Raw genomic sequence first — 144,179 nt, 5'->3', positions numbered from 1 at the left:
TCACACACATTTATAGGCATTCATGTATTTGAATGCTTTGAAAAAGAAGGAACTAAATGTATTCAGTTATCTTAAAAAAATGGTGGTTTTTTGTTGTTGTTGTTGTTAGTAGTTTTTCCTTCTTTTTTCTTTCTTTTCTGGGGGAGGAATGAGGGTTTTGGGGGGGTGAAGAGGCCTGCTTTCAAGTGGTGTTTTTAAGTACTGTATTTAAGTCTCAAGTTTCCATTCCAAATATATATTTGTTGAGATTTGGTCATACTGTTTGCTTTTTGTTGGGTAAGGTGAAGCAAAAAAAGGAAAAGGTTTTTTTGTTTTCCCCTCACCCTTGAAGTGTTCTACTATAAAAAATTCCATCAGTGAGGACCACAGTGCACAGTGGTTGGTATTGGTGATAAAGATTACATCTTTAAAAACCAGAAGATAGCAGATACATCATTAATGCAGGAACTTTAAAAGCAAGGAAGCAGAAATGAGCTTTCAGAATAGAAGGGCACTTTTTTTTATTATTATTCCCGGTGAACAGTAATTGTGCATTTCCCTTTTCTTCCTCTCTATTTCGCTTTTTAATACTGTTTTATAGACAGGACTCGAGAAAGTTTTCTCAACTTATGATTACTTTAGTCCAAAGTGCTGCTGACTGGCATCTCAGGCATTTCTGCAGCACTGAAGTGCTTTCAAAATTCCATCCACACACATCCTCACAACAACAAAATGGAAACTCTATAAAAGTATGAAGAAAGGGACAAAACTAAACCCTTAGCTTCACATGAGGTATTATTTTTAGTTGTTTTTGCAGCAGAGCTGTAATTGGCCTAGTGAGATCTGATAAATGTCTTATTATAAACTTGAACATCAACTGATGGTGAAAAAAATATGATGAAACTTGTGACTGAGAGAAAAGTAAAAGGGTATCAATGACTGGCAGTTCCCATTTCTTTACAAGTGTTACATTTCAGTCCCCTGCCACTACCACATGTTTCCTGTTCACAGATAATTTGTACAACATATTTTATCATTCAGTTTTAGACACAGTTGAAAGGCTTTTGCCTAAGGCTTGGAACACTTTGAAAATTGTATACCATTTGCAAGGCTTTCTTCTGCTTCACTGTGCAATTAGGTGACTGCCTTTCTGCAGACACTGGATTTATCATATGTGGAATTGGTTTTTTCACCAAGGTGAACTGGGAACAAAAATGCAAGTAGTTTTTCAGCAACCCACAGACAAGGGATTAGTGTATGGGCACAAAGCTTGTAGGCTGCCTGTCAGTCCCAAACTAGATGCCGTTCCTTCACAGAAGGAGTATTGTGAGCCACGATTTCAAACAAAAATGCTCTCCCTCTCCCCACGCTTGTATACCCTGTATATACATGATTCAAACTTCTACGGTGCAAGAAAGGCACCAGATCAGAATACACCTTTTTCTTTTTTTTTTTTTTTCCTTCCTAATTTGCTAACACGGCTCTTTATAACACTGTTAGTTCTTTCCTCCCTTCCTTTGCCCCCTCCCCACGCCACCCCCTGCTCCGTCTTGACTAAACTTTGCTCTCTCCCGAAGAAGTGTGAAGACACTGATGTGCTAAGAGCTTCCCCTGCTGGAAGTTCTTAGCAAAAGGTGCTGTAGCCAAGTAGGGATGGATCTGGGACTAGCTCCCACTTCAGCTAATTTATGTGCTCAGTTCCTGTCGAAAAGAGAGTACATAATGTGACTGGAGATGCTGATTAAATTTCATGTGTATTCCTATGTTCTAAATAAACCAAATTTTAAAGTCAGATTTGAGAGATGGTAGTTTATAAACCTCATTACTGCAGTTTGTATTTTTCCACTGAATTATATGAGGGAAAGGGAGACATTCAGCCCTTTTGTATAATGTAATTATGTACTTTTACAAGGTCATCTTCCTTTCCAGTAAAGAATTCAGAGTATTTCTTGAAAGTTAAATTTTATATGTAAGAAATGTATCATTCTTAATGAAAATGGAATTGTGAGTTCATTATTTGCTTTTGCAGGCATCCTGCTTGGTGAAACAACATGTGTAAATGCATAAGTCGGATGCTAGGAACTCTGGCACTTTATGGCATAGTCTCATCTGAATAAAAGCGTGTTTTCTCAGACTATAAGCAATACTTGCCAAATTATGCCAATTCTCTCTTCCAAGAACTTCAGAAAAGCTGAACTTCTGAAGTCCAAACAAATAGAATGTTATTCCATTTTTCCAGCTATCCTTATCAGAAATATCCAGCAGGAAATTCCTCAGCTCTTGAAGGTTATATTTTAAGATAATCGTATCATTTTAGATAATGTAAGCTTAAAAATGTAATTCTAGTAGAAGTGGGAAACATGACCAAGATCTCCTTGCATAGTATGACCTGATGTTCAGGATTGTCTTGGCCATGGTGCCCGTTTTCTGCCTCATAGACCAGCCATTGGAGTCTATGTCATTGGAGCAAATAGCTTCAGTGGTCAGCCCATTTCTGTTGATTTTATTGACTGTAAGGCTTTTTAGCCATGGACTGGCAATCTAGTGTATGAATACCCCAGAGCTCTGAAGTAGGGGGTACTAGTTAGGAGGCTGAGTTAGTATGGCTGGGTTAGTAGCCCCTGGACGGGTTTTCCTTGACCAGTAAAGGTTTACAGTACAGTTGTGGCAATTTAAGAGGCTACTTGGAAGTCTCCCCTCTGCCAAAGTGTCTCATTCCCAACCAGAGTCACTGGACTGGATTTAGGGACTTGTTTTTCATCCTACTGAATTTTAGTCATTTTGGACAGTATAAAAGAAATGTTAACCTCTCAACCTGCATCCCAAGGAAGGCCAAGTCATAGCAAATCTGGCTTTCTGTGGGTGCATGAGTCAGCAAATATTTAAAGAGCTCCAGATCTCCCATCATCTGAACAGAGGATCTCCTTCAAATCCTCTACCTGGTTTAAAGTAATGTGTTGCTTGGTAGAAGACCAAAGGAAGCCGGGGAGTGGTGGGGAGGAAAGAAAAAAGAAAAAAATTGAAACATAAAGATAAATTCAGACTCCCAGACTGACTCTCTCCCTTCTTTCTATGGTATGCATTGTGTTTTGTCCCAAATGGGAAATATGGTTTGCCAGTGCAGAAGCAGCATACACTGTAAACAATGACAAGAAAAAAGCTAAATATTATGCATATTCATTGCATGCAATCCTAAACACAAATGTCCCTGCTGAGTAAAACAGAAAAGCTTTTCAGTCTTTTTAACCTGTTTTTTTTTTTTTCCTCAGTTGTGCAATTTGCAATAACATACAGCAGTATTTTTCTTTGTATGTTATGTGCAAGCAGTCTTTAGATTGAGTCTTCTCCTTCTCAGTGGTACAACTTAGCTGCATGATAATTTCTATTTTTTGTGTACTGTTTTCTCAGCACCGGTCATCAGTAATGACTCAATTTTTCAGGAGCAGTAGAGTAGCTCTGTATGTATACTTCAGCATTTCCTTTTTTAACTTCCCTTATCAGCTCACCCAATATATGATTAATTTCCTCTTATTGATGTGGATAGGGCAAGTATAGACTCATGCTCTCCTTAACAGTGGTGACAATTGTGCTTCATGCATAGACTGGACCTTGCACACTGTAGCAGCACTGCCTACACATGACACCTCTAATTTCACCCAAATTCTTAATGGCGTAACATTGGAAATATTTCCAAATCATGATGATCTCACTTACAGGTTTATTTATCAAGCTTAAAATAATTATTTTCTCATAAAAACTGAGTCTCATTCCTGAAGAGTAAACCAAGGAAGTCTATCGATAATCTCACCAAATAGGACTAATTTCTAGGACTATAGAACCCTAATCATATCCCTATGGAAAACAGCTCAACCCAACTCATGAATTTCTTAAAGCAGTTCGTCCTAAGTCGTAAAGTACCAAAGTAAGCCAAGATGCTTCATTCCACAGACAAAAAATACCCAAATAAAGCTGCATATTGTTGAAGGAATTAACTTGCCTGTGACTTTAAGATGAAGTGAACTTGGAGCTGAATAAGATGGTAGTAAAAAATAATTGTTTGGTGGCTAAATTTCTTTATGCCTCATTTTTCCCTTATTTAAAAAGCAGAATGAAATATAATAATTTTCATTTTTTATAGTAAGTATTGTTCTTGATCATTATCTTGGTTTGAAGTAAATAAACTTTGTGAAATACAGCACCAGCATTCAGCAGCTGGCATTTGTTTTTCCTGGTTTTGATTTTTGTTGTTGTTTTCCAGCTAACCAGCATACAGTATATGAAAAAAAATACTCAGCAGTTCATTTGTTAGAAGGAGTGGGCACACTTATTCAGAATTCTGGTTATTTAAAATATTAAGACTGAAAAAAAAAAAAAAATTATATCTAAATTCTCCATCCTCCCACAGAGAACAAATGTTTTGCTATTGTATTACTGCACAATTATTTGCATTTGCTTGAAAAATTCCTTTATTAATCGCATTATTATTGTTGTTGTTGTTGTTGTTGTTGTTGTTGTTGTTGTTATTAATGTTAGCCATTAAGAGTACACTATCAAAAAGATACTCTTTGGTCACAGTCAGTGTGGGAACTTAGACAACAACAAGATGTAGAATGAGCAAGAAGAGTAGAACCAGGGGAAAAATATATTAAAGAATAGTTCATTTATAGCTGGAATATAAATACAACAGACATTTCTTAATATGTGCATGGGTGATCTTTTAAGTCTGGGGCCTGACTGCAAGTTGATGAGTAGGGTGGAACATGAAATAATAAATGAAGGCTAAAACTTTAATTATTTAACTAAATCTTTAGACTAAAAACTTTAATTATTTAAATACATGCTGTAACAGGAAAACAGAAAAAAATACTACTTGAGCATATGTATTATCTGATCACAAACAGTGGCAGCAAGCAGCACTGGATAAGAAGTGAATATTCCAGGCATGACTCAGAGCTCTGAGCTTACACAAAGTAGGTTTACTGCAACTCTAGAAAGCAAGCTCTGAGTTTGTATTTTACAGAAGTATAATGACAAAATATGCAAAGCCAACAAAATGTAACCTGCTCAAAAGTTGAGAAGTTTGCTTTTGTATATCTATGCTATCATTGCTAGTTTGACCTTAGCTTATACTGGTCACACTAAAAGGGATTTACACTTTAATAAAGTTTACTTTTTATTTGCATAAACAGAGATGGTGTGGGAATGAGCCCATGGTTGGTTCTATCCCCCGAAGCAGAAGTCTCTGAATGAGCCCTGTGGTTAAAAAGAGAACTGCAGAAAGGAATCTTCTTTACTGCTCCTCTGTAATATGCCCAGCTCAGAGCTGTAGCTGCACTTCTCTGGTTTGTCAAGGTTGACTGTCTTAGTGTCACTGTATTACAAAGTCATGCAAATATTCAGGCTTCAAGTTTTTCATTAGACAGTATTGTAGCTTTCTAGCCAGCCCAACTTGAGCATGCTGAAATACTTATGCGTGGGCTGAAATTTTCCATCACTGAGGTAAAAGTCTTCACAGTTCAAATGAGCTGCATTTCATTCACAATAATGCAGAATAATAAGATAATTAATCTTGAAGAAAGAAAATTTATTCTAGTTTAAAGGTGTTACAACCAGTGCCTACACTGCCTCCCACTGCCATGGGCAAACGTGTGGGAGGTGAGAAATGCAGGACTAACAGAACTGAGAACATTTGGAATAATCTACACCATTCAGAAAAGGAGAACAACCTCCTTTTTTGCACATTTGACTGAATCAGGTATGCACAGTTTGGTATTTTAAACATCTTTCCATCATATGTGTTTTGTGCCATCTTTGAACATGAGGAAAAAAGGTTTTCTCCTGTATAAGTCACTTTTTTGGTCTTCAGAATAAATGCTTAAATGCTTCAGATCAGACATGGAAATTTGGCATGAAAATAGCTTATTTTGAGAAGCAGGACATAACCTTATTCTGGATAAATTGATTTTACATGAGCAAGCTGGAGACTGAGAACATGAAGAAGATTATTTTTTTTTCCCACTAAGTTCGTGCATACAGTGGTGAAATGATGTGCAGGCATACAGCTGATTTAAATAAAGTGAAGAAGATTCTAAATGTTGCATCTTATAGGTGTAACGTGTGCTCTTTTGCAGGTGCCAAAAGTAGTCTACAAAAATCATCACTATCCAAACCGAACGGTGATTTCCAATTAGACTGTACTCTCTTCTGTGGCTTAAATACAACCTCTAAGTATAAAAATGATCTTTATAATTGTTTACAGGACTTTTCAGCATAGCTGGATACAGTGTGCCAATTGTTTGTGCTGGAGATATATCTAGCAAGTGTGCACAACTTAACAGTTCTTCAGAGCTGGCAAGAAGAAAGCTACGTGTTTTCTAAGAAATTATCAAAATACACATTTCAGGATGTAGCCACTTAGGCCACTGCATCAAGATCATGAAATTCAGTAATGTGCCATAACTGGATGAGTCCAACATAGCCCAGCTGTCCCCTTCCAGGCACTTCTGTAGCTTAGACCAGATGCTGCCTAAGAGCAGACAAACTAATGAAATGAGTTTTCCTACAGACTCTGTCTTTTGGCTCCTCCTGAAATAACCCAGTTTTCCCTCACAGTCTCTACAACACCATCCCAGACAAGGCACAGCAAAGCTGCTAGACAGAATTTCACTGCTGATCAGCTTCAAGCTGCTGCCAAATGGGATACATGAATTGAACTCTACCTGCTTTTCTCTTAGAAAGGGTGCTCTTTTACTCAGCTGCCAATATTTGTAAAAATATTAAGTACTTCACTTACTTTGAGGAGACATCTTTTGATTTTGCTTCATTCAAACACCTGGCTGAACTCAACAAGTTCAAAAATCATTAGCAGGGGAGTGGGTGGTAGGCAGATAAAAGAGGCAGTACAGATGCAAAAAAAAGTATATTGGAAAAAGTGGGAAACAGCATATTACTTTACGGAAGTACATTCACAAAATATCAACAGCCAGAAATGTGCTGGCCAGTTAACACCTCAATCTGGCTGCATTCTGGCTCCTGAATAAAGTCTGAGATCTTTTTAACCTCTGCAGTTGTTTTGGAACCCAGGTAAGGGAGAGGCCTCCTGTTTTCTTCTATATTTTATATTGCATCAAGTGCTGCTGAATAGGTCTAATAAGGAGAAAAGTAGAATTCCCTTTAATTCTAATTCCCTTGATTCTAAATGGTTCTTACTTGATGAAGGTCAACGTGTGGGACAAAAGCTGTCTATTTTCAAATGCTGAGGATTATGGATTAGATTGCATACCATCATGATTTCTTGCCTTCACTTGCTGTCATAATCTTAGTTTTCTCTTCTGAGCCATGGAAATGTCCCACATGTATAAAGATGGACTTTGTAATATAGCTTTGTATCAGCTACCTGCAAGCTGGCCATCACTCTGCGTGGCTTACAATGGTTGCCTGTCTCCTAGAGAGTTAATCACTGTTTGGGACCAGACTTATGATTATCCACTATGCTTAATTGCAGGTATGCTTTGGCACATTTTGGACCAGCTAGCAGTCTCCCAGTCAGCAGAAAGGAATTTAGCCAAGTAGATATGAGTGTGCCACCCACTCAGTGTTAGAGCAGCCCTGGTCATCCTATCCACTGCAGTGTAGACTATTAGATAAAGCCACACAGGGTAATGTCTCAGGTACTAAAAGTACATTAACCATGTGATCATGCTCCTTATACTTAGCCAAACTGACTGAATTTTCAGAAAAGCTCAAAGCTAAGGGGCAATACTACCTAGAAAATTATAAATAAGCAAATAAATAAATAAATGCAGTTCTTATTTCATACCATAATTAAAACCAGTATTAAGGCATGACAAAACAATGGAAAGTTGTTCCCGTTCAGCCAGTTATGTATACCTCCTTCTCAGAACATAGCCATCTTCAATTTGGTTGAGCCACCCAATTCCATAGCTAAAGCAGAGCCCCAGTGCTGTCCATTTCCATGCTATCAACAAGAAGGGAAAGCAGGATAAATGCAGCTGTGAACAGTGACTCTGTCTCCCTCAAGGCAAAAAAAATGTTCATCTGTCCAGATCTACCACAGTTATTGCTTCTTTGTTCCAGCAAATGGGTACAAAGGCCAAAGAGTACATCTGAATTTAAAGTCCCTCTTGTTAGACAAATGCATAAGAGAATTCAATTAATAATGAATATGCAGACGTGGCTCTAGCATTCAGCTGATTCATAATTTTTAACTATAAAGATTACCCTTTATGATAAGTGGATATCTAAGTAATACTATGTCCCTCTCTATATTTGTATTTCTACTCTTGGGCTGCTAAACTTTTTTTTTCACTGAAAGATATTTTTAACAATAAATGTACTTCCTACCTAGGGTGCTGATTACTGAAAAGATAAAAGAAAAACTGAGAATTAATTTGGCTTAAAAACAGTGCTTAGATTTCCTTCACTCTTTTGTTTGGTGTGTTTTGTTTTGCTTTTAGGAGAAGAGGCATTCAACCCATCCCTTCTTTTATTCTAGTCAATGTCATTGACACATATGGCTTTGCATTTTTTTTTTATTCAAGAAAAATGAAAAAGCATGGGGAAAATCAGAGGGGGAGGGGAAGAAGAAACAATTAAATTTTGGTATTCCCCATGAAAACAAAATTACCTCTCTAGCCAGCTGAAACAGGCACCTAAGAACATGCTGATGCTTTTTAAATTGTAGTAGATAGATGTACTTAATCACCACTTTAAGTAGAAAATGGGCACCAAGGGAATTTTTCATAGGGTGATTTAGCTATACGCAAATCTGTTGTGCGCTGTTGTACCGATGCACCCAGGAGCTGAGCATTGTGTACAGTTTATCAAAGGATTAGGTAACACTGAAAATTTAAGAGACAGGACAAGGCTAGGTGTAGGTGGGGGATAATATCCGCTGGTGTAGACGGATAGATAAATATGTAGATAAAACTTGCCACGGCAGTGTTCAAGCAAAGCGCACCACAGGCAAGGAATTGAAGAGAAACTCCCACAAGACACTGACAGCTTCCCACCCCACGCACACTTTTTTTTTCTCTCTTTACTGAATATTTATTGTGTTAGAAGTGTCTCTGCAAAGCCTGAGGACAGAGACCACTGCAAGCCCAGACCTTTAGGGGATGTAATCTGTAATGTTTCACATCTCTAACATGAACCCCACTGAGCTTTTCATCGCGTGCTAGTTAGTAGATAATTTATATGTGTGGACTAAAAGTGATACTGCTGTAAAAGTATGTCAGCATAAGGAAATTTTATAAACAAACCAAAGTTTTAAATAAATATTAGCGTCTTATATTCTTAGAGAATGCAGTATGAACCATGAAAAAGCCTACATTAAGATACAGTCTTTCATTCTCCAGGTACAGGCATCAATTTCTATCATGCTCTTAATGGCTTAGTTACTACCAGTGAGGTATCTACAGTAAGACTATGCTAAGTCAAGCTTCCAGGATGTGATGAAATGAATACTCACATTGTTAAACTCCTTTGTTTGGGGACAGGTGTCTGTTGGTACAGGAAGGTTCCCACATACCACCTTAGACAGATGAGAAGTTGGTATGGTGATAGGGAATCTGGTCCAACAAAACAGAACAGAAGTGCATTACAGAAACATGATGCAGCAGCCATTCCACTTGGAGTGATGAAAACTTTGAGTACAATTCAGATGAAGCAAGGTATCAAATATTTGGACCAAGATTTACCTAAGGTCTGAGATTGTGCCCTGGTTGGTCTCTCCATAGTCCCTCAGCATCTAAACATAGCGGAGACCTACTCTAGAGGTGACTGAAAGGGACTCACTGCAAAGAACTGCTAAGATCAGTCAGCTGGTGTGTGCTGTAGACATATAAAATTCATCATTAAGCTGGGAGAAACTATTCCAGAAAGTGAGTCATCTTACATGGGGTGAACTGATCCCCAGAGGTATGTATCCCTGTACATCAATTGTAGTGAAGTGTCATATAAATGCTGATCTGGAAGTGCATGTGGCAGCAAATTAAACCAATGATTCTTGTTAGGTTTTGCACCAAATGTTGATCTTTATGTATATCACTGGGTGTGGAAGCTGGCTTCCAAAACCAACAGCTCAAAACTCAAGTGTTTTAATCATACTGTTAATATATATTCCATCTCTTATCTCTCTGAGGGAAAATGCAAGAAAGTCTCTTTCTCAGTTCCTCAATTTGTCATCTTAAAATCAGAGTGCAATATATTTTCTCTTCCCCCCACTGTCCTTTGTCCTTCATGTGTGTCCTTTGTGGTTTGTAAGTCTCTGGGACTGTCTTTACTATCTTGCAAAGGAGATCCTAATTAGGTGTCTGTGTAATACATGGGAATAATGACAATTAATATAGTTCATTAGATTTACTGAGTTCTGTCCTGCTAGCTGATATGAGTTTCTTTAAAAATGCATTAAAGTTATTTTTGTCTGTACTTTTTGATATTTAATTTGGTAATTTCTGCAATCTGTGAAAAGACTTCCATCTGACTGGCTTGTGCTCTGAGCCAAAAGTCTAGACTCAAGCCCAATACAGTAAGTCCTACTGAGAATTTGGATATCCTGATATAGGCACAGTGTAGCATTTTTATGACCACATGATATGAGGATTGATTTTGCACAGAATAACAAACCAAGTTGTATGCTCAAGAAAGGATACATCCCTGAGCAGTGTGACACAGTGATACTTCTCAGTTGAGAGCTTTTCATAGGCATTATCCTGTAGGGATTCACTTCAAGGTATAGAATTTTTATTGAAAACCACATAATTTTCAGTGTCTGTTGGCAGAGGTGGACAAAGTGGAGGAACACAGGAAAATTACATAGCGCAGGTCCAAATACTGTATCATTTGCATATACTCATATAATATAATTTTTATTTTCTGCTCATACAGAATGGCAATGAAACTACATATATATATATATATAATACAGTGTGTTGCTAGTGACAAACCATTAATAGTAGTATAAAAGAGTATGGAATTTTACACTATATCTGTTCTCATCTTCTGGTTGAAATAAATAGCAAGTGTGTGACACAATATTGTAATACTGAATATACTGAGCTTTAATATATCAAGATGTATGCATTTATTGTAATAAAAAGCAGGAGAACAAACAAAAAAAACAAAAGATTCCAAGACTTTTGGGAAGGGATGTAAATTCATATGCCTCGGGGCATAGAACAGTCTATGGATTAGAAGGAAATTTTCTCTGTGGGCAAGTTGTCTCAGTCACAGCCTAATGCAGAGTTTCTGGCATGCCCATCTGAAGCTACCCAATTTTATAAACAGTTTACTGAGGGAGGTGGACTGCTTGTCTGATCAAGTATGTCCTCTGCGTATCTACATGAAAAATGAGAGGTCTTATATATTATTCCTGCTATGAGCAGTTTTGTCTTGCTGTAACTCTGCCCTCGATACTTTCTGAAATGCAAATTACACCAAACAGTGGCTAATATTTCCCTTTCTATATTCATTCCCTTTTTTCTATTTCTCTCCCTTTTGCAGAGGGCTGTAATACACCACCTCCTTACACTGCAGGCAGATACCGTACTAGGGTATAACCCCTACAGCACAGCAGAGTGCCTTCATAACCTGCTGACAGCACTATAGAAACAGAAACATAGATAGGCTGCAAATCTCTGCTAGCTCCCTTCTTAGCACTGGTTGTGACAGCTGAGGGTCTTCTTCACCTGCCCACTTAGATTGCAGAGATTTTCCATGAAAGGGGGGTGTAGGTAATTAAAGCTCACTACCTGAGCTCCATCACAGTGGATTTGAGCCACTGCCTCAGTGCAAGCTGCATTTTTTCCAACTTTCTTTGCATGGGCATTTTAAGCAAGGGAGCTGTATGCATTGCTACCATGCATGCACATCCTCCACTGAGGCCTAGTCATACACACCTCACGCTTCCTCTTCCCTAGGAGGACTTGATCCCAAGCAGGGAACCCAGAGGAGAGGCATCCCCCAGCCCTACTGGGAGAGTGGATGTTACAAAACATGAGAATCAGCCTTCCCCCAGAGGGGTCTCTGCTTTGACAGGGGTGCTGCTCCATTAGATGGATGGGGGAGTGGAGGAGCTGGGGAATCAGTGCTGCTGATGGACATTTGGTGCTATATTTACTGCTTTGGTTTCAGGCCTCTCAGTGTGAAGTCAGTGAAAGCTGCAGGAACACAGTATGTTGGAAAATCAGACCCAGCTTGTCTAAAATTGACTATCCAGAGCAAAAAGTCTCTCTGGGAAAAAAAAAACAAAAAAACAAAAAAAAAAACAAACACTATTTCTGTATATACAGGTGTGGAGTTTTTTTGGTTGTGTTCTTTTTTTAAAAGGTATAGCAGCACTTTCCTGTCTCAATCTTTTTGTTACATCTATTTTCTTCCATAAATATAAAATACTATTTTTTGTGTGGCTTGTTTGGTGCATTCCAAATTTCTGTATTTCAGACTTTTCTGGGTTTACCTGCATGGAGGTTGTGCAAAACACCCTTTCTTGGATTTTCCTACCTTGCTCCACACCACATCATCTCCTAATGGTTAAGCTGTGGTGAGGGTGAGACATGTCAGCAAGGGTTAGTGTACAGCCTGCCCTAAGTTCCTGGGTCCTTAAACCACAGGATTTGAGTTGGTTATGGGCCATCCTTGGGGTCTTCACTAATCTATAGATTGTCTCTTTCCACAGAACCCAGCCAGCAAGAAGTACAGGATAACTGACACAGTTTAGCAAGCTGTGGCCAGAAGATTATATATATATATAATCTTGTATTATTATATATATATATATAAAATGGAAGGAAAAGAGAAAGCAAAATAAAAGCATATGAGCCTGTGCTAAAATTGTCCTCTGACTTGGGGCATTTCAATTTTAAGTTGGAGTGAATATTGTGGGAACTCAGAATTTTTACAGAGCAAACCCCAGTGCTTCAAATTGACCACCCAAAGTCAGAAGCTGCGTCTGACCTTTTTTGTTCTTATTTTTTGTATGAATTATTAAGCTGCCATGAATTACCCATTCATCTTCAGGCTTCTAAACTGAATCTGAAAGATTGTACATTCTGTATGATACAGAAAATTGAGATTATGCAGATGGAAAATGCTTCCCTGCTGCAGTTTTCTCATAAGATGTCTTGCAAATGCTAAGGATCCAGCCCCTATGTGGAATGCAGCTGGGTGTTATTCAAGCACTTCTTGAGGGATGGTACAGGGACACGTTATATGCATGGAAATAGAGAATATGAGGTTTCCATCGAGAAGCAATAAATCCAGGAAGCACTGCTCACAGGAAGGTGTGGTGCTCCTTTCAGCAGTAATATTAATGCTAGCCAATTTGTTTGAATGACAGAGCCTAAGCATTTCATGATTGCTCCCCCCTCACATCCCCAAGAGCTTCTACGGAGACTGACTAATGCTTCTGTTAGGATTAATAATATGCAGTTTAACAGCCCAACACTAAAATCTTCAGGGGCCTTCCTCCAAAATTCTTGCAGCCATTTTGCTGATGACCGAAGCAAGCTGAATCTGTCATTAAGTAATATCCATTAATTCAATAATCCATCAGAAATCAGGACTCTAAGCATCTTTCTACATTAGCTCTTACAGATTTCTCTGAAACTTTACCACATGGCAGCTTTCAATCTCAGCAAGCTGCTCCGGGTCAGCAAGTAAAAGGCAGTAACAAAGCAGAGCAAAACATGTAACAAATTCAATGAGCATCTATTATCAGCCTGATTACACACTGCACCATACAGAGTCCTAATGATTTCACTGAGGCTCTATGCAGCATAAGGAGTCTCCCATGCAGATTAGTTTACAAGATCAGGGTCTCCATATGGAACACCTCCTCCCACCGCCCCTTCCCATTCTGTAGAGAATGGTGTAAAACAAAGGCCTGCCTTCTTGCTTATTTGTAAGGTTTTAGAGTTTTGTAGTCACATGTGATAATTTAAATAGTAATAACTAAACAAAAATATCTCAGTGTTACTTAAAATCTGTTGTTTTTTTCTAAGCTGGGTCACTCACTGTAGCCTCTTCTGCCCAGTCATTTTGATGCACTCTGCCACAGTGCTCTGTATAGATGCTTAAACTCATATTGCTCCGTTCCCAGGAATAGCTTCACGGAGTGAAAGCTCTGAGTGTGTAACACTGCGTAAAGAAAAAATCAAATGTCAGAAACTTCATACTGATACTTTGATCAGAAGCAACATGAGTCTGAAAGTTTTTGAACAACAAACCATTTGAGAGTGTGTAACATGCTTGTGAAAATATTCATAGCATAATTAGATAAATAACAGATCCAGTGTCTATTTTTACTTTCCCTTGATGAGAAGCTTTGCAGGAGAGACTGCTGGTAGTTAATTCTCCCTAACAACAATCTGTGTAATCACAAACCCCAATTAGCTGTGCCTGTTCTATGCTATACAAACTATTTCCTTAGCGCTTCACATCACTACTTTGTAATTAGCTTTCATCTACACGAGCTTTGACTAAAAAAATATAAAAGAGTGTAAGTGATTGTACTGCCACTCAGTATTCTGCAAAATAATCGCTAGCGATTTCAATCAGATTAATTTTATCACCCGTATTAAGGAAAATTACCTCCCTCTTCACTCTCTACAGCTGAGGGCTATTTCATTTCCTGAGATGTTCATAAAAGCATAATATAAAGCAATCTGTAATTGTAAATATCCTTCCCTAATAACTTTGAGATATTTCCTTAATACATCTTTACATTTGGAGTTTCCGTTCCATAAAATACAGTAACAAGTGCTCTATTATGTTTTAAGTGTGTGCTGTTAAGCTGGACAACTTAGCGCTGTCCTTCCTGTTTTTACATAGGGTTATATTTAACTTGCAGATAATGGGAACAAGGTTTAAAAGTGATGGAGCGGAATAATGGCGTTACAGCAATAATATATCTTGCCTTTGTGAGGAATAGAACTTTACGGCCTATTTCAGGTCAGCCAACACCAATTCCATTTTTCACAGCCTGACAACTTTCACCTTCACCCACACTCCAGGTGGGTATTAAAACCTGCTTTCCAAACAAGGCTGAGGTTTGGCTGAGTCAATGCTCTGATACTGGGAAAAACCCTTCTAACACTTAAATCTGAGTAAGATAAGGTAAAAATAATAATAATAAAAGTAGGCAACCCGTAACATCTTCATTCCACTGGCTTGAGTGAAGAGCTTCTCAGGTACTTGTAGAGCAAAGCAAGGTGCTCAGCGGGTCATTTAAGGGAAGTCTCTTCAGCAGTGTTTAATTTCTGCAGGGAGGATGGCGCATTAGAAGAGATTTAGCACCCATACAAAATACAAGGAAATATGAGGTGTTTGCTATGACAAAAGCAGCAGTTTATCAGCAACAAGGTTCATACAGGTGCTCAGGCCAGCAGCACTTTTTGTTCTGAATGTGCCTGTGTATTGCAAATAAACAAATAAATAAAATCAAACAAAAATAAATAAGAATTTTAAATCCCAGAAGCCTCAGTAATGGTGCATTCTCAGCTATCCATGTATGTGTTTGCATTTCAGGGCTTTCCACTAGCACCCTCAGCTTCACAACAGCCAGACAGGGTGAGAGATACAGAACACATGCTGCTCACAGTGGGACCAACAGTGCCCAAGGCTGTTTGAAGCTGACCCTACTCTTCTCATAGCAGTCTTAAGCCTTCGAAGGGAAAGGTATCTCGTTGCCCAAGCAGCCTCATTTATATGTGCTCTGCATTTTGCTCTAGCTGGCTTATCCCTTGGCCTGTCACACTCTCCCCTTCTTTCTGCAGCTTGAGAGCTGTTTGTACACAGGAAGTCCACCTGTCATGCTGCAGAGTTGACTAAAACGTGACAAAGATTGACGTGGGAGGGGGAGCATTCTTATTGGAGAGGGAAAACCACTGCCTGCTGCAGAGATGGAATTGCTCACTAAAAGCAAAGCCCCAGGGGGAAAATGAGGTGCAGAGACCCCACGCAGCAAATCACAAGGGTTTCTCTAGCACATTACAACACTGTGCATCCCTCAGCATTTTGAGGCTCTGTGCTATGCATGAGATGAAGAATAACACATCTTGAAATGTATCATGAAATCTTGTGAATGGGGAGAGGGTCGTTAGAGAGGTGATATGGTTTTTCAGTGTCATAGTGTCAGGATATGGAGGATATTACAGATAAGCTCACTGGAATTAAATGTATTGTACTCAGCCTTCTTTCTACAGGAGCAAGATAAACTTTCCAACCTTTTGAGCAGGCAGAGGAAGAAGTTCATTCTCATCTAGAACAACATCCAGACCATTTGCAAACAGAACCCTTTGCGGATATGGATGTGACACACCAGATAGGCTGCCATGGGTTCATTTCCTTTGCTATTCACTTAAGATGAAGGACAGATATGTAACTTCCACTCTTTCCCACTGTACATGTTTCCATAATGGGTGAAATCACTGATGACCATATTTCACACTGCACTTGAGCATGACAGAGCCCTAACAACATATCATCAGACTGTGATTTTCAATTGCCTGAGGAATCCCTGTGCCTGAACCCTTCCCAAGGGCAGTGCCAAGGAAACAGCCTGGAGCTGGTTCATCCCCACAGAGCACAGGTATTCCCAAAAGAGTTTGTCTCCACTTCCTTTCTGTTCAAGGAGCACCCATGGAAAGGGTAAACAAGGCAGAAACACTGAATTCCCTGGGTAAAATGAGACAGAATCACTGTAAGACAAAAGGCAGTAATTTCATATGTCTCCAGAGAAACTCAAACACATGCAGAATTTTCAGTTTCTCACACTGTGAGTTTACCACTTCTGACAAAGCCGGATAACAAACAAAGTCACCTATTACAGTTATACAGATGTTACATCCTTGTTGTTTCATAGCGTAAGGAAATAAAGTGAAACCAGTTGAAGTTCAGAATCCCCAGCAAATATCTGAAATTCTTTTTATGTGGAACGAGGATGCAGCTAGGGCTGAAAGAACATGTGTTTTCAGTCCCAGTGAAAATTTCAGTGTCTTCATATTTGCTTTTATCCCAATTTGGAACAGAAAGTCAAACATCAACTACTGAAACTTCTGAAAATCACAAAGTTCAGAAATGTCAAAACATGCCACTTCTCTATTTCTGATCTAAAGGAAATGCTGTATATTACAAAACTGCAACACCGAATAACAGCTTTTGAATGAAACCAAAGCATTTTATTTTAGCTCAGTTCAATATCAGTGTAAGTCTCACTGAAATGATCCTGGTATCTCACAAGGGCTGACATTTAAATGTCTTAAATTTTTCACTATAGACAGTTTTTGTGAGTGTGCCACAAGGTACATTACCACATGAACCCCAGGTTCATCCTATATAGGACATCCAGCTGCATCCTTTGAAATATAACCCAGCTAAGATGTTCATGTACACATCTTGGCCACCAGGGTGTTAGGTATCATGACACTACAGGGCAACATAGACAACTGCCGAACAGATCTGAAACATGTTGTTTTAGTTTAGCAAGCCAGAGGGGGTTGAGTTGTGTTGATCCAGTCCTAAGCAAGATGATCTTTTCCACACTGCTAAGAGCTGGCAGTGTAATTGTTACACATGTCATGTTCATTCACAGTGGTCATTCTTAAAGATATTCTGGATTTAATTGGGGTAAAATACCATTCATTACTGAGTAGCTATACTATGGATCTCTGCTATGTTATCATCATAAATTAGAATACTTGAAGTAACTTTGCTGAGATAAAGTTAGTTAAGATAATGACAAGCTTTCTGACCACTATAAATACATAATGCTGTCACGTTTAAACTACTAGTAATTAATGCAGAGCCAGCTGCTACTAATATATGGCGCTAAGACTTGTTAATAGAAGGCTCTAATAAAGCTGTTAATACTGATAATACCATACAGCATTTAAAACTGTTGCAAAATTTTCCTGAGGATTGTCTCCTTGCTATGGAGGGCTTTGTTGCACTTTGGGTTTCTTTTTATAATTAACCTCTAACAGCATACATCATGTTATCCGTCACAAATAAAGTCAGACCTTGCCTCAAGGTTCCTGCAGTCTAAAAGGCAAGAACTAGTCAAGATGTGTTAGGGATGTAAACCAAGCAGGATTCATTATTTGTCTTCTAATAGGAGCCAGAGACCCAGTCAAGCACAGGAATTCACTGTTGCATGCACACTACAAACAAAGAAAAGACAGTCTTTGTCCAGAAGAGCTTTGTTTAGAATAATATAACTTAAGCATATTTTAATGAAATTGTTTTTTTCTTCTTTTTTTTCTTGTTGTTTATGCAAACCCAAGAAAACTTGCAGTGAGTATGGCCATTTAAAGACCTAGTCAACACCTCTTGAAATCAGTGGAAGTTTTCAAGTGTTCTCATAGAAACTGAAATCCAGTTACACAGTTGCCTGAGGAATATCCTCCTGTAAATGAAAGGAAGGCATTCTTTATTAATTCAGATCATCTAACAATAAAGCTAACTGAAAATGAGAATAGTTCTGATCAGCAGAGTCAAAAATTGGTATTCCAACAGTTTCAGAACAGAAATTGGTTTGCCTCCATTTTACTAAATTATACTGTTCAGTAGTTAGAAACTCATTTTATAAGCAAATACATACTTACCTATTTTTTAAGGCTCTGACCCGCTGCTCATCTTAATGGCTTATAACTAAGAGTGTTCCAACTGGTTGATACCATCTGTCTGAATCTGCTAGACAAAAGGGTAGCAGACTAGAAATGTGGCTCTAGCTCATTTAGTTCATATTCAAGAAACTGTAACGTTAGTCTTCAGTATGGAACGCTGTTGAAATATTATGAAATCCAAATGATTGTTTTTTCCGTAACAGGGAAAACCAAAACAATACAAAACACACCAACAACTAACTAAACACAAAGAATGGCATGGCAGCTTTGGATTGTGTTATTCTCTACTCCCTCCCTATGGATAGGCATTGAAATAGCCTGTCTTCTAGGAACTGAAAAAGGGATACAGAAGGGGAGAAGTAGATTTCTGAGTGCCCAAGGTTAAAGCCATCTCACTAAAGTAAAGACAAGCAGAAAGGCGAGTGAGTAGCTGGTTCCACTGCATTGTGTCTGCAGACCAGGTTTGCAAGGCCTGTGTGTTTTAGCTGTGTATAGCCCTACAGTTAGCTCCGTTGTGAGTTCAAGAATACAATCATCCCCAGTAAGCAGAAAAAGCTGTCAGTGATAGACAGAAAAATTCTATCTGCCTCAGGAAGTGTCAGAGGACCATTCAGTGCACGGATGCTAACTGCCTTCAGGCATAAGCAAAAGGCAAGTTGTGTCGGTGACCAACATAGTTCCTGACATGACACTGAGTATCAAGGATAAGAAAGATCAAGGAAGGCCTCATTTTATAGAACTCAAGGTTAATATTCTAGAAGCCTGTCTAGAGAATGGTTTTCACCCAAAGAGTTAACTTTGACTAAAACCTTTTTTAACATAAAAGGTCCAATTTACTAATGATTAGTGTCCCCGAACAAATCAACTTAATAGCTTAATAGCACAATTTCTCAAAATATTACAAGCATTGAGATAAGTTCAACATTCATCAAAGAAGTTTAAAATCTTTTTTTTTTTTTTTTTTTTTTTTTTTTTAACAATTAAAAAGATGTAGCAGTTTAAGGGGAGACAAGGGATATTTTCACACAATTATTTGAAATAATTAAAAATTCCCTCTGCTTTTTCTAAAATGTACATTGTGGTGCCAGTAGGGCAACTCTGACAGGACTGCAGACAATGTTTTTTTTTTCTCTCTCTTTATTTGTTTGGGGTTTTTTGTTTTTTGTTTGTTTTTGGTTTTTTTGTGAGATAGTTTGGAGTTAATTTATGGACCTACTCTGGCCATTTGGATCCACAGTTTTCTTGTTCCCTTATGAAACATGTATTATTAATACTAACTGGAAGGATAAGACAATTATTTGTCTCAAGACACCGTTAAGTATACTTACACGCCAAACTCTTACCAACAAGTTGTCTTTAAAAATATGGTGTTAGTGAGATTTTTTTTCTCCCCAGCAGGAGGGATGATCACAAAGATTAGCTCAAGGTGAAGACTAACAAATACTTCTTTATTTTCCCACAAGTTAATTTAAATGCACTCTTAGCTGCTACATAACACAGTTTGTCTAGGTTTTGCAGTGCTTATCCCTCAACAGCGCTTGTCCCTGTGGCAGTTCTGAGCACCTTTGCTAAAAGAAAGCAATATAATATTATTTTCCCCCAAATCTCACATGTCCTGATTCAGGAAACACAGTTAAACACACAAAGAACAAAGTTGCTATAAATCCTCTGTGATTCAACCCCTCAACAGCCATCAAAATTAAAATTTCTTCTCAATCCAATCTGGTTAAAATTAATTAAAGGCACTTGATTTGAACCAGCTCACTATACTGTCAACCTAATCAATTTGTCTTATTCTAGATAAAACTATTCCTGCTTGCTAAAGGTATGCACGTTCTGACTTCTTCGCTTGCCTCTGAATATTAATACACTACCCAGAAGTCAGATGAGAACACTTTTCTTAGGCAATACTTCAGCTTTCCATGAAAATATCCAAGTCTCTTCTTGCTCTTTTTCCATCATTTCCCCACTAATGCCCATGCTTTCAGAATTTAGAATGGTAGCTGAAAGAACTGGTCTCACCATGACATAAAACTGAAACAGTCTTTCCAGGAACTCCTTCAACATCTTGGGAAATACATGATCTGTGCGATATAAGAAAGTGAATCTTCAGGAAAAGCAATGGGGAAAATGAGGACTGAAAGAAAGAACATGCACTGGAAATGTTTAGCGTGCACAGATGAACAACAAACATCTAATGACATCATAAATCATCAGAGAAAACTTTTGTCTTCTTCCACTGCATGGATTGCCAGATAATATTACAGGCCAGAGATTATACATAATACATGTCTGTCCATTGAATGAAATGAGTAGATTAAAAACAATAATCTGAGAAATATTTCTAATGTACTCAAAAATGCAAGGAAATTTCCTTCTCCCCCTGTGCTTCCAGCCCTTTATTTGCTTGCCCATATTCTCCTTTTATTTGACAAAGAGAGTTTAACAGGTGAGATATATACAGATACACATGTGCACAAACATACAAACACGAATGAACACACACACAAACACACACACACACATATCTGAACTGAACATTCATTTTAAAGGATACACCTGGCCCAGCCAGATAGAAAAGATATAACATGTGTAAATCAAGAAAATTAGGTTCTCATCAGATTATGCCTTTTCCTGTGTTTTCTTTTCTTTTTTTTTTTTTTTTTAATATGAATTCCTTCATTAAGGATTAATCACTTTGAACATCTCATGACCAGTGTTCAGTAAGTCGAATCAGTTTGCTAGTGCTCTCCATTTCTACTGTAACTTTCATCAAAACATCTCAAAGGATGTTACCACAGTATAGGGCTCCTTCAGTGCCAGCCTAAGTACTAGCAGCTCCTTTCTTATGAGTAAAATCACAACTGTTTTTCATCAAGGACAGTAAAAGCAACACATTTGCTTTCCCCCTCTAACTTTCCATGTCATACATGTTTGTTCCCAGCTCTATAGCTTGCTCTAGTCAGAGTAATAAGTATGCTGAAAAGTTATCTCTGCTTTGGGGTCAGAGGAGAAAACAGTACAGCCAAGTCAGTCTCCAGCTGTGATCTGCCAAATAAGAACATAAGGGAACACCAGGGCTGCTGAAGCTATCACTGCCATTAAATATCTACTTGTCACTTTAAAAAAAAACCCAATCTATGACCCAGACTCTTCTAGGGTTAGGATCAAAAATAAAATCTTTATTCACCTGCTCAAGGTCACAGGGATAGTGAGCAGAGAGAGAGGTTGCAGTCCCAGGAATCTGCTTGCTGGGTCTGCATTTTTTCAATAGATACACCCTGTTTCAAAAAGCCCTTAAAAACTTTCCTCTGGCTTGCTTCTCAGGATATATAATTGCACATTTCTTATGGCATTTTAATCACTTCTGAAAGTATTGTCTGGAATTGTAAAGTTATTTGAAGACAAAGCAATCTCCAGCATTTATAGTCTAAACCAGGATGAACATGGAAGTCTGCATTGTTCACAGGCACATTAACTAGGGCCCTTCCCTCCTTCTCCCTTAAACTGGATGCCAAAAGATGTATGATCCACTTTCTGAACCAGGTCACCTTTAAGAGCACAGTGACATGCCATAGAATTACTCGCCAGTCCTCACCAGAGATGTCTGCAAGTGCAAAGCCTGTGACAAAGGACTGAAATGACAGCACTTTGACTCACTTCTACATTGTGTTTGTTTAGGAAGGTCCTAGAAATTGTATTTCACCAACCACATTCGCTATCAACACACAATTATCTGGCTTAATCATGTGGAACAGTGGCAAATTCACCTGGGGCTTAAGAACTAATGACATTCTCGTCTGAGCTGCTTTAGTGAAATGGCCTAGCACCTGAAGCAGGAACAGCAAGATTGCTCAAGAAAATTTGGTTTTCTTTTTTCATTTCACAGCATAGGGGCTCTGCTCAAATCAACAAACGCTCCTGATTAAATAGCTGTGGTAGTTGACTTATTTGCACTTGTGTGTATGGCTCTGAATGTACATTGAGAATCCCTAACCTTTACAGGAAAAGAATTGTCTGTGACTTGTTTTTAATACACTGTCCTTTTGACACAGAAAATGGTCAAATAATTTGGTATTTGATAAGTTTGCTATGATAAGATCTGTAAGTGTGGGTAACCCCAAATACAGCCCAAACTAGCACAGGGGCAACAGGGAAAAAAAAGGGGGGAGGGGAGGTACGGGGAGGGGGAAGAGAGGAAAAGAAAAGGTACAAAAAAATCCACACCTTTCCTCACACTGAATATATTTGTATCTATTTTTGTCTGCTGCCTGGGCAGGGCCATTTAAATTCTGCTTGCTCAACAGAAATTCAGACCCTCATGTTGGCCTTCCCCCCCCCTTTAATATACAGGAGATGAGTTGTGTTGCTGCTGACTGTGCCACTCTATCTCAAAAGTTTACAGGCTTGTAAGACAAGAAATTGAGTGTTCAGGCTCCTGAATGCTTCAGAAAAGGAGTAAGAAGGGTTGTGGAATGACCCATTCCTTTTATTTTGACTGTGGGAGAGAAAAAATCCACAACCCGCAATATGAATAAAGACTAAAAAAAAACAAAAAACCAACATATAGAAAGATATAGCAGGTGAGATTTTCCCACTCACCTTTCATAGTCATCTTTAGCATTTCATGCCAAGGACTTTCTGTCCTTGAGCAAAATACCCATAGACTTGCATGGACAGCTACAAAACAAGGCAGCTCCAAAAAATCAGCTTGTTGTGACTACTTTGCTTCCTATGAAAAATAATTCGCATTAACTACAATACAATCATCGGCTGAGATTGATATAGAGCCAAAATTTAGTTCGTATGGATAAGCTGCACAGCCACCTACTCAAAGTTAATTCTGCATTCCACTACTAATAATATTTTATCCTACTAATGCAGCGTCTGCACCAAGCTACATTTATTTATAGGAGAAGCCCCACACACAGTCTCAATATCCTGATTACTCATGTAAGACTATGAGAAGCACTTGAGTGAAGCTGTCCACAAAGCCGTTCTTTCTAGGTCAACCTATGTATCCCAAATTTTGGAAGCTCAGGGCCATATTTATTGTCTGTCCCACTGTAAAAAGATTTGACCACAAAAATCTTTAGTAATTACTGAAGGAATTGTTGATTCAGGATTGCAGATAGGCAGATCATGTGTAAGTATGTTTTTCCCCTTGGCTTAGTGCATGGGCTGGCCAATCTGGCCATGAGAGTCTTGTTGAAAGGTACAAAGGACATGATGCAGTTTTGGAACTATAGAGCAAGAAAACAGCAACAGTTTAAAAAGCTCACAAAGAAGTTACTCAAATATGGCAACGGATTATGTGAGTTTGGTTTGAGGCTAGTCTGCAGAAGACCCAGATGCTGACTTGTTATGCCATTTAAGAGTAAAGAGCTGGAACTCTGCAGCAAATAAGTTGAGTCTGGAAAGAGCAGAGAAGCAGTGTTATTCAAGCTAGCTTTAATGTAATATTCAAACATGTCAAGAAGAAGCTACAGCTATTTCATTTACTGTGGTGCTCTAATTGCTATCCCAAAATAAAACAAGGCAAAAAAGGAATTTTGGAGGCTAATGAAGGAATTCGGTTTTTTTGTAGCTAATAATTTGTGCTGCAGAATGCTGAAGTTTACCTGGAGAAGCCTATTTGGGACAGTCATCAGAATAAGCATCTGGACAGTAAGTCCAACTTCCTGACATGAAGCATGTGCTTTTTGAATGTTTTCGGTGCTTCTATAAGACTCCGCTGTGCCATGCCTTACGATCAGAGTATCTGACATCTCGGGGAAAAGAGGATAGTCACCAGAGTAATTGTGTTTTGGTGCCAGATAATAGGATAACTGTAGTTAACAAGGGTTTGTATGGCTTCTGTAACATCAGCACATCAAGGGCAGAGAACCTGACAATATGAGGACACAGTGAAGTCATTTTGTGCCAGCGACAGGGTATCAGTGTGATACAAGGAAGAAGTGACTTCCAAGCAGTCACTGTGGTCATGAGGGCGTTTTGCTGTTGAGGCTGTAGAACTGGTTAAATGTAAGAAGCAGAAAATGTAAGATTGCATGCATTAATGTAGGTATTTATATGAATCCTATCATTACAGTGTTTCATGCCAGTCCCTACACAGAAGTTACTATATGTACCGTCACTTATCACTAATGCTGGGCTTCATCAGGCATGTCTGAATCAGGAAATAATATGGTAATTTCCACAATCACCAAGTGGAAAATATTTATGGTGCAGCAGTTTAATATATCTGTATTTTATATTTCTAAGATTGTACCTGATGACATAATAAGAATTTGAGTCTAAATAACAGCTGAATGAGTTCAGGAAGAAAAAATAAATAAAAATCTACACTGGTAGAAAGCTTACTCCTTTATAACAAATATTTTCCACGTTCATCAGGATTGCCAGCCTGGGGCAAGCTTAATTAAAGTCAATGGAGAAAAAAATTGAATACTTAAAAGTGCTATTTGGGGCTCACAGAGCTTGAATGACTCAAAATATGAAATATTCAATTACTAATAATTGTGAGGTTTTGTTTGGTGAGCATTTTGTCACTCACTCCACACTTCAGCTCCTTCTCCTTTCTTTCTCTGCTACACAGAGGGGTTAAAAGAGAAGACAATTAGCAGCTCAGCTCCAGGGTGAAGAAGCACCCAGGTTTCCCCAATCCTTTGCTCTTTGTCTTCCTGATCTCTCCTACTGAAGCACTGCTATCTTATGCTTGCTGCTTGCATGCTTCCTCCTTCCCTCTCCTACAAACACATACTATCATCTCCTCTGGGTTTTGCTTTTGGCTTGTTCAGAGTGTGATCATGATTCACAAGGCAATGATCTGGCTTTGAACGTGACCTTACATTTAGCAGCTCTGTTAGCTTAGGTATCTAAGAGAGTTTAAATTTCTTACTGGCTTGGGCACGCTATTTAACAAACCCAAATGCTTTGAATGGTGATTCGGAGGAAATGATGCCAGGACTTGCTTTTCAACACAAGCTCAACAGGCCTTGTAAACAGAAAATTTGCTGGGTGAGGACAATGAAACTTGAAAGAGTTTTATTTGCTGAAATGATTTTATTTACTGGATTGCAGAACTAGAGGACATGAGATCAAATTTAAATACATGCCTTGCCCAAAAGTTCATCTAATTCCAAATACTGAGTGTAATAGCAAGGGAAGAACAGCTCATTGGAACTGAACCTTCAGAAAAAGAAAAATAGTGCTCTGTGAGAGGTCAAGCAATATCCTCAACTTCAGAACTGAAAACATATCAAACCAGTGGTTGGATCAATGAGTTAAAATAGGATGCAAAAAAGCAGAAGTCAACCTGCTAGAACAATGTTAAATGTGTCCTACTTTATTCCAAATATACTCTAAATACTACAAACAAAGAATGGATGGGGATCAGTTTGGGGCAATTCAAATATTCCAGAATTACTGGAAGAAACAGGGTGAACTTCATTAAGTGACTGATGAGGACAGGCTTTTTGACATAATTGTGTATATTTTAGCATATTTTCCTTTCTTATTGTGAAATAGAGATCCTAACTTGGAGAAACAGCAAATTAATTAAAATATTCTCTGGAACTTAATGACACCTCAGTGGAAGGCAACTCTTAAAATGCGAAACCCTTGACTGTGCCAGTAGAGAAAAATAAAGTACATGTCTCTCAGTGGGTACCAGGGACCTGTATTATGTCCTACTGTTGGTTACAGAATTTTCAATATTTTCTTATCCTTTTTCACTCATATGAACTGCAGCTTATAGCAATGGTAATCATTTCCTGTGTTTGAAAAAGAGATGAAAGCATTCATGGATGAAAGCAAGTTGGATTTAATCTCCTTCTCTCTCATCCAGTGCACTGTACTGATCATTTTCCAAAAAAACAAGACTTAAGCTCATTTTTGTCATGACAAAACTAGTTTCATAATAATCAGATGGCAATTCCTAGTGTACACAATTCTAATATAATTACCAGGAGGAAATGTAGAGGGAGTTGCAGGTTTGAGATAAAGAAAAGCCTGTGAATTTTGTATTAATGTCTCAGACTCTCTTATTTGTGCAAGTAATCAATCTTTCGGGGAGTAGAATAGTAATTCTTTGTGAAAAAATGACAAGAGTCTGAGGAAGAAAGAAGATAATCTGAGTTTCATTCTGTACACAGCAGGTCAGCTGTGATTGACAAAGCTCATCACAAAACTATAGCTCCCGGAATAATCCCAATAGCAGAGTTTCATTTGCAGCCGAAGCAGTGTTAATGACATGTTTAACAGCTGCTTGTTGAAGTTTGGAATCTGCATTAACCTGCAGAGCAGTGAACAGAGAAATGAGGGGAAGTATTGAAATCAAGCCTTCATTATGCTGACAGCCCAGGGTAAGGGGTAGAGAGAGGCTTGTGGAGCAGGAGGGGTGGAGAGGCCCAGGTTTGGAAGGTTCAATTGCAGATAAGGATAGTCAAGGAGATGACAGAGTTTGATCAATAGGCACAAAAGGCTTTAAAAGGGACAGACGTGCTTGACTCAAGACACTGAGGAAGGAAAGAATTAGATAGCTGGAATGAACCAGAAGGGAGAGGTGGAAAATGAAGGAATGGCAGCATGAGTTGTGAAGAGGTGAACCAACAGCACTGTGCCTTGTAGGCCATCACACACTTCAGCCAGCTCATTGTCCACTCTGTGTTTGTCCTCTTTTAACCAAGGACTTTTGCCTGTCCTAAAAAAAGTAAGAATTTCACAGCATTCAGTCTCCTGCTGATATTTGTTTCAAAATAAGAGGCTATTCCCTAATGAAGAAACAAAGACAGGATGCTGTGCTGCCATTCCAAGCCACACTGGTATCCAGCAACTAGAAATTCTGAAATCCTGGTCTGATTCCAGTCTTGCCTTGAACCAGAGAGTGTTCTTGAGTTACGTGAATTGCCCATCTTCTGTACTGTTCCACACGACCTCCTTTTTTTTTTTTTTTTTTTTTTTGAGGCAATTGGTATTAACATTATTGACACACAAACAAAAGGCAAAGACCTAGAAATCTGATCTCTGTCTGTGTGTTTTAAAACAGCAGTGCCAGCAGATCTATCTCAATGGAAATGGAAGTTAAGAGAGACCTGTGAGACATATATATACTGTATCTTCGCAAATTGGACAAAGTGCTTCATTCTGTGCTTTGAGTTCTGGGATCAGCTATGGCTTCCATTAAATGTCACTGGAAGGCTATTCCTCGCCTTAATTATGTTGACCTTTCTTGCTTGAGGGGCAGCTCAGCTGACATTTTCCATTGGTTTTGGTTGTTCTTTGTTGCCTCCTCGTGTAAAATAAGACACATTCAAACCTGCAGGAGACTATATAATTTAGGCCTTAAACTGTACATGGATAGCACTTAGCTTTCAGCTCAGGCTACATTGTCTTCTTGACATTGCTTAAGTTTCCAGGTAAGTAAATCCAAGCATATTTCAACTTGACTAAAGAGCTCCCTAAGTGCCTGATATCTTTCCAAAGGTAGTCACTTCAAAAAATAAGCATATTCATATTAAAGGTAGGTCTAGCTAGCCTAGATTCTGATCTACTGCTATACAGTCAGCCCAAGTAACCATTCCTGGGAAACCAGTGTGGACTTGTGTCTCACAAGAATATTCAGTATTAAGAGTCCAGAATTCCTAAGGTAAGCACAGGCCATGAAAAGCTAACACAAGTTTGGAGGTGTGCAATTCTTATCCAAGTATTAAGGTCACACTAATGATAAGATGTACCATGTAAACTGCCTATGAATTTCCTCATGTGCCCACAGTTCCAGTGTTTTGTTTGTTACCTCTTTTTTTTTCTCTTTTTTTTCCCCCTATTGTTTTTAGTTTATATTTCTTTGTCTCTAGTGAGGGTCAAAATATCTGCTCTGGAACAACTTTGTCTGGGAACCAAGTCAAAATGCAGCTGATGCTTTCTGAAAACAAAGAGAAAGCAAAGCAACATTGAGTTGGCATGGTTCAGGGGCTAGACAAGTCAGAGACCTGCATGATGTAAATGCTTTCAGGGTGACTTACTGTAGGTTTTAGCCCACAGAAGAGTAAAAATTAGGCTAAGTAATGAGTGTTCCTATGGTCATTTTCTCTCTCTTGCCAGGTTGTGTGTGAATACATCTGAAAATATTTTGATAGGAAGCATTCTTTGCAACTTTCTGACATCTTAAAGCCCATCGTAACCCACTGGTTGTAAAACTCGGCACAAGGGTAAAACTGAGATAGATACCTATAAGTAATGCACATCTTCTGTTTCTAGAAGAATCTTCTGACTCCACCAAAAATACATGCATTTTGGCATTTAAACCTTGTGACCTGAAAATCTTCTTGTCTGCTGAAAAAATGTCATTTACTCTCTGAACTGTCCTATGGACTTTAGTATTTAAAATAATCCAGACTTTGGGATCATTTCCGTAAGTTTGAACAGCCATTTACTGCCACTGAATAATATCAGACGCTGTTTTTAGTCTTCTTTATGCATACCTGCTAGCCATTACATTATCAAAAGACTTAGATAGTATTGTTAATTTGTCCCCTAAAACATAAGCAGTGGATTTACACAGATCCTGGTGTTTTAGACAGTAAAATCTACTCCTGGGACAGTGTTCTTAATCCGTTTTCCTAAACAAACCTGAGGGCAAAGACTGACTGATAGCAAGCTATTGAATGTGAAAATAAATAACAAACAAAAGGAAATAAGATAAATCTATGGAACGATTTAGCAGCACATTTAAATGCCTTTGTTTTGATTTTCACAGCTACTTTTTAAAATAAAATAGCTAGGTTAGACAGAATTTTCTCAGTGAGGGTTTAGGAAGCCATATTATTTTCGGCTCAGCCTTTAATTTTTAACGGTCAGGGAGTTTATTATAGAGAGTACAAAGTCAGAAGCAAGGTTAGTCCTTAGATCTAAATACACAGAAATAGTCACTAGAACTAACAGTTGCTACTCCAAGCTGCTTCAAAGCATCATATTAAATCTGCTATCAATTTTTAGTACAATTTATGATTCTCTGATTTTATCAAGTGCTCTATCTTCTCCTAATTGGCTTCTCTACAATACAGTTAGTAGCTAAAACATGATACTATTACACTCGTAACTGTAAAATCTCAGTTTAACTTGGCTGTGCAGAAGTTGGAAGAATGTGTTTAGAAACTACAGTCAATGGGATCTTGCCTGGAGATAAATATTTCATGATGTATGTATTTCATGTAGCAGCATGTAAATCAAAACGGTAGCCAGTACAACTTTGTCTGAAAATATACTTTGGGAAACAATAGTACTGTAGTAAAATGTGCTGTTGACATCTGACCTGGTCTGCTTAATGCCCTTCCTTAAATTATGAAGCTTTGCAAGGCCTCTAGAGAGGCAGACAGTATCACAAGAAGAGCTGAACCACAAGGAGGTGTAGCTACATACCAGAGACACCTCATCAGACAAGACACATGCTTCTTCCTTTCATTTCAGCCACACAGCTTCCATATGGACTACACTCGGTTAACTGGCTGTTGAACTAGCATGGTGTTCAAGCTTGTCCAAGTAAAATATCAGCAGCATTTTAGTAAACAGGAATAAATATGCATAGAAATTATGATGAAGCTACTGAAATGTACTCAAATCTGATAGGAGTTAGATAGTTGTTTCATGGAGATTCTCAGTGCTATGGCTTGTAAAGTGGTCTTCATGTCAGCAAGAAAGAAAGGAAGACAGTGAGATAAAGCTTCCTAGAGTATACCCTCAACTCGTAGGAGAAAGGAAGACAATCATTAACATAAAAATGAGTCTGAGAATACTTTCAATCTGTTTTGGTGCAAAATATTGAAATTCTTGTGTGACTTTTTCACATTTATTTCATTTCAGATGAAGGGAGACTCAGCTTTTTACCAAACACATATTCATAACATACACATGCTACAGCCTACTTTGGTAGGAAATAAAGACACCGTGACATCTTGTAGTGGGAGCATATGTTATTGTAACCTTTTCATGGACATGGCCTTTTTCATAGACAGATGAAAATGAGGTGACAGTAGCACAAGTGAAAACCAACTCCATACCTGTCTGAACAAATTTCTTACACTAATAGGCTGAATTACAGGGAAAGATCTTGTTGCCAAACGTGCATTTTGTTCCTCTTAACCATATGGTTTTATTGCTAATCAAAGTATTTCAAGATTTCTATTTTTTTCATCCTCAAGCTGGGACAAATGTCAGCAGTTTGAAATTTTTCCCATATTGAAAATAAGGAGAAAAATGTCTCAAAGCAGTTAAAATATTTTCTTTACATCTCAAACTTTTACAAAAGTTTATAGTATTATTAGTCTAGATTACAAAAGCATCAGTTATTTTGGGCTGGAAAAGGGGATTTTTATCCAGAGAAGGTCAGAACAGAATGTGTCAAAATAATTTGTAAGTATTTTGAAAAGTCTGAATTTGAGTGAGTCAGCATATTTAACAAATAGTACTTAAGTTGAGCTTTTTTCCAGACAACTACAAATAAACGTAACGAACACTTGGTGATTTGAAGGAAAGCCAATAATCTTTGGTTAAGTACACTAATTCTCCTATGCGTACTGCTTTATACATACAGCCTTTCCAAATGCATAATTTCTAAGAGAATTCAGTGAGAATATTGAAAAGAAGGAAGTGAGTTAGGGAAATGTGAATGTGTGAGAGAGAAAACAGACAGAACTAGGTTTGTAAAGGGTCCACACGTTAGTTTTCTAACCATGCATGGAATTGGACACTGAAAAATGTTAAAGAAAAAAAAAAAAAAAAAAGCAAATGGGGAGGGGGGAGAGGGCAAAGCAAAAAATAAGGATTAAGAAATTGGCAGAACTTGATAAGGACTCTGGTATCAATTCTGAAAAAGAGAAGAAAAATGAAGTCCTCATTTGTCACTGACGTGGTTATAATGTAAGCAAGTAACTGTCCCTATTCTGAACTCGCGTCAAGAATTACTGCTGAAAAGAGTCAAAAGACAATGTCAGAATGGTTCCTTCCTCCTTTTCAGTTTGTGGAGGTGAAGATGTGGAAGCTTGAAATTTCCTCATGAATGCTGTGGAAATGTGTGTAATTGGCAGTGTAGAAATTGCAGCTGAATATGCCATATGAGACACATGCTAATGACATCACATGTACAGAGTGAGCACAAAGTCATTAAAGAAACTGTTTTAGACAAAAACAGAAGCCCAGAGGCACTGTGAAAACCTAGATTGATTATATTAGTGTGCAAGACTAGTAAGAGTAATAGTGTCAGCTCACAATACTATTTTAAGGGCAAATCAGTAATAGTCGACAACCGACAACAGTCATCACAGCTGAGGTAAGCACAAATCCTCAGGAAATCTGAACGAAAATCTCTGTGGTCTGTCCATAGGAGTGGGTAAAACAGATCTGTAATTCAAAACATGTGGTGCAAAATACTGACACTGATAGTACTCACAGGACAGAGGGCTTACTTCAGGCTGGTTCCTGTCTGAGCCTGTATTTCCAGCACCTCTTAGGACACATGGCACAACACATGCATTCCTGTAGCATATCTCCTCACTTAGTTTCAGCCAAAAGAATCAGTTTACACACTCTGACCTACCCCATGGTGTGAACCAAGCTGGTGAGAAAAGTCAAGAAGTAGATTTTCTTCAAAAGCATTTTCCTGAGTTGAGAGAAAACCACAGAGTTTCTCTCCTCCGTGACATGACTTAGGTGTTTTTTGTTCATTCCTTTGTTTTGATCCTTTTCCAGTTGCTTGCAGGCAGTTTACTCCTGAACTGAACTTGCAATACCCTAATAACTTAGCAGGTTCAAAACCAAGCAAAAGTTTTGCCATGACTTACACTCTCAGAACAGAAGAAAATGTGTATGATTTTTACCCTTAAAGAAGTACACCTCTACTGCTGTTGTTAAAGCTAAATTGTAGCCATTTTCTCCATGTAGCTACCATCACAATAAGCCAGGAATCATTTTGTCAGTAGTTCTCTTGGAAGAGAAATGATGGCTGAATCTTTCAGTGGTAAATTGGATTTGACACCTTTATTATTATTATTATTATTATTGTTGTTGTTGTTGTTGTTGTTGTTGTTGTTGTTGTTGTTGTTGTTGTTGTTATTATTATTATTATTATTATTATCATTTTCCCCAGCATGGTAGGAAATATGCTTATGAAGAACCTGTTAAAAGGTCTTTGTGCTCCAAAAAACACCCATGACACAAACGTACGAATTTAAGGGAGAAATTTAAAGACACTTTCCAGGAGGTAGGTGCTTGTGCTGTTTAGCCATTCCTAACTCTGATGCATTTTCACAGCATCTCTAGTGATGCTTTCATGCTGGAGTCATTTGCCATCAATAGTGGTGGCATTCACTAAATGTACATCAGGTCTCCTACCAGTTATTTATCTCATGTTGGCAATCAGCACCTTGGAGATCTTACACCATTATTCATTAAAGCCACAGGATCCTGCAGTGCACCATCTCAGCTCCACGAGAGGTATGAAGAAAGTGGAGTGGAAAGAAAGGGGATTCGCCAAGAGATGGTTAGAAGAATTCCCTTGTGGATATGGGAGTTTACACTGCACTACTGCTCTGTCCAATTTACAGTAACTAGACAAATAGCCCTTTATTAGGCTTTTTTTGTTTTGTTATGTTTTCATTTTTTGTTTTTTGTGGGGTTTTTTGGTAGACGTATATATTTTCCTGGGTGGAAAAGAGAGCCATTTTCCATCATTGCCTGGGATGAAGTATTATTGAATGGCGATGATCCAAATGTCAATTTGTTTAAGTCATACTTGTAGCATGTATTAAAGAATGCTGGAGTGTATGTATGTACCAGCATGTTCTCCTTGAAATTAGAAATGTGACTTTACGTATGGTTCTGTATAAAGATAGTGACTTATTACTATTAGGTAGAAGGTTAGGAACCACCTGCCTTCTTTGATTGTAATATGTACAGATTTTGTTCTTTAAGAGTAAAATAATGAGTCATTAAAACCCACATGGATAGGGGCCTGGAGTGAGTGATAAATCTATTCCAGAAATGTATCCTCCTTTTTGACAATTTTACCCATTATTAAAATCTCTTTTAAGGTCTATGAATTGACTTGAAGCACAGCTCTGCAATTATCTGATTTCTGATACTCTCTCTCCAGGGGAATGCAACATGTTCTGAAAAGAACTTAATGCTCCTTTCCATATTGTCCAGGGAAACTGCTGTCCTAGAGAGATGCAAACTAGTTCTTAGTAAGAAAAAAAGTCGCAAGCTACTTTTTTTGTTGTTCCAGATTGTGCTCTTTAGATCCTTTTCACTCCTTTTTTTGGTAGGGCTGGGTTGTGCTTCTAGCCAAATTTTGCAGGCAAATTTGAAATCCAATATTTTACTTTCTGGATTTGTGTTTGCGTATTTCAAATTCACTTTCCATTAGATTTATACATGCAGTATCAGACAAGAAAATTTCTTGGCATGTCATTATGCTGGAAGTGTTTTTTGGCAAACCTGCATTTGCATTTTCTCAATCTTATATTTTGGGTCCGTATCCTACCAGTAGCAATAAATAACCACAAGTTGTTTTTCTGATTCTGCAATACCATGACATAAGTAGCAGTCCTCTATTTGCTCAGGTGGCCAATGTGCTTCACAAAAGCTAAAATCTTACTTGAGGTTTGGTTATCAGAAAGAAGAAAACTTTGATTCCCTAAGTCAAGAGTAGATGAGTGCATATCATAGCAGCGTTATGACCATTTAATCATTTTTTCCATAAGAAAAGATTAAAATGCTTTAGTTATGCTAGATTAAATGCTCATTCGATAATTGCAATGGACAGTATGCTTTCAGAGTAAGAGAATTAAATTAAAAGAAAGACAACTACAGAAAATGTACTAGTGGTAGAATTAGACAATGTTTCATCAGTCCTCGATGTCTCTACAGTAATGAACCTGTCAAAAGATAATAATACTTTAGTGAAAGGTGTGATTGGATAAGTCACGTTATTTATTAACTGTTACCCTAAAATATCACTTTTGTCTTATTATTAAAGAATGGTTAGAGGGCAGCAGGGATGCCTGACATAAAGCATTAAAATATGGATTATGGCTATAACACGCTGTGGAGTGTATATGTTTTACTGTAAACTCTGTAGCATAACTTGCTAATATCCAGTGACTAGGAGCATTCAAAAAACCATAAACCAGCACGGACTTTATTCAAGTTTGCAGAACTGATATAGTAATTTAGGAGTGTATTTAGATAGCTCCCTGGGGCTGTGTTGGTTGAAAAAGCTAAATCATTGTGTCTACATCCTCAGCATCCCAACTAATTTTCAAAGCACTGCTTTCAGATACTTTCTTTTTTTTATGATGGTCATAATGGTAGTAGGAAGGGATGTGATTTGGAAAGGGGATCTGCTTAGCAGAAAACACCAATAAAACATTGGTCAAAGATCACAGCAAGCTTTCTGGTATTCCCGCAGCACATGCTTTCTATTGTGAGACTCAACTGGGTCAGTTGGTAAGGAAGAGATCTCACTGGATGAGATAATGAAAAGGGAGGAAATAAGTAGTGGCACTATGGATGAGAGCAAAGAAGCTATTATACGGGAAGGATGTGGCTACTATAATGAGGAGACCATACTAAAACCACAGATAATATGTACATAGATTGGGTCACTCACATTGCTTCCTTTGTTTTCGAAAAGGCAGCAAAAAAGAAGAATCAGGAGGCCAAACTTCTCAAGCACTGTCTGACATAAAACAAATAAAACAAACAAAATAAATGAAAGCAGATAAAAATACGATCATTTTCTTTCTTTTTTTCTTTTTTATTTTCCCTGTATCTTTATTTCTTCAACTAAGGATTGAGCATTTGAAGTAGGGTTCTGCCAAATCACTCTGCCCTGTAGCAATCACTGATTACTCAGGATATTCTGTCTTTCCTGTAGCTGTTAGATCACAGCACACTGATAAAATGCAATATATGGAACTATAAAGCAGAAGCTTTTAAACAACAGACTGTATCACCTTTGACTAATCACATGAGATTGCCTAAAACTGTTTCTCAACTTAATTCTCAAACAAAATGTAGGCTGCATTTCCATAAACTGTTTTGATTAAGAGATGAGAAGAAAAGTTAACAGTTAGTTATCCCCCCAAAAATACCAACTTTGTTGAAGGAGCAACTATTTAAAGTGAACCTATTTGTTGATAAAAAAGCAATTACTTCTGTTAGAGGCTACTTGATCTGAAGTGCTAAACATGTTGATTTAATCCCTTTTTCCAGTTTCTTGAAATACAAAACCTTTATTAAGTCAGGGGCAACAGTATGCAGCTCAGTTTTTCCAACATTTCCAGAAAAACTCTTAAATGAAGTACTTCAGGGAATGTCAGTGGATGGCACTGAACTAGTGGAGTCCCACAGACAACCTATACTTTCAAGCCTTGTATGAAAGGCTGCTCATAGACAAACCAAGGTATTTATAGTTGGAACCCCTGCACATAGCAGGGAGGTTGAAACTAGATGATCATTATGGTCCTTTACAACCCAGGCCAATCTATGATTCTATGATTCTATGATAGAAAAAGAGTGCACAACGCAGTGACAGAAATGCCAGGACTGTGCATACCATCTCAGCTTTATCAGTAACATTGCATCCCTAGACCCATGTTCTTACTAGTCTTCAGACTGGGCATTCATAGTACACATGCACATGTGTAGATCTCATGCTTTACTCTTCATAAATTCCATGCATGTTATTCCATTTACTTATTTTTAATTAATTACAGTTTTCAAAACCACAGCAGATGCTACAAAACTGAGGAAGCCCAAGCTCTAGAACTGAGGCTACACTCCTGTTCGGATAAGTACACGGATCTTGCTTCATTTCCCTTTCCATGAAAAGAAAACCAACCCATGAAATCCCCAAAGACTTATCTCAGATTCAGACAATTATGGAGATATTTTTCACAGCAAACCAAGGCACATCACCCGTAAAGAAAGGCTGTCAAATATTTTTTACTGTTAGATTAATTTAAGGATGATTAGTGCCAATTTAATATGTGAGTGGGAATATGAGAAATATGCAGATTATACAGGTTTAAACCCTAACGCAGGATTATACAAGAACACCTACTGTCACAGCTTTTGCCATTGACACAACCTCATTGAGATAACATAGCTGCAACAACCAAGGACACCACACCTACAACCACATCACAGTTTCCAAGGAGGAGAGGAGAAACAACACAGACAAAGCAAATCTGTGTTTTACTGAAAAACTGAATTAGCCTACCATGTACATGCACAAAATCATAAACTTTCAGCATGTCCTCCTAACCTGACTGTCCTCCAAACACAGTGCAGAGTACAATGCTCTTGACAGGAACTGAAGAGGGTGTTTTTGAGGTAGTGTGTGGAAGGGGTACTAGACTGTTTATCTGGGCTTTTATGGCTGGCACTTACTCAACAGACTTAAAACACATTTGGACATATATCTCTGTACACTCACAAGAATACTCTTTCACCAAAGAGGTCTTGTACTATGTAGTACCCTTTGGAAAATAACCCTCCTTAATGGGACTGAAGAAACCCACAGCGAGAGGGTAAAGATTTGTTTCCAAATCACTAAATTAAATGGGCAATTTTTGTAAACTGGCAAAGCAAGAGTTAAACTAATTCCTTAAATCTCCTTATAAAATGACAGCTCTTTGTAGAACTGCACCTACACTTATAGCTAACGATGCAAGATGCAAGGAAGTGGAGAATCAGACCCATTTGACTCTAATCCTACTGAGTAAAATACATATTTGTACATTAATCAGAGTGTGCACAGAAATACCTATGTAACAATGTGTAAGGAAATGAACAGATTAAAGCACAGAAAACTCCAGATGCTGGAAAAGATTTTGTGTCTTTATTTTTAGCAGTCAGCATCAGCAAGTTTGTCTTTCAAAGGAAGGAGAGAATCTGACTTCACAAAGACACTCGCATTTCAGGTCAGCGGTACTTAGTGAGTATTTCTGTTCCCAGATGGCTTCCTGAGTATATTTATAAGATGCAAGTAAATAAATAAATAAATAAGGACCCCTGTGAGTATTTCTGCATTCTCTGCATTTTAATCTGGACACAGATTAAAAGGAGGTGCTTCCCACTGCTTGTGTAACATCCACTAACCCAGCTCACATTGCAATGCCTGTCTGAATGAATTCAATACCAAAAGGACCAAAGGCACTTGGCCCCCAGTGCCCTACTAGAAGAACTACCAAAACCCAAAGAAAAGAATACACACATCAGCACCAAGAATCAGGCGCACGTTATTGCCAGTCTCTGTTATTTACTCCTGAAATACTCTACACAAGCAACAACAATGTACAATGATCTGATAAACAGTAATGTTTTTTTGTTGTTTTCCTTTCAAGGTCAGTTCCAAGAAACCTTTGCTAGAATCAGCTAATTAATTTTTGGCCTCTTTAACTACAGGGTATTTGAAGCCACACGTTATGAATCATTTTCAGTTGAGATATTAAAATCAGATTACAAGAGAAAAGCCTTGTAAATATTTGCTTTCAAATGAGTCTAAGAATAAATATATATTCAGTAATTCATCCATATTTAGCAGATATTAAAGAGACAAAGCATAGCTTTAAATTCACTTATCATTTTATACAAAGAAGGGAAATATGAAACTTGGCTTGATTAGCTTGTTTCTTCCTATGCTTTGTAATACCTTATTAAAATTTGAACTTTGAAATTGATATTATCAGTCAAATAATGTCAGTAGAAATATTTAATCTGTGGTTAGAGCTTTATTAATAGAACTTTTATTTGAAGTGTTTTATATCCAAAGGGAAAAATAATAAAAAGAAAGCCCGAAATGGACTTTGAAGGTTGATTTTACTTCACTGATTTCATTTTAAAACTCTACATAACTTGCTGCTAAAGAAAGCTCCCTTAATCTGTCTTCTCCACACATGTAAACTAGGTTTACTGGCCAGAGGATGGAACAGGTCGCCCAGGGAGGTTGTGGAGTCACCAACCCTGGATGTGTTCAAAGAACATTTAGGCAATGTGTTGAGGGACAGAGCTTAGTGAGAACTGTTGGTGACAGGCGACGGTTGGACTGGGTGATCACATAGATCTTTCCCAGCCTTGGTGGGAAATTCTATGTGATTCTATGAATTATAAGGCTACTGTGCTCTCACTCGGGAAACTGCTCTATTTGGACTGGGTGGTATCCAGGTCTTCATTCAACTCAAGGTTCAAATGGCCAACTACAGTATGCAGACTAAGATGAGGCTGTGGTTCTCACTGGGGAAGACTCATAAAAGATGTGTTCCCTTTCCTCCCCCACAGATAATATTTTAACAATTGAAGAATGCTCAGATGGTATAGAAGTGAAACAAGATAATTGTTGTTTCTTACCTGTTGTTTTTGGGGTTTTTTTGACAAATGAGTAATGTTAACTGATATACCAAACCCTCAAATTAAATGTAATTATTCTAAAGAAAATGAGGATGACATTTCAGAGCCTCCAAAGGTGACATTAGAAATAAAAATCACTTCAGAGTTTTGGCTATGGAGGAACTGTATTTATGGAAATCTGAGTGACTGTCATTTGTAGTATTCCATTTTGTGCTATAGTAATGTCCTTGAAAATAGATTTCAGTTTCCCTGTAAAGTATCTTTTCATCTCTACTGACACATGCACCAAATACTGCAGAGTGCGCCCTACAAAGAAATACATATGAGAGAATCATGAAGTCTTGCTGTGCATTCTTGTTTTCCTGGTAAATATTCTAGTTGTCAGCTCTGTCAGTTATGAATTTGCAATGATAGGATTTATCTTGAAAAGAGCTGAAAGAGATGGAAAAAGAGAAGATGAGAGAAAGAGGAAAGGAAAAAGGAAGAGGAAATGGGAAGGGAAATAAAGGAGGGAGAGAAGGAAGGAAGAAAGAAGTAAAGAAAGGATGAGCAGAAATGTGTCATATTGGGCAAATTACAATAAGAGTGAAGGAAGAAAAATACGAGCGCTGATTTCAGAGACAATCTGATTTTAGAAGTGTTCCATAATATTTAAGTCTTTCCAAAAAAAACTCCATTGCTTCTACTTATTACTTTGTTATCACCAATGTAATCCTTGTGGGTGGACAAAATAGAAGAAAGGCTGCACAATATCTACTTAAAAACTTGTGTATCAGACTTTGTTTCACTTATTCCACACATACATCGGTCTGAATATTCAATAACTAAAAATGTACTGGATCAAACTAAACTAAAAATTTAAGGATCAAAGAGGGAAAGAATGTTTGCCCCTTTTATATTGTTATAGTCAAGCTTTTGGGGTGAAACAGTTTGTTTCAGCAAGCTACTATAGAGTGATTTCTAACATATTTTGCAAACTTCATTCTGAAAGTACATGACAAGTACAGAGTTCAAAGTCCTGTCTTTAATCAGCTACGAGGCAGAGATCTAAACGATGTTTTGATTTATTTTATTTTTATTTTGCGTTTTAAATAAGAATGGTTCTGCCTTTGCAGATATCCCGATTTGAGGCTCTAACAGACACAACTGAAGTCTCCATATATAACAAAAAGAGCTAAAGAAATTGTTTTTCCAGGACTATGGAAGTGAGGATGAGAAAGGGGATGAACAGATATTATTGCAAGCATGAAGTGTTAAAAGATGTGTGATAAAATCACACAAAAAAGTTGTAGCAGGGAAGGTTTTATTATATTGCCAGAGCCGTTTCACAGTTGGTTGGCTTGCAGGAAAGGAAAACCTCTGCAGCTATTACTCTCCCCTGGTGATGCTCCTTTTTCTCCCCCAGCCCAACTGCAGGTGTCTGCTGGGTGCAGCCCAAGGCAGGAGGACCTTGCCATCTGTGGAGCTCCAGAAGATACTCACAGAAATTAACTTTAAATATTATTATTATTATTATTATTATTATTATTATTATTATTATTATTATTATTATTATTATTATTATTATTTCAAGCATCATTTCCTTTTCTAAGTTCCCCATCAATAAAAAAAAGTCTTTATTCAGGTATGGGAAAAAATAGTAACAACCAGAACTAAGGAGAATACAGTTCCTGCCAACTGCTTGCAGGGCAGAAGCTTTGAATCCATCTGCCCTTGAATTTAAAGAGAGAGATCTTCATGCAAAACAGGAAAAAAAACTGTCACGGGTTAACCAAAAATCTACCTGTGTCCATGACAGGGGGGCCACTGGCCCGCAGGGCCGCTAGCCCAAAAGAAAAAGGAAAAAGTTAATTAGCAAAGAAAACAGCAGCAACAATCTAAGGAGGCACACTTATTTACGAAATACTATTTCAAAATACAGGATAACACAATATAATACAATATAATTGAAATTAAGGTTAACAAATCAAGCAAAATAGGAGAGAGAATGAGTCCCAAAACCGAGAGGCCTACTGTAACTCTAGGCGAAATGGCTGGAAGGCTCCCACATGCTCCCCTGGATGCCAGGATTCAAAAAGAGATCAGTCCAGCCTGGGAGTGAGATTATATAGTGTCCTGGTCCCGTGACCCATCTCTGACCGTGTTGTTCTCTGGGATATGTAGTCTTCTTCTGTAAGCTGCACATTCAGTAAAATTATTCATGCTTTATATGATGTTATGATGTGGAATACTGATAGCAAAATTACAAAATTACAAAACCATGACATTCCACCCCTTATTCTAAATCATTACATTATGCTTAATACACACACACAGATATGTATAGTTGTGAGCAATCAGCTTATTTTCTTAACAATTTATATCTATTTCATGCAAATCCTTAAGCTGAGAACAAAACTCCATAACCTAACACACTATTATTTACTAATTTGAGGAAAATGGCAAAACTGTTGCCCACATTCTCCACCAAAATCTGTCACGGGTTAACCAAAAATCTACCTGCATCCGTTACAGGAGGGCCACTGAGACTTTGTTTCATCAAGGAAGGGATGCAACATATAAGTGGGCCAGAGACCAAGGGGTGGACTTAACTATGGACGCTATTGCTTAGGTTATTCATGACTGTGAAACATGAGGCCCACATGTGCACCCAGAGCCTGTCTTGCTTCATTTTGATTTTAGCTGGCTTTTTTGTAGCATAAGCATTGCTGTATGCATGTAGGTGTTATTGTTTGTAGCATTCAGGCTGCAGGATTGCAGTTACTTTTCCTGTGCCATTATTAGTACTTGCCCCTTCTTATTAGACCTTGACCATGTGACATTAATGGTATGCTAAAGAAAGCTTTTGAACTTTAGTGCTTTCATAAATGAAAAAACTGTTACCAGCTTTGAGATTGGTCACAATGATGAAGAAAAGGACTGATAACTGTGAGAGAACTTTTCTAGAAATCCTTCACTTCTAATTAATGTACTCCAAATATTTAGAATATTGTTTAGCTTAATTCATTCCCAAATGCCAAAGAGATATTAAACAAAGTATTCGTGTTTACTTTGACATTCACAAATTTGTCCTTAGCGTAGGACAATTTCAGAACAAGTGACCTTAAATGGAAGATTTTAGGAAGGAATCAGGCTGAGGATTCTGAGCATCATTGCTCTTGAGAATTTCTGTCCCAAACAGAAGTGGGAGCTTTTCAAAGTCCTTCCCCCAAAAGATTTGAAAGGCAAGTATTGCATGATTATGTTATCACTTTTTGTATTTCCTCTCCAGAACACGTTATTCTGTGTCATTTCAATTCTTCCATTAGAATGGAGGCATAAACTAGCATGAAAAGATGCAAAATAACACAATACTTTTTAATAGAGGGACACATCTGTGATGTTTTTTGTAGCAGTGTGATCTCCTCATTAACTACAGTTGGCTTAGCAGGGTTTGTATGTAATGATGACTCTAGTATGCATCTTTTGGGCAACTAGTTGGGTCTACCAACCAGAAGTGTGCATAGGTCTCTCCCCCAGAAATTGCCTGCGCTCAAAGTACCCTGTTTTCTTGGTCACACAGGGCATGCCAAAACATTGGTTTCCACTGGCAAAGGAGCAGCAGCCCAGCCATAAAGAGGGAAGGACCTGATCTCAAAGTCACTTACCCTTCTCCTTTCACTGAGTCCATGACAGGAGCCAGTTAAGGCATGCAGAAGATATCAGGGAGATGGAGGTTTGGAAAGGTGTGGCACGGAATCCTGAATGATACAGGAGAGGAGGCTGCTGATGTAGGGAGGGCAAATGGTGGCAGCCCAGCAGGCTGAACTTCCAGTGTTTGCGAGGAGCAGAGGAGGCAGAATGTGTGCTGTTCCATTACACATGCCAAGTGCATGATTGCTGCTGATGGAGAACAGAGTTTCAGCAAAGAAGCTGAGATCCCCATTGTGATGCAAAGGGGATGTTTCATCACTGAGGAACTGAGTTCCTGCTCAGTGGGTGCATGAACAGGAGAGAGACATCCCAACCCATCTGACATAACCCAGCTACCAAGGTAACGCAGCTGAACAGGCTTGGTGACTTCCTAAGAAACATCACGCAGAGTCCGTTTCTAAGGCTCTGATATTTCCAGCTTGAATTTAAGCGTGTGGTGACTCTCAGAAGGAGCATATCCTACAGTTGCTCAGCATGCAAACACAGCTATGACCTGAGCACTTGAAACAAGAGCTGAAATACATTTTAAGATAGGAAGCAGCAAAGCCACTCACTGTAGTACACAGTTCAGACAAAGATATAGAGTAGTTGATGTCTTTTTGGCTTGTAATACCATCTACATGACTGCAGTGTGAATTTCACTCTGACAAAACTGCAATCCTGCAATGCTAGGATTGCTACTGCCACTGAGAAACATTCAACCCCCCTGAGGAGACATTTTCTTTTTTGTTTAACTGGTTTAAGATATTTCTACACAGTACCAGTTTCAGTTTTCCTCTTTGATGAGTGAAACCAAAGTTTGGAGCCCAGCTTTTCAACAACTCTCACTCTACAGGAAAACATTATTGGTGGCTGCTGTGCACAGCCTTGCCCAGAGGGTGAACAGAGCCTTGATGGTGGGGCTGGCCACGGAGAGGGTCAAGAGCTCCTCAGTTCTTGGAGCAACATCTGGGGGCAGAACTGAAAGCAAAAATACTGCCATCTGCAGAGAAAAGAGCAAGAAATGTGAGGATAAGTCTGAATGAAAATGTTACACTGAAATAATTTTATTTATAAGACCTGTTGTACTGGTTTTATGTGGCAAGGTTTTGGTACCGCACTGTCCTATGTCATATCAGAGCAGATCCAGATGCTCCAGAGGGACCCACTACTGCCAGAGCTGAGCAGAAGCCTAGGCAGAATCAGGTCAGGAAGGATGGCATTGTGGACGGGACCAACATGGAGCAAGGGCAGAGAGTGGCCATGGAGGAGCAGCAGAGATAAAGCATTAAGAGCTGACTGCAGCCCCCATTCCCATTTCTCCTGAGGTGCTCAGGGCAGGGGGAAGTTAGGAAGATGGATGTGGGAAGGTGTTTTTAGTTTGCTTTTCATTCTTATTTCTCTTAATTTGTCACTGATATGACTGAGACCTTTCAGTCCATATCTCAGCTCATGAGCTTCTTCTCATTACATTTTCTCCATGTGCCTTTCTCAGGAGAGAGAATGAGAGAGCAGTATGGTGGTACTTAGCTGCCCATCAGTGTGAAATTACCACACCTGTACTTGCAAACATATGGGCTTTGTGATTATGGAAAGGCAATTCGACCCCTGTAATACTGACCTGTAGCAGCACCCAACTACCAGCTTGTTTTGTGAATGCAATTGCTTGTAACCTCACACGTGCATTCATACTGTCATATCATATTAAATGAGCTATAATTGTAGTCTATTAGAGTGCAATAACCTAAAAGTGATAGTGCATGACAGCACCTGTCAACACGTCACGGAAGATTGTATGGGATGCTGAATGATACCCATTTTATACCACATTAATGAGGCAGCTCATTCTTACCCAGTCGTAAATAAACAGGTTTCCATTTCTTTATACTCCCTCAGAAGCTTTATTTATTTATTTATTTTGTGCACAGGTCCACAGAAGTCATGATAATGTCTAGGAAAAGAGTATCAGAGTGCAGCTGTTAATGACAATGATGATGTTGTTTTTATCATTATTAAATGCTCTATGAATACATATTAATGTGACTCTTTCCATTTTATGGAGGAGAAGATAGTGAAAAATATAAGGAAAAACAAGATTGACTATGTTTAGTAAAGATTTAATGTAAAATAAATGAATTGCCTGATTGCTTCAGCAACACCCAATGAAAAGTATGGGCAGAAGCCTGCTCCTCTTCACATTGGTGGCTGTTCTGGGGTCGTGCTTTCATTTTTAATTTTTCTATTTGAAATGGAGGTGGAAAGAGAAAAGGAGAAATGACTGCAGAAAGAGGAAAGAGAGAGAGTAGGAGGCTTTCAGCAAAGTCAAAAGAAGAGCAAATATATCAAAGTGTATGTACAATGCCCATTATTTTCTGTAACCTGACTGGATCAAGGTATCTTGCTTTCAAATATCTGCTTAGGCCTCAGTCATAAATTACCACATGTGCTCTTGTGTAGGGCCATATGAGGAAAGGTCAACAGAGGCCTTGGCAAGCCCACATTTCCCCTCCTGGATACTGTCAGAAGTAACCTTCACCAACTACAAACAGTTTGGCTACATGTGGTTCAGACTCCAACTGGCTCAGCAGCACCTTTCTTTTTTAGTTTAAGGTGAGAGATGCCTTTAAAAGAAAGAAAATATTTCTCAGTATAAGTTAAAAAAAATATAGAGTTCGAATTCAGGAACCTGCTACTACTGAAAAGGTCACTACTTCTGAGGCAAAAGCTGGTCCTTTGCCAAGCACGTCCTGCAGAGCCCATGCAATGGTCATCATTTGTGATCCAGGAAAACAACCTCTGTTCCTTCTTTAATCTTTGAACTATTACAAGAAGAATAGATTATTAGAAACCACAGCCCACAAAGACACACCAGCTTCTTCCCAATGAGTGAAAATGAGTGATTTCAGTCTTGGGGTCTACAGAATAGCTTCACTGGAATATTTTGCCACTAATCTTAGTTTTTTCCTTCTTCCCCAAGAGAAGTGAGTTAAAATTTCTCATTTAGAAATCATGTCAACATCAGAAGCTTTTTAAAACAGTTGTTTTAAGAAATACACTACCTTGTTACCACAAGGACAAGGTTGTTCCACAAGTTGAAGGACAAGGAAGACTGACAGTCAACACTCAGATCAGGTGAAAATTGTTCCTAAGTGGTTACATTTGGCCAGTAATTGTGACTGAAAACAAAAATATTCTAATAAAGAGAAATTATTTCCCTATTTTCACGGTATTTCAAACTTTTGTTTTGTACACAGTATTTAAAATGTCTTTAAATAAATCAATTAATGAGTGCTTATATTCCTCCATCTAAATGAACTATTAACTTATTAACCCCAAATATTTTCTACTTTTTTTTTCCACTTTGCCAAGAAAAACAATACAATTTTATGCTTCAGATCAACCCAAAATGCTTGTGTTTTTGTTGTTGTTTTTTTTTTCACTTTGACATTTGAACCAAAGATACAATTATTCACACAACTCCACATTAAAATGGCTTGGATCTAATTGTGCATGTACGCACTTATTTGCTGTACGAGCTTATTGCTGTTCTTCTGCTTCTCACTTTACCCTTCTATTTGCTATTGTGCTTTATTCTAAGTCCAAATGTGGACTGTTAGGGGCAGACACTATTCCTTCCTGTGTCTCTGAAATGTGCGTTTAGGGCAACTGTCTTTTTACCTGTGGTAAATAAATGGAACAGGGCTGTGTTCATTACGCATACATCAGCCCTTCCAACACCTAGTTGCCATCTTTGTCACTGTGAATAATATTCCCAGCATGCAGGATTTGCTGCCTTCTATTTTTTCCTGAAAATAATAATTCAGTCTTCCAAACTAATCATTTAGCCTTTCATATTGATCCCGTCTACAGCCATGTGAATCAGAAGCCAGCTCAAGAAAAGAAGCACAACAGAATCCTTGCAGATTTCCATAGATGAGGAAGAGACTAAGTATTTGATTTCAAAACTGGAAGGCAGATGAAAGAAGCAGCAAATGACAGAGAAGGTTGGAAGAGCCTAGTTTCTGCCTGCTCGCCAATGTTGGCAATGGAAGAATAGATAAACAAATCAGTGCCTCTTGGTGTACATATAATTACCAGATCATTCAAATAAATCTTTATCTTTCACTGTCTCTCAGAGATTGGGGTGGAAAGCAAGATTTCATTCAACAGCAGCATCCAGAGTACTCTCAGTCATTCATAAATAACTTCTGCAATTTTTCAGTTGTTTTCTTTATTGACTTTAATGTACATATAAAGATTCATTTTATCCCTCTTCACCCTATAACTAGCAATGCAGTTGTCATGAATCTGCTTTCAAACAACATGAATGAACATAGAATGGCCTGGGTTGAAAGGGACCACAATGATCATCTAGTTTCAAACCCCTTGCTACGTGCAGGGTCACCAACCACCAGACCAGGCATGGCTAGCAGGGCGAGGGAGGTGATCCTGCCCCTATACTCTGTGCTGCTGAGGCCTCATCTGGAGTACTGCATCCAGCTGCGGAGACCTCAGTATATGAGAGACATAGACCTGTTGGAGGGCATCCAGAAAACGGCCACAGAAATGATTCAGGGAATGGAACACCTCTCCTACAAAGAAAAGCGGAGAGAGCTGAGGTTCAGCCTGGAGAAGAGTGAGAGGTGACCTGATAGTGACCTTTCAGTGTCTAAAGGGGAGCTACGGGAAAGAAGGGGACAGACACTCTTTAGCAGGATTTGTGGCAATAGAACAAAGGAAAATGTTTTCAAGTTCAGGGAGGGTGGATTTAGTTTTGATATAAGGAAAAACTCTTTCACAGTGAGGGTGGTAAGGCACTGGAACAGGTTGCTCAGTGATGAAGATGAGGCTGGATCAGGCCCTTGGCAATCTGATTTATCTGCAGTGTCCCTGTTCACTGCAGGAGAGCTGGAATAGATAGATGGCCTTCAGAGGTCCCTTCCAACTCTAAGAATTCTATGATTCAATGACTCCACAAGCCCAAGAACAGGCCCAGGTCCCACATACTACACAGTAGAAGGAATGGACACCTGAGACCAGGAAGACAAGGGATAACTCTCAAAGCAGTATCCTACATCAATAGCCAAAAACTATAAGCAATTTTATATGTAGGGAACATACTATGGAATGAATTATTAATTAACTGTACTTTGAAATTCTCTATCACTAGCTGCTGAGGGCAATTGGCTGCTTGGCACCATAGGCAGCAAGGGTTATCTACACAGCCTGAACTTGCTAACTGAGTATGTACAAGTGTATGCAGCTCAGCTGAGTGATGTTCCAGACCTTCCCAGGCCACTAGTGAAGTGCCTCAGTGTCTTCTGTAGGAAACATGGCACAGCCATGTAGCTTAAAGCAGTATCACACACCTGTGTGTAATCAGCAATTTGCAGGGCAGTTGCTCATTTAATGATACCAAATTCAAACCTTGATTTACAAGGGCTGCACTTGTTATGGAAGGAGATTTTCTTCTCCTCTGATTAATTTGTAGATTAATCTTTATCAGAAGCCCAAGTACCACCCACGTTTGTCAGCTGATGTCCCGCATCAGGCTGTGCTCCCGGCTTTGCAAATTCCATGAAGACACTAGGAACAGTCAAAAAAAGAAAACAATAGTAAATAGATCTAGGGGGGCTTTTTTTTTTTTTTTTCCCTTTAATTATAATTTTTTTGGCTAATCCTTCTCTGTGCCAGTGGAATTTACAAAGATCACTGCAAACAATACAGATTTCTGTAACACTTGACATCAATTTTAGCAACATCCAAGCTGTCCAGAGAAGAACTTTGCCGTTTAATTAGAATGGCTTATATCCAGCAACTGTTGTGAAATAAACAAAAATAAGAGCATAGGAATGTTTTGTGTGTGTACGTGTGTGTTTCGTTGTGGGTTTTTTTTTCCCCTAGCAGTAGCTCAAATAGGGAAGTGAGAGAATTTAATGACACTCACACAGAGGTTGTGTTAGAAGCACACTGTCAGGTCAGTGGGTGGAGGCCAAGAGGAGTCCCCACAGGTTAAATTAGGTGGGATATATATTATCCAATGTGCTAGTGGGAGAAAGAAGGGATCATTATTAGGTCTCTCAAAAGAATCCTTCTTTCTGTGGTCTCAGCTCTCCATAAAATACAGGAAATTATATGCAAAGCCTAATTTTCTTCATATGTGATTTCCTATCTTTTGAACTCTTCTTCTTGCTGCAAGTATCATTTATAAATCGCATTAGCTTTGATCTGAGCCTTTCCTAGCACTCCATAAAACAGAACTTTGTGCACCAGGGCACAAACAATGCTGTAAAATGAGTGCACAAAAGGACAGGATTTTAAGGATTCATCTGCCAAGCATTTCTTCACAAGAGAAGAAAGACATCAGAAGACTCTGAAGATGCCAGGACTCATCAAGTGGGTCACTGATGATAAAATATCAGTCCAATTTGGTGCTCTCTACAAGCTGTTTCCAAAGGAACTGCATTGTCTCCTATATACACATATGCATGTATTTTGTGGTGTAACCAATTTTTCTAGTGGATGCATCCCATTCCATTCATGCTGTAAAAATCATGGTGTAGGCTTTGTATCTTCCCCATGATTTCTCATGGTAAGCTTGGCCTTGGAGCTTTCCCATCATGGCTTAACCTGAAGAAATCACTGAGGCACTGGCTCTGAGGGAGCACCTCAGGGAAAGGAGCATAGCAGGAAATGACCCCACAAGCATGGACTTAACAGAGCCATTTATTTGGAAGGGATGTTGGGAGGTCATCTGGTCTGATCACATTCTCAAGACTGGACTTGCTTTGACACAAGGAAATCAGGCCTGACACAGTGAGAGGATTCAGTCATAGAGAAGAACGTGATTTGTAGATCCCTGGCAACACCCTGATTCCTGTCACACTGGAAGTTGCCTGAGTCCCTGATGAGAAATCAGGCAGAGACAAGTAGCCCATGCCAGCATTCAAGGTGCCATGTAGTACTCATCAAGGCTTACAATTGGTTGGAATAAGTCTCTAAGAACTTGACCAGTCCCAGCGTTCCAAGCAAGTGAAGCAATGTGATCTAAGCTCAGTGTTTGTGTCAGTAATGTGTCTAGTCCATGCCATAGAGAAGCTTTCCAAATCACCCTCTTCCTCTTCACATAGGCTGTGCTGTGTTGCAGAAGACACGTTGCCTAGGAGTACTGTGGGGTCAAAAACATGTGAAATGTCTCTAGATGTGATGTGTCCTTCCCATTGTTTCCCATTCCCACCTGTAATGTCTTCCTTCTTCCCTTGTTGCTTTTGGTGGTGTGGAGATTTCAGGTATTGCCTGAGAGAGGCAACCATTTAACCTCTGCCTCCCCAGGCCAGATACATTTCCCAGCTGCAAACACAAGGGTATGGGCGAGTGCTTACCAGAAGAGCCCATGCCTTGGGAGAGATGCACTGTTTGCACAGACAAAAGCTCCTCTTGTGCACCTAGGCACCAGCACAACCTGACCACCCAAACATTTGTGCAAAGGGAATAAAAGGAGCAGAAACGTGATCAGATGGAATCGCTAGCCAGCTTTAGCAAACATGGGCTGTAATTAATTTTTTCCTCCCATTGTTTACCCAGCTTTGTATGTAACTGAGAGCTGAACTGGGCTTATCAGTAATTACCAACAGTTCTGGAAACTTTACACGTCATTGTGCTGTGTTACAACACAAGGCAGCGATCCATGAAGAAGGGTTCTCTTCATTCTTTGCTATGCAATATTATATATACGTACGTATATATATATAAACTTTAAAAAACAAAACAAAACAGAAAACTCCTCCAACCCACTGTTAGGGTTGTGGAAGTGGATAGACAAACATGGGGAAAGCAGAGGGCAGCAGCACTTCTGTTTCAGATCTAATTAGGAAACTTTCCTGGCTGCAGCGCCATGGTACCAACGTGGCACTTCAGCAGACACGCTGCCTGCAGCAGCAATCACAGCCCTCGAGTTGCATTTTGCCATTCCATAGTGACACCTGCCGGGAGCAGCTGAGCCGATTGAGCTGAGATTCTCCCGCTGCTCTGCTTGGCAAGGGGCTGCGAAGTGCAAAAGGAAAGGGATACAGCAATCAGGCAGATTGATTCTCCTCCTTTCCTTCCAGATTGAGCCAGGCTCTTAGCAGAGGGAAAAGGGATCTCTGTGCTTGATTAGTGCTTAGAAATGCCTGATGTGAGCAGCCCCAGTGGCACCGACGTAGCAGCTGGGGGCTGCAGGAGAGAGGAGTGAAGGAGATTGGGGGCTTGTTCAGATGTAGAGGGCCAGATTCAGTCCACATGAAAATCAGATGAAGGCAGAAAGTCCCCTTCGCAGAAGCTGAAAGGTGACTCAAGAGGAAAGATCATGTCACGCTTGCTGTTTGCTGATAGTTTCTCTGTAAATATTGACTGTTGTAGGAAGACAAGATCTTGGGCAGTATCTTTGCTCTGATTAGATACAGCCACTCTTAGGGTAGCCTGAAGTGTGTCTTCTCTCTGCTTTCTATTCTCTTTTCCTCCCGAGGATTTCACTGCTCCTGCTCAGCATTTAGATCCCATCACGCCTGCAATGTGGGCTGCAATACACGCAGGCAGCAACTAGGCAAACAGAAAAATCTGGCCCCTTACCCTGCACTTCCCCTTCTCTCACTCAAAGCTGAAAGGAAAAGACAACCTGGCAGGATAAATGCCAAAATGTTTTAGACATAAACGACAGACACCAAAGTCATCACACATTTTCCTAGGCGGGATAGTAATTTCTGTACTGTATTTTTAACAGTGAGGAGTGATGGGAGGGAAGCCACTTTAATGCAAATGGAGGATTTGTCAGTTACGTAGTTTGTATAATGTCATACCTAAAAAAATGTTACAAAAACGGAGGGATTATGGGGACAAGAGGCATTTCTAAAATTGGAGGCCTCCTGTTTGGGCTTTAGTCCCCTCGCTCTTCCAGATCACGGGGAACGTTTCTCTTCAAGGAAGAACAGGAGCCTATCTCAGACCTGTGACAGCTCCCTGGGCTGTGTGTTACTCAAGGAGTTCTGCTCTCCTCTTGCACCCAACTCTCCTAACTTTTGCCAGCTGCTTTTCCCCCTCATTGCAATTCTTCAGTGATCCCCAGCTGTTCCAACCACAGCAGGGCAGTTTCCAAATGCATTCAGGCTGTTTTCTCCCTCCCTTCCAGGCAGTGGGAACTTCTGTGTCCAAAAACCTTATCTAATATGGAGGCTTCCTGCCGCTTTGGTTTTGGCTCCAGTCTTTGCTTAAAGGTGTTAGAGAAGGGACTGTGAGCTTGGCTGATGCACAGTGACAGCAGTCTGGAAGCTCTGCACAGCAGTGGTTCAGCAGGGTTAATTGTGCTGACCTCATTTAAATAGCACTTTGAGATCTATGAATGAATGCAATTGTTTAAGTAATAATAATAACAAAAAGATGTATTGTTGTTATTCATATGTATTAGCAGCCTTTCAGTATCTTAAGGGGGGCTACAAGAAAAAAGGGGACAGACCCTTTAGTAGCATCTGTTGTGTTAAGACAAGGGGAAATGGTTTCTAACTAAAAAAAGGGGGAGAATTAGGCTAGATGTAAGGAAGTTTTTTACAATAAGGGGGGTGAGGCGCTGGCACAGGTTGCCCAGAGAGGATGTGGACGAGGTCCCTGAAAACACTTAAAAGTCAGGCTGGACAGGACTCTGAGCACCCTGATCAAGCTGTAGGTGTTCCTGTTCCTTGCAGGGGAGCTGGACTATATGGCCTTTAAGGGTCCCTTCCAACTCAAATCAATTCATTGATTCTGTGATTACACTCGTAGCTAATTATTTAAGGAATAAGTGGTTGAAGTACCCGTTGGTAGTAAAAAGTAGAGCAATATCCCAGAAATAGGATTCTGGAGGGCTGTGCTTCTAGCAAAATGTTTGGGGCTGTCCTGCCCCAAAAGCAGTCTTCATTTTTACTAAGGTAACGCAACACTTATGAGAAGGGTAAGTTATGCTGAAGTGACTTTAATCTGAACGGTCTTAAGGGGGAAGAATTTAAGAATCTGGAATGAACGGGATAAACTCAAAGCTGGAAGCACAGCCTCCGTGAGGGAGGGGGAGAGCCAAAAAGCTGCCGCCGCTCCTCCGTACGAGGCGGAACGAAGCCCCCCGGTGGCCGCCGGCCGCCCTGCAGTCCCCGCCGTGCCTTCCTTGCCCTGCCCCTGCTCTGGTCTATTCCCTCCCGGCTCCGGGCATAAAGCTGGCAGGATTTCCAGGTTACGGCTTGCACATGGACTTTATCTGGGTTTCCCTTCCTGCTAAGCAGCGAACAGAAATCTCTATCAATGTAATGCAGGCTGCAGCTCTTTCACAAACAAATCAGGTCTCAGATCTGAAGATGTAGGACCCTGGTTTGTAGCCGAGCCTTTTCCTATGGTCTCTCCAGTTCATGAATTTCCTCCCCCTCCAAGCTCTGAAACTTCTTATCAAATTAAGGAGCCCCTTGCTGATTCATGTGCAGTCTTAGTGGGATGTGCTCATTGCACTGAAGCAGAGATATGGACATAGATTACCAAGGACAAACTGAAGGGTTTCACCGTCATTGAAATATGCATAGAATTTGTTGGGGTTCTTTTCTGCAGTGAAATAAATAAATAAATAAATAAATGTCAGACATGCCTTTTTATAGCAATTAATAATTGGAAGATAATTACTTAATATTTCAATATGTCTGAATTATGAATTAAAGCTTCTTACTACAGAAAGGTTATCCAGATATTTTTCTATTGGATGAATCACGGGTTAGAGCTATGAGAGGGTCTCGTGTACTGGAACCAGCTGTCACCAACCTGTCTTTTAGTGTGTATGTCATTGCCCTGTGACACAGACTTCTATAGGGTTTCTACAATAAAGTACTGCTAAGGTTCTCATTAGCTTGTAGGAGCTGATTGTTTCTGAGCAGCCTTGAGCGTTCTTCCTGACAGTGATGAGAAGCAGGTACCTCCTATGGATTGCGTTCTCTGTAGACACAAAGAATCAGAAGTTTATCAGAAATGTCTTCCAGTGAAGTATGAAACTCTGCACAGCTTTTGTACAATACCACACGAACCCAGCTGAAGAGTCACAACCTACTCATACCATCCAGTTCTGAAGCCCACCAGGCTCATTTTCACAGACACCTCTGACTCTTGACAGGGAAGGGTCAGAATGGGTATTGGGAAAAGATTCTTCACCAGAGGTGGTTGGGTACTGGAACAGGCTCCCCAGAGTGCTAGTAGTCATGGCATCAGGCTCACCAAAGATCAGGAAGTGTCAGAACAGAGTTCACAAATGTACAGTCCGATTTCTGGGTGGTTCTCTATGGTGCCAAGAGTTGGACTGGATTCTTCTGAGTCTCTTCCAACTCAGGACATTCTGTGATTCTATGACGTGGGTGAGGCTCACACGGGCTGTGTGTTCCACAACTCCAACACACAGTGTTGGAATGTATTTACTATAGAAAAAACTGGAGCTAAATGTATGTATATAATGAGGTCCCTTCCAACCCGGGTCATTCTGTGATTCTGTGATTCTGTATGAGAATGTGATGCCAGCTCACTGTGTCTTTTTCAGTTTTACACACACACTGTAAGCTACGTTCATATCCTCCTATTTCTCATTGCCTGTATTGGTCCTGGCACATGCAGGGCTGCTGTCTGTGGTGCTCAGAGAACCTCAAAGCTTCCCTCCATAAAGACTGCTCCTCAGAGAAGACTAAATGTGACACTCTTGGATTATGCTATGTTCACTCTGAAGAAACAAGTTACAAAACAAACTTTGTACTAGTTCGGGAACATAAATAAATACACTTTTTCTGTTGCTTTGATTAGCAATAGAAGTTGCTATTTGAAGCTCATGGCAAAGCTTTAAAGCCTGAAATTGTACAGGGAGGGACAGGAGATGACAGATCTTCAGAAACTAAAATAATCAAATAAGGATTACACTCAAAACTCCAACTTCCTGACCAAATGGTGCTTCTGGGTATAGCACTACCCTATCCTTCCTGAGATAGGTTAAATGCAAGCTGATCACCCCAGCTTTTCAAATGAATATGTGTCTGTCAGGGTCAACAAATAACTGGGTTTGAGATCAGTCACTTTACTCCTATGGAAAATTCTCCTATACTCCAATGATGAAAGTTTCCTGCAGTATAAAATATTTATTGGCTCATTCTTCCTGGGAGCCACTCGTCTTGACTTTGTTCAATGTTTTGCAAAATTCAAGATTTAGGCTCATTATATTAAGAGCAGGATTCAAATCTCTTCTAAATCTCACAATCTCTCCTGCTACACAGTCTCATCCTAGGCTGGAGATGGGAAGACAAAACTAGTGCTTTTCAGGTCATCTAAGACCAATGAACATCAAAGCATTTTACCTGGGAAAAAAAAAAAAGAAAAAAAGAAAAAAAGAAAAAAGAAAAAAGAAAAAAGAAAAAAGAAAAAAGAAAAAAGAAAAGAAAGGCCAGATTTCAAGAGACACAGTCAGTAAGGCCGGGAAGCTTGAAGCTGGTGGGATTTTTTTAAGTCATTCACAAATACTACATCTACCCTTGACAGGTCATTTCATTCTATTTAGCAATTTTTATTGTCTGTGGTTTATAAGCTCTTAAGCAAATGTAAGAGAAGGAAAAGCTAAGGTGTCTGATAATACGCTACATCAGGCTGACAGCCTGACTGAATTTCCCCTGTGGTGCTAGCAAAACGCCGTTCCAAAAAAGTAATAATGCACACACACAAAAATGTTAAATAAAAAAGAGAAAAGGGGGAAAAAGGATCACAGAGATCATACTGTCACATTTAATTTCAGAGAACAAAACCTAAAGCTGATTTCTCTTCAGATCAGTTGTATACCAGTTGGAACATGGGTGCTTAGCACTGCGACTGAGTAATATGATCTGAGCTTTAAATAGCTGCCAAATAACCATGTGGTGGCTGGCAGCACTGAACGTGTTGCAATGAGAGTGATCTGTTTCAAAGTAAACCCACATAACAGAGGATAAGTCAATCTGATGTGATAAAGAGGAGGGGGGGAAACGTTTTTCATATCTTTCTGGGTTTCCTTCTTCCTTAAAAGTGCTTCCATCTTAGATAAGGATTTATTTGAGGCCTTTTCCTCAACCAGTTTAAAACTTAAATTTCATGGAGGTCATTTCAGAGAATGTCTCCCTATGCAGCCAAGGCACAGACTGGGGTCAATGATGTGCCAAATGTGAAATATCAGCATTGTGATGGCACTGAGACTGTCCCACTGCTGAAACCATATTCAGAGTGACTGCATTCCAGCATGAAAGCACCTTGCCTGTATACGTACTTCCCTTGGTGTGTACCAAATGCATCCTTGACTGTTTTTAGGAAAGGGTAAGGAACAGATCTACAGCAAATAAGCTGGGGTGACTTGTGCTCCAGGCATTCCCTTTTTCCTCACTGCAAAGCACGGAGCCTGATAGCACCTCATGAGGCCCATCTTACTGATGCAGGGAAATTCTAGGTGCAGAGTTTGGAGGTGTCAGACAGGAGGATGCTGCCAGCCCTCCTTTCCTTCTTACCTTCATGCCAAAAGGCTCTTCTGATCCCTATTGTTAATGTATTTCCTGGGTGGAGGACCAACATTTTGGACTGGGGGGACAGACCAGCTCAAACTAGTAAACTGAGTAAGACACGTGGACAAAAAGTGGTGCTGTCAATACTCGTGAATTCTTCATCCCTCCTGAAACTTTAAATCATAGATAACTGTTCACACACAACCAACTTTAGCATCACCATAGACTACAGCAGCATGAATACACATTTTCTCTAAAGGTGAACACAGCAGAATTTTAGCATACTTTACCTTGTCTTCCCTGCCTTGAAGTCACACTGCTGGAAGTACAGACAGGAACAGGAGAGACAGAGGAAAACCCAGCTGTTCCATCAGAAGATAGATAGCTCTTTTAAGAGGCTCAGTCTGACTTCTTAGTAATTAATGTGGCAGTCAGCTAAGATTTTGTGTGAATGGAGACAGCAGCACAGGCACTACTTGCGAGCATCCTACTAGCAGCTTACTAGCTCACCACAGAATGCAGACCCAGCTGCAGAGACATCCTGCAGAGAAACAGATCAGGTTTTATTATGCATTTCCTAAAAGGCAAATATCATTTTAGCTCCCTAACATAAACATCAACTGATGACCACCCGTTTCATCAAGGTCATCTCCAGAGAAATTTCCAGCAGCCACCCCAATGAGCATCAAGGATAAACCAGGGGCACATCCTTTCCCGTCTGTTTCTGTCAGCGGCTGCCTTTGCCGCATCATGTCAGCATGCCCCCTGGGAATGCACAACAGCTGCACAGCGGGCTGGCAAAGGGCGGTGCTCTCCACCCTCCCTTCTTGCCCCCATCCACTCTTTTTTTTGCACTGTCCCTACCAGATTTGCTCTGGACAGTCAGATGATCATCGTATTGAAATTAATCCAAAAAATCTTTTTTACCCATTCCTTTCACCATCACTCTTCCGGACACGTGACTTAAAAAAAAGAAATGCTGATTTGATCACGGGCTGTTGAGCCAGACAGGCAATTAAAAACAACCCCCAAACCTGATTGTTTTGCAGGGAATACAGTTCTTTGACCAATTTCACAGAATATTTTGATTACAGTATCTAATCCCCTTTACAATCTTTTATCCAGATTTAATCATGAAAATCCATGTATCATTGACAAGGATTTTCTGGACAAAAATGATATCTGGAAGAGTGCCACAGAGGGAGTCTCCCTAGCTGGTCTGTCAGACAGACCCATAGGTCAGACAGTCTGTTCTGACAGACCCATTCCTCTGCACATAGATTTTAATGACACCAGAAGTACAAGAGTATTTAGGTAACATTTCTATGGAAATACTTCCCTACCACCCAACACCCTGGTCTACAACAGCTACTTTTCACATGCATATCACATGTGCTCAGTGACACCCTTCTCTTGGTTTGAGTGAGCAAGCTGTCTGCACCTCTCAGAAGGAACTTCTCAGGTCTGCCATTAGAAGTGGTACCCAATTAAAGCAAATGGATAGAGCAACAGACTAGTGCCAAAAGTACAAGTCTGAGTGAAGAATTTATGAGCACTTAAGCAATTTCTACTGACGCCAGAAAGGCTCCCTGAAGTTTCTGAGAGAACTGTCAGAAACACCTTGGATGTTCAATGGCCATTACTCCCGCAGCCTGACCCAAAGGGCTGCCTCAGAGAGATGGTGTCTTGCCCATAGGAGTGTAGCTAATTTAGCTGACTAATGGAGAGAACTCTGAAGATGCACATGGGCTGAATTAAGGGCTCCACGGGAGCCTTTGGCTCACTCCTTGCCGAGTTTATTAGTTGCTGCTGCACACATGGTTAAGTTCCTGGAAGAAGTCCAGCTCTGAGGCACCTCTCAATTCCTCCAGCTTCTAAAGCTTTCAAGAAAGTGGCTCAAGCGTTTTGCCCCCTCTAAGCTCTTATGTAGAAGGCTTCTCCCCTGCAGAGAACCGACAGGCTTCTGGAGGGGTGTGCAGACCAATGACTCCTGATTATTGAATTTACCTTCCCAATTACTGGTGAGCGTCCTCGACTGTAAAGGGGTAAATACCAACAGACTGTATTATTTGAGAAACAGTATGTGATTGTGTAATTAAAGGCAGGTGTATAACACTGTATGCAGCAGAGGAAGGGTAAATTTCAGCATTTCCTGATTAACCGAGGGCATTACAGTGTAACCCTAATGTTCTCAAGATGGCTATCATTTATGTAGAGTTCATGTATAAGTTTATGAATATTTGGTTAAAACTCACCCATCATACTCTTGAGCACAGTAATTAAAAACATCGTGTTAGTAGCCAATAAAAATATTTTTGTGGTTTGGTAATTATTCCAAACATCAGAGTTCCACGCTTCTCTAACCCCTGCCCTTGTTTCTTCCTGTTCTATATTGTATCAAGCTAATCTTGGTGAGGGAAAAATAAATAAGTAGCAGGGGAGGCTAGAAACCTTCCAATCACAAAAGCTCCTGAAATTGAAGCAATATCCAATCTAGCTTACCACATCTTCTAGATGGGCACTGCTTTCCTGCCTTTTAGTGATGCTTTTAGCATTCAGAACAGCTGTGGAATTAAGCATTACAAACAAGAAGAAACCAACATGCAGTCTTTATTTTTCCCCATCAGTCCCATTGAATTATTGAGTTACAAAGTGAAAATGAACACACTCTCAGATGGATTTAATTTCAGCTTGGGCCCAATGCCAGAAAAACCAAGTCTCCTCATAGTTAAAACTCCACCCCGTCTTTTCTATACCATGCATACAGTCCCATCCTCACTCCATCTTACACACACATGTACCAAGAACGAACTACTCCTACAATACAGAACCAAATCCTGCTTCCTTGCTGCCTTTGCTTGTCTTGTTGCTTTCCAGGTGATGACCAGCAGCCAGGCCAGAACTGGTTTGTAATGCAGATTTTTAATATTTAAGGAAATGTAGGCTACGTAAAACATACATTTTCATACTCTGGGTGTTACCATCATAATAAATCTTTCATGTTACATCACCAGGAAAATGTTTTTGGGAGGAGCCAATTATTCCATTCAAAAATAAAAGAGTTAAAACCTGATTAAAATATTAAAGCTATAATTCAAAGTACAGTTTTTGGCATAATGTTAACTAGTGATTCAGATATGGTATTTTGGCTTACAAAATCATGCAACAAACATGGATTTCAGAATATACAAGTATACAGCTTTCAAATGCATACAGAAAGAAGAAATGTAACAGAAGCAGTTAAGCTTTTACACATACAGACTAGCACCAAATTGCTGTTCACTGCAATTGTCTTCTCTCTTGCCCTCTTCCCATGGACTCTTCATGAACAAGTGCGCTCTATTTTTATAGGGCGCAGATGTTTGCTTGTATCAAAGTTAAGGCAAGTAGTGGAAAACAGGAGAGGAGGTAGACTTAATTACTGTGTTTGAACATTTGTTTTCCCTCCATCTTGTACCATTCTCCACAAGTAGAAGCACATGATAAATACTAAAAGACATATGTGTAAAATGTTGATTTGGCCCATTTCATGTTGGGCTTTTGGCTGCAGAATATTTTTGCCTTCCTCTGTTTGTAAAACTGCAAAAAATGGTGCAAATAGTACATTACAGAGAATTATGTGTGAACTTTCTATAGAGCTAAAAGCAACAAGAGGGTAGTAAAGGTGGTTTCTTCCTGTATTGACTTTTGCGTCCTTTATTGTTAAACAAGTAACAGAAGATATTCCGTAAGTGTGCCTGCATACTTAGGATTGTCGTAATGGTAATGATATATAAAATTGTGTCAAGAAGTTTCATTAGGATTCCTATACTCCCTTTAGCAGTGTACGACTAGTCTGAATTTAAATAAATTTCACGCCCTACCAACAAGAACAGCATTCCTGCTAATAAAGCAAAAAATACTCCTATTGGAGCCAGCATGAAAGACCAGCCATAGCGTACATAAACAGCAAAGTCCGGGCAATCCATTTTTTTCATGTTTGTGTAGTTTTCAAGATCAGCCATCGCCTGGACCCAGATGACATACATCACGACTACCAGTGAAAACAAGACACCTGGAAAAGAAACATCCAGTTTTAACAATGGAGAGTGAGACAAATGCTGTGCATTTACTGGTGACAGCATTACCTAGAAATCAATCCATGATTGCGGCCCCTCTGCAAGGCACAGTCAGCCACTACTGGGTATTTTTTGCCCTTGGTTTCTTCTAACAAGCTTCTCTATTCTTCTTCCTTGCTTCTGATTTGCACTAAAAGTCACAGTCTTGTGGCAAAGGGTACATTTGGTTTTGGTGTGCAGATTGTTGCACAGGTATGTTTGAGGGTAAAATTCACTGCTTTGGATTCAGAGGCCAGAGAATGTGGAAGGAGAGAAGGCAGGATGGTTTAACCCGGAAAATAAATTCTACGTATGATTCCCACACTCTGATACTGTTTCTATCCCTGTCTTTTGGATGACATATGAAAAACAGTAAGGGGTAGGAAACCCTTCTATTCCACATTAGAAAAGAAGTTGCTGGTATAGGAATAAAACCCAATAAAAATAAAGCAACCACTATGAGGCAGGCTATTAGTGTCAAGTTCAGAGTGGATACAAGAGTTTCCTGGAATTAATCCACTACATAATTCACAGCCTTCTCCCAGCCACTCCTCTGAAAGGCCTTTGGATTGTATACACGTAATAGCAATAGGCACAGATGTCCTCACAAAATTTGTTAATCTCTTTGTTACCGTAAACCAGAAGGAGATATAAGAAGAAAATGCTTTCCAAAGTATCAGTTGCATGCCTAATATTTTATTTTAGTTTAGAGGAATGTGGACACTTAAGAAAGGCAAGCCTGAAGCACAGATGCTCCAGCAGAAGATCCACTGGAAAGCTGAGGGCATGTCCGAATTTTTTGCATGCTCCAGCCTGTACCCACTTGCTCCATGAGCTTCAGCTGTTGTAGCACATGGAATAGCAGCAGGGCCATCTATTCCAACATTAAAATATTAGGGGCACACCACCTATCTTTCCTCCTATGACACTTATATACTTCATTACAACCATACGGCAATGCAGTACCTCTGGGAACACTTACTGACAAACCTAAATCTACAGGATGAAGAGTTGCAGAGTACAAGTCTAAGGTACTTTAGGTCTCTTCCCAGTCCTGCTAAATACTTATTACAGTGCAGCCCTGAACAAATGTGACACTTGTGACAAAATCCATAAATGCGCTTTGTATGTATCCACAAAGAGGCATTTGTCTCCAAATTCACTCATCCAGGCATTCTTTCATGGTTTCCATTCCTTATCCCCACCCTGAGATGCTCCCTCATCACTGCCTTTTCCTGCCATTGCTATCCACTTAATGGGGAGCAGTAGGAACTGTATCAATCTCCCATTTGCTTCAGGCAAAATCAGACAGGTAGGCTTCCACAACTGATGATGGTGATCTGTTGACATTCTTGTCGTTGCTTTATTGTCAAAATACAATAAGTTTACACTCTGGACATCCTGAACATTTGACAGGTGAAAGCTCACAGCTCAGTGTTTATGATCACTGCCTTTTGAAGCCCATGAAAAAATAAGCTGAAGTAGTTAACCTGAGGCATAATCAAAAGATGACTGAAAATCCCAGAGGATTTGCAATTTTTAGAGACTGAAAAAAAAAAAAAAAAAAAAAAAAAAAAAACCAAAAAAAAAAAACAAAAAAACACCCTAAAAATAAGAAGGAGGGAGGCACATTTCCTGTCCATGAAATACAGTAATATATTACCAGGATTACGTTTTTTTGCACAGGCTTGAATTCTTAACAAAGTCTAAAAAATAGTGAGGGGAAAAACCCAACCCTCAACACTCAAAGACATACATTCAACTTTGGAAGTATTTTACCCAAGTAAAACATAATTTTGATTGGTATTTAGTGCCACGGTTGTATTAAACATACAACTGTTGAAACAATCAGAAGGAAGGATCACCTCAGGGTCAGATGTAGAAAGAAAAAAGTAAATTAAATTGAAGACTGCAAATAAAAGTCAAATTGAGCAGAAGAATCTTGTAACAGAACATATAACAGATAACATAGGTGACAGAAGGAAAACAGAACAAAGCAGAACTCATTAATTTTGATTCATAAAGTGAAAAGATTCGGGTCAACTTCATAAAAGGAATTATTAAGGCATGGCGTTTGTTTAATGTTTCAAAGTATCAACAACAGAAAAAATGTCCCACAAGCTACTCAATTATTCAGAAAGATACATCAATAAGATGGAAAACCCCAATCAAACACTGGAATTTCTCTCTTCAGATGGCCATGGCTGTTTCTTTTCAAATGTCCCTAGTCTTCAATTTATCCTCTACAATGGGGAAACCTTAATCCAAATGAACAATAAATACAGAAAACAGTGATATATATTGCCTCACTATGGCATCAGGTAAGTACGAGGCCTTGAACATCTGGAACAATTTTGACATCCAGCACCCTGGGCAGACATAAAGATAAGCAGCCAGAAGGATCAAAACAAGAGTCTTTGAGAGCTGCTTTAATCTCAAAAAGGGCACTCCTTATTCTTCAGGCAGTCTGAAGCAACACCTCAGTGGCTAACCTAGAGCCGACTCCACATAGGTGCAAAATAGCAAGCCAGTGCTGCCAGTACTGCCAGTGCTGCCAGTGGTAAAACAACTTCAGCTAAGCTGAAATCCATCAGGTGATTTCACAGCAAGCTGCTAACACCCATCTGTGGCAAATTACTGGGTATGGAAATTTGCTCAAGAAATGTATGTCAAGCAGAGATAAATGTCCTTTAAAAGAAAAGAAAAAGGAGCGGAGAATGTGTAAACCTTCTTAGTTAATTAGGCACTGAAAGAGTATTTAAGGGCTCTCACTATCTGCTAATGGAAGCTAATTAGTAGGTATATTGTTCAGTATTTTCAAGAAATGTCTTAAGCAAAGGAATCAAGCTAAGTAAAAACTGGCCAAGTTGCATTGGCTCCAATAGATTTCATTTGTTACTGCTCATCTTGTCATATTTTCACAGATTTATGATTTCATGGCAGTTAAGCTCTTATAGGGGAGCTTGCTGAGGCTCCTCTATGTTACAAATGTTTTCCCTTACAGAAGGGACACAGAAACATTTTTTCACAAATAGACCCTCTGTTTTGCCAGTTTGGTTTTGTTTCCTGAGACGTTGGAGTACATTAGAAGGAGTGGCAAGAACAGAAAAGCAGATCATATACTTCCATTATCACTAATGCATCTGCTGAAAACGTTTGATATTTAGGGCCAGGGGCATTGCTTCCTTCCTATCCATTAAGCACTTCAGGTTGTGCTTAAATGTGCAAGTCTCTGACTTGAAGGGCTTTTCCTCCTGGCATCAACACTGATTGCATCAAAACACCCAATTCAAGGGCAAGTTATGAGCTTAAAGAACAGTTGCTACAGTTTGAATATTTAGCTGGTTGTTAGATTCTAAAAGATTTACGTTTCTTTTCAGAAGATATATCACTTCATATCAGTTTGCATTGTCTCATTTTAACAAAACTGATTTTAAATTCAAGAAAAGTTTGAAAGAGAAGCAGTATCAAAAACAGAACATAATTTGTTCAGTGGACTGGGTAGCACATAAGATTCATATGCATATAACATGAGATACTTTTTTGAAGACCACGAGACATTAACTGGGACTATACATTTCAGCAGTGTGTGGAGACAGGACAAGGGGAAACGGCCAGAAACTGAAGCATAGGAAGTTCCGTATGGATGTGCGCAATAACTTCTTTATGGTGAGGGTGATGGAGCAATAGAACAGGCTGCCCAGGGGGTTGTGGAGTCTTCTTCTCTGGAGATATTCAAGACCTGCATGGATGCCTACCTGTGTGACCTGGTGTAGGGAACCTGCTTTGGCAGGGGGGTTGGACTCGATGATCTCTAGAGGTCCCTTCCAACCACTACAATTCTGTGACTCTGTGATTCTGTGATGAACTGAATGAGCTGTAATAGTCATGTCAATTAGCAGTCACTACTTTATGTGCTATTTACAAAAATGCAAAAATCAGAGGTTTTAAATATTCAGGTATTGTTCTGGCTCTCAAAGGAGATTTGCTTCTCAAAGCCAGTGCAGATTTGCTTAACACATGATGCAGCAGTTAATAATAAACATCCTTCTTCTGCCTTTCCATCCTGCAACCTGGTATATATATTTACACTACCTCTGCAACACTGTGCTTCTGTTAAGCATACTAGAATCATAGATTCATAGAACTGAATGAGTTGGAAGGGACCCTTAGGGGCCATCTAATCCAACTCCCTTGCAATGAACAGGAATACCTATAGTTACATCAGGGTGCTCAGATCCCCATCCAGCCTGACCTTGAGCGACCTTGAGAGATGGAGTATCCACCACCTCTCTGGGCAGCCTGTTCCAGTGCCTCACTACCCTTATTATAAAAAGCTGCTTCTTTATATCCACTCTATTTTGAAACTGTTTCCCCTTATCCTATTACAACAAATCCCACTAAAGAGTCTGTCCCGCTTCTTTCTTATAGTCCCCATTTAGTTAATGAAAGACTGCTATCAGGCATCCCTGGAACCTTCTCTTCTCCAGGCTGAGCAGCCTCAGCAATCTCATCCTTTCCTCACAGAAGAGGTGTTCCATCCCTTGGATCATTTTTGTGGCCCTCCTCTGGACAGATTCCCAGGTCTGTGTCTCTCCTGTACTGAGGACTCTACATCAGATGCAGTACTCCAGGTGAGGTCTCACCATCGCAGAGTAGAGGGGCAGGATCACCTCCTTCACCATGCTCGCTGCACTTCTTTTCATGCAGCCCAGGATAAGGTTGGCTTTCTGGGCTGGTGAAGTACAATTCATTGGAATGTACTTAAACCAATGGCATTGTACTAATGGCAAAATCTTACTGAAAAATCACCTACTGTGGCCTAAGTGTCTTATACTAGCTTACTGGAAGATCACATAGTCACAGAATGGCTGAGGTTGAAGACACCTCTGAAGGTCATCTGGCCCAATCCCTGCTCCAGCAGGACCACCTAATGCAGTGTGCCCAGAGTCCAGGTCATTCCTGGAGGTCTCCAAGGAGAGGATCCCACCACCTCTGGGCAGCCTGTGCCAGTGCTCCATTACCTGCACAGCACAGAAGTGCTGCCTGGTGTTCAGAGGGAACCTCTTGTGTTCCAGTTTGTGTCCACTGCCTCTTGCCCTGGCACTGGGCACCACTGAGAAGAAACTGTCTCAATAGTTACTGCATCCTCCCTTCAGATATTTATAGACAATCATGACATCCCTCTAAGCTTCCTCTTTCTGCCTGCCTCAATATATTTGTAGAGAATACAATATTTTTGAAGAAAAATCATGTATTGCTAAAAGTTGTAAAATAATCTATTTCTTTACATCACCCCCAATCACAAGATTTAGACTGAATTTCACTGAAATTCTGGTAACTCAGAAATATCAGCCATGCCCATGCAAAACTAAGGAGAGATCAGAGTTAGACTCCTTCCTGCTGGAGAGTATTTTCTTGCATAAAGTTTATGCTGCTTGTGGAGGACAACAGGGAGAAACCTTTTATTTTATATAACTATTGCTATTTCATCCTTCTTCTGTATCCACAAATTTGCCTTGCCAGCTTGTCTCTTTCCTTCAGAATATTAGTCATGCCAATAGGAGTCGAGTAAGCATCCACTTCAACTTTAATAAGTGATACTTGCTCATTATGAAGGAGAATATGCTAAAATTAGTATATATTTATTCTGGGAAATCTATTCCTATACTTTTTCACTTTCTATCAGGAATGCCATGAACTCTCATAGCCAAAAACTACTGAATTTAATCTCAGGCAAAACTACTGAAATTAAAACAAAAACAAAAACAAAAACACAAAAAAAACAAACAAACAAACAAAAAAAACCAACAACCCCAATTGCAAAAAGCAGATGTTTGTAGGAACATTGTGTACTATGGTGTATTTCTATACTTTCAGCATTTAGACCTTTTCCATAGCATGCAGGTGTCCATTTGCCCTTGGCTTTTCGTGACTGTAAAATAAAACAGCAGTTGCATGACTCAGGAATGATGAGGGAAATTATTCCTAGAACGTGAAGTATGTCTGAGAGAGATTAAGACAAGTAAATACTTCCCTCCTCCTCCTTTTTCTTTTCTTTTTTCTCCATTTTGCTTTTTTTTTTTTTTTAAGAACACATATGTTTGATACACAGCTCTGCGCAGTGTGATAAGACATGGACTTCTCTGAGGTCACTCATTTCAGTCTTCTGCTTTTATTCTTTTGAATTTGTTTCAAACCAGTACTTTTGCATATTGCAGAGGAAAAAGAATACGGAACCTTTAGAAATGTTTATGAATTCAAGAAGCAGTTTGCTGGCCTTTACTACTTATTCTTCCCACATAGAAATGCCTTTCACTTGTCAGTGGTGAATGGCTGTTTATGGCATGAATCTTTTACTATGCAGACATGAAGACAACAGGTGCTGGAAAGAATGATGTGAGTTCTAACTTTTGCTTAGAAGTTTACAACTCTCACTTAAGGAAAACTTGCACAGCTATATGCATGTATACATATTTCAATTATTTTTTTTGTCCTGGTCCTTATTATAGATCCATCTACTTTGGCCTCTTGTGACCTTTATTTGAAAAGTACTGTTTACATTCCACTCCAAAGTACATGCCGAGGATCACACTTTAGAGTTATGGGAGTTGGCACATATGTCTGAAGACAGACTTTGTCCTCACCTAGGAGCTAATCTTAAAGGTTTTTCCTCTTTTGGCAGGAAGCAGAAATTTCTAATCTTGCATCTTCACAAGGGTGTGATTCTCTAATGTTCTGTGCACACCCTGAGGTCTTGCTTTCCTGATATCAGTACAACAGGAAAGCTTTAACTGCCATCCAGACATCTTGAAGGAACAACCCCAGGATAATCTGAATTTTGCTGAAGACTGCTCTAACTAATTATGTTATGGCAACTTTTTCTTCTTTTCCTGTGACGGTTGAAGAAACCATAGGGCTTCTTACAGTTTGCACTACTGTAGCTGCTTTTGCTCCATCCTTTGATGTTGAAGACATGGAGATGAGGATGCAAAGAGACTGCTCGAGTCATTGACTGTGGTACTGTTGAACTAATATGTGCTTTTTTCCCCATTGGCATAGCATATCAAGTTCCATGTGCAAACTCAGGTGAAATTTGAAAGCTTAACATGGAAAGCTGCTAGTCGATAAGCTGCCACAAATACTAATTGTGTGTTAGTCATTTTTCTCCTTTTCTGAAGCCTAGATCTTTGACACTGGAAGAAAAACTGCAGAGGCTGCTTTGTCATTGGAGTATAACCCCTTGCAGCTCATCCACATAGGAAACAGTGATGCTGGCAGCGAAACCTGTATCCCTAGTTTATTTGTAGAGGGCACTGAGAGTGAGAGGTAAGGGTATGGGTGTTCAAGTGATGATGGTCTCAAACCTGCTGCTCAAAGAATTGGGCAAAATGTGACACACACTATGCATTGGCTCTTGCCTTCATGGCTAGTGTTGCAATCAGAGTTAAGGCTTCTGTATCCATGAGACATGAGGAATACTGGCGTGAGAGGAGATCCATCAGACAAGGCAAGAGCAACAGACTCAGTAACCTTGTGAGAAGAGGTAGAAACAAGGAACATTGGGAGATGGAGCTCAAAGCTCACAGATAACTGGTGGGAGGAGAATGGAGAACATGTGCACGGGACAGAATAACGAGGGAGGCATATTCACTTCCACTGAGAAGTTTGCAAAATTCAAACTCCATCTCAAATGCCTGTACACAAATGAACTTAGTGTTAAAAAAACAAAAAAGGAGGAATTCAAATCCTTGCAGTCACTGGATGATGATAACTAGATGCTCAGGCAGGTTGGTCAGGCCTGCCTTGGATGGTCAGACCTGCCCAGGGAGGTGGTGGAGTCACCGTCCCTGGCAGTGTTCAAAAGGCATCTGGATAAGGAGTTAGGAGATATGGTTTAGTGGTTTGCTGTAGGTATGGTAAAGGGAGGACAGTTGGACTAGATGATCTTGCAGGTCCCTTCCAACCTTGTGATTCTATGATTCTATGGTTGTATGACTGAAGTGCTGCAACGGCTGGATATGGATTCTTAAAGAACAAAAGGCTAGTAAGATGGGGTTGGAACAGGATCTTATGGATTAAGATCAGACAGGTGGCAAAAACAAGGTAATCATGGTGGGCATCTGCTACAGGGTATGTAGCTGAGAAGAACAAATGTTCTGGAAGAAGAGTTACTAGTTCCCATGAGGCACTTGGCAATCTCAGAATCTGCTATAAGAGCAACACTACAGAGTGCAAGCAATGCAGGAGGTAGCTGGACTGCATCGACAATGACTTTTTCAGATGTGTTTGGAACAGATGAACTAATGGAAGTAGCATGCTGCATTTGTTACTCAAATAAGAAAAAGCTGATCAGAGATATGAGATAGATGGCACTAGCTACGACTGTAATGGCCATAAAATAGTTAAGTTCAGTATCCTAGGAGAAATGCAGCAGGTAAGCAGGAGATTTAAGAGCCAGAATTTCAGGGGAACTGACTTCAGCCTGTTCAGGGAATTGGTAGGCAGGATCCAAAGGGAGATTATTTTGAGAGGCAAAAGCTACCTGGAAGGACAGAGGGTCCTAAAGAACTGGCTATTTCCTTAAAGCACAAGAATGATCCTTATCAGTGTGCAAGATTTTAAACAAGGTCCAGCAAAAACAAAAGTCAAGCTCATATAGAGCTGCACTTAAAAAAAGCACCATTAGCAGCTCTGAAAGTACTATTTTACTCAGTATTTCTGACAACATATCTGGAACCCTGTGTCCAGTTTGAAACTCTGCAGTGAAAGAGTGATACTGTTAAACTGATGACCACCAAAATGGTGAGGGATGGAGGACAAGAAGAGTTTCAGGGAACCAGCAAGTTTTAGCCTAAGGAATAAAAGAGTCTTTAACTTTATAAATGGAGGTATAGAGAAGATAGGGGATAAACACTTCAGAGAAGTGCACAGTGAAAGAATTAGACACAGTGGTCATAAGTTAAGTTGCAGCAAGGAAAATGTCAGATGCACGCATGGAAAAAAAATCACCAACTGGTCAAAGTAGAACAAGTACTCAAAGGTGCTGGGGATTATCAGTTATTGGATATTTTCAAAACTTGACTAGATAAGGCTTTGTGCTGCCTTATTTTTGAAGCCAGCCCTGCTGAGAATGGGAAATGAAATGTGATTGCAGTAAGAGGGTTTTTACAACTTAAATTTATTCTATGTCATTTGGGATCTCTGCTTAGGCTCTCTTCCACAGGCTCTGTCAAGTGCTTGTTAAGCCAAATCATTATTCTTTAGCAGATATGAGGTGAACTGTCTGTACCTATTTTGTCAATTAAGACTGCAAAAGGATACAAATACTTCAGTCCAGTAGTAGCTATTAAAATTGCTTCATCTTGCATTCTTCTTTAAAGACATGTAAAAGTAGGAAAGTGATCAATCTTCCTATCTTCTGCTTTCAGACTTTCACAGAAAACAAACTGTAGTGACTGAGTTCTTTCTCAGTAGCCTACTTCCAGTATAACTGCCAGCTGCACCTTGGTAGTAAGACTGCACGGACACCTTGGTTATGCTGACTTGTGAGAAGACCTGAGAGCATCAAACTTTTGGCTTTGGTTTTGTAGATGTTCTGAGATTTTGAATAGGATAATGATATTTACAGTAAGTGTCTTTCCCAAGCAGCTCTGTCCTACTGGTATGATGGAGCAGATGCAGAGGAGCTCTCAGGATCTTTATCTCCACATCCAAGATAAAATATCTTGTGCTAGCCTCATGGCTTCTGTACTCTGTTGCCACCACTTTCTTTTGGGAAATCATTGCAGCAGTACATTGATCTGAGCCACCTTCAGAATAGCTTAGCCCCTCCAGGATGAAATTAATTGCCAGCTAGAGAACTTCCTAGCTAAAGTTCTGACTTTTAAAGACTACTGTTATTGCCTCCAGCAGGCCTCTTAGGGGAAGCCAAGGGTGACTAGCCTAGACTTGTGGAATCTAACTTAAACTAAATTTGGGCAGGCTGACTGACACAGAGTGGAGAAAGGTCTCCCAGCTAGTTACTGGTGTCTTACCATCTCTTCCCTTATAGTCTCTGCCACTTTCTAGGGACAGCAGAGATTTTCACAAACGTAGCAAATGAGCAGGACTTACAAGAGCTTTTAATTAGCAAATCAGTGACAAAAAGTAATGAAATACCTTAGAATTTCCAACAGATCGTGAATATTTTTACATCTTTTCAAAGTGCGAGGGAGTAATTCCCAAAGGAGCAAATGCAAGTATTGCAGAGTTTTTTTCAGTAGCAATATTATAAAACACTTCACATTTCACTGAAAGTCTTTTAAGAGGAAATTATGATCTTATTAGCATGTGTATGCAGATATGTAAGGTGAAGCAGGTAAGTAGGTCAATAATGGAAGAAGAAAAAGAGTCCAAGCCTTTTGATCTTGACATGAGTGTTCTGCTTCACAGCACAAAGATGTATACCAACCAGGACAGTGATGAGCACATATTGTCACTTATATCCTAAAAAACTGTCGTCTTATACATCTTCCCAGAATCATCAAGGTTAACAAAACAGTGCCCCAGAAAGCTGGCCACATCAGCTCAATCCTGGGAAGATGCATCCTACAAATATGTGTGGGTTATGAGGAAAGAGAGAATTCAGTTATTTACTGTGTTTCATTCACAGAGGTTTATCTCTCCCACTTACTCATATTTGACAACTACTTTGTGTACTCCAATCACATACAAAACACATCTCCTATACTTGTCATGTGAATATGCTGTCTTTCAGCTTCTTTAGAATCTTCCATTACCATCTTCATTGCCTTTGTGTCACTGACTAGAAAAAGCTCCTTAGCAAAAGCCCTCGACAATCTTACAAGGCAGCATCCCTAAATATACATTCCTTTTCCTGCTCAATTAGTAGATTGAAAATGCAGCAATTCCATGAATGATCCTGATCGTTTTACTTTTTTATTGTAATCAAAAGATAGCTTTCTGAATGGCTTCAGATAACTGTAAAAAGTATTGTACCCAAGGCAGGTGCTTCACTGGCCAAAGGACAGAGGGGCAAACTTCTTTTTCTTTTAACCATGATTGTATAATTTTTGTTACAGAAAATGGGGAGAGATACCTCGTCCTTTCTATTCTAATGCCTTCATTGATCAAGTAAACAATATACTCACCAGCGATGATGTAAAAGCCTCCTCCTGCTTTGTATAGAACGTGGCTAGCAAAAGGAGCTGCACAGATGATCAGGAAACTAGCCATCACAATAGTGATCACTCCCAAGAGCATAAGAACTGTCCAGAAACCTCGATAAACTGATAAAAAGGGCAGAAAAAGAAATCATATCACACTTTTTAGAACTTGAAAAAGTTACATATTTGGCTAATAAAGATTTTTCTTTTCCACTTTTCCACTTATTGACAAACCAAACATTCATTCCATTGTGCATGTACATTATGTCATGTGGCTCAAAGGAGCTTTGGAACACAGTTTCTATCTGGTGATCATGGAAAACAGGGTTTAAGTTACCTCAAATGAAGTCCACCTGCTTAACATTTAGACAGTGACTTGAAGAACAGTGACTTGACAAAGTTTATGCTGCTTAGAAAATGGTGTACTGAAGTTGCAGCACTGATTCACTGGGGTAAATGATTGGACAGGCTGAATCTAATTGTTTTACCAAAATTGACTGGGATAATCAGAAAACTGTAACATTTTGCCTTTCTTAGTGCTTTGAACCTATCACCAAGAGCAATCTGTAAGTTCTCTATAATTTTCAAGTACATAATTCTTATCAGTTTATATACAAAAGAAGGAAATCTAAATCAGGAAGGAGAAATTTAAAAGAAAGAAAAAAAAAAAAAAAAAAGGTAACTTGAAAAACAATTTTTAAACCAGGCTGTATCCACTCTAAAGTTCTTTTTATTTTATTAGAATTTGATGTTTCAGAAGTCCCTGCTAGACAGTGCCAAGCAGTGCTTAATTAATGGATGCAGCTGGCGATAAATGAGCCGAGAGTTTTGTGACATACTCTGGCCAAAAGAGTCTTTCTAACAACTATTTTTTAGCTGCTTAATTGCACATCCATTTAACAAAGTCATCATTTTACAAATGCTACAAGAGTGACATAAAATTCTCCCATGAATTTAAAAATTGGTACATTTAACAGAACCCATTAGTAAAATTATGAGTTGCAAAGATCTCCATCGTCAGTTCTGAAAATCTTGAAGCACTGACAATTCAGTCAGTGAAAAACATTTCCACCCAACTGAGGGAAAGCACATAAGCCAGCTGGCATGTCAGAAAAAGTGAGTCACAAAAGAAACTGCCACTTATCGTTTGACAGCACCTACTTACTGTTATAGCAAAACACAACTAAGTAACTATTATACTGGTTTGTATCCTGAAAGTTTCAAATCCATCCTGCCTGCTAAAGCCAGCTATTCTGGAATAATTCAGGTTTGCTCTCATCTGAAAGCTGAAGGTGAACTACAAGTTATCAGCTTGTGCTTCCCATCAGAATGTTTAAAAAAATCTACAGTTTTCAACATGACCAGCTTAACTCATGTTAAAGTATATATCATCTTGCTTACCTTAGCCATGTATATGTGTCAACTAGATCACGTACACCACATCACATTAGCCTCACTTTTAAAACAACATCCTTTTTAATCCAGGCAAAGATTCAAAGACATAATTTTCTGCCACACTGATCAGCAGACTTGGGCACAGGGAAGATGAATGTGTCTGAAATTAGCTGGCAGAAGGGATAAAACTGTGTTTTGGTTCATATCCAATACAAAGCTTCCTTCTATGTAAACAAATAAATAAAGAAATAGTAGGTGAGAAATAAGGCTCTGGTTCAGCAAAGCAGTTAAGTGTGCGTTATGCTTTAAGTACTCAGATTCTTAAGGGATTTAGGAACCTGCTTAAAGTTAAACACATAGTTTAATGATTCACTTGATGCAAATGGACAGTGAATGGAGGCTAGAGAAAGTAAATCTCTGAAGTCCTTTAGTCTTGGGTCTTTGAAGCAATTTCATATAATTTTACTCATGGGGCTACTTTGTTAAGCTTCATTGCTGTCCCCAAGTCCATGGGACATTACTTCCTCATTTAAAACCTAATACTGCTAAATCAGCCTATAACCACCCAACTCTTTCACATGGATGGCCCAAGGTACTTCAAAGTCATGCTACATAACAGGGCACATTGGCCAAAATGAACCTTGAAAAGGCTTACTTCAATATCATTATGGTCACTCACTGAAGCCATATAGCACTGTATCCATTTTCTGAGTTGGAAGAGAACATAAGCTTATACAGCGCTACGAAATTAGTGTGCAGTTTTGTTATCTATTCTTTAAAAAGGAATCTTTGACATTTGCTTTTAGTGAAATTTTACCAGAAAAACGTGATTTGCTCAAATATTCCTGAAAAATAAACACAAAAGGAGTACAAACATAAGTGATGAAAAATTGTTTAAACCTCTGTGTGACTGTACAAGAGATAAGCAGTTTCTCTGCTCTGACAGAATAACTATTTTATGCATTATAATTGAAATACTGATTTGACCTAGCTATCATCTGGCATAACCACTCATTGTATTCCTCTATAAATAATTGTTTTCTCTAGAGAATTGTGAGGATATTCTGACAGTCCAAACAGTTGTTTATCCAGCAACTCCATCATTAAACTCATTAAAAAATAAAGAAGGTAGGTAAAAAATGTCTGCAGAGTTCCCTAATCTATCTTTTTATGCAAAATCCTACCCCTACAGTCTACAAGATATTAAGGACCTTGGTGGCACAAGTCCAAAGAAGCACCTTAAGAGGCCCTGGAGTGTGTCCAGAGAAGGGCAATGAAGCTCTGACGGGTCTGGAGCACAAATCTTACAGGAAACAACTGAGAGAACTGGGATTGTTCAGTCTGGAGAAGAGGAGGCTCAGGAGAGACTTTATCACTCTCTGCAGCTGCCTGAAAGGAGGCTGTGGTGAGGTGGGGGTTGGCCTTTTCTCCAAGGTAACAGAGATAGGACAAGAGATAATGGCCTATTGGGTTGGACTAGATGATCTGAGTGGTCTTTTCCAAATGTAATGATTCGATGATTTACCATAGTTAAAAGGCAACCATTTTTTTTGCAAAGATGACTTCATTTTCTTCATATTGAGGTAATTTTTGCTTAGACCAGTTTCTTACTTTCTCTAATAATTCAGAATTGCAGTGTAGCCCTATTGTTGTCATTAGCTTACCTGGCATAAACAGATGAATAAAAAGAGCTAGTTGAAATAAGCCTTCCTAATAACGAACTTTCTAAGTTAAAGAATTCATTGCTCTGATACTGAGGTGAACCATGACAGCTAAAAAGAAACAGAAAATGCTGCTTTGAATTATGGTTCTTTATAACCCCTGAAAAGGAATTACACTGTGATCCAAGCAGTCTGCTTCAATAAATAGCTGTTCAGTGCACCTATACAAGATGTTAAGAGAAGTTTGTACTATTTCAAGTATCACTGAGGTAGTGCATGAGACTGCCCATTTTCTGGCCAGACAACAAGGAATTTGCCTCTGCAAAAGATAGTAGGCACTAAGTAAATTTACTTCACAGGTATGTCAGAATTATCTACCTCAAGTAGGTATATTATTCCAAGTATTTCCTGCAGTGGAAGAAATGAAGTATAAGCATTACCACACAGTCTGAAATAAACATATTTGCAGTGTTAACCTTAGGTATCATTGCTCTATGTTGCAAGAGTGCTAAACAGAGAGATGTGTAACTTGTCTTGGTAAGCTGTCCCTTCATCAGGGTACAACATTTGTCTTGGTAGTGACAGGCAGGCCTAAAAATAAAATAGTACTTAGACGACAACAGGAGTACAGCTGGTATACTTGTCTTTGAGCTCTGCACCTTCAACCTATACACAGTGCGAATAGTACAGCTGCAGTATATTCCTTCAAAATTGCATGACCTATAATTCTGCCTTGCTATGGCTCTTCTCCAAAAACATCCTAAGTCAGATTCCTCTGGAGACTTCTGCATCATGTGAAAAGTAGCCATAGTATTGGGTTTTGAGTAAGGGAGTGGGTTATGGAGAAACAGTTGAGTTATGAAAAGGCTCCTTTTCTTATACAGTGGATCCCAGATTTGATTATAAACTCAAGCAACAGTTTCAAATCTTAAGATGTTACTGGTGCATGATGTGGAAAAGAAGCAATAATGCATATGAAAAATTATAGTCATGCCACCTAAAAGGCACAGCTTTTATGTGGTTGCCATGCACACATCAGAAGTTACATAGTCAGCTATTCAGGAACAAGCTTAGTAAATGACACCATGTTGCACCCATCTACTACTAGAGACACTGACACCAACCTCACGGAAACATATCACATATTTTATTGCCCTTGCTGGCTTCAGGTGTTTCAAAATCTCAACAGAAGACTTGGCCAATACATCTTCTATGGCCAAGAACTAAATCAAAACAAAAATATTGAACACATATTATTAAGCCATATAAAGCTGAAAATCTTTTTGAAGCATGTTTGTGTGTGAGTACAGTGTTTCATTGCTAATAATAGTTAAAATGACTTGGAGAATGTGCCGTAAATTTTCATCAATAAATTTAAATCCTAAAGTGAACCTTTCCTGTGATTTGACTATACAGGGTATTTTAGAATATGTTTGTAAGAGATGTCTACTATTTAATGTTAGAGATATCAAAATACTTTTGACAACAGGCATCAAAATGCCACCCACAATGTAAAGGACAATGAAAGGTAAAGTGCCTGAGCTGCTCTAAATCTGGAGTATCTTCTCTGCAGATAAACCACTGTAAACAAGATCACAGCTCTCACCAGAAGTGAGAGCTGCAACACAGCAAACCTTGCAAACAGTTCCATTTTCACTAAGTACCCTTTACTATCCCTTAGTAGTAATATTTTTTATTTTTTTAAATAACCTTAACAGCAAAACACATATATAATTTGCAGTATGAATATATTGCTTTTTTAAACACTTCCTGCTCTATTACAGCTTGGTGGCAAGGGAGTTCTCCCTTAGTAAATGTACTGTGTTCCTCATGAACAATTATATGACCACCTTATATAACAGCATTTTTTTCCCCTAAAAACAGGCTACTTCTAACATTGCACTAGACAATTATTATTTTCAGATTTAATTGCTGATACTTCCTAGATTAATTTAGGTTAGCTTTAGCCCAGTAACAATAAATTTGATAACACTTTTATAGATGCAATAGCTACTGTATCAGAATTTCTCTTCAGTTCTATATGCATTCTGTATTGCTCATCATATTAGGCGCTACTTCAAACATTGGCAGTGTGCCCAAGACTGGACGAGATAAGACATAAAGGTAAGGAAAAATGTACTAGGAGCTACAGATCAGAGGACTAAACTAAAGTGCCAGAGCACTCCATTAATGGTTCCAAATGTAGGTTCAGGAGGCACTGAGGCAATTCACAAAGTTAAGAAAACAATGTTTATTTCCAAATAAACTTTGGGAAAAAAAATATCCCTTGAAAATAAAATTAAAGACCTCAAGAAGTGCTAGATCTTGCACCTCTTTTTCTTAGAAATTATCACACTATAGACAAACAGGAATGTTTGTATGAATAAGGACTTCAAACATTTTTCAAAACAGTTCTATTATTGACTGGCAGTACATGAGATTTCTTATAAAAGTGTGAGAGCCTTGAATGTCACTGTTAAATAAACCAGTGATGTGATACCATTAATTAACTTAGCTTGCAATTAATTTTTATTTAAGTACTATACTATTTTGTTTTCAAAATAGCATGGTGGGATAACTGAGCTAATTATGATTATACATAAGTGTATATATGTATATTTTAGAATAATATGTTTCAAACAAATAAAAGGTCACTATTCTGGTACTTTCACTGTATGGTTTAACTTTTTTTTTTTTATTTCTAGCTTTCAGTCTGTTTCACTTATGTTTGTGAATCATCACAGAAACGAATCTGCTGGTGACACACTGAAGTGCTGTCTGTCTGCTTAATAGCTACACACTGGCATGGCTGTCACCATAAACCATTGTAACATCACAGAAAGCCACTAGAGACAGGATTCCCCTGACTTAGATTCCTATTTCAGGTTAAGACAAATGACATTGCCTGCAAATCTCTTTAAGTCCATTAACTGTATATGATGTTTAGCCCAGCTATATATTGAAGCGTACACTGCAGGTAGATAAAGTCCTCCTCTCTCCACCATGATACTTAACAAAATCAGAGCATGAATAAAGCCATAATAATTGAGATAAGGTACAGTAAACTGCAATTTCAAAGCAGTACTATCTAACCCTCCCAAGCGGATCATGCATCTGACAGTAATGATGAAAGGAAACATGAGACATTAAAATGTGCATTTGAGTAAGACTATAACTCTTGACACCAAGAGCTCATAGTCTAGCTCTCCTCACCAGGTTGAACAGTAATTTGAGTAAAGCATAGAGACAGTTTAGAATTTGAAGTCTTCAGTGTTTGAGAATTTTGGGAACTGTCACACACCTTAAAACCAATGTACGAAAGGATGTAAATAAATTAAGAGAGGATAGATTGAGCTTTTTAATTCTGAAAAAAAAATCTGAGCCAAACTGTAACTGATACTAAAGCAAGGGAGTTATTGCAATAGAGAACTTGGTCCAGTCACTCCACTCAAAAGTCATCCAAGATTTCATAGTTCCTCAGGAAACTTATGTTTACCTGAACTATTCTAACTGGAAGGTAACATAGCATTTTGGTTACAAATCACAGTTAAGTGATTAAGGGGCTTCAATTAAAGCCACTTTGCTCTAAGGCCCCACTGCCTCTTGAGCCAAACTATCCATAAAAGAATTCACGAATCAAATTGAATATCTTTCAGATGACAGCATATTTATTCTTATACACTCCGAATTAAAATAAGACTTGAGGGTCTCTCTAAAAGCAAAGTGAAAAATCATTCTGAAGGACTAAGTATGGTAGACTACTTTTATTTTATCCCCAAAAGTGAATGTGGAGATATTCTACCAAGATACGTTAGGAGAACCAAAAAAAAAAAAAAAGAGAGAGAATAACCAATTTACCAATTTCTTGGTAGTGCCATTTCATTCTGTGCTTTTTTGTTTGTTTGATTGTTTTTCGATTGAGAATATTAGATGTAGCCATGTGGATGTACAAGTAGCTGACAAACTTATTTTTCTACATGAAGTCAAATGGAGGTTTTTTACCACTATCTTTTACAGAAAAGCATTTCCTCCACTGTGAATCAAGAAGGCAATAACTCTCAGTATTTCTTAATTTAGTAACTGTAGATTCTGAGACGTTTTAAAAAGCCAAATATCATGGGCAGGCCTGACAAAGTACACTCAAAGAAAACTGAGTGTTTGAACTAACAGAAAAGATGGTGATAGAACTTTCTTAATAAAAAGTTGTGAAACATTCTTAAACAAGTATACCTGCTCTAGTAAATAACTCCGTTTGGATGCTGAAAATGAACTGGAGGCACAAAAAAAACCTCTCCGGTTTTAATGAGATCCAAAGCAATCCAACTGTATCTATTTATACAGCAGGAATGGCTCTGAATATTCTCTACCTGTGCCAGCATCTATAGTACAGTTCTGTCTATTTTTAATCTCCTAATATGAAATATAGATAGGAAAATTATATTTGAGCAGTGGTTCTTTTGGCAAATATTAACTAAAATTAATTAAACTTTTGATGATATTCCTTCTCCTTTCTTCTTCTTTGTTTGTCCACTTCTATGTAATCATGCAATATGATTTGAAGATCCTTTGTGAATGTATGAGTGCATGGTTGAATACCAACTCCGTCTAGATTATTAGGAGCAGATGGCTCTGTCATTGTCAAATGAAAAGATAAACTGTTCTAGATGTGCTTCAACATTACAGATTAGATCTCTGACTCTGAATGGTAAGGTATGAATTCTTCCTGGACAAACAGTTCATAATTTCTAAAGATTAACAGAACTGTTACCAATACAAATTCTTTTCCTTCTCATTTTTGCAGCATTAAAAATGGATTAGGAAGACACTTCAAAGTTAGCAAAGGTATAATTACAGCTTCAGGGATCACTTCAGTCACTGAGTCAGTAGGCTCAGATACAAGCAGCATTCATACATCACAGGTCATTTTAAAAATTATGTGAAATGAGCATCAGAAGAGATAGTCTTAAAAATACATTTGCATAAAGCCCTTGATCTGATGAAATGTGACCAATTTTTTGAGTTTAGAAAAAATTGAGCTTTCCAGAGCTTTCCTTATGTATTCAAACACAAGGTTTTCAGTGCTCTATATCTTACATATATATACACATATGTATCTCTGTTACTGCATCAGAATTACTTGGCGTTAATATCTCAGCTTAACATAGTAAATATTTTCAAAAATTAGAACTTAATTCATAGAACAATACTTCACACTACTGTAGTGTTAATTTATATTATTCATGTATGGTATACGATATTCAGTGTCAGTGTCAGTGGAGAGAAGCTAACATCTCCAGCATTCAGTGCAGTATATCCAAGTTAGTTGAATAAAATTAGACTGTAACAAGGCCTCTCTCTTCAATTCTTGTGAGGTAAAAATGCAATACACTTCCACATGTGGTTGTTTATTTAACAAGAAACAGTTTAATTGGAATACATGAGAAGAAGTAATTGTTTAAAGTATTCATCCTAGGGAAGATACTTTTTATTTAAGAAAAAAAGCATGAAATGTTTCATATAAATGATTTCCATTCTGCTGTCATACTTAAAGCTACGCATTCATTTAAGTGCCTTGCTAAATAGTGTCTTAAATATGCATGTTGTAAAAGCATGAGAAGTATGAAACACCAAACTATATTAATTAAACTGTGTGGAGAGATAATGCACTGAAGCATCTGAACTGTTTTCTTGAAATTGTGGGCACTGTATCCATTTGCAACCAAAACCAAATACTTACTGACTGCAGAGTCGTAAGAGGTTGAGTTGTGTTCATCTCGGATGTGAGGAAATGGTGAGAGGTAAGCATGTGTGCAATTCTTAGAAGGTGACTGATTGGCTAAAAGAAAAAGAGTGATAATTATTAATATTTCACTACCTTGAGAATTTAATATCCTAAGACTGTTCTTCAAATAGATAAACAGAGTTTCATAGGTCAAGATTCAATGTTCACTCCTAGTAGCTTTGCAGCGGATTTTGCTTTCATAAGAGACACCAGCCTTGATATCCAGCCAGGGATATTCCTTAAAGGGCAGCTCAGATTTGTACTACGGGAACAGTAAAGCAGACTGGTTGAAGGGGAGGATCTGATATACTGCAACACATACATATGTTTTCACATGCATATGCATTTTTCAATTGTGAGGGTTTATTATTTCTTGCTCGTTACAGCATATCCCACAAAAATAAATAAATAAATAAATAAATAAATAAATAAATAAATAAATAAAATTATCTTGCAAAAACAATAATGAAAAAATTATCTTCTGAAAGTTTACAGTCTCAATAAATATGAGTTCAATCTATGGAATCAGTATGCTTATAAAAATATCTTCTTCCTTACAATGAATGAAGTCTGACAACAGTTTAAATCACATTCAAATTTCAAATTCCTGACTTCAGAGCTCTCCAGATAAAAAAGAAGGGGAAATTAACTACAGTGAACATTACTTTTGCTGCCTAAGTCCAAGCAATGTATTTAGCAAAATATGGGTTATTGAAGTTAAAATTGAATGAAAGCACCTGTTTTTCACTAGGTTTGTTGAAACTTAGCAAGAAGGTGAGGGATAACTATATCTCACAGGTTGGGTCAAACACAACAAAGTAAATTTTGTGACCTTCTCTTCATTTGAAATTTTGGTGGCAAATACTATCTTCCAGAATCCTGGCATGTATTGAAAGAAAAAAGGTCACCCACACCATTCTCATCTACTCATAGAACTAGGGAAACTGCAAGCAAAAACTCATGGACTATACTAACCACAAGGCTCTTTTTCCCCTGCTTTATGGAAATGAACAGTCCATTAACAACACAGCAAGACAGTTCTTGATAAAAATGGACTCTCAGTTAAGATGACAGGCTACTAATGAAAGAGTAAGCTGATAGTTGAATGTGGATGATTTTGTCCTGGGATATCCTTTAGTACAGATTTTAAAGGTGTTCGTCGCTTTTGAATCTATTTGAAGATAGGTTAAGAAACTCATCACTGAAGAGACCAAATGAGACTCAGTGATTCATAAGCACTAAAAAAAGCTCCACAGCTTTGAGATCCATCTATTGTTGATAACATAAAAAGAAAGGTATTACTTACTGTACCAGAACTTCCACATGCTGGTGTTATGCTCTCTTACATTTCCACTAAACCAGCACCTCCAGAAGAAACCTTCATGATGAAAAGTGGCCTTCTCTGTCTATGAAAAATAAAAATAAAAATAAAAGCCTTTATCATATTATTTTTCAAGCAGCTGAAAGAATGAAGTTCAAGTGAAATTAAGATATTTAGGTAAAAAATAACGCCGTCACAATGACAAAAAGCTTGTCTGAACATAGGTTAGCTATAGCCTGTCTATACAGTTATAGTTCCTTTGAAAGAATGTCATATTGCAAAAGTAGTATCATAAAAGATGAATGAATTTTAGACTAGATTATAGCTCTTTACAGGAGGTTTTGAAATAGGCTTGTAAGCCTCCAGAAGGTCAAAATGAGTATGTTCAAATATTAATACAAAATAGAGTTCCTACGAAATAAATACGTCCAAGAAATTATAAATCAAAATCCATACTAACCCCAACATCCTCAGGTACTTTCGAACACTGTCCTATTTCTGTAGCAAGAAGCCAATAATCGGTTCCAAACGCCACCAAAAAGAGCAAAACTCCTAGAGCTGCGAATAAACCTCCAAAAAATATCCCCACACTCAGTTTCATTATTGAAGTTAACTTAGGAAAAACAAACAAACAAACAAACAAACAATTTTTTTTTTCCTTGTTACTTAAGAAGAAAAAAATATTATTAGGCAACAGGTTAGAAAGTTGTTTGAAGAGTACAGCTCATATCTGAAGAAGTTTCTCTTTGCTTGACTTTCTGCTGTGTTTCCCAATGCCCTGTGAATTGATTTGTGCCTCCTAATTTGTGTTTCGTGTGGCTGGTTCAAGCCTGACAGATGAAAAGGGCCATCTATTTTAGGACACTGATGGCAGAGCTTCATTCTGTTTCTCTGTCTGGGCGAGGCCAGTCAGAAATAGCTGACCTTCCCCTAACTAATCAGGGATTGACTTGAAATATTATTGCAGCTGGTACATCAACTGCAGTGGAGCTAGAGCTGCAATACCCTTATCAGTCCATGCAAAACACGATACAGAGTGCAGAGAAGCAATAAGGGCTTCTAAGATCTAGTACTGATAGTGAAAGTTTCCCTGGCTACTAGTAGGGAACAAAACACACACATCACTTTGGAAGTTACTAGCAGCCACTTTACTAAAGGCTGAGATTTTTTAATGGAACTTCGAAAACATGGTAGCCAAATCACAGAGTTTCCTTTGAGAAGTCCTATCTGTGTTATAAGTGAACTTAGTTTTAGAATGTTTTACCTGTACCACAGCTCTCCACATTTGGTACAGGATCATTTATCTTGTTTTCAGAAAGAAGATACTTTTCCACATGTATGTTTTTGGCCATTTTGGAAGGTGATCAGGTAACATATATAAATTCTAAGGACTCACTGCACAAGCAAAAAGCTTTTCCAACAATTTCTTGTTATGCCAAGCATAACAAGCAGATCAGCTGCAGACTGGTATTCCAACTGCTAATATCTGCTTGGGCGGTATAGCAGCATACTGAAGGAAACTGACAGAAGAGACTGATTCTACCCTCCCTAATATCTGGACAAATGAACCAGAGATTTTTCTTCAATGTTTTCATAACACTATGTTATCTGCCTAATGCCATATTTGCAAGTCACAATTCAAATTCTATTCAAATTTGATACTACAGGAATTTAACACAAAGTACCAATTGGACAAGGTGTGGTATAAGCACTGCAAAGGCACAGCAGAATTCAGTGAAAATAATACAAATGCTTTTCACTCTCATGCTATAATCTGCAAATCTCAACGTTCTTTGCAGAATTATTATGTGCTACTGTCCACAGGAAGCAACAAGGAAACTGTGGCACACAATGACAAAGTGCCTTTTTCAATGTTACATCTGAAGTGAAAAGAGAACTCCAATCTCCTGACAGCCACTGAACACAAATAATGAAAGAAAGAAAATGGTTGGTTTCATTCTTACTACACCCACCTGCCTCCAGGTGACTTCAGGTCAGACAAAAGAAAATATATCAGTGACTCTGTGAACTCATTTCTGCACGGGAGTAAGATATTTTCATGAGTAGCTTCACAGAAATCAGCCTGTATGAGGAGTTTCAGTGTATACAAAATGATAGCTGAAGCTCTGGCTATGTAGTAAAAGTATTTACTTTTAATATACATGCATTCTGGTCTCAGCATAGAATGTTCTTCCTGAGAGGATCTACTTTAATTATTCTCTTTTATGTTTATGGCACATTTTCTGGCAGCACTACCTTCCAAATAGTCTAACAACTCCAGTACTATGCCTGAATATGGTAAGAATAAATCAGGAGACATATTCATATCTGTTACATCATCATAAAAATTCACTTTTTGCACTACTTAAATGCTCACAGAAAGTCCCAGTGTGCATTTTCTCAAATTAAATTAAATTCTGAATGTCCCTCTACAGAATAGAAAAAGGCAGTTCAGGGCATGAAAACTGGGCTAAGCTTATCAAATAAAAACAATCATTAATATGATTCTTAAACAAGTTAATTCCCCAATTCCTTCCAACACTCCTACAGAATTTCTACAGAAAGACCGACACTTTAAAATCAAAGCCAAATTTATCCCTACTATAATGACAATGATATAATTAAATCAGCTTTAACATACAATCAATTTGGCCAATTACGCCCAACACCCATTGATTTTGTTGATTCTTGGCGTGAAGACTGAAGGCTCTCCATAATGGATATATTCCAATCTCGTTGAACAATGCTGGCAAAAGTTTTATGATTTTATTTCTGTTTAATTTTCTTTTGCAGATAAGGCTAAACTAATTCCTAAATCTGCATATTTTTGTTTACTTACTTATCTAAGTGGTTCCAGCATCAATATACTTATCTGAGCCCCTCCTCATATCAAAAAATAGAAAATTAAAAACAAAACAAAGCAACAACAACAAAAAGACAATAGCAGGCTATTTCTTTCCTTATTTTCTATCCGAAGGAGAAAAAGCTTTATTAGTTTATGGGAGGAGGGGGCTGTTTATTTGCTTGTTTATGTTTATGTGTGATTGAGTAAATGTCATGTGTACATTTGGAATTGGCAAGCAGCTTCTTATCTGTGCTGGCAGATATGTCCATGATCTAAAAACAGACTTTTAGAACTGTCTGCATGTCTCACTACATATCAAGAAACAGTTTCTGCAGCTGCCTCAGAACTGAGTCCTTCTAAAACCATATTGCCCGTTTACAGCTGAAGAAAAACATTCTGAACATCTACAGCATATCTCATCCACTGATTCTGATCCTCATTCAGTCCATCCTTCCCAGCTGGGTAGCACATTAGACATTGCACCTATGAGATCTGCTGGGCAGACATACAGAGTACATAGTACACCTTGTCAATTAAGTCCTTGGGTGGGATTCATCTCACCTAACACTAAACAACTGCAGTGTAGCTGCCTTCAGTTAAACCTGTCACCTCAGTATTCCTTTACAGTTACACTGGCACTTCTAGGACACAGTGCACCTGATCTATCTTTGGATGACTACTTCAATGTGCCATGAATCACACCCTAGAAGTGCATTTCTTTTCTATTCTTTTTTTTTTTTTTTTTTTTTTTTTTTTTTTTTTTTTTAAATGATGTTTTTCTTCACTGACTAAAAGGGGGCCTGGAATTATTAGTTTGAGATGTCACCACTTCAAAATTAGTACTGTACTAAATCAGGTCACTAATCACAGAATCATGGAATGGCTGAGGTTGGAAAGGACCTCTGCAGGTCATTTGATCCAACCACCTACTCAAGCAAGACCATCTAGAGATGCTTGCCCAGGACAATGTCCAGGTGCCATATGAAGATCTCCAAGGTGGAAAACTCCACAACCTTTCTGATAAACCTGTGACAATGCCTTCTCATTCTCACAGTAAGAAAGGATGCCCATGGTCTACTGTCCTGTCACCAGGCATCACTGAAAAGAGCCTGGCTCTGTCCTCTTTGTACCCTCCCTCTCAGTATTTATATAAATCATAAAACCATGTAGGTTAGAAAAGACATTTAAGATCATAAAGTTCAACAACACCTAACTACTAAGTCCACTGCTAAACCACAGCCCTAAGCGCTATGTCCATACCTCTCTTAAATATTTCCAGGAATGAGGACTCCGCCAGGTCTGATGCCTTACCACTCTTTCCATGACAAAATTCTTCCTAATATCTTATCTAAAACTCCCTTGGCTCAACCTGAAGATGTTTCCTCACATCCTGTCACTTGTCACCTGAGAAAAGAGACGAACACAGTCCTTGCAGCCTCCTTTCAGGCGTTCTACCCTAAGCCTACCCTACAGAAAAAACAACTTCAGTTCCCTCAGCCACTCCTCATAGCTCTTGTTTTCTAGTCCCTTCATCAGCTTCATTGCTCTTCTCTGCACATGCTCAACTAACTCAGTATAATTCTGCTACTGAACAATCTAAAACTGAACACAGTATTTGAAGAGCAATCTAACCAGTGCTGAATACTTTCCTTGTCCTGCTGGCCACACTATCTTTGATGCAGGCCCAGTTGCCATTGGCCTCCTCAGTCACCCGGACAATGTTGGTTCATTCAGCCATCTGTTGATGAGCATCCCCAGGTTCATTTCTGCTGGTCAGATTTTCAGCCACTCCTCCTCACTGCTATACCATTGCAAGAGGTTGTTATGACACAGGCTTAGGAACCAGCATTTAACTTTGTATGTATATAGCTCATCGATAAAGACTACCCAGATCCCCCTGCAGAACTTTCCTACTCTCTAACAGATCAGCGTTTCCTCTCAACTTGGTGTCATCTGCAAACATACTGAGGAACTGCCTACCATAAACCAATGTCAACTGGGTCTGATCATCTGATCTTCCACTATGTGCCATGTGATGGCACTCAAGATGATCTGTTACATGACCTTCCTTGGCATCAAGGTCTGACTGACATGCCTGTAGCACAGACAAAATCCCCCTGAGCTTTCTCTAGGCCGAATAGACACAGCTCTCTCAACCTTTCTGCACAGGAGAGGTTCTGCACTGTCTTATTTATTTTATTTTTTGTGGCCCTTTGTTGGACTCTCTCCAGTATCCTCATGACTCTCTTGTACTGTGGTTCCTAGATCTGGACACAGTTCTTCATATGTGACCTCACCAGTGTTCAGGGAAAGAATCACCTCCCCAGACATGCTAGCAACATTCCTCCTAATGTAGACCAAGATAACATTAGCCTTCTTTGTGGCAAGGTCACATTGTTGGGTCACATAAATCCTGAGTAGAGATTGTAGAGCAAATGTTATTTACACATGAATGAAATGCCCCATCCCTGGAGGCATTCAAGGCGAGGCTGGATGTGGCTCTGGGCATCCTGGTCTGGTGGCTGGTGACTCTGCACATAGCAGGGGGGTTGAAACTACATGATCATTTTGGTCCTTTATCAGCCCAGGCCATTCTATGATTCTATGATTTTATGATTCTATGAAATCAAGTCATTCTGAACACAGATCTCACTAAGTCATTCACTATGCAGTACTGCTATGCTGAAATGCATAAATCATGAAAGGATGATATTAACTATACATATAGAAATTACACTTCTGACCTAAGCCAGTTACAGCGGTAATAGGAACACTGTTACACTAACAAGAACAACCTTATTTATGAGCCAGCACATATATTATATACAACTTCCTGAAGGGAGGTTGTGATGAGGAGAGGTTTGGCCTTCTTCCAGGCAACAAACAGGACCCCAGGAAATGGTCACAAATTGTACCAGAAGAGGTTTAGATTTTACATAAAGAAAAACTTTTTCTCTCCGAGAGTGGTCAGGCACTGGAATGGCTGCCCAGGGAAGTGGTGGAGTCGCCATCCCTGGCAGTGCTCAAGAGGCGTCTGGATGAGGAGCTACAAGATATGGTTTAGTAGCTTAGTGGGTAGTAATGGTGATAGGATGGTTGGATTAGATGAACTTGTAGGTCCTTCCCAACCTTGTGATTCTGTGATTCTATTATCTATTATACTTATTTATTGTGTGGGAGTTAAGGAAAATTCCAGCTTCTCCCTGCCATTTCTATTTGCACAGTTTCTGCAACTTGAATCTGCAGAAGCACGTGCCAGGCTTGCAGCCATCCAGATGAACTGCAGAGTTTATAACACCTTTGGACCCTTCACATAACCTTTGAATGCTTGGAACTTTCATAGTCTGTGTACTCTCACAGATTTATTCATCCAGAGGAAAGAAAATAAAATGTCAATGTAAGTACAAGTGGATCACTCTGTTTCATATGTTGTACTCTGCAATATATTGTGTATTAAATCTACAGTGGATAATGCAGGTAAACAACACGGGAAGGTAGAACAATTTCAACTAACAATAGTACTGATTCATGTTCTGATGAATCAATGTTCCTCTAATTTGGACAAGATAAGTAGAATCATCAAAGGTACATGAGGGTGCATCTGGTTTATCCACATCTTTGATGAGTGATCTAATCTTAAAATAAAGGAAAGCAGGGACAATACCATTTCTAGTTCTTGCAGTGCTGTGAGGGAATTATACACCCCTGCATACATTTTTCTTAGATGTGAATGAGATACTTAATTTTAGGTGTTCCAGGCAGTCTCCCATGGAAACAGTCATGTGTCTGCACTCCAGAAATGGTCAGACATGAAGAGCTTCCCCTTTCTTCACCATGTCCACTTCTGTCTTACATGGGCCTCACTGTTATGAAACTCACCTTGAGGTGGTAACTCCTACCATCTACTGCACAGACATTTTTTGTTATATATTTTAGGATTTTACTCAGAAAAACTGAAGAAACAGCCTCCAGTCTGTTCTGTATATTTCCATCTTCTTTGTGGCTCCTGAGGCTTTAAAAAACAAAACAAACAAAAAGGAATGCATAGGTAGGGGAATAAGATAATAAGAAAATGGCAGTATAAAAGGAAATGCACTAGGATGTAAAGGACTTATCAAGGCCATTCTCTGTTCTAAAGCATCTTCAATCATACCTAAATTGTTCCTGATTTATTTCTTTTATCTGTTAAGCATTAATTGAAAGAACCGTGGAAAGCTAAGCAGTCTCAGTTACGTTGCCACAGAAGATTCCAGAATGAGAGAACTAGGCCCAGTGACTGAAGCAATTTCTTCCTTAAGAAAAATAAAGGTTTAGAAATGCTTTCTAGGTCATTCTGTCTTGTCCACAAGTATTTATAGTTTTGTGGTAGAAAATCAGTTAAAAGGTTTCTTTCTATGTCCCTTAAATCTGCAGATCTTTTCAGAAAGACTACACTTTAAATGTCTTAAATATTTTCAGAAGCTTCCAAACTCAAGTACCTTTACAGTACCTCTCAAAATGTTCTGGGCTATGAGATGGTAACTTTTTCTGCTGGACTCACTTTGTATACAAGAAGTTGAAAGGACTGATAAATGTTACTGTAATGAACTGAAGCTGTAAACCAGAATGAAATAAGTCATTGTAAGATTTGCTAAATTCGATGACAGATGGTGCATTTGGGGTCTTGAATTTTCCTATTTGTAATGCAGGAAGGAATTCATGAACGCATTCCATTTACTACAAAGAATTTCTGCAGTTGTCGTAGATCTGCCTTACAAAATAATTTTAAGAACTTCATCTGACAATTTATAAGGTTTAAATTTTCTCCCTCGATAAAGGAGTGAAAGGATCTTTTTAGGCAACTTAGTTAGATTTCAGATAACTTCCATCAGAGCTTTCACTTTATCTTGGTTTGAAGCATACATTGCTCAAAGTTGGCTGAGGAAGAATAGGTACAGACTACCTCAACCTCTTTCTTTGCAGAAGACATATTAGCACTTGCTAAAAAGGTAAGAAACAAGAGGACCATCTAGATGTACCACTTCTTGAGTGAAGAGTCTCCATTCACAATTTCAATCTGAAGACGTATCCCAAAATACTGAATCCACATGCTGTTTGCCATTTCTGAGTATGTATTGCTTTACCAATTTACTTAAAAAAACATCCAGTAGAAAGTCAAGTATCTTACAGTAAGACAAGTATATAATATTTGCAGTATCAAAATAGCTTTCATCATATTTCATTCATTTAATTCTTTGTTAGTTAAGTCTCTTATCAGACATATCATTTCTATTTGGAAGCTTTATCCTATTTTTTCTTTTTGTTAATTGCAATGACAGAAAAAGAGTGGGATGTTCCGAGGTAGCAGGAACCATCTGCCTTCAGTTCAAAGGCAACAGAGATCTTTACTATGTTATTATATATTATTGACTTTTTCTTACACATTATGCAAAAACAGACAGATGTACAGCTTTTTAAATAATGTAATCAAGTCTGCCAATACAAAAGCAGTACGAAATCTGTTAAAAGAACAGACACCTGTATGAGTGGGTTGGTTTTTGAGTTGCTTTTTCGTGTTTTATGGTTTGTTTTTTTTTATCCGTAACAGCTGGCACTGAAAGTGTTATTGGAGGAGTTGAAATCTGAGTTCTGTCTGCTTTACAAGCCATTCTGCAATGGGGTAGATGGAAATAGCAGACAAAACTAAAAATCAGTTCTTATTAACAAGAACTTTGAAGCAGCCTACAGTATTTTGTCCCCATTATATTAGATCTTTTGGATCTTCACAGTCAGAAGAGAATGCAGAATTATAATTGTTTTCTAGACTTATCGCAGAGACTGATATTTACAAAGAATCTCAGCTTTTTCTGTTAGTCTCAGTTGGCCACAAGAGTCAGTCTGTCTTATAACCCAGAAACACTACCTAAACCCTCACAACATCTTTTAATCATCCACTTTAATAGTTGACAGCCTTCAGACCATTTCCATTTATTCCATCAGAGTTGTGACCAAATTAGCATAACAGTGAGCAGACTGGCAATGTAGTGTCAATTCTCATGATACTCCAATACTTCAATACTTTAGTGCATTTTGTTGCATTTCAGATAAGTGTGTGTAATTGTAATTCTCAGTAATGCTACATCCAAAATTTTAAAAAATAAAAAATAAAAAAAAAAAAGTCATTATTCTGAGAGAATATTATTCAAAGTGAAGGGTTGGCCTTAGAGAGCTAAATGGGGTGAACTCCAACATATTACAAGCACTTGGATATTAAACAGCTCAGTTATCTGGAAGATTGATAGCATCTTTGTCCCTATGTATACATTAGGCTATTCTTTTTGGTATCTTATACATAAGGCATGTATCTAGGAATATTAGCATGTCCAGAGAAGGCCAACAAAGAAGTGAAGAATCAGGAGCACAAGTCTTATGGAGAGCAGCTGAAGGAACTGGGATTGTTCAGTCTGGAGGAGGCTCAGTGGAGCCTCTACAGTGACCTGAAAAAAAGTTGTGGCAAGACCGGGGTTGACCTCCCATGTAACCAGTGGTGAGAGAGAATGGCCTCAAGTTGTGTCAGGGGAGGTTCAGGTTGGATATTAGGAAACATCTCATCAAGAGCAGTGCTGCAGTGGCACAGGCTGCCCAGGGAAGTGGTGCAGTCATTGTCCCTGGAGGGTGTTCAAGTGTTGGAAGTAACCGCGGGAGACAAGTCTCATGCTATCATGGTCAACAAGCCTCGTTTATTAGGTGTTACAGCATCTCATTTATACAATCAGTAATAAGTTCATGCATATTGCAAAAGTTAAGCTCAGGATTGGTGAATTAGACATTACTTCATCTGACCTTTGTGGTTAGTCTTATGGATACTTTTTCTTTGCAGCTTTGTCTACACCTTGCTACACATCTTGCTTTTCCCTTAGGCCGTCCTTGCTTCTAGATACATATTTCATCTTTAGCTACATACCCTGTCTTTTCACATACTGATTTCTTCTCAGCTGCCTAGCCCGTGCTGTCCCTAGGATAGACCGTCTTGTCTTTAATCACGTTCATTCTTTTACAATTTAACTAGTGGAATCTCTTCATGTCCTTTCTCATGAAGCCATTCTGCATAAACACTCTCCACATTTCCCCCGTTTTCTTTTAAAATGAAAAGGCTCAGTTCAACGACCGATTAATCATATTTAACAAGCAATTCAGTTCAATTGTTCAATTAGTTCTCATGTAGTTTTATCCTGCTCCATAGCTGCTGCTCTGTGAACTTCTCATCTCGATCCATGGCTGCTGCTCCATAAAATTCTTCTTGTATTACAACAATTCCAAGATTCTGCCTATAGAGTAACAACACTACTTAAATTAATAACATAACTATTATAACTCAATCAAGACCTCGATTGACAATACTCTAAATGAAAAAAGAGACAAGTCAAACACAGATAACAACATTACTGTTAAACCTACTAAAAAGAACAAACATGTTTGTACTGCAACCTAAGTTTCTGCAACCTAAAAATAAATCCGTGAGGGTCCCATTGTGTTAATCTGTAACTGATCAGGAAAAGTCTTCAACTTTCATATACTCTGATATATTGATTTTTAATGGCCACTAACTATTGTGCAACAAATGCTTTTAGGATGCTCATAACCATGCCTCTACAACTGAGTTATCCGGGCTAATAATTGATTAATGATCGCACAATTTAATGGAATAGCATGTCAAATAGAACCAATTTTAGAGGACAAATGTACTAGAGTATCACTAAGGGCATTATTACTTATTGACCCTTGAGAAACAGCAAGCTGTGTTGGTGGTGGATGCGACAGGTAGTGCCAGCAGGGCGTCCCCTGCTTCAAGGTGCACATTTCCTCTCTCATCCATCACAGATTCTCTCCTGCATTCAGAGTCTGAAGGATTTCTTCCAGTTGTACACCACATCCGCATGGCCGTGCGTGATATAGAGCCCAAGTGGAACACCTGCTTGGAAAACAGAATAAACTATCAAATTTAGTTCTATTAGCGTGCACTTTTGTCTAAAATGATGCATGGTTATATTTTCAGATCCCAATTAATTGGATGTAAAATAGGTATCCCGTTATATGATACAGGGTCATCTCTTTGTCTAGAATTCCTTTCCAGGTTTTGTCTTTGCAAATTAAGAAAAGCTAATTAATAGGCTAATAACATCATAACCAAACAGTACTAAAATATTAAAAGATCTATTCCTGTAGATTCTAGCATTGATTACATCAAATCCTGTTTAATACACATCTGATCTATTACTAAAATAGAAGAAGCACACAACATCCTAGCTAATGCCTTAAACTCTAAATCTTGAGACTGCATTGGTAGAACAGAAAATCACACACTACGTCAAACTATCAGTAATATTATCTATAACACAGCAAGTTACAAAGCAATACCACTAAGTAAGAAACACACAATTACAATTACTATAAAGGCTGGATGCTATTTTCTGCCTTCAGATGAGACCGAAGATATCATGCTGGAACCCACATAGGGCCAGTCCCTGTGGAAATACGAGCATATTCATGACCCCAAGTTGTCAGTGGTAGAGGACAGTCCCAAAGTTCTATGGCCATATTCCAAACATTAACCATAGGCTGTTCCTTTAGCACCGGGGAAGCCTCAAAATGACGATCCACATAAGCTGTATCTCTATGAACATGATTCAAAAGCTTCATCACAAGCACAAGCAAAACCTTGCATAATATTTCTTGTAGTGTGTCTCCCATATTCCCCCTTTTTTGTTTAATAATAAGAATGGATTTCAATGTTTGATAAATGTGATCAGTGATAGCTTGTCCAGTGGGAGAATGAGCAATGGCTGTAGTATGTTTAACACACCTTTCTTGGAGGAAAGTTTGAGTGGCCTTAGAGGTATACGCAGGCCCATTATTCTGTTTTGTAGTTATGTGGGTCCCATAGCAGCATAAGCAGATAACCAGTGTTTACGGGTGTCATGACTGTGTTCACCTGTATGTGCTGTGGCAAATATGTAAGAAGAATGAATATCTATTGTTACATGTGCATATTTTAGACGGCCAAATTCAGGAATGTGAGTGACATTTGTCTGACACAGTTGAAGAGGTGCTGTGCCACATGGATTTGTCTGAGTCTGAGGCAAAGAGGTATCAGTCAAATTATGTAGCTGATATTCAGTCACAAACACGGTGTATTGCATAGGAGAGAGGATCATTCTTCACAGTTTTCCAATCGTGAGGGGTCATGAGGTAACTGTCACTGTTTGTAACAAAAGATTGTATGTAAAGGCTGACTGAACTCTGTATGTTCTCACTGACTCCCTTAGCTCCTTCACTGCCTCATAAGGCAGGGATTCCAAATGGGGGACCTGATTAGGAAAGGTTTGCAACGTGTCAGCATCACCCCTTAATATTGTTTCTTCTCTGCATTGCTCTAAGACATCACAGTACGCTGTAGGGAAATTTGTCATTCCTGCTTCCTTCAAAGTATCATCAGGAAGAAATGCGTCCGATTCTCTTTCTGGATCTACTGGACCTGGGTCACAACGATCCCCTGGTTTCAGTCCATCCGTGTCTTTAACCACGTTACACACGGGCTGCACAGACGCAGCCGCGCACGACGAGGGGGGGGCGGCATGGCGAGGCGCAGAGAACGACGTGGGCGAAGCAGAGGGCGGGGGTGCTGTAGAGACCGACAACGCGGCGAGCGACGTGTGCGGGGGGGCAGGCGGCCGCTGGCTGGGAACGGCAGCTTGTATCGGAGCGCGGCCGCTGTTCTTTCGTGCGCTGCTTCTCACGTTTCCCGACTTCCTATAGCATACAGCAGCGTTGTGGGTGTTGGATTGACACTTGCTGCGCCAAATCCCAGTGGCTTGGCACTCGTGACGGATGTGGCCAGTTTTTTCACAACGGAAACATTTCATGAGGGAGCTGTTCTGCGAGCGTGGGCTTGTAGCGACTGCAGCTTGGGGGTGCAAGAGCTGCTGACACTTGATTCTGAGAAGCCTCAGCCTGTGCCTTTAATCCTGCCCCTAGCTCTTTAATAGCCTCAACTATGAAAGCCTGAGCCCCCGTGGGCACGCTCGATAGTCTGTCTAACGCCTCCTCTATTGTCCAGTTACTCCTCAAAGTACTTAGAATGCCACGAGCTGTAGCATTACAATTCTGAAGTGCACAATGTTTTAGCATTATTTCCCTCATGTACTCTGGTACTCCAGCCTTCTCTATGGCTCCAGCTACCTTATCTATGAACGCTCCAAAATCCTCATTTCTTCCCTGCTGGATTCCCATATAAGACAACAACCCACTGGTGCCTTGATCTTTTATCCATAGCCTGCCTGGCCAGATACATTGAACTCTCTACATTAACTGTCCTAATAAAGCCTGGGCCTCCGTCCGGATGAAAGGACCCACCTAAAAGTTCTTCAACGGTGACATTATACAAGGGATCTCCGGGCTGCCTAACTATCGCAACTCTCTGTTGGCACATCTCTTCCCAATAAGCATTAAATAGCAGTTGTTCGTGCTGCGAAAAAATCAACCTAGCTATAGCCCGACAAATCAGATGGCAACAAAACCTGAGTACTCCAGTATTAATCCAGTATCTGTCTCACTGGCTCACTTTTTACTCCAAACTGACTGACCGTAGACCGCAATTGTGACAACAACTTCCAATCTAAAGCACTGATAGCAGCCTGTGTCCCGCCTGCAGCATTAGGCGAATACCCCACCGACAGCACCGCCTGTCGCACCGCTTCCAACGCCTCACCGTCTCCCACCTCTAAACAAGCCCGCGCCAGCGCAGCCAAGCCCCCCCCGCTCCCGGCGACGGCCTCCGCCAGGGCACTCTGTGCCCCAGGGAGCGGCTCATTGCAAAGGGGGTCGAGGGGGCCGGCTGACGCATGGTCGATGCAGGCGGCTCGTCTGATACAGACGTGCCGGGAGACGGAGACGGGGCACTCGGCTCCGCAGCCACCGGCAACGCAGGCTCGGCGGCCGGCGGCAACTTTACGGTGGACAAAGCAGGGGGCACCGGGCAATCTGACCATTCATTATAATTATTCTCCCCTGCACAGCACTAGCTTGTTCTGCCGCTTCCTTTCTGCTGATATTGCAACAAATACATTATAAACCAACGCCACCACTTCCTGCATTTTTTAGCCATTTTCTCCCCATCTATCATTCCCTGAAAAATTGCATCTCCAAATTTACACCATTCAGCAAGATCATGCACTAATATGCAGATTCTGAATAACCCTTTAGCATACCCATACACTAATAACTTGGGAGTTCTTTCCAAGTTATCCCTTAAACTGTCTCCGCCTAAGAAAAGCGGAAATAAATATATGCTGCTTGCCTGTCCATTTTTACTCACGTCGTAGTGTCGCCCTCGGCTCGGCGCACGTGTCGGTCGAGCCCACCTGTCGTGGTCGCTCGAGACGCGGAGCTCCAATTTTAGCTCTTTTCGCGTCCCGTCGGGCTGTGAAATCCGGACCGAACCCAAGCAGTTCTCTCATTCACCCGTGGCGCCCTTTTTTTCGCTTATACGTCGGGTCTACCATTGTTGGAAGTAACCGCGGGAGACAGTCTCATGCTATCATGGTCAAACAGCCTCGTTTATTAGGCTGTACAGCATCTCTTTATACAATCCGTAATAAGTTCATGCATATTGCAAAAGTTAAGCCAGGATTGGTGAATTAGACATTACTTCATCTGACCTTTGTGGTTGTCTTATGGATATTTTTCTTTGCAGTCTTGTCTACACCTTGCTACACATCTTTGCTTTCCCTTAGGCCGTCCTTGCTTTCTAGATACATATTTCATCTTTAGCTTCATACCCGTCTTTTCACATACTGATTTCTTCTCAGCTGCCTAGCCCGTGATCGTCCCTAGGATAAACCGTCTTTGTCTTTAATCACGTTCATTCTTTTACAATTTAACTAGTGGAATCTCTTCATGTCCTTTCTCATGAAGCCATTCTGCATAAACACTCTCCACATTCAAGAACCGTGTGGATGTGGCACTGAGGGATGTGGTCAGTGGGCATGGTGGGGGTGGACTGGATGACCTGAGAGGTCTTTCTCACCCTTAATGATTCTATTCTATGATTCTAACTATGTACATTCCAAGAAGAAACCGGAATGCCTGTCTTCCAAGGATGCATAGCAACCAACAGCCAGTTTGCACATAACACTGCTAGAAAGTGCTTTGCCACCAGAAACACTTCAGGTACTGTGGCAGTCACCCAGAGCCACTTCCGAAAGAGGGGGGCAGAACTAGAAGCATACAGGTTTAACACCCATTTTTCTACAGCAGCCAGGAGGACTGAGGAGGGCCATCACCATTCTGCTAGGGCTTATTTCTGCTTCCAAATTTGCTCCATTTCTGTTTTCCTCAGGGCCTCGGGCCCTGTGGTGAGAGGCATAATGAGAAGCTCCACACAAACACACAAAAAGCAGCAGGAAGGGCAAATTCCTACAGGTGAGCAGAGGAAGGCAAGGATTCTGAAAGTCTCCAGAAACTGAAACCTGAAACTCCCACCTGAAGGAGAACAAATACACATTTAGAGGCTGACACAAACAAAACGCCCAGGTTATACATTAGGAAGTATTACTTCGCAGAAAGGGTAGTCAGGCACTGGAATGCACTGCCCAGGGGAGGTGGTGGAGTCACCGACCATGGGACTGTTCAAGAAACGTCTGGATGTTGTGTTGATGAATATGATTTAGCTGGGAAGTATTGGTAATGGTTGGACTGGTGATCTTCTAGGTCTTTTCCAACCTTGATAATTCTGTGACTCTGTTATGAGAGCACCCTCTAGCACCCCCGCCCACCCCCGCCGCCATGTTTCTGCCGTTCCCTGGCACTGCGCATGCCCAGCATTGCCGCTGCGGGGCGCGGGTCCGGGGCAGCCGCCGTCCGGATGGCGGAGGATGGAGGCCGGGGAGCCGCGACCAGCCCGACGGCGGCACGGCGCTTCGTGCGCTGCTTGTACGTTGTGGGCTTCCTGGTAAGCGGCGAGCTGGTAGCGTACAGTGGGCGGTCGTGACGGTGAGGGGGAAATCCTTCCCCGCCTCTCATGAGCCGGATGCTGCGGCCCTGTAGCTCTGGGGCCCTCTGCCGGGGCTACAAGCGGCCGGTGGAGTAGCCGGGTTCGAGGTGGCGGCGGCGGCGGCGGTGGGGGGGGTGGGGGGTGGTAGGAGAGTGGTTAGGCCCTGGAACAGGCTGCCCAGGGAGGTTGTGGATGCCCCGTCCTTGGAGGTGTTCAAGGCCAGGTTGGACGGGGCCCTGGGCAACCTGATCTAGTAAATGTGTATGTTTGGTGGCCCTGCCAGGCAGGGGGGTTGGAACTACATGATCCTTGAGGTCCCTTCCAACCCGGGTCATTCTGTGATTCTGTGACTTCTTTCTGGGGCTTGAATGCTTGTGACAGTGTACTGTAGCAGTTGGGTTTGCCCTGTGACCTTTAGGTTGGGCTTGTTTTCAGTCCTTGAACTAATATCCTGGAGTACTGCGTCCAAGTGTGTACAGTACAGCAGAGACATAGACCTGTCGGAGCGTGTGCAGAGAAGGGCCACAAAAATGATCCAAGGGATAGATAACTTCTTCTGTGAGGGCAGACTGAGAGAGCTGGGGCTGTTAAGTTTAGAGAAGGCTCAGAGGTGACTTGTTAGTGGTTTTTCAGTATCTAAAGGGGAGCTATGCGAAAGGGACAGACTCTTTAGCAGCATCTGTGGTGACTGAGCAAAGGAAAATGTTTTCAGGCTCAGGGAGGCTAGATTTAAGTTGGATGTGAGGAAAAGCTCTTTTAAATGAGGGTGGGAAGGCACTGTAATGGGTTACCAAGTGTTGTGGTCGATGCCCCATCCCTGGAAACTTTCAAGATGAGGCTGGATCAGACCCTGGGCAACCTGATCTAGCTGTGGTGTCCCTTCACAGGGTGGCCTTCAGGTGTCCCTTCCTACTCTAAGAATTCTACAATTCTATCCTAGGAAATAATGTAAAGGACAAGTTACATAATAACAACTTTTGTGTCTTCATACCTCCTATGTGATACTTTGACATGGAGCATGTAATACACCCTGAAAGCCGGCAAGAATTTCGTGCAATTTTAAAGGTGTAGTGTGTGATGAAATGTAAGGAAGAACATGTTACTTGTTACACAATCTTCCTGTAGCCAAGCAAATGCAGTGTCGTTACCATTTGACATAAGAAATGTTAAGTGAGATAACAAATAACCTATTATAGAAGAATGGTTAGTGGGTCTTGCACAACCTGAGTGCCTGTGACATGTCGAGTTCTACTGGTGTGTATTCTGAGACCTGAACATTTTAATACCTTTATCCATGACCTGGGCAAAGTGGCAGACCATGGTCTCTTCAGGTTTTCAGATGACATTTCAGTATGGGGTGCAATTGAGGACATGGGTGCCATCCAAGGGGCACCTGTGGCAAAGAAAGACATGGTCTAGTGGGCATGGTGGGATCGATTGATGGTTGGACAACACAATCTGAGAGGTCTTTTCCAACCTTAATTATTCTGTGATTCTAGGCAGGCTGAATAGATGGGCTGGTAATAGCCTTATGAAACTCAACATAGACAACTACTAAGTCCTGCAGGCAGCAAGAGGACACAGAGGGATGACTTGATTGAAAGGCAGTCAGTGGCACTGTGGAGCCTTTTCCGGGGTGAACAGTTCTAGCTTTAAGCCTGTCCTTGTAGGGAGGTGATCTATCCCTTGGATAATTTTTGTGGCCCTCCTCTGGACACGCTCCAACAAGTCTATGTCCCTCCTGTACTGAGCATAGATGCATCTTTTCACATGAGGACAGCCAAGAAGTGGGAAAGGTTGCCAGAGCTGTGTGGTCTCTGTCCTAGAAGATTTTCAGTACAAGACCGGATAAAACCTTGAGAGTTTGTATTCAAAGCTTGCCCTGCTGGGAGCGTGACTAGAAACCTGAGATCACTTCAGTGTGAATTATTGTTGTTCCATGATTCGATACACTAATGCTTGGAATAGCTTTCTGAGCCCTATTGCTGTTTTACTAACAATGTTAGTAAGTTGTGTGGGATTTTTACTCAGGCTGATATATTCAATGTCCTAATTTCTTGTTTCCATCATAAGATACTTAGTGATAGACTATTACTCAGTAGAGTGCATTGTGAAAATTACTCTGACTGTGGGTGTGCTATGAACAGCCAGCTAGTCTGCTGAAGCTACAGCAGTCAGTGATAAAAGGTGATCTTGCTTCAATAGCTCTCTTCTGTAAGGCTCAGCTCTGATAACGGACTCATGCCGGGAGCATATAGTGAAGGAACTATTGGGTTAATGTGGCTAGCTCAACAAAAGGTAAAGTATCAAAAGAACCGAGTAGAAGATTCTTGTACCTTTCAGGATGGGTAGTGTCCTTTGCCCTTATACAAAAAGTTTTCTACTTACACTTCACAATATATTTTTTTAATGTTTCTGTCCTGGCATTTCTGAAGCTATACAGAAAGACCAGCTTTGAATAGGTTCAGATCTTCTTCCTCATCCTGGTCAATAGTGAAAATAGTGTAGATTTTCCTTCTACCCGAGTACAGAGTGTTTTAGGTGACTGAAATAAAAAATTATTATTTAGCTGTATATCTTCAAAGTGTCTATATGTGCAAGAAGGTGGAATATTGGCATTGGAATTTTCACTCCTTTGTGAAGCAGACCTTTTCTTCAGCCTTGAGAAAAGAAGGCTGAGAGAGGACTTGATCCAGGTTTATAAATACCTGAGGTGTGGGAGCCATAGTGGTGAGGCTGGTCTCTTTTCAGTAGTGTGGGGACAGGACTAGGGGTAATGGGATGAAAGTACAGCATAGGAAGTTCCGCACGAATGTGCGAAAGAACTTCTTTACAGTGAGGGTGATGGAGCACTGGAACAGGCTGCCCAGGGAGGTGGTGGAGTCTCCTTCTCTGGAGATATTCAAGACCCGCCTGGACGCCTACCTGTGTGACGTGGTGTAGGGAGCCTGCTTTGGCAGGGGGGTTGGACTCTGTGATCTCTAGAGGTCCCTTCCAACCCCTACAATTCTGTGATTCTGTGATTTATCTTCCTGTCCATACAGAGTACACTGTAGAGGTTATGACATACCACATTAGGCATGAAAAATTTTCTTTGACTCTTGTACAGATACAGAAGTCATTTGTAACTTTTGAAGCATGGACTGTTCTCAGTTTGCTGTCATCTTTGTAGAAGTCATCACTTATTAAACATTTTCTTCCCTTCTTTTCAGGATTTATTTGGTGTGAGTATGGTAGTTCCTTTAATGAGTCTTCACATCAAATCTCTAGGAGCAAGTCATACAGTTGTTGGAATAATAGGTGAGTTGCAATAATCAATTGTTCCCAATTCAATTAAATTCCTTGCAGCTACTTTATAGCAAAGATATTTGTCATCCTTAAAGAATATTTATCGGTAAATTCTGAAGGTTTGGAGTTCTGTCTTAAAAGGAAGCATTCTGGGGAAAAGGAGGCTGAGGGGAGACCTTATCACCCTCTTCCAATACCTGAAAAGTTCTTACAGTTCTCTGCTCACTAGTGATAAGTGACAGGACGAGGGGAAATGGCCTCAAGTTGCACCAGGGCAAGTTTAGTTTGGATATTAGGAAGAACTTCTTTACAGAAAGGGTAGTTAGGTAGTGGAATAGGCTCCCCAGGGAGGTGGTTGAATCGCCATACATTTTTCAGAGCCGTTTGGATGTGGTACTCAGGGATATGATTTAGTGTAGGCTTTTTAGAGTTAGGGTACTGGTTAGGCTGCGGTTGGACTTGATGATCTTCAAGGTCTTTTCCAACCTGGGTAATTCTATGATTCTATGATTAAGATGAAGTCCCATGATTCTAAGGTTCTTATTTATATATTGTATTGCTGTTTGTGTGTTTGCTGTGATAGAAGTATGATATTCTTCTTACCTACATGTGGTTGGTTTGGGCTTTGTTATTGTTTTTTATTGATTTATTTTTATTTTGGGTGGGAGCAGTTTGTGAAATAACTCTGGTCCTGCTCTGAGATAACTGTAGTATTTTAAGCATTGATTCATCAAAAATACATTTTCATCTTCTTTGATTTAAACTTGGGGAAAAAAACCAACAACTAGGTTTTGTTGTGTATTCTTATAAATGAAAGGGGTTGGTAGATGTTTCTCTGTGCTTCTCTTTTCTGCTTCTCTTCTGCCACTGACTGCTGCTAAACTCAGCCTCCCAAATGAAAGAGTAGGGTGTGTGTGGTTTCTTTAGGGTTTCTGTGGTGCCTTGTAATAAGTTGAAGAGCTGAGTGGAAAGTAATTATGGCCTCCCAGTAATGAAATTCTCTTCTGATTCTGAGAAAGGAATCACAAATGCTGAGATCTCTTTTGCTTAATACACCATCCAAAGCAACGTCCTTCTAGGTTATGTAGTTGTATAAGGTTGATTAGCAGTTGCTTTATAATGATTCTTCTACCGTTCCTTATACTGTTTCCCTTGTTTTCTAAGCTTCATCCTTTCCTTTTCTTTTAGTGAATTATTCCTAGAGTTACTTTCATGTTTTCTTAGTTAAAATTTCAAGCAGTTTTCATAAAAGAAAAGAATAATTTTTACTGTTGGTATTTTACTTGTTTGTTTTAGGATCTCTCTATGGTATAATGCAACTATTTTCCAGCACGTTTGTGGTGAGTTCTAACACTGTGTTTTTAAGTACATTGTCATTTCTATGGATTTTATGGGGGGATGGGAGTGGGAAAGGAAGGTTTTAATAGCATTTCTTGAAAATTTGAAGAGGTTTGTGGTGTTCATATAAGTGTTTTTGTTCGGAGGATCCTGTTTGTAGTTTGCCTTTTTGTTTCACTTACACAGAATTTTCAGATCCTTCATAACATTACTAAATAGAGTGCAGAATTCAGATTAAAACTAAGATCACAGAATCACAGAATTGTAGGGGTTGGAAGGGACCTCTAGAGATCATCGAGTCCAACCCCCCTGCCAAAGCAGGTTCCCTACACTATAAGATGCAGATTTGGTATCAGACAACCAATGCTAAACTAACCCCCAGTCAAACAAGGTTGTCCCCAATGTAGGCACTAGTAAAACAGTTCTCTTAGTTCAGTAGTCTGTCCAGAAAGCCATCTCATGAGTCAGCTCTTTGTAAGCCTGTTATATAGAGCTTACTTTCCCTGCTTAATAAGCAGTGTCTTGTAATCTGCCATATGGCCTAAGCTCTCATGCAGTGCTTTCTCAAGGCCAAGCATCCTGAAAGCATGCTTTACCTTTCAATACCACAGATCCATGTATTTAACTAGGAAAACCTTTAATTTTACCCTGCTCTCTTCTGTCTCTCAGGAGAGCAGATTTTGAGCATCTCGTGCAAAAGTGTTTCAGTGTGTTCTACAGGACACCTGGGATAATTTGCATTTCTGGTGTGGCATTTTCTTTGAACTGCAAGACCATTACCTTCTTTAAAAATCTACTGGCTGCTTGTAATCAAGCTGTTTTATAAACATACTACAGCAAGTTTGATGTTCTCCCTTCATTACTTACTGCTTATCTGCTCTGGGATGGCAAATGCCTCCTAGCTAAGACTGTTCCTTTTAGGATGCTCAGCAAGTGTCTTGAGCATAGCCACCGCATATTTGGTTGTGCTAGCATGTTCACAGTGCCAGTAATAGTAGTATGTAAGGGTGTTTACTGCAGGATTGTGGTTTTTAAAGGGAGAAAGTGTAAAAAAACAAACATGTACCTGACGTGAAATAGAATACAGTCTCAGCTGGTGCATTGCCAGCAGGGCGGAACTCTGCTCATCACTTCCAGTCTTCATGCACTTAGTGAAATTGTGTAGTAAGCTTATTAAGCTTTTTCTAATTGTCCTTTGAACTTCTTTCTCAGTTTAACTTAGATAAACTGATTGTTCACTGTATGTTAAGTATTCTGAAATGTTCTTCATTTCCTGCTTTGTAAAGGGCTGCTGGAGTGATATAGTAGGAAGACGGTACTCCCTGCTTGCTTGTATTCTTCTCAGTGCACTGGGTTACTTCCTGCTTGGAGCATCCACCTCCGTGTTCCTGTTTGCCCTTTCTAGAGTCCCTGTAGGTGAGTAAACACTTGGCGTTTTGCAGCTAGAATTTCATGTAGTGTCAGCTTGTGAATTACCACTAGAGAAGTGGTGGTATGTAGGTACCCATATAACATCATCCAGCAGCATCTACTGAACCCTGCTAATAGGGGCATCTCTACAGGTTAAGCATTCTTATGATTTTTCTGAAACTTGAAATATAAACTCAGACTGACAAAACTTTTATACCACTTTAAGTGGTTGAACTTTGTAAGATCGGAGTGCAGCAGTTCCTTGAAAGTGGTTGCTGTACTGTTAGTCATTAGGAGCACCCAGTATATCTGCTGGAAATCGTGACCTGCAATCACAAGGCAGAATGGAATGTTACGTTCATTATTGATTTTCTCTTATGTTGATGATGTATTTCAAAGCAATAACTGCAAAATCTGGCTGAAAGATTAGGTCAGCACTTCAATTGAATATATACCAAAGCGGGTCTGTTTGCAGCACTGAAACTAAATTTGTGGCAAGGTTTGTATCAATTCTTACAGTAGCTGAACATTTATCATATATTCTGATATACCACTTACATATTCTGATATAATAAGCATTGCTTTTATTTGGAACACATCTACAAAAGGCTATTTTTGTGGCCTATGGTCCTGGTCTAGGGACTCTTCAGACTGTTTCTTAAAGAAAAATTGCTAATGAATAAGTTGGTTGGTATTTAATTACACAATACAAGTAATACTTTTTAATTCTACCAGTACTGTGCCTGTGATGGATAGCATTGCTCTGGTCAGAGTGAAGGAATAGAGAAGTTTGCATTATTACTATTCCTGCAGCACACTTGTCTGCCTCACCAGTCTCCCACATGCCTTGTAATCCTGGAAATCTCCATGCCCAGCAAAGTTGTTACAGAGCTACGTTTATAAACAAACAAGCCATTTCTACTCCACCTTTACCCACAGGATCTTATTTTAGAGTCTGTGTTATTCCTAGAGTGCTTCCAGCACGAGCTTTACTTATCCTTCCAGTAGGGTTGGAGAAGCGTTCCCTTAAAAGAAATGCCTGAGTAATTTAGATACCTATGTCCAAATCCTTGAACAGCCAGGACAATGATTGTGGCTCAACACACTGTGCGACTCTAACATGAAGAATTTTTGGTCTGTAATATTAATTATAGGAATTGTACAAATTTAACATTGATACATCAGATAACTTACATGATTTTTAATCTTTTGAATTAAGCAATAAACATTTGGGTTTGTATTTATGTTGCAGGTATTTTCAAACACACACTTTCCATCTCTAAAGCCCTGCTTTCTGACTTGGTTTCTGAGAGAGACCGCCCCTTAGTAATGGGACGTTTCAATGCAGCCTCTGGTGTGGGCTTCATTCTGGGTCCTGTTGTTGGTGGCTACCTTACAGAGTTGGAAGATGGATTTTATCGAACATCTTTCATCTGTGCCTCTATCTTCCTTCTGAATGCTGGTAAGTTTTATGTCCTTTTTTTGCTCCGCTCTTGTGTATTTATGCTGTTTTTAATACCTAGAATTTACACAGTATCACAGTCTCGTGCGAGTTGGAAGGGACCTTAGAGATCATCGAGTCAGTTTGTAGTGTTTCTTACCATATTTGGCATATGTGGTTTGTATTATGAATACAGGGCTGTGGAGAAGGTTAGGAATTTTGAAGCAGTTAACCTCAGGTTACAGCATGGGAATAGGAACTTTAGTGCCCAAACGTGACAACTAAAAGTCAGAATTTTGTCTTCAGCTCTTAGGTTTATGTGTTGTGTATTGTCTTAGTGCTTTCCTTTTTTGCTTTCATTGCATTTAAAATTGGATTATGAATAACAACATATGTAATCCTTGCCATTTTTTATAGTGATTTTTATAAAGTAGCTCAATTGCTTTTTACACTATGTAAACTGTTACCATCGGACTAATGGGAAGCCTTGTAAAAAGTATGCAATTAAATGCAAATAACTGATATTTTGATCTGTGTAGGTCTTGTCTGGATGTTACCCTGGAATGAAGAAAACATTGTCAATATGAAACATGAACATAGCAAGAAAAGGACAGACAATTCCTCACCAATAAGAGATCGTGACTCACACATGAAACCAGTAACTAATGGAGCTATGGCAAATGATAGTCCTTTCCAGTCTCCGTGGGTCCAAATCGCAACAGTGCTGAAGAGGATTAAAGAAATTGCATCCTCTGATCTATGGGATATATTTTTAATACGGTTACTGATGTCTGTTGCTATACTTCTGTACTACAGTAATTTTACTCTGGCTTTGGATGAGAGATTTGGGGTGAAACCCCTGTTCTCTGGATACCTAATGAGCTATAGCAGTACACTTGGAGTTCTGGCTGGTTGTCTTCTTGGACCAATAACAAGACTGTATCAGCACAACACTTACAGACTTCTGTTGCACTCTAGCACTTTTACCTGCGTGTTGATTCTTCTGTATGCATCAGCACTTGGCATGTGGATGGTCATTTTGTCTTCCACGTTCTTAGCCTTTTCAACTACTATAGGTCGTACTTGCATCATTGACCTCGAATTGACCATTGGTGGGAATGAGGCCAGTGGTACGCTCCTGGGTGTTGGACAGTCTGTGACATCAGTGGGACGTATAATTGCTCCACTCCTTTCTGGAATTGCTCAGGAATTCAGTCCCTGCGGCCCACCGAGTCTGGGGGTTGGTTTAGCCTTAATAGCTATTCTGATAATGAACATAAACAAGCAAAAGTATTGTAGCAGTGGAAATGTTAAGTTAAAAAATCAATAGCTGCAAATGTGGATTGCATGGATACGTTTTACAGAAGAGGCACAGTGAATCAGCCTGGGTTGGCACATACACCTGCTAGTCCTGTGCAGTAGTAACAGGATCATTTATGAGGGCAAATTATGTTCATGCATAGACAAGTGTATATATACATACATATAAATATATGCTGCAGGACAGTTGTCTTTCTGAACTGGGACCACTGGAATTCTTATGAGAGGGACAGATGTTAATGTGCAGTATTGGCTGGTATTTTTAATGAACTTTTAACCTTCCTGGAGGGAATAGAAGAATGACTTAAGTACACAGATCCTGTTTGAGCTGATACTTGAAACAGACTGATATCTTGTCAAAGGTGCAGACAGAAGTTAATTTGTGTTATTTAATTAGAAATGAGCTTTTATTATTTAATCAGGAGAATCTGAAACATAACTTACTAAGCTTAATTTCTGTGCCATTTTCTGCTGTGACAATAGATGATGTTTGTTTATATGATTTTGTTAAGCATACATCGTCTTTAAGACTTATGGTAGCCATCTGGCCCTGATTACCAGTCTTTCCCAGGCAACAGATTTGGATATATGCTAATTTTGTGTGTTAACAAGCTTTAACTGGACAATTTTGGAATAACACAGAGTCATTCAGACTGAAACTGAGACTGAACCTAAGCTTTATTGAAACTTGAGTTGGTAGTTTATGTTTAGTGATAACTTCTACTGAGCAACTTTGTCACAAATTATTTCGTAATGTTTCCTGTGCAGTTTTTGTGCCTTCATTTTAAGAATAAATTTGCTTCTCAAGTCTTTTGATTGACTTAAAGGTGTGCTGGAGAAACTAGCATGAGTTCAAAGGTGACATTGAGTTAACGCATTCTTTCTCAACTCTTGGAGGCACAGGTGACGCTTTAGTGACAAGATGAAAAATGCTCCTTTATTTGTGTTTTGGTCTTTGTCTGAACTGCTTTACTTTACCCTCAGAGCTGTAGTGAGAGTTGTAGTATTTTGCAGCTTTGCTATTGTTCGAGCACATATTGCTTATTAGTCACTGTTTGAATTTGCTTTGAAACATACTTTGCACTGATAGTTCCATGCATTTCTTCTAAAACTACTTGAAAATGCAGCCCACTATGTCAAATTTGTTATTAATAATCATTTAGCTGTTTGCCTGAACACATCTATGCAAACGATGTTGCTACTTCAAGAGACTCACAGGTATCGTTTTGCACTTATTTCCTTCTTTTTCCAGTGCCTGGGATTGTGTAAGTCCTTGTTGCAACCTCAGTCATTTCAGCAATGCCACCATGAGAACAGAGAGAACTCTGAGTTAATGTTATACATTGACATAATGTTTTATTACTGCTGTGATTTCAGTAGCTGTCATCAGAGATAATTACTGTAATGATCTGTGTTGAATTTACTTGAGGAACCTGAGACATTTTCAAGTATGTTATCTCCTTGTTTTGCTTGGCAGATGCTTCAAAACATTCTCACCCAACGTTGCCTGTCCTCTTTCCATCCATGTTTTCAAATGGGTAACTAAAACTATCCTGTAAATCAGGCTTTTCTGTTTCGCAACTGTAGCAAAAGTTAAAAGGGAAGGTGGAGAGTTCCTCAAAAATGAACATATTGGAGATACTTAGGAATGTTTATTATGCTTGTTGGTTATATTATGTACCAGATCACATTTTAGAGTTGCTGCACTGTTTAAAACTGAGTCCTTTAAACACCATAAAATTCAACTTTACTGTAAAAATACCAGAAGTACACGAGAAACCTTTAGGAGCTTGTGATCTCAGGGACATGACAAGTAAAGCTACAGAAAGAAAGGTTTTTAATTGTAGGCCAAAATGAAAGCACTGTGCAAACATTTCTTTGGAAAGCCTCAGTTACAGAAAAGTTGTTTTTCTTTTTCCTTTTTTAAGGGAAAGTAATAAAATGAAATTACAATCTACCTTTATCATTCTGTCACTGTTCTTTTTTTTCACTCTTTCTCTGCTGAAAGTGGCATGAAATACAGATGGACAATTCAAAGAGGTATGATTCTTTTTATGATCTAATCGTTACTTAAAATAATAAACTCCACATAAGAGGTGAAGGAGCCCTAGGATTCAACCAAGAATTCACCTGACAGTGAGTGGAAAAGAAGAAAGTAAGGCAAAGAATGAACTCACCAGTTTTGAGATGGGATGCTGAAAGCTGCCATTCCTAGTGTGTGGAGACCATATTTAAATCCCTTGTGTTGTTTCTTGGTTGCCATGATCATGTTCAGCAAGTGACGTCCCTGGAGAGAAGATGCGACTCCTCCCATGAAGCGGGGTGAGAACAACCTGCAGCTATTTTGGGCCATGCTGAATTACTCAGTGGTTTCTTGAATCTGGTTCTGGTATCTGAAGATTCCAAAACAGAGATCTAATTATGGACTAAAGGTGTGTGTTTTTAGGGGGAAAGATTCCACCTTGAAGTAACTGCAGAATGAGATTTTTTTCCCTTGCTCACTTGGAGTTAGCCTATGACTTACCTGTCTATTGTGTCCAACAGCAGATCCTCTTTCAACTGCTTGCACTTGATACCTCCTGCCAGGCTATTCCTCCAATCTATTGTTGGCCTGACTGGCATAGCATATGGTAGTAAAACACAGCTGGTATAGCTGTGCTGTAAGCATAGTTTTATAGGATCAGAGTTCTTGCAGTACAAAAAGCATTCCTCCAGCTGATTTCAACATCTTTCATCTTTTCTTTGGAAGTTGAGAGAAGTTGGCAGAACAATTTCGAAAGGGCTGACAATAGCAGGACACGGGGAAATTAATCCAAGTTCAAGGAGGGAAGATTTAGGTTGGATGTTAGGGGGAAGTTCTTTACTAGGAGAGTGGTTAGGCCCTGGAACAGGCTGCCCAGGGAGGTTGTGGATGCCCCGTCCTTGGAGGTGTTCAAGGCCAGGTTGGACGGGGCCCTGGGCAACCTGATCTAGTAAAGGTGTATGTTTGGTGGCCCTGCCAGGCAGGGGGGTTGGAACTACATGATCCTTGAGGTCCCTTCCAACCCGAGTCATTCTGTGATTCTGTGTGATTCTGTGTAATTCTGAGAATGGTGACCAGCTGAAAAACTTCTTGCAGTGTCAGCCTTAAAATGTTGCTGGTGTTTGGAACTGATGAACTTGGCGTCTCTTGAAAAAGCTGAGGCAGTACGTTTACTTCCTAAGGCACTATTCAGAACAGCATGCATGTTATTTTGGCCAAATTTTCAATCTAGTTTGTTCCCATATGATTCATATGTGGCTAAAACAGAGGATATTCTCAAGTTGCTAGATTGTTAGCCAGCGTGGTTATCTTGTTTAACAAAATACCTGTGCTTGCAGTGGGCCTTGCATTATACTTTAGTACCAGGTAGCAAAGCCCTTAAAATCTTGTCTCTTACAGCAAATTATTCTTGTTTTCTTTGTCAGGTATCTGCTTAGAACAGATAACTGGGTGTCTGTCTGCACTCTAGCTTTTGCCTTACCAACTTTCTTATCCTAATTACTTTCAAATTCAGCAGCTGAAGGGGAAAATAAACTCTTAGAAAAGGCTAACACACAGCATGTGGCTTTGGCAGATTTCCCAGCCACTGCTGAGGACTTGCTTTTCCAAAGCAAAAAATGTCCCCAGTCAATACATGATTTTCCCCATCAGATGGTGCTCAAGGACTGATTTATTGGGCGTCTTATTCTCTATAGCAGAAAAACTTTTCTTTGCAACAATATTAAGGAAAAGTCTACTACACAAGCTGAAGCTTGGTGGACACTTTAGGAAAAGCTAGAAGCACTACTTAATTTGTTTTCCTTTTGCAAGGAAGTAAAATATAAGGAGGAGACAAACCTCAAATATGAGACTTAAATGAGAGCAAGAGCTGAATGAGATGGGCTGCCTGGGACATAGCCTACATCACTTGCTGTTCTCTTTGCTACTGAAAATTTGAATGCTCAGGGAAGCAGCAGCTGGAGATGACAAGCTTTGAGCGAGCAGCTGCAGAAAAGAGCCTGAAAAGGGTGTAATAAGTAGCAGAGGAGAAGGGGAGAGTATTAGGTGGAGACAAGTCTCAGGAGCCCCATGATTCTGCTTCACAGTGTAACCATGCTGGAGATTTGCCTTACTGCTCATCTCCTGTGATCTCAAAGTGTTTAGTAAAAGTAACAAAATACTTGTGTGTTTTGAGGCTTAGGACCCGATTACATCAAACAACCTCCAACTTTGTGCTTTTACTATGGGGAACCTAGTTTTAAGTACCAGTGATCCAAGCATATGCTTTACTAAAGGGCAACAAGCAAAGCTGTCAGGTTCCTGAAACCCCCATTCACTATTTAGAATTATGCCAGCAAAGCCAACAAAATAAGACATCTATCCCCAGACACAAGCCAATTTGTCATTAACAGCACATGAAGGAGAAGCTCTGCAGGGAAATAACTGAAGGTTGATGTGCAACATTTTGTATTTATTTGGTCAGATTTCAGGTGGGTCTGCTATAAAACACCTAACCTAAACAGTCCAATCTGCAAAGAAACTTCAATAATAAAATCCAAATTCAAGGCCTCTTTCTTAGTTATCATTCTATCAGTAACACGGTGACAAAGTACTTGCTGACAACTTCACAGTGAAAACATATTTCTCATGTAGAAAGACAATCAAATTTGATTTTAAAGCTCTTTGGCTTTGTTTGAGCTCAGTTTTATTCCCAAACAGGAGGTGGCCATTCAAGGGTAGGTAAGTAAAGCTTTCCACAACGTTTTGTTGAGAATAGCTGTGAACATCTGACCGGCATTTCTAGGGTTGACCTACCCATCTCTCCACAGCTTGAAGGTTGCATCTGACACACAGCAGAAATTACATACTTTAAACACAGAAAAACAATTAAAAGACATGAGCCAATAAGAGACGTTAGACAAGTTTGGCATTTCAAATACATACATGAAATGAAATATCTTGGAAAAGCTGTTCAGTCATTATCCCTTTTGAAGCTCATTTGTCATCCCAGCCCCCAAATTTCTCAAAGAAATCTACACTGTGATTTTTAAAAGCAAATTCTGATTTTTAATCGTTCTTTCACAACAAGCTTAAATAAAAAAAAGTGAATCTTATTGCCCACAGATTTAGAAATGTGCTAATGAAAAAGAAGAATTGTGATTTCACAGTGTACATTCTTAAATGAAAGTTATGAATCTCGTAACAAGAATTAAAACGATTTGTTTTTTGCATTGTGCTGAAATGTGTATCTGTGCTGAAGCAAGCTCAAAACTTAAGATAAAGTGGGACAGAAAGTGCAGATTCCTGAGACCTATTAAGTATCATTTATTTTAATGCATCCTTCCTACCCATATGTTCTTAAGGGATTGCCACTTATGCTGGGATGAAGAAAGCCTGCATTTCTTATTGGCGTTATTAAGGTGCACAGTGACTGTAACTGATTCCAGAGCCCCTGAAGTGCTATTTTTCCATACAAACAAACCAGTGGGAGAGAAGGAAAAGACAATCCTTCCCCTTTTATAGATGAAGAAATAAAAAGAAAATAATTTCACCAGGGTCACAAGCACAAGGGAAGGAGCTTTCTTGAGTCTCAGTGGTCCCTAACTCGAACAGGATGCTGCTCAGTTTTCTATGTGCAGTGCTCCACAACTTTTCTACTGTTGTGTCTGCACTGCAAAGAAGATGCTAAGGTGCAAAAAGCAATCTTGAACAGGAGCACTAGTTACCTACTTGATGTTTTCTATTGTTAGGGCTACTGGTATTCCTTTAAGTACTCTCAGCTCTTATTGATGTTAGTGACAACCAAGGTCATTTAGATTTCACACAGTGATTCTCAGTACCGTTTTAAAAGCTACATATTGGCAAAAATTCAGAAACTGATAATTCAAGCTATTCAGGTCTCGTCTTTGTTGCAACTTCTGTGAACTCCATGTGCGATTCTCCTCCTACGGCTTGTTCCTTCTCTTCTTCCTCTTTTCCACATCATGGCTCTTCAACCTAATAGGGCTTCAGGAATATGTTTATACTTCTTACAAAGTCTATATGTTAGGTGCATTGTGCAATTTTCAGTGTTACTCATATTAATGCTCTGGTCAAAACAAGTATCATTTGATCATAAATAAAATCTGAAATGATACAGGTTTCTGTAAAGAACCCCTTCATCACTGGACTTTCAATGGTGATTTTCACTGGATAGCTGGGTTGAGCCTGCATGATTTGGTTCCACGAGATGATAAGGCACATTTCCATCCTATTTAATAGTGGAAATAATGTAATCAAAGCATCGCCATAAGTTATCTATAAAACAGGTTATTTTTTTCTTAATGTCTTCAGTTTTGCAATTGCTGCAGTATTCCTTCCACTTAGTTAATGGCATTGGCTTTACCCAAATGGAAATGCTTAAATTCACATTGAAGTTTGTCTTCTCTTTAATGGATCCCATTGTCTGATCAGTTAGTTTAGAATCTGGATTTGGTACATCCGTGGTTTTATACCAACAGTTCAGTCTTTCTTTGCTATGTTCAGTACGGCTGGTTCTCAGGCTTACTTCTCGGCCTTTCCCCTTGAGATGCCTGCCTAACTAATCGTGGTGGTGGCACAGGTCTCGCCAACCCATGGTCTGCAGTCAAGTCTTCCCTGCTCAAAGTGCCAAATCTTGGTCTTGTCAGCAGTGGCTGCCTGAACCCAATGGACGGCTGAGGCAGGCTGCCCGGCTCCTGCTGCTCTCCTCGTCCATTCTGGCTCCCATCAACTTCATTCTTCCACTCCATGCTAAACTCAGAGGGTGGTCGCTGCTGTCTCAGTCTCTGTTCTCTCAAGATTTTTCCTGCTCTGGGTCTTAAATTGAGCACTGTGGTAGTGGCATCCATTTCAGAGTCACTGCTGTCACCCACTGTTAATTGAAAACAAAATAAAGATTTTAGCTGTGAAATGTCTCTGTTTCAGGAATATTCATACAACAGCTCACTGAACAGCAACAGCCATAGTAAAAAGGTTAACTGTGTTTCTTAACGTCACTGCTTTGAGATTAGGCCAAGCACCAAACACTTTAAGATTTGACTTACAAACATCCCTCTTTTCAATACAGTGACATTTAGAAATCTCCCACCGTCAAAGAGTGCTACGCTTTTAAACTGACATTTCCCCAAGCTCTTCAGATCTGACAGGACATGGAATAAATGGAATACACCTGACCCTCTCTGAGCTACTTGGAGTCTAGTCCCTAGTGGTGTCCAAGCAAGACAGAGAAATGAGATTTTCTTATCCTCATATAACAAGCTGTATCTGAGGCATTTCCACGGCACTGCACCTACAGGGACTCTGGAAACTGGGCTTTGGAAAAGAAGCATCAATGCTTCACCAAACAAAGGAAGGTAATGACCAGATGAAAGGAAACATCCCATCCTTAAGATGCCTGAATGTGCAATATCAAAGGACAACCACAGTGCTCAGCTTGCCATAGGCTTCTTCACCCACTTGCAACAGAGTAGAAAATAGCCAAGGGAAAGGTGGCATAACCATTTAAGGAATGCAGTAATCACTATAAGGTAAACTAAACTGGCAATAATCAGGCTGTGTAGATGTGCACTATGTTTTCCCCAGCAAACTTAGAAGCACATAATATCCCAAGTTGGAAGGAGCCCACGAGGATCATGGAGAAATCCTGGCTCCACACAGGACCACCCAAAATTCAAATCCTATGTCTGAGAGCATTGTCCAAATGCTTTTTGAACTCTAGCAGCTCAGGGCTGTGACCTCTGCCCTGTTCCAGTGCCTGACGTGCCACCCAGTGAACAACCTTTTCCTTCTTTTTAACTGACTAATATCTTCAACAAAACTAGCACGTTTCAGTCACTCAATAATCGTGTTAAGAATTATTTATGAATGACTCAAATTTGTTCTTAGATTTAAGTCAGATACAGTATTTCAAGTAAATCAAAGCAAAGAATAGCGTACTATGCAACTGCCATCAGCACAGCTTCCATTAGTAGCCTACACATTATTTCTTTTTAAAAGGTGAGAAAGAGGTCAACAAAACATATCATCACAAAGTTATCCATTCACCCAGATAATTTTATATCAAGGAAGGTCTTCATCAGATATGTTTGCAGGCTTTTTCCCTCCTAAGTATGTCAAACTGTTTATGTTTTGACAACTGAAATTGAATCTGGAGGCACATTTCCTCTTTAATATTTAATGGTAGGTGACAGTAGGTGACCTCTGTAGACATAACTACAGAATAAAAGACATCCTGTACTCAGGAGAGCAAAGATGTAATTAGCAACAGACAAAGACATGGTCTATTGCTAAATTAACTTGGAAGAGTGGGAAACTAATTGGTCTGGGGTGTGGTCAGGGAATTTTAGAGAGTTTACAGAGATTTAATCTCACCAACAAGAGATCGTTCCTGTTCATGGCATAAGCGTGGCCATGCAAATGGTAACAAACAAAGGTAATGTACAAAGCTAACCAAACTTTTCACATCGGTTGGTTGCATTCCTCTGGATTATTTGTTTATTTATTCATTTTTTTTATCATTTTATAATTCAAGAACTCCAAAATGAAACATTTGTGAGTTTAGGCATAAAAATAAATAAATAAATAAATAAATAAATAAATAGATAGATAGATAGATAAAATTTAAAAAATAGACATTTAGGTTGTTAAGCACAGAATTTTGTAATGTTCTAAATGAGATCTATGTATCAGTCATCACATCCTCATTTTCCTCACTGATTTGGTTCTCAGGGTGCTGCCTACTCTGACCTCAGTGAGAAAAGAAACCACATAGTAGATCTGGATAGGATCCAATAAAGACACAAAGAATCAGCCATGACGGTATCTGGTGCAAATGTTTCAGGCTTAAAACTCCACAAGACTGTTGGGGCATTTCTTCGCAATAAAATACCCATTTTATTAAAAGTAATAGAAATATTCTAGCCTTTGCAAATGAAATAGTTCATGTGTTTTTGAAAATCAATATGCTAATTTCTGTACATCATCCCTGGAAAAACCTTATTTCTATTCAGGCAAAATGAGTGCAGCACACAAGGGGGCAGAAAACTTTCCATTACCTCTGGAAGATGTTTTGTTTCTGACACGTAGTTTCTCTGGGAGTTTAGTGTTTTTAGGAAGTGAAAGAAATCGTTTTGTATTTGCAGCAGCCTGTACAAAGAATAAGAGAAACATTAAGACACGGCAGACTGAAGTACTTGCATAATGCATGCTGTGACACACAGCTGAGGCTTGAATAGACTTAGGTAGCTCAAGGGCTCGCAGGTAGTTTGGGATTAACTAATATGTGATCTTTTATTACACATCCAAGTTAACACTTACTGCTGGTTGAAGTCTTCGCTAACTAAGGTAAGGACTGAGTTAATCTCAAGCAGTTCAATCAAAGCAAAGCCTGGTGCTATGCCCTCTGAGATCAGAGTTAATAAATATATGCTCTCAGACTCTAGCCTTACCTGTACAGGTTTTTCAGTGGAAAGCAAACATGATTCCATTTTATGCAACTCTGTTTTGGAACTTTATTAGTCAGCTGTAAAAATTAGGCTGAGACTTAAGCTTGTGCACAAAAGCTAATCTGTATTCTGCCCCCGCAAATGTTTTATACATATAAATGACTTTACACAGTTGATTAGTCACGCTCAGGCTGATGGGGAAGCTGGGCACCAGTGTGACTGCTTACTAGCACAGAAGCCTTGTTTTCCCAAGTTTAAACCCTGCAGTCTCTAGGTACAGAGTGCACCTCACACTTCCTGGAGCATATGAGGTTCTTTCCAGGGCAAGGCCACTCTTAAAAATTCAGAAATTTCTCAAGGGTATCCTTCCTTTCATTTGTTACAAAGACCTGCTTAAAACCTTGATAATCTACCCACTCTCCCCTGCCTGTCCCACTCAGCAATGCACGCTCAAAGTGAATGCGAAAAGCAGATCTATGTTCCGTGAGGCATTCTTCCTCTTTTGATATTTTTTGTGTTTCTCACTATTACTGTACTTCTTTGTGTGATGGATTTACTCAAGGACAAGCATTTTTAAAATCACAATCTGTGAGTTTGAAAAAGCTGACATACACCACCTCTTTCTCTGACCCAAAAATGCCTTAATTGTTTCTCCCCCTAAAGAATCAATATAAGTAACTGTGGCAGGGAAAGAAAAAAATCATTCAGAAACAGACTTATTGTTACAACTAATACCACTCTCCTCCTTCCCACATCTTGCAGCATACTGCAAGAAGATTGTCTTTCTCATAGTCATACTCTACCTCAAATGTCTACTCTTCATGAAAATACTGATAGAGAATTCTCACCATGTCATAGAGGTACATTGGGTATGGAGTCTGCTCACTTCCTCTGAGATAAAATCATGGCAGCAGATGCCACTTCCATATTACATTCTACAATAGGGAAGTTTTTCAGAAGGGTTCAGTGCAAACTAAGGGTGTGCAACTCCAGGTGTAAGTGTGACATTATACGTCTTTCAAGACTGGGATTTATTTTTTCTGCATCTCAGAAGATTTCTTCTGCTTGGCATATAGCTACAGAGAACTCTTTTCTATAAGTAAACTAAAATGCAAGTACCGGTCTTTCTCTTGACAGGCTGTTAGTTTTCCGTAGGCTCTCCCTAAGGCTGTGTCGGCGACGGATCAGAATTTCTTTGGCCTGCTTCTCATTTGCATCTGCAGCCAGGCTATGTCGGTTATATGACATGGTCTGAAATAGAAAAGCTGTGGTTACTTTCTGAAAAGCACAATGTCAAATGTGTTGAGCACTATGCACATTACAAAACAGGCTTTCTTGCTATGATATTTTAATAATCACCATAAATTTTTGCAAATAAAGTCATATTAAAGACAATTAAGAACAAGGGCAATAATTATGCCAGATTTTTTTTTAGTCAGAGGCTTCACGAGCACCTGTTTGCTTTTTAAGCTTGCTGATATTTATAATGAAAGATCAGTTGGAAAAAGCTGGCTTAATACAGTGCTTACCCCCATGTTGCACTTGCTCAGTCAGAATGTCAATGGAAGATGCACATTTGAAAGTGATAGGGTGAGTCACCTAGGGGGAAGTCATTTTTACCTCCAGCAAGCTGAAGCAAGCTCAACTTTTGAACATCTTCCAAGGGCATAGACTACTCATACTACTTAGCCACAGGATGGTAAATGTGAAACGTCATTTTGCTTTTATTTCACTGTTTTTCCAGCTCATCACCTCTGATCTTAACACAGGCAACTTCACAACTGGAGGCAAATGGGAAATCTAATCGCATATTGTAAAGTGAAGAAAATGTAATAGAAGTGGGACAAGGTTGGGCTGAATTTGCACATGTGATCTTTTTTAAGTAATGGAAGTATATTGCAGGTAATATGCCAAAAACATTAAGCTTTATCAACAGTATAAAATGAAATAAGCTGTTTACATAAAGGAGTATGCATATGATGCTGAAAATATTATAGTAATGAGAATTTATTCATAGGCAATAGTGTAAAGTAAATAACAGTGTTAACTGATATACTAATGTACAGCAGATACTACACTTGCCCAAAGATATCTTATGGAGGTAAGAAGCATGGTCAAAGAGGGATATTTACGTATGCAAAACTTTATTCTTACTCGATGGCGTATTTGGTAGAGATTCTTTGTTAATATTTCCCGCATGTTTTCCATCTCAGTAGGGGAGAGTGGCTTTATTTTCCCTTCATGATACTCACTGTGGAAGAATAAAACCCAGGAAGATACATAAAAGAATCAGAAAGAGAGAATATTTTTGTTTCTATGATTAGAAATTACATTTGAACTGTTTCCTTTGTATTGGAAACAGCATTCTAGAACAACTGAGGAAAAGGTGAAAAGGTGAGAACAAAATCTTGATCTTATTTGAGTCAAATGGTAAGGCTCACAACCTACTCTCTGAAATCTGTATCGATTGCACAGAGCTGTAAATTCAACGAAGGCACTTTTCACAACATCCCTCAGGCCTCCCCTGTATCTCCTGGCAGCAGATGTGCAGGCACTGGATCAAACCCAGCTCAGCCCAACACAGCACAGCAATGTTCCCTGGAAGCTGGGTGCAGCTGCCCCTGTAAAATTACACGCTCCGGAAGAGGAAGGCTCACTCATGCTTTGTATGTGAGCTGCTGTGAAATGATCCAGTTCCATGTCTGCTTACAGTTCATTTGATATTAAGACACAGAATGTCCTAAGTCAAAGCAATTATCCTGCCTACAGACCAGACTGTGAAGTACACAACGTGACCCCGCTGTAACGCTCAGTTGCGTAGGCCTCGCTGCCTTACCTGAGAGACACTGACGAAGGCACCTTGCTTATCATGCCACTCTCTGCCATCTCGATGGCATGCTTTATTTCCAGCTTCTTGTACAAAGAAACAATGCTGGATTTGGGCTGGTTCTCCCGGATGAGAAGTCTTCGCAGGTATTTATTGTCAAACTTTTTAAACCTGTGCATGAGGCAAACCAACCCAACCAGTTAATTTTTACTGGGCAGAGCTGAGAGCTACTATACTGTTGCTAAAGCAATCGTGAAAGAGCTTATTCCTCGGGAATGTGTCTGTTCGTATTAGTAACTTACTGCTGGGTATCATAATAAAAGGTCAAATTCATCCTTGCTTCAGACAGTTTTAACCTATGTTTTGGTTGATCTGTTAAAGCACATTGTCCCTAGCAGCAACTTTTAGCTTCTATGTACTCTGTGTTATTGCACAATATTATTTCTAATTCCCCATTTTCACAGAGACAAAGAGAACATTAAATATTTACTGTAATAACAAATAAAAGGTTTGCGTTTGCACCCACTGCTTTTTCTTTGAAACTTTAGCCTGCCCTTGTAAAATTTTGGAAGTTCTCCTTTTCTTTAGAGCAAATTCAGCCCCCTTGGATGCTTAGTGAAAAAATATTGGAGCAGAGTGACTTTGTTTGTCAGAAAATATCCTGTACTCCAGTCATTCTGCAATGATTCTTGAAGTTCAGTCAAAAATGTTTCTGAAGGTCATGAAGAGATGGGACTCTCCTTTGGTTTGTAATCTGTTGGTTACAGATCTCACGCAAACTGCAGGAAAACCAGGCTAAGAAAAGCTGTAGCCATGTCATCCATCTGTCAGGACAGCATCTTCAGCCATGCCCTCAAGTCATTTGGAGAGGGATCCTCAACCTCTGCTGCTGATGCTGTTCCTCTTTGGGTAAAATGCTTAAATTCTGGCTAGAGCAATGACCAGAAGGTGGGTGAGCAATACCCTTGCTTTGTTTCTGAAGGATTTGGATGAAAAAGAATGTGCTTCTGAGAAAAGGGAGTTAGATCCACACAAACAACGATGATGATTCAGCAGCTAAACTGCACACATAAATAATTCAGGTATAGCCACTGGTAATCCTCTTAACTGAGTTTTAAATAATCCCATCAGGAACTGTGGAGCTGCCTGCCATTAGGATCCCTCATGCACCTCATGCCAGCCAGTGCCTTGATCTTCCTAGCGGAAGTCCCAGAGCTTTTGCTTGTTTCACATAATCTAGGAAACCATCCCCTCACTTAACACCATGGAGAGAGATAGTTTGCAGTAGGAAAGCCAGCTCAGAATCAAAAGCTCAGCTGACATGCAGGAAACGCTCTGAAACTGTCAGAAACAGTGAGATTACCCACACCCTCAGTAGGTAAAATAATCTACCCTGGGATCAGAGGGCTGTGCTTTTTCCCAGCTGGAAATTTTGTACTACTTGCTTGTGGTTTAGTTAAAAAGACATTGTTTTACCACTCTCTCTTTGTAACCCACGCGTTCTAAAAACAACCATCTGCGTTCAAGAATAAAATGCTGAAAATGAAATCTGATGCCCAGCAGCTTTCATTTGTTGCTGCAGAGCCAGTTCATTGTACCCTGTATAACAAAGAAAGTTTTAAGTGCCCTTCTTACTTATCTCTCCAGAAGTTGTGACCCCAGTGTCCACACACATCTTCAATTCCTGTCTTCACGTGATCGAAGAACTAAATAAGAAATGTTGATTCATCACATAAATGCATGGATATCATTTGGCCTACCATTAGATTTCATTAATTTTCAACTTACTTCAAAACAGAAAAGCCAAGGCAAAATTCAGGATGATGCTTAACTAAATGCAGTCTAAGCAAACAGGCATGGGCCTGGCTTACAGATATTGAAAGGGGTCAGCTTTGCTCTCACTCACATGCCCAGTGGGCTTCTGGATCCTGTTCTCCCTTGGAGCTCAAAGCCAAGGACAGAAGCCAGTCTCCACAACATCATTGTTGAGCTCCTGCCTAAATCTGGAGTTATTTTTGCCATATTTTCATCTCTTTCAAGTTCCCTAATCTCTTGGAGCTATGCCTGGAACTTTTCCAGGGACTTCCCCAGGCTTGACCATGAGCCAGGTGTGACTTTGAGGAGGAGACAGCCCAAGTGGGCAGCCAGCACTGCCCCTTCTGGATGCACAGAACAGATCTGCCATAGACAACATCCTGAGCTCCTGTTTCAGGGTTCTGTGGTCCTACCTCACCTTGAAGTGCCCTGAGCAACCATTATTAGAACCACATTCTTCCTCAGTCTTTTACCAGTTACAAAAGGCTAAATCAATTCAGCTAAGATCTCACTGGATACCCACAGCAGCTCACAGCCAACTGTGCTCTTGATTCATGGAACACAGTAGGGGTCTCTAAATTTCAGGGGAAAATCCAAAGGGTAAGCTCAAAAATTGACTTTTTGGGTGCCTAGCTTCAGTTTCTTACTGAATGTGACCTTTATTATTCCTAATTTTTGGAATTTAAAATCAGGCTTTATCAGCAGATTTGCTGCAAGCATAATTACATTCAAGAAAACACACAGTGAATGAACCACCATCATTAGAGACATATGCATTCAAAACACAAATCTATTAAGACACTGATGATGTGAGAGTTTATGAAGTTTAAATGTGTCTTTAGGATGATTTTACATGTGTTTAATTAGACTAACTCATCTACAGTGTAATTAAATTGCCAAAGGTTTCTTAATGTAGTTGAGTTCTAAAATAACACATATCTCCTATGTGAAACAAATTACAAAAAACATAATTTAGTTCAACAAGTGAGCAAAACCAAGTGAAGACCTCAAATCAAAAATACTCAATAATTATGATAAGTATAATATAAAGTATAAACTTTGCAGTTATTTTTCTTAAAACAGCTATAGTAAATAAATCTTAAAGAATGAGCGTTTCTCTGTAATGCCATGTGTTAAATCCTTGTCATACTGAAAGCCATCAGGATTTTCATCTCTATGAAGGTTTCATCTGTGACAATGAAGCTACAACATACCCTGTTATAAATTTCTTCACTGACAGCAGGCTGCTTTTTATTTGACCTTTTGACATCAAGAAACTCCACCAGAGGACGAATTGTTATTCCCTGCAAAGAAAAAAGCAAATGTTTCTGTGTTTTTCCATAAATATGAAGGAAGAACAAAGCCCTTCAATCTTCTCTGTCTATCTCTGTCAGAGCAGTAAAAATGGCAGCAAATAACATTTTAGCTCCTAAAATGTTCTTTTTAGCTCCCAAAAATCCAGTCTGACAATCCTAATAGCACATTAACTCTTGTAATATGCAGGTGTTGCACGCAGTTGCAAAGGCCTTGTCAACACACAGACTTCACTGATACAACAGAAGCAAAGAAAGCCCCACTGTCTAGAGCAGAGAGGGCCAAGATGGGTAAATGATGTATTGCTAATGGGATCTGTCTTGTGTAACCTTTGGGTAGGCTCAAGAGTAGCAGAGACCAGAACCAGGACACAAAGACTTTTGGCAAATATGTGTAAATACTATACAGTTCTGAGAGAAAGAACAAAAGTTTTGGCTGCCCCAGAATGATATAATGATTTTTGAACAATTATTTGTGGAAAAACTGACATCACTGTTTATTTGTACAGGCATACTGACAGAGGAGAGAAATCTCATGGTGTTGACATCAGTCCCCACTATTCAAGACAACCATGCCACGTACTTGTTTTCATAAGCAAATTAAGCTTTATCTCAAAAATAGTTAGGTTTCTTTGCCCCATTGCTCACATGGAACACTCCTCCTGAACCTCATTGTTCTGATAATTAGAAAGCTGCTCCTTAATTACACCATGGTCACTTTGTACCACTTTGTTCTTCTGCCAACAGTGTGTTTTTAGCTTAAACAGTGCTCCTCCTTCCCTGATGTTCACTCCCTGATATAAACAGTAATTACATTCCCTCTTCTTCATTTTGCCAAGACCAAGACATTCTGGTCTTCTTTCACACAACAGGTTTACCAGTCCCAAGTGATTAGAACACAACGCTGTTCTCTGCTGGAAACACCTGTTTCAATACACATTTCTTATGCATTGGTGCAATAGGCTTACGTTGTCACCTTCCAAGGTCTGTCATTAAGAAACATCAGCATACAAAAACTCAGTAACATTAATATTCAACAAAACCATCCCCTGGAATCACCTTTTGAGGAATTTTGTCCACAACAACTCATCAGCCTATTATTTCATCAGGGTGGTTGAACACTGAGGCAGCTGCTGAGAAAGGCTGAGGAATCTCCGTTCATGGAGATACTTAATAAAACTGGCCATCACCCTGAGTAAGTAGATCTAGTTTTGCAGGTGGCCCTGTTCTGGGCATGAGGTTGCACTAGACACCCTCAGACCCCAAATACTCTATTAGTCTATTTCCCTTTATAGGAGAAACTGCTAACTCCTTCCTCACTTCCTCATTCACTTTGTAATCACCTGAAAGCCAATCTAAACCTATGTGTTACAAACAGTTAAGTTAATAACCTCCTGTATGGCTCCCCTGTCTTTCACCCCATCCCTAACCAAATAAATGAAAGGGAAGCTTTTACAATAATCTAGTTTGATGAGATTACTCTCAGATTTCTCTATCAAATAATGGTATCTGGTTTCTCTTTGGTAAACCACAGTGCATTTCATAACATATTCCCAACATATCCACATTTTAAAGTATTCTATCCTTTGAAGTCAGTGTTCTCTTCCTTCTTCTCATTCCTCCTATTCATTCAGACCAGTTCTCCATGACCACTGTGATACCAGAGATCTGTTCTTCATATTCTTTCACGTCAGTGGTGCTTTTGAATGGATGTTCAGCTGGTATTCAATATTTCTGCTTAACACCCACATTAAAATCCTGCAGTTCACTTTGCAGCACCCTTAAGTGCTTTCCATTCCTCTTTCCACTCTTCTCTGCACTCAACACCCAGCTCCTTAGTAAACATACAACTTAAATATTCTAACAACTAATTAGTACCAGGGCTTTACCCATATTATCTTTAATCTCTACTGCAACCTCATTGGGTCCTAAATGCTTAATGCTACTTAAATATTCACCTAAGTACTTAATATCTGACATAGTTCTGCTATCTGTCTACTGACTGCATAGCATTTTTTTTCTTTTTTTTTTTTCTTTTGAAGTATGACCATGGAGTAATACAGAAATATGTCACTTCAAGTATGTTCCTTCCAGTAATTTAGGATATCTGTTTTTCTACCCACAGCTTATTCACATCTTGCCTGAGAAAGAAACGGTCCAAAAGAGGAAAGGCATTACCTGAATAAAAACAGTAAAAAATATCACCACGATAACAGCAGTGATGAACAATTTCTTCCTGGGGAACACAGAAGGAGGGAGCAGAAACACAAGTGAAAAGCAAATAGCTCCTCGGAGGCCTCCATAGGCAATAATAAATTGGTCCTTAAAAGTGAGAGGAATTGTCCGAAACACATTAATGATCTGAGTCAGAACAAAAACACCTGAGGGAATAAAAATGGAAATACAAGAAAGAGAAAAAAGGAAATCAAAATTATATTGATATCCCCCACAATGCCAGTACTTGTTCTAAAACATCTGTACTTGCTTCTTACTTGCATGTTATTGAAGGAATAAAATGTTACATAGCAGCTTCAAAACACCACCAAAGAAAAATCTAAATTTCTTCTTAATCGTATCTAGTCACCTCAGGCCAGCTAGATTTAGGACCTGAAGCATCTAACTGATACCTGCAAGATAGCCACTTCTAATGCTGTAGTAATTCTTGTTTCAGCATGGACCACAATCCTAAACTAGTTTTTTAAATGAGACTTAAGGTACATTGGAACAGTTTGGTTTGCCAGCAAATCTGTGCTTTGAACTCTGCAAAATCCTACTCAGCCACTTAATTTTATTTCCATAGACAAGAAAGATGGGGGACTGGGGATGGAGCAAGAAGACATCAATGCATGGTGGCGTACCAAAGGTACAGGTTACAGAGATGCATCAGGCTGGAGAAAGGCATAAGGGCAGACCTTAAGGGAGCAAGCCTAGGGGCCAGGAGTTGAGGGGCAGTATAAGGATATAAGGAAGGGCAGTATATACCTTCGGTATAAGGTTTGCAGAATAGAATATTCTTTTATGAATAAAATGTTCATAAATGACTAATCAGATACATTCACTCAGATTAACAAACTTCGCTGCCACTGCCTTCTGATGGGTAGGATCAAGGCCAAAATGATTTCTGGATTTTGTTTTGGGGTAAAGTGGAAGCTAACTATGAGATTTGGGATACGTTACATATAAAATAATGGAGCTCTCTAAATATCATCATTTTCTGTTGGAAGCAAGGTAGGAAGTATCACTTATAACACGACAAATGGTCTGAGATTTGCTTACCCAGTGCCCTCCAGATTAAACAGAACAGGAGAGTGAAGCTAACGAAGGCCCAATTCCACTCATGGTTCTTTCCAACTGTAGACACTCCCATGAAAATGAAGATCAGGGTCTCACTGACGCTGCTCAACATCTTCATGAAATATTTTATTGTTGTATAGGATTTTTGAGAAACATTTTCCTCCACATATTTATTCATAGTCATGGCACAAGCTGTAATCCTGAAAGGGAAACACAATCTTCTGTTTCATTGACTTTTCACTTTTTCATAGTTCTCTTTAAGATAGAAACTATGACTTATTCCATCACCAACAAACCTCCAAGTTATAGACTTAGTGAACACCCTGTTTTTTGTTGTTGTTGTTTTTTTTCTGTAGTAGGAAGTTTTCTGAGAACACATAAGTGCATGGAGAGTTTTGTCACCTTCTAAACCCACACATGACATTCAGGGGTCACTTAAACTACGCACTTTGAGAAAGGCAGAGCTGAGGAGAGCCAGGGCAGCCCTAGAGAGCAGGGATTGCTGCTCCTATTGCGGCTGAAGGACATCAAAAAACATTATTCAGATACTAACAGATGGGATGGCAACTGTAAGCTCTGGGGCAGGACTTCACTCCCTTCCCATTAGCTGACCAACCAAACCATTCCTGCCTTGATGGCAATGACAACAGCCAGCTCCTTTTTCCAGGCAACATAAACAACAAGGCCACAGAAAACTTCTCCATCCTAGGCTACTGCTTGCTTTCCATATGCATAGAGCTGAGCAAGGCCTCAGAGGAGAAAAACACAGACTGCTGTTGAGCATTTAAAGCACCCAAAACCGAATTAAATTACTTATCTCAGCTGGTAAGTGCAAGAACAGATAGGGCTTACCATGCCTATATGTCCCTTCTCTAGGCTGACGTTAATAAGCATAGTTTCTCTAATGAGGAGGAAGAGCAAAGTGAAGGATGACATTAGCGGTACATCAGAGATGTACTCCATGGCACATGGATGGCTGAGACCACTCATGCAAAGTCTGAAGGCTCAGAGGTGGCCAGTGGTGCTGGCTAGAGGTTAACCTCAAGGTGCAGCCTCAGCGAAGAGAAGTATAGTCTGAATTTCCAAGCAGTTGCCAGTGTGGGCAACTAATACAGAATTGGTTGTGAAACTGCTGTCACTCTTCACACTTAAGGCAAAGCATGTCTTCTCTCACCACAGCCATGTCTTTTCTGCTGTTCTAGTTAATCACAGTATTATACGCATCCATGAATGGATTCTGAGCCAAAATATATAGACTAAATCTAGACAGAGAAGTGCATTTATGTTTCTTTTCTGACTATAGCCCATAAGGATTTATCCCGTGGTTATTAATCCCAGTGCAATGAGTATTTTGGTCCACAATGATTTGCCAACACGGGGAATATCTCCTATGAAAATCTCCAAATTACTCTTAGTCACAAAGGAGAAAAATTAAAGGTATTTCAGATCCATTCATGAAAGAAGCTAAAGGAGGTTTTCTCATGTCTCACAGGCAATCACAGGCACAGAAAATTTTCTGTTGAGTGTGTCCTATCTCCAAGCCAAGAGACCCACCTTTGAACAACTCTGATGTTCCTGTGAGTGCAAATGGAAAGGAAGGCTGAAGAGACCTGAGAATAAGCCTACTGACTGGAATAAACATAAAGGCTTTTTCTTCTAAAAGAAGGGATTAAAAATGACCTGGTAGAAGCATTTCAGTATCTAAAGGGGGGGTACAAGAAAGAAAGGGACAAACTCTTTAGTAGGGTCTGTGGTGACAGGACAAGGGAAAATGGTTTCTAATTAAAAGTGGGGAGATTTAGACTGTATATAAGAAAAAAAAAGGATTTTGAAGTGAGGGTGGTGAGGCACTGGCACAAGTTGCCCAGAGAGGTGATGGATGCCCCATCCCTGGAGACAGTCAAGATCAGACTGGATGGGTCTCTGAGTGACCTGACTGAGCTGTTGGTGTCCCTGCCCATTGCAAGAGTGATGGATTAGGTGAACTTTAGAGGTCCGTTCCAACTTCCAATGATTCTATGAAAAACCTTTTTAAAAAGTGGAAAGAGAAATCTCAGAATGAGCAGTAGCTCCAAAAGGATCTCAGAATAGATTCCAGAATAGATCCCAAATATATATATGCCTATACATCTCAGGAAGAAAGTAGGAGAAGATCTTGACTATGCATGGATTTTGTCCTGACATGTAGTGATGATCCAGCCAGGACGTATACCCAAGCCTGGGAGCTGGGGAATATTCCTGCGTTCCTCAGTTCAGCAACTTCTAAAGTATATGTGAAAAAGGATATCAGCTATCTTTATCATTTTAACCCTCCAGAACTCTTGTCTTCATTGGCAAATCAGCCCTTGTCAAGCCAGAGACTGCACTGATAGAGCTACAAATATGTCCGGTTATGTCATGTCCCCTGATAGCCCTCTTGTGAAGGCACAGCTTAACTGCACAGGTGTAACAAGTCCTGGCTAACCTTCAGTCAACTCGCACATAGCACAGATGGCACTGGGTCAAGTGCAGGGACAGCAAAAGCAATCTAGCAAGAAAGTAATGGGCAGGCTGCAAAACAGCCCCTTCCAGACACAGTCATTTCAGGGTCTCAAAGCTGCAGCTCACTGTCCAAAGCATTAGAGCTGTTGGGTCTGCATCAAAGACAAAACACGACACTCAATACTATTTATTACCCTCTTAAAATAAATAGTTTACATGATTACATCCATTTAGAAAAGCCCTGCAGCTTGGGGAGTGTGGAGGGAAGCTCCGAACACAGTTTGTTTTTGGATTCTGAGGTAATGGAGACACTGAAATAGATGTCTGATAAGAATCTGTCACCAAATTAATCTGGATCTTTACAACCTGTAACCTAAAACACCCACCACGTTTAACTACAAGAATTTAAAGGGACTATGCTCTTATGTACAGAATATCCTTTTCAGTCACATTTTGCATTTATCCAATTAGTACTGACAGCTGAGATGATTCACCAATGTAACAAATTGTGTTGTACTTTCTTTGTACTATTAAGTACTATCAAGTACTAATAAGTACTATTCCACAGCTAATCACTGTTCACTTCTAGCCCTGATTTATGTGACCTGAGGAGGTTGCCCTTATCAAGAAACGGAGGAGAAAACAGTAATTGCAATTAACTTGCAGCCTTCTGTGTCTTTGAAGAGCTCTCCTGTACAAACAGTAGAGTTTCTGTCAGGAGTGCAAGAAACTAGGCCCCTGCGTTCAATCCTCAAGTTTCCTTGACCTACTAACTTCACAGTAGTTTCAATGTTTTTCCTTTCAGCCTGCTAAATCACTGCTGCAAGTAAAAACCCAAAACATATTAATAGTCCTGCCTCTTCACTGCCTTCATAACAAATTACTAAGCGACGAATACAGCATTATAATTAGAAATGGGAACCAGGCAGATAAAGTTCAGATTTACATCTGTAGTTTTCACACTCTGATCCTGATGCCAGCTCGGCTCTAATTACAGGAGGACCTCCTTCCTCTGCTGTAGAGCACTTTCTCACGGCAGCTGGCGAGGACTGAGTCAGGGCTGGAGATATTTTGGCTGAGTGACCCTGTGCATGGGCTACACACGGGTACTTCAGGAATCATCTGTTTCCAGAGTGAGTACGCAGACTTATCAGAGGAACAAGAGAGCACCTCTCATTTCCTTTTTGCCAAGGAATTCCTGCTTGCACAGAAAAGAGGCACTCTGTGCATGTGTCTTTTATATGCTATAGAACACTACATGCTCCTGCCCGTGTTTTCTGCCTGAAGTGCAGCACAGTGTGTATGTGCAAAGCCTTGCAGTGAATCCTTAATAATCTGGGTACGCAGGAAGAGAGTATCAGTAGTTCAGTACATAGGATACAGGTGAAAGAAAGGAAACTCTGCATTTCTTCCCTACAGGCTGAGCTACAAATGACTCCAGAATACTGGAACAAGCCAGGTTGCAAGGGGCACCTCAAGGTCATATGGCCCAGGCTGACTCTGAGACCAGAACTGAGTGGCTGGGACCAGGGCACTCACTGCAGAGCATAGCACAGGGCTCAGCCCCATGCTGCACTCCCACACAAGGCAGAGTATTCTCTAGAGCTCAAAGCCTAACTAAATGCAAAGGGCACAGGGTACAGAATCACAGAATCATTAAGGCTAGAGAAGACCACTAAGATTATTTTAGTCCAGCTGTCATCCATTCCCCACCATGCCCACTAACCATGTACCTCGGAGCCACATCCACACGGCAGGTACTTCAACATCTCCAGGGACAGTGACTCCATCACCTCCCTGGGCAGCCTGTTCTAGAGCCTCACCACCCTTTCAGAGAAGTAATTTTTCCTAATATCCAGCCTGAGCCTCCCCTGGCTCAACATGAAGCCATCATTTCTTGACCTATCACTGTTACCGGATAGAAGAGGCCAACCCCCACCTCACCACAACCACCTTTCAGGTAGCTGTAGGGAGTGGTAAGGTTTTCCCTGAGCCTCCTCTTCTCCAGACTGAACAATTCCAGTTCCCTCCAAGGTGATGTGGGGGTTACAGGAGCTGCAGGTGTTTAGCAGCACTGCAGGGAGGGGGCTAAGTTGTGTGTGCCACAGTAGCAGACCTCTGCAGAGGTCCCAAGGTATTCAGCTCCCTCAGCTATTTTGAAGCCCACTTGCAGTCAAAACATGCATAGGATATTTTAAAGACAATTGATTTTCTGTTGTACTGCTGGATGAAAAAAAAAACAGCACACACACACACAAAAAAAAAAATAAAAATAAAAATAAAAATAAAAATAAAAATAAAAATAAAAATAAAAATAAAAATAAAAATAAAAATAAAAATAAAAATAAAAATAAAAATAATAAAAATCCTGGAGTCTTTCTATACTGTTCTGCACCCATTCAAGGGCTGCCATTACAAACAGAAATGAATAGCTCACTGGTGCCACATGAAGTAATGGTGTGCTGGTTCCCACTGTGCCCTTTCCATTTTATCCCGGATGCAGACTGTCCAGTTCAGTATTTTCCTGCATGCTGATACAACTTTTTCCATGCACAGTTTAGCCACACATCTTTGGCTTTGAAGCTCTTTGAGTATTTGATCATAGGATGTCAAAAACATTTGACTTAAGAAGTGGAGGAAACTAGAAACCACACAAATGCTATGAATAGAAGGTGGGGAAAGAGATGGCTCATTTATGAACTCGGCCAAAGTGGATGCATACATTGCTTTATTTAGACTCATATCAGAGAAGGAGACCTATGCAAGCTTTAGATCTTTACTTACATTACAGTACTGACCCCTGTGGTTTCATGGCACATTTCTTTTTTTATCAGCTGTAAGTTTCCATGTAAATTGTTTCCCAGACCCAGAAAAACTTATACTATCAGAACTATGATATCAAACCTATCTTCACATTCTTACAGGATAACTATCAAATGAAGAATTTTCAAGCTTTAGTGACACTCAATAGTAACAAATAGGCTTTCAAATATCTATGTTTCGTATGCCTGAATGACTCACTTTTGCCACCAGAACAACACAAAGTCATTAAAGAAGGTCAGCCTTTTAAAAATATTACTTGGAACCTGAGAAAACCATTTAAGCATATCAAGTGTCCTAAAGGCTCTTTCTAATGATGAAGCTGTTATAGTACAAACAGCATCAAGAGAGAGGCTGTGCTTTCTCTTTATTGAAGCCCAGGAGGGAAAGCCTGCAGAGGAAAAATATTTTTATCTGTTAGCAGTGGGAAGAATAATATTATTTTGTACATAGCAATGTATTCAGAGAGCATTGTAACACACAGGCACATGTATCAAGTTATTAAACTGAAGGTTTATATCATCGTAGGACTAGATTCTGCAAATCTTACTGTATTTGTAATGAAGCAGGAGGACAAGCATTGTCTCCACTGAATGGCATTTGCTGGCTGCTCACATGACTACATGAAGATGCAGTTTCACAATACCTTGGCATCGGCAGCAAAGCCAGCTCATGAGGTTTGCAGCTACCACTGCCACTCCCTGCCTGCCATGGCTGCCCCCACATCATTGTGTACCACCCCCAGGCAATGCCTGTGACCAGTGGCGGGGTCTCATGAGGACACAGGTCACCCAGCTGATCTGAGGTAAAAATAACCCCACCAAAAATACTAGGGATTATTTTTAATTTGGAAGGTTTCAAAGATATGGTTTATGGTGTGATGCCACAGGCAGTTTTAGCGACACAGCTGGCGTGGTGGCAAGCTGAGACAATGGGCTGGGAGCAGAATGGGAGAAGCCACAAATCCTCAAGGCAGCTCCACTGCCATGCACAGTGGAGTGAGACCATATGGCAGGGTTTGCAAAATCTGGTCCTCTCTGCAGTTCCCATTCTTATTTGGGTGCTATTATTACTGAAGTTTGGGGTACTTACGCCACGATGCCAGAGAGGTGAAACATCTCTGCGGTGAGGTAGGAAAGGTAACTGTACAGGAAAACAAAGAGCGGCTCAATCACTCGGATTTTATGGGTGAAACGGGTGGTAAAGGCTGCTACAAATCCCAAAAGGATTCCAATCAATACTCCACCGATCCCCACTATAAAGAAGTTAGCAATCCCAGCGAATATGTCAATAACCTGAATTGTGCGCATCTGGCAGAAAGACTTGAACAAATTGTACAGGACCTATGAGAAAAAGAAAGCACATTATGTTTCTGAATTCTTCTTAATTTCCCTTTGTGTCTTTGCGTTTCTCTGCTTCATGGTTGGACTCTGTATTTCTCTGTTTACATTGAACCTACTTTTGAGAAACATTGGACTGCAGCCACCCCAGAGATTACAAGAAACATGGCATCCATGCAGCGGCCTTTCTCTGATTTACTTAACCATTCTGAATGCAATAGTTTAAGGACTTCCAAACCTTAGATTGTTTCTAGAGATTTCGATTCAATTCCCATAGAAGACCTGTGTATTTGCCCAGTTCCATTTCCAAAATTCTTACAACTGCCCTCCTTAAACAAATGAGATGAATGGGATTATAACATTTTCTAGGCCAGATCTCCTTTTCTCTCTATATATAAAACAATAATATAAAGCCCAAGTTCCTCAAATCAGTAGTTACTACTAAAAAGTCAATAACAGAATCAATCACTCTTAAAAAAAAATCTTAAATGGTTTTCACAGTTGCAGATTTATTTGGAAGATTCAAGCATTGCCCAATGTTACATGTGTGCTTCCAGCCTTGTGATATCACGGTGGCTACATGATCCTCGTGTACAGGCCAAAGTTTGGTCCTATTCCTAGAACAGAGCACACCTAAGCCAGAAGTAGAAACTGGGGTCATAGACTTAGCCACCATGCTCATAACAAATACCAGCTTGGGCAGCTTACAAGGAGTTTAATCTGTGCTTTCTTTATGGACTTCTTAGCAAATCAAACAGGCTTCTCTATCAGAAATGCTACTTGAAAGAACAATCTTTTATCAGCACTTGCATTGTGCCAACATTGTAGGTATTTGAATGCTGGGAAGGATTTGCCACCTTTGCAGCCTTGTTCTCTCACACGACAGAAAGTTAGCTTTACAGCTCTTCTTAGCCAAAATTTGAGAAGTCTTACATAGGCAAAAGCCCTCGCTAAAGAGTAATTGAAGATACAGGCTATTAAGGGTCCTTTGAGCTAAGTGAAAGGAAAGAACTGAAAGAGAAAAAAAGCATATTCCAGCACAAGCATGAACAAAAAACAACCACACAAGGTTAAATCAATCATAGCAGGGTCACCAGTTATTTCTGATTTCCATATCAGACCAACAAGCAGGGGAAGAGGAAGAACATGAGCTGCTTGCTTCTAAAGTGCAAAATCCTCAGGATGAGTCCACCTGGGAGAAGTGTCATTTTTCACCTGGACAAACCCATTCAACTTGCTGCTGCGAGGCAGACTCACAGCTTTTTTTGCCCTGTTCCTCGATATTATGCCCTGTGCAGGACAGGAAAGTAATGTCATATGCTTCACTGGTTTTCACTCTGCTTTTATTTCTAGACCTGATGAATTTGCATGGAGAGAAGCATACCAGAATTAAGCCTCCTAACAAGGTGTGCCTTTGTTAGTCATTTTACAAAGACCCTTCATTCCACAGACTCACAGGGCTCCCTGAATCACAAGCTGAAAAAATAAAAAATAGTGCTTTTTTGTGTCAACAAAGGAGAGAAATCTTACGAAACACTTCTTTACAGAAAGAGTAGTTAAACACTGGAATAGGATCCCCAGGGAGGTGGTTGAGTTACCATCCCTGGATGTGTTTAAGAACCATTTGGATGTGGTGCTCAGGGATATGATTTAGCAGAGGGTTGTTAGAGATAGGGTACTATGGTTAGGCTGCGGTTGGACTTTATGATCTTTGAGGTCTTTTCCAACCTGAGTAATTCCATGATTCTATGATCTCCCTGAGTCACCTCTTGGCACTTGCAATTGCCCCTGTGTTGCACTATTCTTCAAGATACCTTCTCATCTACCTCAGTATGGATTGTGGAACATGATCATTTTCATTGAGTCAAACAGCCTTGTTTTACATTTTCAAAAGTAACTATATAAGTATATATATATATTTATACACATGTTTGGCAAGTAACTGAAGAAAGGTCACTGACACCTGCTTGTAAAGCATATAATTTTGACCTACTCAAGCAACAGCCTTCCCACAGGATCGCTTCATCTCCACCGCAAAGTACTCAACCTGCAAACAGAATAGAGTCTATTTCCAGCATAGATGTTAATATAGAGTCTACTGCTGCAACTTATTTGAGAGCAGAAATGCAACGTTCATTGTTGAAAACCATGTCATGCTGTAAGCAGTAGCTAAGACTATGGAATGTCACGAAAATTATTTTAATCTCCTTCTTATTGTTCTCTATTTGCACTACTGTGCAAGAGATTGCAATCAGGTTCTATTCCATTTTACTGCACAGGTAGTTCAGATTTACAGCTCTCATTAAGCTTTCAGGTGAGTTAAACAACAGCAACAACAGCCACATTTTGCAATGCACTTGGCATGCAAACTGTTTTTATTCAAGTTCAAGATTTACTCAACATCCTTTAGCTGAACTTGCTGAAGGTTACACCAAGAGTCATCAGTCACTAATGTTTCTAATCGTGTCTCAGAGTATACATGCTTTTCCTAGACACTAATTACTTATTTTCATCTCTTTTCAGTTATTAGTTTTTAATTCTGAAATTACTCGAAAGCACTCTAAAGTAATGGTTTTGGTAGAGGTAGAATGCAGAGTGCTGCTGCAATGTTTTTAATACAGGAATAATATTATTGTAATGAAACTGGCTCCTTCTGTGAGATTTTAAGCCCAGAATAGGAATTTGAACCTCTAAAACTCAGCTACAACTGTGATTTTGCCATTTAATTTCCTCACGGTAGCTGTCACTAAACTGGGTGATTGGTAAGGCACCAACCAAATGAGAAGAAATACAATTGACTGGCAAATATTGTACTCAAATAAATTCAGGTTTCAGAATTCCACTGGTGGGATCATCCAAATTGTGAAACCAGTTAGGCATGAAAGCCATATGAAAACCACAGCAGAGCTGAGATTCCTGAGAATGCACACCCTGCTTTATAGCTAAAACGAAGGTGGGGTAACAAGTTTCCTGAAAAGGGAAAGCACAGACGACACTGCTTTCCTAAGGAAAGCTTTTATTAGCAGCAGCCCAGCAGTGCAAGCAGGTTAAAAGAAAGTATGGCTTAAAGTATTTAGGAAGCATGTTTACTGGAGTCATGCTGTGAAACACTGCCCATGGCCAGCCTGACCTCAGCACCTCTCCTGCCCCATCCTGCATCCCACCACAGGCATCTGAAGCAAGCACTGCTCCAGCAGCACCGCCATGATGTGGGAGCAAGGTCCACCCAGGGCACTCAAGAACAGCCTCATGAGATTGCCTGAGTTACATTTTCAGTTTAAGCACGGTTGCAGGTGTGCAAAATCATAACAAGGAGCCATTAGCAGACCAGTGCTTAGCTTAGTGGAAACCACTTGATCTCTTGCCAGGAACCACCCCTAAGCAATAGCTGGGAAGTAAGACCAAACAGACTCTAGATCCCTTTCACTCCCCACGAATACACGAATGGCCACTGCACCTGCTGGGTTGGCTCTACGGGCTCCTGAGAGTACGTCTCTCCATGGTGGGGCAATGGGGCAGGCACTTCGTGAGAATGGACTCTGAGGAAGGCAACAATGATGCCCACAGGAAAGCCACAAATCACTGCCATGCCAGCGCCTAAGAAAAAGGTACCTTGAAGTAACCCACCATTGGGCACTGGTGTGCACACACACTTCCACCATCAAGATGAAGTGTTTTGCTAGCAAAACTTTAAATACTGACTGCTGGTCCAGTAGAAAGGCAATTGATTTTGTGATTCGAAAAAAAAACAATTTTAGAAGAAAAAAAAAAAAAAATAAAAAACTTACATTAACATTAAAGTAGCCCTTTTTCCGTCTTGAAAAATAATACAAAAAGGATTGCCTCGTATATGTGCTCATTAAGAGTGAATAAAGACAGACACAGCCATGGCTGAATTGTCTGGAACTCAGAATATACACCCACTGTTTTCCCCAACTGTCTTACATGCCAGTTCAGTAGTAACAGGCAGATGCAGCTGTAAGCTGAAGAGAACAGCTAGGCTTTAAGGCAAGGCCATACAAAGGGATGCAACATAGAGTCTGGTAATGCACAAAGTGTACGTGTGTACAGCACTACGCCTCAGGGCACACGAGAAATCATCAGTACCAAGGCTCAGATTAAAAGCTTGAGATACACAGGTGTTAAGCAGGTGAAGGAATGTCCCAGAAAGGTGGAAAACTGAAGGATAATTCTGTATGGAGTGGGACAGTCGATAAGAAGCCAGTGACAGAGACAGGGAAGGTGAGGACCTAATTCATCAATCTTCCTGATCCTTCTGTCATATGAAAAACAATGTGTTTCCATGGCTCATAAAACAGAAAGCATGCCATGACATAGTTAACATGGGCAGGATTGCAAGTAAGGTGTAGATAAATGGGAGTCATGTTCCAGCCACAGTGTCATCAGGTACAAACAAGGGGCACTGGGAGTATTAATGGAATTTACAGATTTCTGTCCTCAGGTCAGCTCCACAAACCTGGTGCAGCTAGTTAATGATTAGAAACTGCTAACTCCAGGTGGCTGTCCTGGATCATCTGTGGCCTGGGAGAATGTATGCATGGGCTCTGTGTAGTCTGAACCAGACAGGCACATGCAAACACCTGGCATCACCTGGATCCCATGCCCATGGTAGCTGAATGACACATCCATTCTCCCTGAGAACACCTCACATTGTCGCTTTTGCCTGTCCCATCCAACTACAGTTGTGCACATGAGGCAAGCCTCCAGTTTAAGATTACGGAAGTGATAGAATTCAAAGGTACAGAAACTAAAGAGGTCAGGTAGTAAAATCACTTGAGCAAATATGCTACCATTGCCCGTTCCTCTGCTGTAGCTATTGTAGTTCCTAAACCTGAAGTTCAGAGAATTACATAAATGCATTAGCACTTACTTTCCCCTTTTAGCAAACTGCAATAACCACATACATTCAAACAGACAACACAGTGGCATGCAAGCAGTCATTTATCATTTTAATCAACTAATCATTTATCTGGTAACTTACCACAGTTATAGCATCATTCAGCAATGATTCCCCAAATACCAGAATGTAGAGCTGCTCATTGACATGGATATTTTCAAACACAGCCAGCACTGCCACAGGATCCACAGCTGAAATGAGGCTGCCAAAGAGCAAATTCTGCAGCAAGGTGATATCAGTCAAACCAAATGCACTGATCTGGCAAATTCCAAAAAGTGAAATCCCAATGCCAATAGCATTCCAGAGTGTGCCCACCACGGCATACCAGAATATAGTACCAAAGTTCTCAAAGAAAAGACGAGTTGGCATGAAATATCCAGCGTCGAGTACAATTGGCGGTAGAAGATACAAGAAAAACACATCACTGTTCATTACAGGTGGGGACTTCTCCTCTGCTCCAAAAATAATCCCACCAAGAAGCAATCCAACCAGAATAAGGAGACAGCTTTCAGGTACAATTGAGGGCAACTTGTGATAGAGATGGAAGCCTTCAAAGGAAATTCAAACACAAGAAAATGAAAAGGTTATTTGCAAAGAATCCAACCAACTACTCCACATTCTGTTATCTTAGTCTCTGTAGTGAACAAACAGCAACTGCAGGACAGTTTCATTTTCATTGACAAGACTGAAATGGACCACCATCACAGGTCAATGTAAACTTGTCATCTAGCATAGTTAGTTCAGTTAATTTGATGGAGACACAATCTAATAGCTAATCCAGTAACTTAGAATCCTACAGGAACACATTCAAAACGCTTCTTCTAACGGGAAAGTGACACCTAGGTAGAGAAAAAAAAAAAAATCAGGATAACCACCCTTCCTCCATGCCCAGCTTCACAAAGGAACTTAAGAAACAAACACATTCATTTTATTTTCAGGCTTCTTTTGGAGTCTGAAAACCAGGGTCACTACCACATGACCTGCATCCACTCAACCAAGGCACTTTCTCAGTGACCATGAGGAGGCATCATCAGCCATGTTACTCTATAGCGGAGTCTCCAAATTGGTTTCACAACAACAAAAATACGTTTTCCATGAAGGGACAATAAACTGCAGCTTGTATTATTATATGAATCCTTCTCTATCACATGAATTATAGTAGTGTCAAGAGTCTGTCACAAAAATTTCTGCAGAGTGCTAAAAAAATAAAGAATAAAAAAAGGCTTTGGAAGGAGACTTAAGAGTTGAGTGGTTCCATTGCCTACAAAAAAATCTCAAAGCCACATAGTTTTGACTTAAAGATTCCAATTACTTTTAGAAGTTGATTACTGTGTAGGGGTGACTTTCAGTAACGAATGGCAGATGTTTGAAAGGAACTTACTTTGGCCAATCTAATGGAATGGTCAACCCTATGCACAAAGGTCACATTCCAGGTCGTGGCGATACCAATCTTTTCCAGGCTCCTCCTTATCTATATTTGGCCCATATAATTATATAGAAAACTATCCACACCCACAAGATCCTACAATTCCCGCCTAAGTAAAAAGCATTTAAATTATTTTAAATGAGAGCTGCGTGGAAACACTGGGTGTGGTAATAACGGGCGTCTATTTCAGTAAAACTATTTCAGTAAAATTCACACCTGTAGTCGAAACAGTTAAACTTCTGCAAACTTGGAAAGGTTCACATCCAGGTTCCCAGTCTGAGGCTTCTGTATGTTGTAGCACTTACTCTGTTAGTTCTCTTTTCATCACTGATTTTTTTTTTCCAGGTAAAAGAAAGCTTGATTTTATCATTATGGAAAACAAATGGTTAAACAAGACTAAGGGGGAAGTTGTTCTGACCTACAGAATTTTACTTATGTATTCAATAACTATTAAAGCTGTTCTTAACAATAAACAGCTCAAGCCTCCTTTCTTTCTCTCTTCTGGATGAACAGAGTGCTTTTTAATATATGTCTTGTGACGCATTAGGATTGCTAAATTCACTATCGTTCTTTGAAACAGGAATCACTAGGATCCAGTCTGCTGTATGAGCAGAGCAGGTAATGACCCCAGGAAGATAAGAATTGCCTCTCGTACACTTGTCTCTTCACCTTTCAGACACTTCCACTTGAACATATTATGGTCTGTCTTCATTTCTGCAGTGGCAGGAAGCCAAAATTTCTGACAGAGTAATTAAGAAGATTCTCCTGAGTAAGTAGTTTTTGCTAGAAGATCTAAAAGCCCTTGAAAAGTATCTTGAAACATTTTCTCAATAAAAATTGAAAACAAGGGAATTTATACAAATGCAGATTTTAATGAGGGGAAAGAAAAAAAAAGAAACAAAACAAAACAAAACCTTCCAAGCAGGTCTATCGCAAAAGCAATGAAACGTCTATTATGGACATAAAATAAAAATCTTTTTCTTGTTTTTTTCCTTTACGAGTCACTCTTTAGAAAGTTCATACCTTCCCAGAGCACTTGGTACTCTACCTCATCCTTGAAGGGTTCCCACTAAGCAGCACATGAATGACCTTTGGCTGAACCCAAGACCGTACCTACTTTCTCCTCTTCTGACCCTGTTCTTGGACTCTTGACTATGCAGTAGAAGCATGGAAGATGTTTACCCTCAGGCCACTGGGCACTGCCTTATGTGCAAGTTCATTATTCTTCAAGCTGAAAGGACCTTAGAGTCCTGGTTTCCTATTCTTGGGTGAAGTCTAATGCTTTCTGATGCTGACGGTGCCACTGAGACTTTCGATTGTGTGTGAGTGGTCCAATTCTCGGGGTTCAGGTGCTGAACAGTTTTACTCAGGGAAACTTTTTATTTGGGAGAGAAGTGCTGGAAGGATATCATGGAATGGTTTGGGTGCAAGGGACCATAAAACTGTCCCAGCCCCAACCCCTGCTGTGCACAGGGCTGCCCCTCCACCAGCTCAGGCTGCCCAGGGCCCCATCCAACCTGGCCTTGAGCAACTCCAGGGATGGGGCATCATGTCAGTTCTGAGAAGCAGCACTTCTAATTGTGCTTGTGATTAAGCATATGAGTAATGACAATCTGGGTGAGTTAGACAACGTTTTCTAAGTTTAGGGGCATAGGAGTTCAGCAAGACAGGGCAGTAAGCAGACCAGTCTCACTGCCTAAAGATTACAGCGTGTTTGGGGTGCACTGGATTCCACTTAATGCACCGGTGAGCTCATCAGCATGTTAGCGACATACCTCATGTATGGTATCACCACACAAGATAAGTAACTAGAGGTAGACAGAAATTAGCAATTCTGCTCAAGGCAATTTCTTAGATTTCAAAAGGTGCTCTTGCTCTCTGTTGGAATATAAATGCTAAGTTTTCTATTTTCTATGTACTTCACGAAAATGCTTAGGTTCTCACCCTTTCTTAGGCTGTCCCTTGCACTTTTGATAATTCCAGTCTACAGTAAAGGGTCTGAGAAGCCTTTCATTTAGATATCCCCCATCGCCAACGAGCAGATCTTTGAATGCTTCCACTTCAATCGAACTGCACTTCTGCAAAAACATGCTCATTCAAAAAGGCAGTTAGCAGGTGCTGGGATACAGCTGGGATCCTAAGGATGTGATGAGAGCTGTTATTAGCACAACCTTATCTTCCACGTTCCCTGCAGCTGAGCAGAATGTAGGGCTCTGTTCATAAAGGCTTGCTGCTCAGCAGTGCTCTATGTAAGCACCCTCTGCCCAGCCCCAGAAAGGAATGCACGATGCCAGATTAAGCACCCAAGTTTCCTGGGCAGTGCGTGTGCCTCGAGGTGGCACAACATGAGCAGGATGTCTGCACTGCCTGGAAGAAATGTAGGAAGAAGGATGCCCCAGAGAGCTGCCTTGCAGAAGGGGCTCAACACTCCTCTCCATCCCTTTGAACTAAGGGAAACCATCCTGTCCTACAGACTTAGGCTTGGGAGTGATGAGATCCCATGCTGGGCAGGTGCAAGCGATGCAGTCGCTGGATAAGGAGCCCAGCAGGAGTCTAGGAGCCAGAACTGGATGTTCCTAATTCCAGCCCCACAGCCGGGGCCCTGAAGGTAGGCGTGGTAGAGCTGGCGCAGCCACACCTGGTACCTGGCCCTGGCTGCTTGCAGCATGCTTCTAACAGCAGGGACAGTGCCCTACATCTGCCACATCAACCATCCTTTGATGTAGCTGAAGGGATTTGACAATTACAGGCATTTCTCCTCATTTACACTCTTAGCTTATTCATTGCTCTGCAGTCAGCTTGGGAAATAAAAGTAGGCAACTCTCATTTTCTTAATTTTTTAGATGCCTGTGCACTAGCAAAATGCCATGACAGTTATAATGCATAGAGTCCTGCAGAATCTATTACTGTGTATGTATGTGCTGACATGTTTCAGATGGATTACCTATAGTGGTTAATGAAGCAAAAGGAGCGTTAGTTCATTGAACAGTTCTTGCTGTATCTAGGCTCAGAAGCCAGAGCAAATCTGCAGCACTCGACTGGCTGAGTTCTTTCCCAAATCCCTTATGTTCTGGCTATGACGGTTCATGATTTATCTGAGTGCATCACTCTGAAACTATATCCTGATTCTGCAAACACCTACGTTCATCCTCAAGGCTAAATATGCACCTTTAACGCATTTAGATGTGCAACCTGAATAGCTGGCTGCATGATAAAGGTACTTCTGCAGAAAGTGATGAAGCTACAGTGAGGTAGTGGGGTGGAAGATCAGGCTCCCAGCTCAGTGCTGACTGTAGCTGGAGGTGAGCAGCAGTGTTCATTTTTGCAGAAACTCAATTACCTGACATGTAATGTGTAAATAATGTGACCCCATTTAAATGTCAGAAGAAGACACGTCAAAATTTTATCGAGCTCTTCCATCAAAGTACGATCACAGCTCTGTCTGAAATCACAGAATCATAGGATAACCATAGTTCGAAGGGTCCAACAAAGAGCATTGAGTTCAACTCCTGGCTGCACACAGGACCACCCAAATCTGTGCCACAAAGTCAAATTTCCCAGTTAAACAAAGGATGTACAGACTTTTTTTATTTGGTTTCCACAGGTCTATCCTTGATCCCTGCCATTATCTTTTAGTTGAGACAGTTGAGTCCATCATATATAGCTTTACTGACTCTAAAGTAGGTCTCTAGTATGCATTTTCCTGATATCTTTAGATGAGTCTGCTGTACTCGTTTATTTGGTCTGGGGTACAGAAAGCTCATAGGGCACACGGCCCGTAAACCACACTAAACAGTGAAACTATGCAATACAAATAATTTCCACATGAGGGAATAAGCGGCCTTTCTCACTCATTCAGATCTGCACTTTCTGTCTTTCTCGGGACACGAGTGAATGGTGGGGAAAGTACAACAAGGAGTCTTCCTCATAAATATTTGCTCTTCATCGATCTGTTGTTCTGTTATGAAGCTGTCATTAGAGCCGGCGTTACTATAAGAGGAAGAAAACAGCGCTCCGACGGCAGCAGAGCCATCAAGGAACACCCTGCCGTGCCCGGCTGAACTCTGCTTTCCAATCCTACCAGCCCGTGATTTAGCGGGCGGCAGGTTACCGCTGCTCACCTGCACCTTCCCCCCCCAAACCCTCCGAACGAGCCCGTCCCGGGGCATGACGCTAAGAAGGGGCATCGCCAACCCCGGGAGCCCCGCCCCGCTCTCCCCTCCCGGCGCTTCGCTCCCCGCACCGGGCTCCCGCTGCGGTCCCGGTCTGCGGGGCACGGGAATCCCCGTGGGCCGCGCTCACCGATCTTTGCGAGGGAGGCGAGCAGGATCCAGAGGGTGATCTCGAAGGGGATCTGCACGTGGGGATAGTCCAAGGTGAAGACGTGCAGCCGCGTCTCCTCGAAGGCTGTGCCGCTGGGGCTCGGCGGGGTGCCGGTGCCCATCGCCGCCGCGCCGGGTGCCTGGCTCCCCGCGGTGCCCCGCACCTCCGTCGCCGCTGCTACCAGCACCGCCAGCACCGTCAGCAGCCCCCTCGGCGAGCCACGGCGCGGGGGGCCGCCACCGCCACCCATGGCACCCCCGCCGCCGCCCCGCTGCCGGCCCCGCCGCCGCCCTACGGCCCCGAGCCGGCCGCCGCCACCATCCCGCCGCCAGCGCCGCGGACACCTGCCGCCGCCGCGGCCCCGCCGGCTCCGCCTCTCGCCGGTGACTGGGCGAGCCCCCGCCCGGCGCCCCGTGAGCCCCGGGGCCGCCCCCGCTGCCCCCGGCCGCCGCCCAGCCGCTGTCAGACGGCGCGGTGCTGCTGGGGCCGGGCGGCGGAGTGAGCTGCGAAGTGTGAGTTAGTCCAAAGGAGTGTTGTGTGTGTCATGTGTGCATACGTACGGCAGGAGGGAGTTAGCGCGCTACAAACATCGACGGATGTATACGTGCATATATATATCTATATGCGTGCTATGTAGTGTAGAATATACAGTATTTAAATTACATATAACCGTATATATTAACTAACTGTTGAATATCACGTCTGTTGTTCATACAGTGCCAAAATATGAGAACACATATATATACTTATGTGTTTCTGCAAGGGCTGCTCCAGAAGTAGTGTCTCCTGTGTTCTGATGTTGGCCATGACGTCAATGGGATGGCAGTAGGGGTCGAACCTTCCCACCAACATCCCATTACATGTTGTTGCTGTGTGACAGATGGCAGCAGAGGGTTTGACACAGCAGTGTCTGACACAGATGTGCATGGATGGAGCAAAGGTGTGTCATCTCATTTCTCCACGTGCAAAAATGGCACTCGTTAACATTCATCAACACGTACTAGACATTTATCACAGAATCACAGAATTATCAAGGTTGGAAAAGACATAGAAGATTATCTAGTCCAACCATTACCAATACTTCCCGGCTAAATCATATTCATCAACACCACATCCAAATGTTTCTTGAACACCCCCATGGTCAGTGACTCCACCACCTCCCTGGGCAGTGCATTCCAATGCCTGACTGCCCTTTCTGAGAAGTAATACTTCCTAATGTCCAGCCTGAATCTCTCCTGGCGCAGCTTAAAACCATTCCCTCTAGTTCTATCACCGATTACACAAGAGAAGAGGCCACCCCCCAGCTCACTACAACCTCCCTTCAGGAAGTTATAGAGAGCTATAAGGTCTCCCCTGAGCCTTCTCTTCTCCAGGCTGAACAATCCTAGCTCCCTTAGCCTCTCCTCATAAGGCCTGTGCTCCAGACCCTCACCAGCTCTGTAGCCCTCCTCTGAACAAAGCTGGTTTATAGACACCAGTGGATGCGAGCACAGTAAGGCATTGGTTGGTGCCTTTAGCAATGGTGATGGTGACAGTTGGGATTTACACACAACATCATCACTTATGAGTAATGTGGTATTCCAAAGTTCAAACTAATAAAATCTTTATTGGTGCACACCACCGTGCGTGACTTTATGGAAAAGTGTATCAATCTTCCTTGACCTCAAACAAACCAAAACTACCTGCACAGGCTGCCCAGGGAAGTCACTGTTTCTGGAGGCATTTAAGAACTGTGTGGATGTGGCACTGAGGGACGTGTTTAGTGGGCATGGTGGGGATGGGCTGATGGACTAAGTGATCAGAGAGGACTTTTCCAGCTTTT

At 40.0% G+C, this 144,179-nt stretch overlaps 3 protein-coding genes and 2 long non-coding RNA genes across 7 annotated transcripts; 2 read left to right on the top strand and 3 right to left on the bottom strand.

The window, feature by feature from the left end:
- The first annotated feature begins 44,890 nt into the window (after positions 1 to 44,890).
- On the top strand, positions 44,891 to 46,843 carry LOC116653499. Its single transcript, XR_004307481.1, has 3 exons — positions 44,891 to 45,053; positions 45,162 to 45,314; positions 46,575 to 46,843. It is a non-coding gene; the product is annotated as an uncharacterized LOC116653499 (long non-coding RNA).
- Positions 46,844 to 53,428: 6,585 nt separating this feature from the next.
- On the bottom strand, positions 53,429 to 54,052 carry LOC107307932. The gene is made up of 2 exons (XR_001552560.1): positions 53,958 to 54,052; positions 53,429 to 53,681 (listed from the first exon to the last, which is right to left on the bottom strand). It is a non-coding gene; the product is annotated as an uncharacterized LOC107307932 (long non-coding RNA).
- A 4,777-nt stretch (positions 54,053 to 58,829) lies between these two features.
- TMEM182 (transmembrane protein 182) lies at positions 58,830 to 82,610 on the bottom strand. Its single transcript, XM_015850016.2, has 5 exons — positions 82,124 to 82,610; positions 81,649 to 81,748; positions 80,298 to 80,396; positions 71,490 to 71,627; positions 58,830 to 60,293 (listed from the first exon to the last, which is right to left on the bottom strand). The coding sequence occupies exons 1-5, from the start codon at positions 82,262 to 82,264 to the stop codon at positions 60,070 to 60,072; spliced, it is 702 nt and encodes a 233-aa protein (XP_015705502.1). The 5' UTR covers positions 82,265 to 82,610; the 3' UTR covers positions 58,830 to 60,069.
- Positions 82,611 to 97,355: 14,745 nt separating this feature from the next.
- On the top strand, positions 97,356 to 108,298 carry MFSD9 (major facilitator superfamily domain containing 9). 3 transcript variants are annotated; one of them, XM_015850023.2, is made up of 6 exons: positions 97,356 to 97,496; positions 100,751 to 100,838; positions 102,123 to 102,166; positions 103,451 to 103,580; positions 104,827 to 105,036; positions 105,555 to 108,298. In XM_015850023.2, exons 1-6 carry the CDS (start codon positions 97,359 to 97,361, stop codon positions 106,343 to 106,345), a joined length of 1,401 nt encoding a protein of 466 aa, XP_015705509.1. In that variant the 5' UTR covers positions 97,356 to 97,358; the 3' UTR covers positions 106,346 to 108,298. The 3 variants fall into 3 exon arrangements, with proteins under 3 accessions (XP_015705509.1, XP_032297807.1, XP_032297810.1); XM_032441919.1 differs by having other exon boundaries at positions 97,370 to 97,477; XM_032441916.1 differs by lacking the exons at positions 100,751 to 100,838; positions 102,123 to 102,166.
- A 2,482-nt stretch (positions 108,299 to 110,780) lies between these two features.
- On the bottom strand, positions 110,781 to 142,629 carry LOC107306704 (sodium/hydrogen exchanger 2-like). The gene is made up of 12 exons (XM_015850036.2): positions 142,337 to 142,629; positions 136,693 to 137,156; positions 131,443 to 131,693; positions 125,032 to 125,249; positions 123,934 to 124,136; positions 121,657 to 121,746; positions 120,263 to 120,333; positions 118,637 to 118,798; positions 117,955 to 118,051; positions 116,920 to 117,051; positions 115,411 to 115,501; positions 110,781 to 113,228 (listed from the first exon to the last, which is right to left on the bottom strand). The coding sequence occupies exons 1-12, from the start codon at positions 142,605 to 142,607 to the stop codon at positions 112,858 to 112,860; spliced, it is 2,421 nt and encodes an 806-aa protein (XP_015705522.1). The 5' UTR covers positions 142,608 to 142,629; the 3' UTR covers positions 110,781 to 112,857.
- Between the last annotated feature and the right edge of the window lie 1,550 nt (positions 142,630 to 144,179).

The sequence above is a fragment of the Coturnix japonica genome, chromosome 1 (assembly GCF_001577835.2).
Source record: "Coturnix japonica isolate 7356 chromosome 1, Coturnix japonica 2.1, whole genome shotgun sequence".
NCBI classification, from domain to species: Eukaryota; Metazoa; Chordata; class Aves; order Galliformes; family Phasianidae; genus Coturnix; species Coturnix japonica.
Note: the sequence above shows the minus strand (reverse complement) of the source record. Positions and strands in the feature narration are given on the sequence as shown.

What these genes read in the sequence shown, in the direction of transcription:
- TMEM182 (XM_015850016.2), bottom strand. Translation starts at nt 82,264, where the DNA reads ATGAAACTGAGTGTGGGGATATTTTTTGGAGGTTTATTCGCAGCTCTA. An exon ending in CTCTTACGACTCTGCAGTCA is followed by an intron (nt 71,628 to 80,297) that starts GTAAGTATTTGG and finishes CCTTTTTATCAG; the next exon opens with TTTATCGAGGTTTCTGGACA. An exon ending in AGGCTTTTACATCATCGCTG is followed by an intron (nt 60,294 to 71,489) that starts GTGAGTATATTG and finishes TTTCTTTTCCAG; the next exon opens with GTGTCTTGTTTTCACTGGTA.
- MFSD9 (XM_015850023.2), top strand. Translation starts at nt 97,359, where the DNA reads ATGCCCAGCATTGCCGCTGCGGGGCGCGGGTCCGGGGCAGCCGCCGTC. An exon ending in TACAGTTGTTGGAATAATAG is followed by an intron (nt 100,839 to 102,122) that starts GTGAGTTGCAAT and finishes TGTTTGTTTTAG; the next exon opens with GATCTCTCTATGGTATAATG. An exon ending in CCTTTCTAGAGTCCCTGTAG is followed by an intron (nt 103,581 to 104,826) that starts GTGAGTAAACAC and finishes TTTATGTTGCAG; the next exon opens with GTATTTTCAAACACACACTT.
- LOC107306704 (XM_015850036.2), bottom strand. Translation starts at nt 142,607, where the DNA reads ATGGGTGGCGGTGGCGGCCCCCCGCGCCGTGGCTCGCCGAGGGGGCTG. An exon ending in CGCCTCCCTCGCAAAGATCG is followed by an intron (nt 137,157 to 142,336) that starts GTGAGCGCGGCC and finishes TTTCCTTTGAAG; the next exon opens with GCTTCCATCTCTATCACAAG. An exon ending in TCTACCAAATACGCCATCGA is followed by an intron (nt 117,052 to 117,954) that starts GTAAGAATAAAG and finishes TTTCTATTTCAG; the next exon opens with ACCATGTCATATAACCGACA.